At 37.4% G+C, this 144,179-nt stretch overlaps 2 protein-coding genes across 11 annotated transcripts; one reads left to right on the top strand and one right to left on the bottom strand.

Moving 5' to 3' along the window:
- The first annotated feature begins 37,797 nt into the window (after nucleotides 1-37,797).
- LOC108989696 (protein argonaute 4-like) lies at nucleotides 37,798-47,197 on the top strand. 10 transcript variants are annotated; one of them, XM_035685083.1, is made up of 25 exons: nucleotides 37,798-37,888; nucleotides 38,510-38,563; nucleotides 39,074-39,088; nucleotides 39,191-39,460; nucleotides 39,561-39,778; nucleotides 39,860-40,084; nucleotides 40,174-40,310; nucleotides 40,902-40,999; nucleotides 41,091-41,188; nucleotides 41,342-41,510; nucleotides 41,605-41,721; nucleotides 41,806-41,913; nucleotides 42,070-42,132; nucleotides 42,273-42,386; nucleotides 42,460-42,625; nucleotides 42,707-42,819; nucleotides 43,196-43,333; nucleotides 43,529-43,659; nucleotides 43,853-43,918; nucleotides 45,195-45,258; nucleotides 45,363-45,474; nucleotides 45,816-45,889; nucleotides 46,007-46,101; nucleotides 46,200-46,231; nucleotides 46,513-47,197. In XM_035685083.1, the coding sequence occupies exons 4-25, from the start codon at nucleotides 39,194-39,196 to the stop codon at nucleotides 46,686-46,688; spliced, it is 2,781 nt and encodes a 926-aa protein (XP_035540976.1). In that variant the 5' UTR covers nucleotides 37,798-37,888; nucleotides 38,510-38,563; nucleotides 39,074-39,088; nucleotides 39,191-39,193; the 3' UTR covers nucleotides 46,689-47,197. The 10 variants fall into 10 exon arrangements, with proteins under 10 accessions (XP_035540976.1, XP_018818948.1, XP_018818945.1 ...); XM_035685082.1 differs by having other exon boundaries at nucleotides 37,833-37,953; XM_018963403.2 differs by lacking the exon at nucleotides 39,074-39,088 and having other exon boundaries at nucleotides 39,561-39,766.
- Nucleotides 47,198-69,185: 21,988 nt separating this feature from the next.
- LOC118344569 lies at nucleotides 69,186-121,294 on the bottom strand (the record flags this gene model as incomplete). The annotated part of the gene is made up of 8 exons (XM_035685588.1): nucleotides 69,186-69,295; nucleotides 69,389-69,481; nucleotides 100,199-100,283; nucleotides 116,996-117,330; nucleotides 117,469-118,249; nucleotides 118,379-119,014; nucleotides 119,462-119,710; nucleotides 120,182-121,294. Coding segments are annotated over 8 exons (3,402 nt in total), but the record flags the coding sequence as incomplete, so codon positions are not given.
- Between the last annotated feature and the right edge of the window lie 22,885 nt (nucleotides 121,295-144,179).

The raw sequence follows: 144,179 nt of genomic DNA, 5'->3' as shown, positions 1-144,179 counted from the left end.
TGAAGGAATCAAGGTGTGAGATCATGCACCTAAGCAAACTTTGTTTCATCTGATCAACCAAATTGTGCCAGACCAAAGAGGTTTTCAATCCTAGTGAAACCCTAAAGGATGGGAATCCAATTGAAAGCCCAAAAACATTATTGAGATCGGAACCCTAAACGGTTTCCCCAAAACCCTAAAGTTGGCCTCTAAACATTTTCTAATCCGATTTCTAGTATTGTGTTTAATCACTTGATTAAATCACTTCCACATGCGATTAATCCTTCAAATTTGTGTTAGAACATCATTATCCAACCTTGTTAACCTTGAAAAATTGATTGGACCAAGTGATATTGGATTTGGGCTTGATAGCAACTCAAACCCTCTTTAAACCCCAAAATTTAGGTCCATTTGGTTTAGGCCCATTAAGGCCCACGAAATTGGGCACCATTAGCATTGCTTCATGGCTAAGTTTTGTACCCTCACTTGGCTGGCCAGATCTGTACAAGAAGGGCCTAGAAGGTTCTTGAAATACAAAGCTAAAGGGTCAGCTCACTCTTTCACTCTTACACTCCACCTTGAGAAAAGATCTTGGACTGATTTTTATGAGAAGAAAAGGCCAACACTCAACCTTTCCTTCAGTCCTATCACTTTCCATAACTTGTGTAAGAGGCTCTCCAGTCCACTTCCCACGAAAAGCAACTCTCCTTTACACGTTTCCTTCATAGAACACAAAAGACACTCTCGGATAGTTTTTTGTACCTCTTTTGAATGCCTGTTTCAATAATTTTGTAAGTGTTTTCTCGCAAAGTTTCCTTCATGAAAGTTGTTTCTTTTGGAGTCTAGTTTACGGGGATATCTTATTAGTTCCATTTGGAGATCATTTGATTGGTAAAACATTGTTTAGACCCCAAAAAGGTCATTCTAGGCGATAAACTGGAGAGTGTGTTATATTTTGGAGTTTTTGACCAAGTTAATAAATAGATCTTGATCCGAAATTTTTATGGAGTACTGTTAACATGTGTATATGATTATTTGTTGAGGATTGGTTGCATGATTAAAAGTTTTGGTGAAATATTTTCTTAGGTCTAGAAACTTAAAAACTGGAAGAGGAAAAACAGTTTCTGTTTTGAGAAAGTTTAAATCTTTTATGGTTTAATCTTATTCCAATGGCTTTGATATTTTTATTGGAAGATCCTAAACATCTTATATACATGTTAGAATGTTATTTTGAAGATATTTGATGTTAGTTTCGAAGATATGAAATTTTATGCATTGAGATATTTGGTTAGGCCAAAGTGATGATGTTCTTGGCTAAATTTCTGTTTTGGGTGATGTCTAACCAAGTGATCTTGAGTTTGATGCTTGGATCTGTTTTAGGACACCTTTCTAAACTATGTGATGTTTTGATTTGAAGATCACTTCTTTATAAGTCATGGATCAAGAGGTTGATCAAAACAAGTTAGAAACAAAATTCTGTTTTGAACTTAGAAGAAAAACTAAAAAGTTCAAGTATGGTTTTAGTGATTTTGATGACTTTTGATCATGATTCAAAACATTATTATTCTTAGGAATATGTTATGAGTATAGTAGAAGAAAAATTTTGGTTTAATCATGAGTTTTGAAATTTGAAAGAATTACAACAAAATCAAAGGAAATAGACTTGTAAGTTTCGGCCATATAGAGTTTTGATGGTTGTGTTTAGTTTTAAATTTTTCTGACTTGATATTTGAGCTTAGGACAAAATTTACATAAGGTATGTAAAGTTTGGTGATTTTTGGAGTTAGGATGCAAAATCCTTAAGTTAGGGGTAAAATGGTCATTTTCTCACATGTAGAGGGTAAAATGGTAATTTTACTCTAAGATGATATTTTTCCATATTCCTAATTGTTAGTGATTAAATTCTAATTTTTAGAAATCACTACTTTCAGTTTCTCATGATCGCACTTGAGTTTTGTCTCAATGTGTGAAGATCGAGGTAAGTTAGCTTTTAACTTACTATCAGTTTAATGTGTATGAGTGATCAGTAAGGGAACAAAATTGTATATATGCATGTTATCATATGTGCCATGCCAAGTCATTACATATTTATCTGTTACACATAAAGATATGAACCCGCGGGAAAGGAATCCCTTGAACCCACAATCAATTTGAAAACTCCCCAAGAAAGCCAAAATCAAGTCAATGGATGGAGAACCTAGACCCGATGAGAACTCGTTTCAAGAACCTAGATTATATTAAAATCTAGACCCGTTGAAGAACCCGTCTCAAGAACCCAGATTACAAAGGAGGAACGCCACAAAGGTTGTGATTTACCTTTGATAAGTTCAAAAGTTCAATTAAGAACAAGAGGAGTAAAACTCAACTCACAATGAATAAATTCATCAAATTTCATAAACTTCATAATCTGATTAGAATGAGGCTACATAGAATATTTAAAGGAAAACCTAATGAAACCCTAGCCAAAATAAACCCCCATCTTCCAAAAGTGCCCCTGGATGAACAGTGCCGCGGCTACAGTGCCGTGCTACAGTAACTCGGCTACAGTAACCCTAACCCTAGTTCAATAAAATAATAACTTTCCCAACATGCCCTTGCATAGGCCCCCTTAAGTGCTTCCCATAATAAACTCAATTATTCTAAACTAATAAAATAAGTTCTTTAAATGAATTAAATAAGTTGAAACCCTTCAAGAGCCCAAAGCCTTTAAGTCTTGTCGTTGCCTTCTTCCGTAGCTGATCAAATGAATTAAAACAGGATCCTCATCCTTCAAGCCCCATCTTGAATGTTGGCCTCTTGCTAAACTTATCTCAGGTGGATTGCATCAATCCTTACATTGTCTCTTTGATCTTCTTGGCCCATCTGGAAGTTGCAAATGATCTTTAAGACTAGGCTCATCTTGGTTCCCATCATTCCCCCTCTCCTCAAAAGGATTCGACCTCGAATCTCCACCTGGATCAAAGGGAAAGTGGTTAGTACCATTGAAAATAGTAGAAACATGATACTTACCTGGAAGATCCATTAGATATGCATTTTCATTAATTTGTTCAAAAATTTGGACTAGTCCATCCAAGCTACCCATATCATCAAAGAGTAAAGACTTTAAATCTGAAGGAGGAAATTGATTAAGTAAACAAACAATTTCAATTGGTGAAAATTTAGTAGTAGCATGAACACTCCAATTATATGTAAACTCAATGAATGGCAAACAATACTCCCACAAATGTTCATGAAGTACATCTAAAGTTTTCCTCGAACCAAAATGACCACTCCAATATGCATGCTCAATGAATGGCAAATGATACTCCCGCAAACATTCATGCAACAAGTCAAATGAATGGCAAATGATACTCCCGCAAACGTTCATGCAACAAGTCAATGAATGGCAAATGATACTCCCATAAACGTTTATGCAACATGTCTGAAATCTTATTTTCACGAGAATGACCACTCCAATTATATGCAAACTCAATGAAAAGCAAATGATACTCCCGCAAACGTTCATGCAACACGTCAATGTATGGCAAATGATACTCCCACAAATGTTCATGCAATACATCAATAAATGACAAATGATACTTCCACAAATGTTCGTGCAACAAGTCTTTGAATGGCAAATGGTATTCCCACAAACAGTCATGCAACACAACAAAAATTTTCCTTACACCATGGTTACCCAACAAACCAGCATGTCCATCACACACAAGCAACTTACGCATAAAACTAGTAGGCACACAAAATCTATTCATTCTAAACAAGTACCAATCTAGTTTATAGAACTTACCAAAAGATGCATTCTCACATGTTCCATACACACTAGCAAAGTCATCATTATTAGCATGCAATTCCTTATCATATTCAAATCTCAACAATTTCGCATCTAAAATGAAGACAAGGACATACCTTCTTGCTAAAGCATCAACCACAAAATTTTTCATACCTTGTGTGTATTTGAATACATGAGGAAAAGTCTCAATACAATCCTCCCGCTTAGTATGCATTCTAGTCAACAACTTACCTTGTCCCTTTAAGTGTGTCAATGACTCTTGTTTTTCCAAGAAAGGTCGATTAAGAATTGTCGCACCTGGCATAAAATCAATGTAGTGCTCTATCTCCCTAAAAGGTGGCAATCCACAAAAGACACCACTAGGAAACATGACCTCATATCCCTGCAACAAAGAGACAACAATACTAGGCAAACATACGTCAAGTCCGTTAGGATTAAGACTCGCCTTAGCACAAAAACTCACTTTTCTCTTTGTTTTTCTCTCACTTTCTTCACACTCTCTTTTCTTTCCACTCTTTTTTCTTTTTCACTCTCTTTTTCATAATTACTTTTCAACTCATTCTCTCTTTTGCTTAAGGTTTTAGTCTCACCCTCTTCTTTTTTCTCTCTCATTTTTCTGTCTTTCTCCATTTCGGTCTCACTGTTTCTTTTCTTCTCAATCTCACCTTCACTCTTTCTTTTCAGCACAATCTCACTTTCACTGTCACCTTCACTCTTACTATTAAGCTCATTCACACTTTTTCTTGAGGTTTCAGCCTCACCCAAATCTTTTCCCTTTGGTGGTTCGGTCTTCTCCTTTGCTACAACTTGATCATTTTTGTCCCACTTTGGTTTCCAAGAAGTACTAGAAACCGAAGTATACCTTGATGTACCCTTTCCTTTTAGCCGTCTCTCCACCTTCATAGCCATGTGCACTATGTCCTCTACCTCCTCATAATGTTGCAACTCAACTACATTGGCTATCTCCCTATTCAACCCCCTCAAAAATCTTTTCATTATGGCCTCCCGATCCTCCACTACATTAGCCCGAATCATAGCCACCTCCATCTCCTTATGGTAGTCCTCTACACTCCTAGACCCCTGTATAAGATTTTGTAATTTTTGGTAGAGGTCTCTATAGTAGTGGCTAGGTACAAATCTCCACCTCATGATAGCTTTCAACTCTCTCCATGTTTCTACAGGCCTCTCAAAATTCCTCCTCCTATTGGATACTAATTGATCCCACCAAATAATCGCATAATCAGTGAACTCAATTACAGCCAACTTCATCTTTTTCTGCTCAGAGTAATTATGACAATCAAACACCAACTCTATTCTTTTCTCCCACTCTAAATAAACTTCAGGGTCAGTTCTACCTTGGAATGATGGTATTTTCATTTTGATGCTTCCAAGGTTCTTATCTACTCTATCTCGACCCCCTGAGTTTGCCCTAAGGCCTCTTCCATGCCTAACTCTTCTATGTCTACCCAATCCAACTTCAGATGTTAGCACTTCCTCATCCTCACCATACTCTCCATTCTCATACCCATTCTTAATATTAGGCTCATGTCGCCTCCTATCTTTCTCTGCTTGCAGATTTCTAACCATTGCTTCTTGATTATCCATGCTATTCCTCACTTCACCTAACACCAAGTTCAACCGCTCAAACTCATGTTGCATGGCATGCAACACAAAGGATGAGTTATCTACTCGCCCCCTTGGTGATGAGCTACTCCGATGAGACATTACAAGGTGCTGCACAGAAGAATGTTAGTGGTAAAAAAGAAAACCTCACACACTCCCTTACGTGTTTCAACTCGAATAATGACACTCTACTCGTGTTTCACTCTTAATGGCTTTTTCCCGATAATAGTCTCACACTCTCTTGCCTTTTACCTCAATAGTTTTTCCACTCAAGTTCTTTCAGAACTAAATGAACTCAATCAAGACAAGGCAACCTTGTTTTATCCCAACTAGTAATTAGATTCAGGAAACAAGAACAAGAGAAACATGAAGGAATAAAAATGACACGAGAATCAATGAAGTTATACGAATGAAAGAGTAGCAATAAGACAAGATACCAACTTGAGTGATGTATGCAGCAGCCCCTTTGATGATAAGGTTCAATCAACAAATTTCTTTCTTTCTCATTGTTGTAACTATGTAGCAACTTTGAATATGCTACCTTCTCTTCTCTTCAACTTCTTCTTTTTTTTTTTTTTTGGAATTTTCTTTTCTTTTCTTTTCCTTTTTTCTTTTCTTTTCTTTTCTTTTCTTTTCCTTTCTTTTCTTTTCTCTAATTCATCCACAAACAGCAATATTCAATTGTGAAAACCAACCAATTGAATTCAAACACACAAGCATGGACAATGAAGTAGAAGAGAATCAATGGAACGACACTCCAAGCAATTGACAAACTTAGAGATGCAGGCTAGAATTTTGAAACCCTAGGTGATGCAAATTTCAGCCAAACCCAAAACCCTAAGAATTTCGGCAGCCTACTTTTTGTTTCTTTTTTTTTTTTTTGGCAACCCTAGAACAATGAAGCCCTAGAATTAAATTTAAGGATGCTAAAATTAAAAGATAGAATCAGACCTGATTGGAAACCTTGCTCTGATACCAAATGATATGAACCCGCGGGAAAGGAATCCCTTGAACCCACAATCAATTTGAAAACTCCCCAAGAAAGCCAAAATCAAGTCAATGGATGGAGAACCTAGACCCGATGAGAACTCGTTTCAAGAACCTAGATTATATTAAAATCTAGACCCGTTGAAGAACCCGTCTCAAGAACCCAGATTACAAAGGAGGAACGCCACAAAGGTTGTGATTTACCTTTGATAAGTTCAAAAGTTCAATTAAGAACAAGAGGAGTAAAACTCAACTCACAATGAATAAATTCATCAAATTTCATAAACTTCATAATCTGATTAGAATGAGGCTACATAGAATATTTAAAGGAAAACCTAATGAAACCCTAGCCAAAATAAACCCCCCATCTTCCAAAAGTGCCCCTGGATGAACAGTGCCGCGGCTACAGTGCCGTGCTACAGTACTCGGCTACAGTAACCCTAACCCTAGTTCAATAAAATAATAATTTTCCCAACATGCCCTTGCATAGGCCCCCTTAAGTGCTTCCCATAATAAACTCAATTATTCTAAACTAATAAAATAAGTTCTTTAAATGAATTAAATAAGTTGAAACCCTTCAAGAGCCCAAAGCCTTTAAGTCTTGTCGTTGCCTTCTTCCGTAGCTGATCAAATGAATTAAAACAGGATCCTCATCCTTCAAGCCCCATCTTGAATGTTGGCCTCTTGCTAAACTTATCTCAGGTGGATTGCATCAATCCTTACATTGTCTCTTTGATCTTCTTGGCCCATCTGGAAGTTGCAAATGATCTTTAAGACTAGGCTCATCTTGGTTCCCATCACATAATTTTATTCTATCATGAATTATTCATCTGTTACACAAGATATTCTGTCACGTATTGCTATACATTGCAAGTATGTCATGTTAAGTTAAGTATGCCATATATTACATGTATTTCATGTCACCTAATATTCACTGTCACATGTTACGCCATGTTAAGAAATGTTGTCTGTTATATGGTATGCCATGTTACGAAATATTGCATGTTACATGTATGCCATGTTATAAAATATTTTCTGTTACATTTATGTCTCGAAGTATGTCATGCCTGTCGTCTTAGTTCATGTCACGTTATGCTAGGTCAGGACTTCTGTCTTTTATGTCACGTTCATGTTACGTCACGTTACGAAATATCATGTATGCCAGTTAAGTTATTGATGTCAATCACGACCATAAGCGCTAGGATGGGGTAATATCCTAGTGGAACTCATTTGTTCACGTTGGAGTGTCTAAATAGATGTGAAATTCTCTAGTTTGATGACTACACTCAACAGGTTGCGAATGGGGCCTAATTAGCTGGTCACCGGAGCGCTCCAGGCACTAACGCTGATGGTACCACACATTATGTTACGTGTGTCCACAGCAAGTGTGGCACAAACAAATAAGTCATGGGGCCACAACAACTATGGAGCTTGAAATATGGGGTCACAACAACTGTGGAGTACGTATTAACGTACTCACAGCTGGTATAGAAACATGTGATGTGATACGGTAATCGGCAGGGACACACGGCTCAAGGGGACCTGTGTAGCACCCATATGGTTACTTTAATGATTAAGTCTATTAAATAAGATTCCAAGTTCATGCATTTCACATTTAAGTCATGTTTCACGTTATATTATGTTCAAGTTTACGTTCACGCAATCATAGTAATCCCATGAGACAAGAATATGTTTCAAGTTCATGTTATGTTATGTTCACGTTTACGATATGTTCCAATTTCACATTTATGTTATGTCATGCTAAGGTTCATGTTATGTTTCAAGTTCATGTTCAAATTATGCATGTTCACGTTCATGTTATGTTTCAAGTCCATGTTATGTTTCAAGTTCACGCTCGTGCTATGTTTCAAGTCCATGTTATGTTCCAAGTTCACGTTCATGATATGTTTCAAGTCCATGTTATGTTTCAAGTCACGTTCATGCTAAGCTTCAGTTTCAGTTTAAGTTATGCCAGTTATGTTATGTTGTATGTCAAGTTATGCTATGATTACTTATGATTTGATTATGCATTTATACTTTTAGTGCCATGCATGCATCATTAACCTGTGTGGAAGTTTCCTGTTAACTTGCTGAGATTTGTATCAAATCTAACTGTGGTAGTCCCAACTACCATTCCCCTCGAATGGTATATCTTGTTACAGGATCAGAAGAAGAACCGGGAGTTGACCAATTGGAAATGGTCGACTAAGCGACGATGCGACGTAGATGGTAGTACAGTAATTACCTCATTACTACTTGTATTTGTAGTGTTCAATCTCCAACACTCTTTTGATCACAACCATTTTGGACTAGTGTTGTGATCTCAGTTGTTTAGTACGTCATTATGTATGAAGTATGTTTTAAGTATTTGGGATATTTCGGTTTGGTGTATAGTATTGCTGAAGAAAAAAAATTATCCGCTGTGAATATTGCATAATGCTAGATGCATGTCATGAACGGGGACAGGTAACCTTGTGTTGTATGTCTCGACGCTTCAAATGTCTGTCTGATCCCAACCGGAATTTGGGGGCGTAACAAGGTGGTATCAGAGCAATATGTCTCTGGATTTAAATCCACATGTCCTTAGGAAATACACCAAATATTAAGCTTGAAATTTTAGTCTTCATTAGGCTTGAATTTCTTGAAGTATAAGAGATAGTATGTGGTTGTAACACGTGTACTCGTGTGATTTAGGAAGTGATATGACTCGAGGTAGGATACCTCAAAACCCTAAGGGAGTCACAAATTAGGATAATCAGAATCCCCCGATGGATGGAGGATTAGCTGAAGCTGTACATTTGCTAACTGACATGCTTAGACAACAGCAACATCAGCAAACACATGTACCCAGACCCGAAGTCAGGGAATTGTCTGTGTGAGAAGTTCTTGATCCATCGTTATCCAAACTTTTCTGGTAATGAAGAACCACTAAAAGCCAAGAAATGGATTATGGATCTCGAAAGGACATACGAGATCTATTGATGTACTGAGGACCAGAAGGTTCTATATGTTGTATACCTATTCTAAGGAGAAGCTGGAATATGGTGGGATACACAAAGGCAGCTTCTAGTTAGGGAACTAGGAAGTTTGGATGCATTGTCTTGGGAGAGATTTAAGGAAGAGTTGACAACGGATTCTTCCCAAATTCTATCAAACAACTAAAGGCACAGGAGTTCGTGACTTTAACTCAAGGCAGTTTGACAGTAGAGTAGTACACCGCTAAGTTTATGGTGTTAGGAAGGTTTGCACCACACTTGATTTCTACTTAAAGGATGCAGGCACGAAAGTTTTAAGCTAGAGTTCAGCCATGGATCCGTAGCCAAGTAGCTTGCCTAAGAATAAAGAATTACCAAGAGTTAGTAAACGTGGCCGCGATAGCAGAGGCTGAGCAGAGAGGTCTAGTGATCCAGATCAATACCGAATGAAAGAGAACTTCATTGTATGCTACTGAAGAAAATCTAGAAATGAAGAAGATGTCTACTGGATCAAATAAGAGAAAAGGCATCGAGACTAGAAGCTCAATACTGACCACGTACCCAATATGTGGGATGTCGGGAAAGAATCATGGAGGCAAGTGCAAACTTACCTTAGGACTCTGTTTCAGATGTGGCCAACCTGACCACTTGATCAGAAATTGTCCCAAAAGAGGCCGGAGAAATGGAACTGTTCCCATTGGAGATTCCAAACCAAATCCATGACCTCTAGTACTAGCTTAAGTGTATGCAGGTACTTCTAGAGACGCAGATGCTGACGCCCCAATAACTAAAGGAGTTGGCACCGTCACTGGTATTTTTCTAAGACCTCTGTATTGTTAAGCTTATTTAAGGTTGATTAGATTGCAATTGATGGTACTATTGCATTATTGATACTTTGGGTAAGTTAAATCATTAAGGTTTATAACCTGTACGCAGTTTGATTCAAGCGAGGCTCTATTTTTAGTGATTGTGGTATTGCACGAGAGTTCAGTTCATACTTTGAATTGTTACCAGGTGGTAAGAGTAACATTTATCATTAAGAGTATTTCAATTCATAGCAGTATAGATATGGAATACCTTTTGGTAGTACGAGGAACGATATTCAAAGTTGATGAATTAGTATCCCACGTATTTAGAGTTTGTTTTGATTGGAAGGTTACAATGAAATTTGTGTTCGGAAGAGTACAGTGTGTGGGAGAAGCTTTGGCTTTTAGTAGGATTCACTTATGATAATAGTTTTATCCAATCGCGAATAAATGGTTTCTGGCGAAGCACCGTGTTTGTGGAAACCTAGATTGCCCTTATATTGGAGACATTTATATGGGGAGTAAAATCTTGTCTTGAGGATTTACGTGAACAGTAGGAATAAATTCTTTGGATTAGAGTCAGAATAAGAGGCAGCTCATGATGGATAGAAAAGCTATGTCAATCATAAGAGAGAGTCTTGAGTTGAGGTTAATAGCTAATCGTTTATCGAGGTACCTCCTAGGAGAATGAACGATTCATGGTGATTATGAATGAGTAAGCTAGTCCTAGGCAGATATAATTCCTTGAGGAAAGAGAATGTGAATTTAGTTGTGTATGGATTAAATTCTTCCAAATTGAACTGCATGAATACTTGAAGTTTTATGAAGCCCTAATGGGGAACTCATGATTCGCAACATCATCAGCAGGAAACTCCCAACCATCCCCAAATACGAAGAAAAATTTTATTTGCCAATCCTTGGCATGGGAATATTTGCGCTCCAATTGGACCAGTTTGTTGTGAGCCCTAAAGCTACAAAGATTCTCTTCCAAGCGTCTGAAGCCATGCAGAGAAAGAAATTCACGAGCCATGAGGTTAGGCCAGTTATCACCAGTGGGCTCCAACACACGCCACCAGAGAACGCAGCAGGCCATCAGGATCCGCCAGGCATTGGGCACAAGTTGAGCCGGAGCAAGACCCAAGACGTCAACAAGTCATGAGGGGGTCGTACAAAGGGCAAACGAAGTCCCATCACGAACATAGCTAAGTACAAAGTAATAGAAACTGCCATACCTCTCACGTCGACGACTCCACGATGCTGGTCAGGCAAACTCATAACCACCGAGTCTGGCATGTTGAAGCTATCCCTCGCGGAGTCCAATCTGCGACAAGAGACGGTGGAGGACCATTGATGGCCCTCAAAAATCAAGCGAGGAGCAAACCCCCCCCCCCCCTAACAATAGGGTTAACAACTGCTTCTTCCAAGCGAGGAGGAGGGTCATGGGGTCGTGAAGATCTAGCTCCATGGGAAGAACACAAAGGGTTACCTTTAGAGGAAGTCATGGATTCACAAGGGAGATTGAAAGACAATGCAGGAAAGTAGAGTGCTCGAAAAAGGAGAGGGGAGTACCAAAGAGAAAAAGTGGGAAAAAAGGGATGCCTGAAAATTATAAATAACTGTGACAGTTAAGTGGGGTATGCAGAAAGGCATGAAGCCGAACCGACATCTTGATAGTGGGGCATGAAATGACGAGAAACCCAAACAACGAAGTAATGCCATGATTACAAGTCTCATCATGCTACGTGTGATAAGACTTCGCGAGGTAACTGGAAGGGGTTTAATCTTCTTCCATAGGCCTGCTTGGTCGTATCATGGACTTGGGCCATAGCACAGCCTGATAACCTAGAGTCCAGGGCCTAGTCCACTCCAAGAATGTGATATCCAGTAGTGAGAGAACTTATTACAAGTCTCATTATGCGCTTGATGAGACTTTGCAGGATAACTAGAAGGGGTCTAATCCTCTCCCAGGGGCCTACTGGATCATAACATGAGCTTGGGCTATAGCACAACCCGATAACCTAGTTAATCCAAGGCCTAGTTCAATCCAAGTATAGCTAGCACCGAAGGAACAACCGCCTGAGAACTTCAAGAGAAAGGTTATCAGCTCATTCAATATAAGCTAAGCCCCAATATCCCGAAGGCTTGAATTTCAAATAATGGGTGAAATAGTTATCGCGTAACAACAGGAAGTATCATAAGCTCTATTTATGTCATCTAGGTATGATTATGAGACCAATCTAAATGAATTGCTAGAGAGATCTTCATTATCTTCACTAACTTTGGCATCAAAGGCGTTCCCTCAACCCCCATGCCTCATTCCCCTTTGGTTGTGTGCGAAGCTGTGAGTCACGTCTAAAACAACATAAAAAACCTAGAAAACAACAAAAAAGTTTTTGATAAACAAACAAAATGAGCAATGCTACGCAACCACCCCAACCTCCACATACCACATTTATTTAAAATTTTGAACTTTTTTTTTTTTTTTGAGTTTGTTCTTTTTAAACTAATTCAATTATTCTATTCATTATTCATATATTAAATATTTGATAAAAGAAAAAAATAATAAAAATTAAAATAAATGTGGTGTGTTGAGGTTATGTGAATAGTAAGAGGTTGTGTAGATTTTTTCAAAAAGATAAAGAACCGTAATACAACAGATAAGAAATAAAATCAGAGAAATTTTTAAAAAATAACAAAATTGATAAATAAAGTATAAATCTTAAACACATATAAGAAATCTGAACCAGAACCAAGTTGTTTTTTTTTTCAATTTTCTAACAGTTCACTATTGACTTTTCGTTTTTTGATTAGAGCATTCACGTCTGATTCCCTAAATTTTTTCCTAAATTTTAGCTAAAAAGGACACTTCCTATAATTTTATCCTAAATTTTACTCATTTTTAAAAAACTTTCTGCATCTCATTCCCTATCCATTCTCAATTCTATTAAAATAATATTCTTCTATTATTTCTTTATTACTTTTTTCTCTCACGTCTATTTACAAACTTCACTACTTAATATTTTTTCTTATGTTTTGAACTATTACTATAGTGAATATTTTAAACAAAAATTTAAATTATTTTTTTACAGGTTTGATAATATTTTTAAAATTATTATTTTTATATTTTAGTAATTGTTTAAATTATTGTTTAATTTATTTTTAAAATTATTATTTAAAACTATAATAAATATGGGTATAAGAGAAAATGTAATTGATTAGAAGAAGAATGTATTTTATTTATTAGAATAAAATATTAATAAAATATGATTTAGGGGATGAATATTAGTTTCCTATATTTAGAGAACTACTGTTCATCCCCTAAATCAAAATCTTAAAATAGGAAATGGGATGAGAGGGGATTTTTGAGCTTTTTCCTAAATTATTTCCAATAATTTAAGGATAATAGTGATATTTTTTTTTTTTTAAAAGAGCAGGAAGTCACATGTCCAATAGTGACCCCTCCCAAATTTTATTAAAAAAAACCTCACTTATGGTGGAGGAATACCGTGGTTACAAGAAAGGACCATGGAAAACAGGCCCAAAATCAAGAACAAACTAGAACAAAAGTAAAAGACCACTATTAAAACAAAACCCACCACAACCCAAAAACCAAGGCTTACAAAATAACCCCAACTTTTACAAACTAACATCTCAAAGAAGGAAAACCCAAAGAATCCAAACGGATCAAGCCTCTAAGAACCCAAGGCAAATTATAACTACTCGAAAAATCCCACTCAGATCCTAAGGCCCCTGCCTTTGCTAACCAAGCTGCCACCCTATTACCTTCACGATAAACATGCTGAAACCGACAATGAACCGTGCAAGCTAACTCAACAATTTCCTCCCAAAAATCCTCAAGATACCAAACTTCACATCTCCCTTTACTCCACCAAGAAATAACTACCATAGAATCCATTTCAACTATCACATTTGAGATATTCAGCGTTTTGCATCTTCTCAACCCATAAAGGAGAGCCATAAGCTCTGCCTTATTATTAGAACCAAACCCAATATAAGAAGCATAAGCCTGAACCATTCCACCAGAAGCATCCCGAATAACCCCACCAATACCACAAGAGCCCGGATTACCCATACTACTACCATCCGTATTCAATTTAAACCACCCCAGCGGCGGTTTATCCCACCTCACCACTTTACAACTTGGAACTTTCGGAACCACCGGAACTATCCGCAAAGCATCCAGAATCATACCATCTCGACGAGACAGATTATTATTTTGCTTAGCTGCCTGTGAGATGGACCCTAACCACACACATATAGAATGAACAACAGAATTATGCGATTCCACAATACCTTCCATTCGAGCAAGACACCTTCTTCTCCATAGGCGCCAAGTAATAATAATGGGAATAATGCCAACAATAAAGCCCACCTGTGAGGAAGAGTTAGCCCTCCTAAACCAAATCTCAACATTCTGTTTCCAAGTTCTACCAAGAGGTATACCAATAAGATTTCCAAAAAAAGACCACACTCTGAATGGAAATTCTCCCTCAAAAAACACATGATTAATATCTTCAATATGACCATGATTATAGCAATTACATTTAGATACCAAAGGAATACCAATACGGCGTAATCTGTCATCCACACTCAAGGCCATAAACCATGTCCTCCAAAAATGGATAGACATTTTTAAAGGGAGATTCTTATGCCAAATCCATGCATGCCAAACCATAGAATTACCTCTAATACGAATACAGTTCCATGCAGATTTTGTAGAGAAAATACCTGTATCCGTAGGAGTCCAAACTAGAACATCCTTTCCATTCTTTAAACCAGCTAAATCCGTTATTATCTCCTCCACCTTATCATGCCCTACTAACTCCTCCAATAACTCCACATCCCAACTATCCGACAACCTACAATCTTTAACTTTCAAAAAAGGAGAACCCATAATATTCATATCATTAATCAATGGACCATTATCCCTCCATTTGTCATACCAGAAAAAAAGATCACCCTCTCTAATTTTCCATTTGGAATTATTTAACAACAACGGAATACAATTAGCAACCATTCTCCAAAATCGAGATCCTTTATTATTTTCTATAAGATACCATGGCCGGGTTCCAACATATTTGGTTTTGAAAAAATTTGCCCATAAAGAATTTCCTTGAAGGAGATTCCAAGCGAAGCGCATATGCAAGGCTTTCTGAACATCCTCAAGGCTTCGTAACCCAATTCCTCCTTCTTCCACCGGCTTACACATCTTATTCCAAGCCAACCATTTCTTTTTGTTCCGTCCATCAGCTTCTCCCCAAAAGAAAGAACTCATCAATCTATGGATCTTGGCAATAATAACTTGAGGTACCTGTAAAACAGCAAGTAGATGGATATTCATACTAGATAAGACATGCCTCAAAAGAACAAGTTTTCCTCCCAAAGAAAGAAGCCTCATCTTCCATCCACTAATCTTTTGCCTCACTTTATTCACCATTTCCTCTAAATGAGCGTGTTTCAAACGCCCTCGAATTATTGGCACACCTAGATATTTGAAAGGAAAGGTTCCTTCCATAAAGCCCGTCTGCCTTAAAATCCATTGCTTACGCCGGTTTGGAATTTTATTAGAACAATACAAAGCAGATTTCTGAACATTAATATTTTGTCCTGACCACCTCTCATATTGAATCAAAATTTTTTGAAGAACCTGCACCGATCTTTGACTACCATTAGAAAAAACCATAACATCATCAGCATACATCAAATGAGATATAATAGGAGTACCTCGGGCCTGAGAGAATAAACCAAACTGATTCTCTTGCACACTCCTATGAATCAAACGGGAAAGGACCTCTTGTTGGATGATAAACAAATAAGGAGATAGAGGATCACCTTGACGGAGCCCACGACCACCCGGGAAAAAACCCTTAACCGTTCCATTCATCATGACTGAATACCAAGGGCTAGAGATACATGAATAAATCAACTCACAAAATTGAGAAGAGAAACCAAACCTTTGCAAAACCATTATCAAGAATCCCCAATCCACCCGATCATAAGCTTTCGCCATATCAACTTTTAACAAGATATTCCCCCCATGAATTTTTTTATTTATAGACTGCACCAACTCCTGAGTGAGACTAATGTTCTCAAAAATACTCCTTCCAGGAATAAAGGCTCCTTGCTCCAAAGAAATCAAGCGAGGTAAAATACCAGATAGACGAGAAACAATAATCTTAGAGCAAATTTTATAAAAAACAGAACAAAGACTAATAGGACGAAACTTATCAAAACCTGTGGGTGACTCCATCTTTGGTATAAGGACCAAATATGAGGCCGTGAAGAATCTTGGAAGATCCTTGGTCATAAAGAATTCCACAACTGCCTTCCAAACATCAACCTTAACCACTTCCCAACAATTTTTATAAAAACCCGCTCCAAACCCATCAGGACCCGGAGTGCTTTGATTTGGGATGAATGATACTGCCTCAAACACTTCCTCTAAAGTAGGCGGCCTAATCAAAGAATCATTCTCCTCCTCTAGTATGACCGTCTCAATAAGGCCTTCCAGTCTAGCTTGCTCTATGGGCGGTTCTCCACGAAGTGCATCTTGAAAAAATTCCACCGCCCCTTGATGAATACTCTCTGGACTCTCATAAGTCATACCATTCGATCTCATCTCCAGCACTCTCTTCCTTTTTTTATTAATAAGACAAGCATGAAAAAATTTTGAATTGCTATCTCCCTCCAACTTCCATTTAAGCTTAGCCAATTGAGCTAATCTCATCTCTTCCCGATACCTCCATCTAGCAAGATTAGAGACTGCTTCATGTAGCTCTCTCTCCAAATTAACCTCCCAATTTGATTGAAGCTGAAACTCAATCTCCTCAATCTGTTTTTCAAGGGCATCAATACGCCCTATTGTGTGACCAAATACTCTTTTATTCCATTCCCGAAGCACCACCTTGGTATGTTTTAATTTCTTACTTAAACACAAGAGCGGGGAACATACCATCTGTAAATTCCAAGAATTTCTAACACAATCCAGAAAACCACGATGATCCACCCACATTTGTTGAAACCGAAATGGAGACGGCCCATAGGCGAAAGGATCTTTCTTGAACTCAATGAACATGGGAGCATGGTCTGAAGTAGATCTAGGCAAGTAAGAACAAATAATATTAGGGAACAAATTACTGAAAGAATTATCCATAAGAGCACGATCAAGTCAAGCCCACGAACGGGCCAATCCTGACTGCCCATTACACCATGAGAAACAACTCCCTTTCGAAGCCATTTCCATAAGACCCCTTTGATGAATCCAATCATTAAAATCATCCATAGCCACAATTGGCCGAGGTCTTCCTCTTCTCCTTTCCGAATCATTCCTAATAATATTAAAATCCCCCACAAAAAGACAAGGATCTACACCCACATGATTACTACTAAGCTCTTGCCATAGATAGCGCCTCTCCACCCAGGAACATTTAGCATAAATCACATGAATCAAAATTTTATCCGCACCATTCTCTACAACAACGGAAATAAATTGCATACCCAACTTATCAACTTGCACCTTATAAATACTATCACACAAAAGCCATATTTTCCCCCCTTCCACCTCATTAGAAATAACCATATCAAAATTTAGACTTCTAGCCAATTTACGAGCACCCTCTAAATTTTGAAACGGTTCTAAAAGTGCAACAATTTTCGGTTTATATCTTCCCACCAATGTCTTTAGTCTGGTTCTAGATGTTCCCACCCCTCTAATATTCCATACCAAAATGGAATCAATCATTAAGCAATGTTATTTCGGGCAAGAACCCGAGAAGAACTACGCATTTTAATAAACTTTTTTTTATTATACCTTTTTTTACCATCATTATAAAACAAGGATAATATAAAATCAGTCACATAAAATCAAACCACAAAAATTTACAACACACAAACAAGGTCGCTCCACATAAATAGTCACATAAAATCAACCAAAATTAGAACATGTAATTAACCAAAATCAACACCAAATCAACAAAGGGTTGAGTAGATACTTATTGTGGTGAGTGTGGTGAACCAAAATCTGGAAGAAGCAGTGAAGCACTATCAAAAGCCAATATCACAGAAGAGTGATTTTTTTTTTTTTTTAACTTATGCATTCTTTTGAATCTTTTTACTGATTTATTGGTTGTGATTCTATGAAACTAATCTATTATTTAAATTGTGTGAAAGTGATCTATTGGTTGTGATTCCAGTGAAACTGATCTATTGTTTTGGCTATATATTTATCTTCATTTATTCATGTTTGCAACCCCTACAAAGTATATGATTCATGACATTTATTGGTATGATTTAATTTCAATCTGACTTGTGAATCCTTGGTTGTGAATATGTTGCGTTGTGTTTATGTCATACTAAGTAAGTATGATCTAGAAAACTAATGGATTATCAGTGGGCACCCATTGCTAATCCATTATCAATGAGCACCTATTGTGTAATGCCCCAGTTCCGGAGGTCTACAGAGTTAGTTCTAATTACTTAATATCAACTCCATTATCAAAATTACTTACCTAAAATCATCTCCAATAACACAATTATATAAAATCCAGAAACTCCATAACACATTAATTCATTTGCTCAAACCAAATATCCACGTTCTTTCATAGGGACGCAAAGAAATTCTCAATAAAATAAATTAAAACTCCCCAAAGACTCGAAAATATCTTTAACTCAATATATCAAAATAACCAAAAATAATCAAATTCCTAACTATGACTCCTAAATAAATATTTGTACCCTCGGGCACCTATTCCTCTACAAACATCAAACATGTCTAACACTGCCTACTTTTGCTCTCTAGCAGAATCATCAAGATTATCTGAAAAATGTTTGGAGATAAGGAGTGAGTTGTCAGTAAGTAGAGAACATATACTAGTATGTAAACATGAGCATTTACAGAGTTCAGAATGCAGAACAAAACACTTTTTATTTTCAGAATGTAGAGTGTGAAGCTCCCAAATTCCGCTTGGGATCGGGCAAACATTTGAAGCATCGAGACATGCAACACAAGGTTACCTGCCCCCGTTCATGACATATAAGATGCAATATTCCTAACATGCATCTAGCATTATGCAATATTCGCAGCGGATAATTTTTTTCTTTAGCAATACTATGCACCAAATCAAAATATCTCAAATACTTAAAACATACTTCATACCTAATGACGTACTAAACAACTGAGATCACAACACTAGTTCAAAATGGTTGTGATCAAAAGAGTGTTGGAGATTGAACACCACAAATACAAGTAGTAATAAGATAACTACTGTACTACCATCTATGTCACACCATCGCTTAGTCGATCATTTCCAATTGGTCGATTCCCGATTCTCCTTCAGATCCTGTAATAAGATCTACCATTCAGGGGGAATGGTAATTGGGACTATCACAGTGAGATTTGATTACAAATCTCAGTAAGTTAACAAAAAATTTCCACACAAGTTAATGATACATGCATGGCAGTAAAAGCATGAATGCACAATCAAAGTCAATAGTAAGCATAATATATCCTGGCATAACATGGCATGAAATAATAAGCATAACATAACTTGACATAACATGGCATGAGATGACATAACTTGAACTGAAACTGAAACTTAGCTTGACCTGACATGACATGTACGTGAACTTAAAACATAACATAGACTTCAAACATAGCATGAGCGTGACCTTAAAACATAACATAGACTTGAAACATATTCTTGTCTCATGGGATTACCATGATTGCGTGAACGTAAACTTGAACATAACATAACGTGAAACATGACTTGAACGTGAAATGCATGAGCTTGGAATCTTATTCAATAGACTTAATCATTAAAGTGACCATATGAGTACTACACAGGGCCCCTTGAGCAGTGTGTCCCTACCGATTACCGCATCCCATCACAAGTTTCTATACCAGCTGTGAGTACATTAATACGTACTCCATAGTTGTTGTGGCCCCACGTATTCTACATGTCACAATTGTTGTGTCTCACGTAGTGTATACTCCACAGTTGTTGTGGCCCCATACTTCATGCTCCACAGTTGTTATGGCCCCATGACTTATTTGTTTATGCCACACTTGCTGGATACACGTAACATAAAGTGTGGCTCCATCTACGTTAGTGCCTGGCTCGCTCCGGTGACCAGCTAATTAGGCCTCATTCGTAACTTGTTGACTGTACTTCATCAACCTAAGGAATTTCACACATATTTAGACACTTCAGCATGAACAAAAGAGTTCCACTAGGATATTACCCCATCTTAGCGCTTAGGATCGTGATTGACATGAATAACTTAACTGGCAGACATGACATTTCGTAACGTGACATAACATGAACATGACATAAACGTGGCATAAAAGACAGAAATCTTGACGTAGCATAACGTGACATGAACATAAGAAGACAAACATGACATACTTTGAAACATAAATGTAACAGACAACATTTCATAACATAGTATACATGTAACAGACAACATTTCATAACATAGCATACCATGTAACAAACAACATTTCTTAACATGGCGTAACATGTGACAGTGAATATTACGTGACATGAAATACATGTAACAGATGACATACTTAACTTAACATGACATATTTGCAATGTATAGCAATACGTGATAGAATATCTTGTGTAACAGATGAATAATTCATGATAGAATAAATTTTGCGTAACAGATACATATGTAATGACTTGACATGGCACATATGATAACATGCATACATACACTTTAGTTCCCTTACTTATCACTCATACACATTAAACTAATAGTAAGTTAAAAGCTAACTTATCTCGATTTTCGCGCTTCGAGACAAAACTTAAGTGCGATCACAAGAAACTGAAAGTAGTGATTTCTAAAAATTAGAACTTAATCACTAACAATTAGGAATACGGAAAAAAATATATCAATTTAGAGTAAAATTAACATTTTACCCTCTACATGTAGGAAAATGACCGTTTTACCCCTAACTTAAGGATTTTGCATCCTAACTCTAAAAATCACCAAAATTTACATACCTTATGTAAATTTTGTCCTAAACTCAAATATCAATTCAGAAAAATTTAAAACTAAACACAACCATTAAAACTCTATAGGGCCAAAACTTACAAAAGCTATTTCCTTTGATTTTCGTTGTAATTCTTTCAAATTTCAAAACTCATGATTAAACCAAAATTTTTCTTCTACTATACTCATATCATATTCCTAAGAATAATCATGTTTTTAATCATTAACAAAAGTCATCAAAATCACTAAAACCATACTTGAACTTTTTGGTTTTTCTTCTAAGTTCAAAACAAAATTTTGTTTCTAACTTGTTTTGATCAACCTCTTGATCCAGGACTTATAAAGAAGTAATCTTCAAACCAAAACATCACATGGTTTAAAAAGGTGTCCTAAAACTGATCCAAGCATCAAACTCAAGATCACATATTTAAGTATCAACCAAAACATAAATTTAGCCAAGAACATCATCACTTTGGCCTAATCGAATATATCCTTGCATAAACTTTCATATCTTTGAAACTAACATCAAATATCTTCAAAATAACATTCTAACATATATATAAGAGGCTTTGTATCTTCCAATAAAAATATCAAAGCCATTGGAATAGGATTAAACCATAAAAGATTTAAACTTTCTCAAAACAGAAACTGTTTTTTCCTCTTCCGGTTTCGAAGTTTCTAGATCTAAGAAAATATTTCACCAAAACTTTTAATCATGCAACAAATCCTCAACCAATAATCATATACACATGTTAAAAGTACTCCATAAAAATTTCGGACCAAGATCTATTCATTAGCTTGGTCAAAACGCCAACATATAACACACTCTCTAGTTTATTGCCCCGAATGACCTTTCTGGGATCTAAACAACTTTATACCAATCAAATGATCTCCAAATGGAACAAATAATATATTCACATAAACTAGACTCCAAAAGAAACAACTGTTATGAAGGCAACTTGGCGAGAAAACACTTACAAAAGCTTCGAAATAGGCATTCAAAAGAGGTAAGAAAAACTGTCCGAGAGTGTCTTTTGTGTTCTATGAAGGAAAAGTGTAAAGAAGAGTTGCTTTTCCTGGGAAGTGGACTGGAGAGCCTCTTACACAAGTTATGAAAAGTGATAGGACTTAAAGAAAGCTTGAGTGTTGCCCTTTTCTTCTCATAAAAATCAGTTCAAGATCTTTTCTCAAGGTGGAGTGTAAGAGTGAAAGAGTGAGGTGGCCCTTTAACTTTGTACTTCAAGAACCTTCTAGGCCCTTCTTGTAAAGATTTGGCCAGCCAAGTGGGGGGTACAAAACTTAGCCATGAAGCAATGCTAATGGTGACCAATTAAGTGGGCCTTAATGGGCCTAAACCGAATGGACCTAAATTTTGGGGTTTAAAGAGAGTTTGGGTTGCTATCAAGCCTAAATCCAATATCACTTGGCTCAATCAATTTTTCAAGGTTAAGAAAGTTGGATAATGATGTTCTAACAAAAAATTGGAGGATTAGTAGCATGTGGAAGTGATTTAATCAAGTGATTAAACACAATGCTAGAAATCGGATTAGAAAGGGTTTGAAGACCAACTTTAGGGTTTGGGGAAACCGTTTAGGATTCTGATTTCAACCATGCTTTTGGGCTTTCAATTGGATTCCCACCATTTTGGGGGTTTCACTAGGATTGAAACCTTCTTTGGTCTGGCACAATTTGGTTGATCAGAAGAAATAAAGTTTTGCTTAAGTAGCATGATCTCACACCTTGATTTCTTCAAATCCAACAAACGTTCCTCATGGTGCCAAGTATCTAATATTATTCACTAAGTGTGGCTAAGATCTTGCCAAGTGTTCAAATAAAACTTTTCTAATCTAATTTGGACATTCCACATTATGATTTTGAAATACTGTAATTGGTACGCTTACCGAAATTACTATTCATTCCGAAAAAGTAAATCATAAACTTAGCACTAAAAATTACTAAATATTCATATTAACCTACTGTGAAAATCGTTTACCGAAATTCAACCTCGAAGTGCTCCTAAAAATAATTTCATAGTTTCAAACATATCTTTCGACCGAAAATATGAAAAATAAACTTATTGCACCATAAAATCCTAAATAATCAACTGAGTCTAATGGCGTAGACCATAATGCATTCTGACACTTCTAACTATCTCAAATAAATAAAAATCATATTTCTAGCACCATAGTGAGTGATAACACTGACTATGTTGGCAGACTAAAACTTATGCGATTTGTCGATTCATAAAAACTCATGGGGTTTTCACGAGATTCCTAAAGTCAATAGAAATTCCACTAATGAATTTCTAGCGAGCTGTTACATCCTCCCCTCCTAAAAAAAAGATTTCGTCCTCGAAATCGACGCAAGTACAAACATAAAATACGCTCAAAAGAATAAGTTGCTTACCAACCTACTGCCCATCTCTGGATGCTTCAACACGCCCAAGTGGCAGGTATCGTTCTTCCTGAGGTAACGCCTTCCTCTCATAGTCAACACTATTCTTATTTATAACTATCACATGGTTATACAAAAATAACTACCACTATAACATAAGGATAAAACACTCCTAAAGGTTACGGCCTAAACTTAATGACTTATAGGCTGACCTTCTAGGATACTGAATCTTTGCTTAAAAGAAATCACTATTCTCTTCATTATTCAAAAAATTATCCACAACGTGTATATATATCCACCATTCTTAATTCTCTTTCTCTCAAATTATATCAATTTGTACTGGAATCCTTCCACAAGGTAGGTCAAGTCATACCAGCATACTTTCTAAATCTAAAACTTCTAGTATTCACGCAGTTCAATTTGGAAGAATTTAATCCATACACAACTGAATTCACTTTCTCTATTTCCTCAAAGAATTATATCTGCCTAGGACTAGCTTACTCCTTCATAATCACCACGAATTGTTCCTCCTCCTAGGTGGTACCTCGATAAACGATCAGCTATTAACCTTAACTCAAGACTTTCTCTCTTATGATTGGCATAGCTCTTCTATCCATCATGAGCTACCTCTTATTCTGACTCTAATCCAAAGAATTTGTTCCTACTGTTCACGTAAATCCTCAAGACAAGATTTTACTCCCCATATAAATGTCTCCAATATAAGGGCAATCTAGGTTTTCACAAACATGGTGCTTTGCCAGAAACCATTTATTCGCGACATCGATAAAACTATTATCATAAGTGAATCTTACTAAGGACCACGCTTCTCCTACACACTTTACTCTTCTGAACACAAATTTCATTGTAATCTTAGAATCAAAACAAACTCCAAATACGTGGGATTTTAGTTCATCAACCTTGAATATCCTTCCTCGTACTACTAAAAGGTATTTCATATCTACATTGGTATGAATATAAATACTCTTAATGAGAAATGTTACTCTTACCACCTGGTAACAATTCAAAGTACGTACTAAACTCTCGTGCAATACCACAATTACTAAAAATATGGCCTAGTTTGAATCAAACTGTGTACAAGTTATAAACCTCAGCGATTTAACTTACCCAAAGTATCAATAATGCAATAGTACCATCAATTAAATAAGCTTAACAATACAGAGGTCTTAGAAAAAAAACCAGTGACGGCGCCAACTCCTTCAGTTCCTGGGGCGTCATCATTTGTGTCTCTAGAAGTGACTACATACACTTAAGCTAGTACCGGAGGTCGTGGCTTTGGTTTGGAATCTCCATTGGGAATAGTTCCATTTCTCCTGCCTCTTTTGAGACAATTTCTGATCAAGTGGTTAGGTTGGCCACATCTGAAGCAGAGTCCAAAGGTAAGTTTGCACTTGCCTCCATTGTTCTTTCCACACATCCACATATTGGGTATGTGGTTGGCATTGAGCTTCCAGTCTCGATATCTTTTCCCTTATCTGGTCCAGTAGACATCTTCTTCTTTTCTGGATTTTCTTCAGTAGCATACAATGAAATTCTCTTTCGTTCGATATTGATTTGGATGGCTAGACCTCTCTGCTCAACCTCTACTATCGCGGTCACATTTACCAACTCTTGGTAATTCTCTATTCGTAGGCAAGCTACTTGGCTACGGATCCTTGGCTAAAGTCCAGCTTGAAACTTTCGTGCCTGCATCCTTTGAGTAGAAATCAAGTGTGGTGCAAACCTTCCTAACGCCATAAACTTAGCGGCATACTGCTCTATGGTCAAACTGCCTTGAGTTAAAGTCAGAACATGTTATCAAAAATATCAGAGCGAAAGTTCAAAAATATTCATAATCAAAATCCATTTAATATGGCATAAATTGAAACATCACATCTTATCTTATTATATCAGAATAAAGACAATGTTTAGCCACTATTTTGCCATACCGGCCACCAGGCTGGTACAAATACCATATACGTTTCGTACCGGCCCAAATACCGGCCGATATTTCGGCCTTCAAACTTTTTTTTTACATTTTTTCAAACTACAAGCTTATTTTTTGACCCTCAATTCAGACTAGACTATTTATAATTTATATATATGTATTTATATAAAATTTATTCATATATAGACTATTATTTTGGAATATAATTTATATATATATAATTTATTCATATATCGACTATCCCGAAATAGTATACAAAACGGTACTGGTACCGAAATATTTCGTTCCAGTGCCTTGACCGGTATGGCTTCCGGTACGGTATTCAAAACATTGTGTTTAACCCCCGTGGTAGGGTTGTGCAAACCCCAGCGACCAACTGAGGAGAAATAGAATGTGAATCTTTCCCTTATTATTCTTGGAGCTTCGAGTGTGCACACAAGAAAGATCACGTAGAAAACCATTTTGCTTTCAAAGTGGATGCACCTAAAACATAAAAGTTGGTACCAACCCGAACAGAGGCCACATTTTTACACTCGTGATAAGGTTAGAACGAAACTGAAACAAAATGTCATGCCAGAAGTTTTTAGAAATCACAACATATCATATCAGAGGACAGAACATCTTTAGAACAGAACAGAATCAGATCACAAAAATATAATTTTATGCACAAAATTTCATACTCGTTCTCTTTTGCATAGTTCAAAAATAAAATGAGAAAATAGTTCATGTTTGCACCAGTCATGCCAGGAAATATTTTATTCTTATACAACATTTCATGAGTAATGCAAAATAAATAACTGAGGTTATTTCAAATTTCTTTTCATAACAAAGCATACATGTTTTTCATAAAATCAACCCCAGATCATTTTATTTTATGCAAAGTCTAGCATAAGAACCCCGCTTACCTAAACTTTTTAACTTATCAGAATTTCTCCACAGCAGTAATGAACGAAAATCAATCGTCACCTATAAAATTGTCATGTAACTCCCATAAATTTCAATTTGATTCTTAAACCTGAAATACTAAAATAACATGTTTTTCCTAAATGTCTAAAATTCTCTTAATCCTAAAAATACCATCACTTCTCAATTTCATCAATAATCACTTAATTTCTCCGACCACGACAATAAATACTGAATTATTTACTACTGAAATCTAACTATAAAACATTTAATATCAACTAACATAATTTAAAACCTTAAATATTTTCTATAGGAAAAATAAAGTTTCTGTAATAAATTATAACCTGGTCAGTCTCATTTAAAACACAAATCCAAGGTAGAATATAAAAAGAAGAATCCCATAGTAAAATAATCCAACCGAATTATGAGTTCAAAACACCTTATAATTTGTATTGCGACTTAGAGGGTAAAATAGTAATATCATAAAACAAATATTCACCTAGGTAAAATGTAAAAACCACTTTAGTTTGTAAAAGATCACTAGCGAGAGGGAGACCCAAGTGCAACGGAGACTCATCGAGAGGAATTGCAGCGAAGCTGGGCGATTGCGGGATGAGCGGCTAACCACTGATGAGAGAGAGAGAGAGAGGGGAGATGAGAAAGAGTGAAGATAGTGAGAGAAAGGGACAGAAAAGTAGTGGAAACATTCGGCGATGGCTCACAATGAGTGACAAGGCAGAACTAAGGAGGCTTGAGGCTGAAAGGAAGATTATGACTGGCGGATTATGTGGCTAGCCCGATAATTTTTCCGTTGTACAATGGTGATCAACCAAGTTTGTGGTGTTGTTCTGTTTTTAGGAGGAGAAACAGAGGCTCTCTTTTTTGGTGATGGCCAGCAATAGCTCCACGTGAGTTCATGGTTGGGGATATGGCGGTGAGGTTTAGGCAGTTGGTTACGTGCGGTGGACAAACACAGGTTGCGTCTGTGATGGCGAGGTCGCATGAGAGTTGGTTTCTAAGGTAGCAACGCGCGGAACAACCACAAGATGCATCTCGGGCTGGGCTCAACTGCGGTGCCCAGTGGCTGGGGACTGTTTCTTGGAGGAGCTTGGGTGGTTTTCGGCACGTTTGGCTCTAGGTTGTGGTGGTGGTCGTGGTTCACATTGTAGGGTGGATGCTATGAGGAGTTTGGATGGCTAAGGTCATGAATAGAGGGCAGCAGTAGCTTGGGGTTTCTTCATGCATGAGGGATGATTGTGACGCGCATATATATAAGGGATTGAATATAAAAATCCTAGAGAGGGAAAGAAGGAAAGACGTGCATCGACAAGCTGTGGAACACGTACGTGATTGAAGTGTGCATGTAGTGGGAACGGAAGTGAAACCGTGCATGTCGTGGAGTCTGGAATTGTTTTCACGGGCTAGGGCTCTTTAACCTGAAAATATTTTGCCCACTTCTTGGATCTTGCATGGGATTAATACATGGGATTTTTCCCTAAGTTTTGGGCCTTGACTCAACCTAAAAAAAATCCACTTGGTCCATTAAAAGATTTTAAACCTAATTATCAAACCTATTGAAAAATCATATTCCGTCAAAAAAATCTTAGGCTCGTACTCTCTTCCAAGAATTTTACTCACAATCCCAAATGGGCTTTTCATATCTATAAACCAAAAAATTTTGTAAAGCGGACTTGGTTGGGCCCTGGTGTTACACATTGTTTTGGGGCTATTTTGCGGGGCTGTTTTGAATGCTAAACCTAAACACATGGAGTTAACGTCAAAGCTAGTCTAGGAGTTAGTGAGAAATAGGGGCCCAATCTACTTGTGGAGGAAGTGGTTATGGCAAAATGAAGTTCCAAAAAAAATGTCTTTTATAATGTGGGCGAGCTCAGCTTCATGCATTATCAGTAGATGAACAAATTAGACAGCTGGGTATTCCAATAGTATCGAAGTGTAATTGTTGTGAGGCTGCCCAAATAGAAATATTGAATCATGTGTTGTGTGATGGGGAAGGAGCTAGGTGAGTTTGGGATTTTTTTTCCTAGGGTGTTTGGGATTAGGATGCCACAGGTGAGAAGGTGGCAAGGAGTTGTGAGTGTTTTGTGGTTACGGGCTTCCACTTGCTCTCAAGTGGGATGGCTTTGTGGGGCTGCGCCGATAATTATTAGGTGGGCTATTTGGAGGGCGAGATGTAAAGCATGTATGGAGGGGGAGATTTTTTATTGGAGACAAATTGTGCGTTGTGTTAAAGGTTATTTTGTGAAAGTTTCAACTTGTTTAAGGAAACAAAAAAAAAAAAAACTTAATGGTAGGGATGCTTTGATTTTGCAGGATCTAAATTGCCTAGTGGTGTCGATAACTAAAAAGGAGGTGAAGAAGGTTATTCTTTGGCACCTGAGTTGTATCTTTTTATTTGTTAGTATTGGTGTCCTTCGATTAATTGTATTCGGTATTTCTCCGCCATAAGTGAGGGCTTCTACTAAAATTGGGGAATGCGTCATTCCTGGACATGTGACCTTCGACTATTTTGAAAAAAAAAAAAAAAAAACCTAAACACGTGGGGATGTTTTACAATATGTGGGTATGTGTTTGGCCTGTTTTGCCAATGGAAAAGTACTTGAATGTATTCTGTTTATAATGGTTTTTGTTCTCAAATGTTATTTGAAAGTACTCTCAGTTGTAAACAATCCTTTTAACTTATAATCATGTCTCTCTTGCAATCTTCTTGGGTGCAAATAATTTCTATTGGCCACCAGACTAGGAGAATTTCTCCTTAAATTACCTGGGATGCATTTGCAGGAAACTCCTTGCCGAGGAGCACCTCTGGATTAGTCTAGACTTTCTTCTTGGACATGCGGTGCCAATAAAAGAAATTATGATTCTAATTGTTTTTTCAGTTGCAAAGAATTTACTTTTCAGAAATAATAGTAAAAATCTGGAAAATGTTAAGTGAATAATGAACTAAAGCTTGTTAAATTGGTTAATCTTTTAAATTCATAGCCTTGACTCCGATTACTTTTTGTTCTACCCCTCACCCTCCACCAGGTAGTAGAAATCCCAAGAATAGATCTGAGGTGTGGGATCACTTCAAAAGAGTCATTGATTGTGATCCCGTTGAACCTACAACCACTTGTAACCATTGTGGGAGGTTGTGGAAATGTCATCCCAAGAGGCACTTTAGCCTTGAAAGCACAAATCTCCATTTGCCCTAAAAATTGTAAGAATAGATTGGACAAGGGTCAACAATTCTTAATCCCAGAGGCAAGAGTTGAAGGAGGGGAAAGGGAAAAGACACTAGGGATGACCAAGTATAACGAGAAAAAAATTAGGGCTGCCCTTGCTAGGATGGTGATAGTTGATGAGTCACCTTTTTTAATTATTGAGTGCCAAGGGTTCAGGACTACACTAAATCCCTTGATCCTAGGTTTCATATTCCTTCTCGTTTTATATTAATTAGGGATTGTATGAGGCTATTCTTGAGAGAGAATGATAGTTTGAAAAAAATATTTTTGACTACTAAGCAAATTATGTTCTTGACCACCGACACTTGGACGTTCATTCAAAACATCAATTACATGTGTTTCGTGACTCATTTTATTGATAGTAGTTGGAAGTTACATAAGCGGATAATTTCATTTAGTCTTATTAGAAATCACAAAGGGGCAACGATTAAGATGGAGTTCAACGAGTGTATGCTTGATGGGGGATTGACAAAATTTTTACAATAACGGCAGACAACGCTACCTCTAATGACTCCACTATTGATTGGTTGAGAACAACTGAAGTTGTAGAAGCGAATTGTGTTGCGAATCACGACTTTATTCACATGAGGTGTATTGCGCATATTTTAAACCTTATTGTCCAAGAAGGTTTAAAAGAAGTTGATGATTCAATCAAAAAGATCCGCAATTTGATTAGGTATGTGGAGTCTTCTTCCTAAAGACTTGCCACTTTCAAGTCTTATGTTAAGAGGTCAAAAGTTCCATGTAATAGGTTTTTATGTCTTGACGTACCTACTAGATGGAACTTGACTTTTCTTATGTTGGATGTGGCCGAGAAGTACAAAAAAGCTTTACAACTTTTGTGTGATGAGGATCCTTACTCACTGGTTTATTTGTCTGAAGATGGACATGGGAGAAGAGGATTAGGAGCTCTCTGGCCTGATGATTTGAAGGCTATAAAAAACTTTTCAAGGTTTCGGAGATTATTTTATAATGTCACATTGCGTATTTCTGGTACCTTATATGTCACTGCGAATCTGTATTTTCAAGAGCTCATTATTATTCATGCCAACTTGAACAGTTTTTGTGATAGTAATAATTGACGCTTGAGTGCAATGACCTTTAGAATGAGAACAAAATATGATAAATATTGGAGGGGATCTTGGAAAGATAAACAAGTTGTTGCTTGTTGCTGTCATTCTTGATCCACGGTATAAGTTGGTTACTTAAGCATTTTGGTTCAATCAAACATTGGGCAATGAGAAGGGTGAGCAGTTTGTTCAAATCCTCAAGAGGGATATGAAACTTTTGTATGAAGAGTATGTTATGTTTGGTGGTGGGTACATTGGGGGGTCTAAGTCAAGTATTTTAAACACTCGTAATGAGAGTAGTATCTCAATGGGGAGTAGCTCTTCAACTGATCCCTTGGCTTTTTTAAGAAATTTTCATAAAGAATAGTAATCAACAAGTTTGATGGACTGTGAGTCGGAGTTAGAACGGTATTTCTTGGAAGATGTTGAGATCGCTACATAGAGTTTTGATATTTTAATTTGGTGGAGGGTCAACTTCACTAAATATCCAGTTCTTGTTATAATAGTGAGAGATATCTTGGTCATTCTGATCACCATTGTAGCATCTAAGTTAGCATTTAGAATATGAGGCCGTGTCCTAGATTTGTTTCCGAGTTCTTTGACTCTTAGAACTATGGAGGCTCTTGTGTGTACGCAAAACTGGTTGAAGTCTACTCCCATATTGACGCTAGACAAAATAGTAATTATTCTGTAGGCTAATTTCAACAGATGATCAACACAGAGAAGACAAGAGATTTGTCCAAAATACAAACAAAACTCTGAATAATATTGATTAATAATAAAATTCAAAATTATTTTATAAAGCCCACAAGCCGGACTTAAATAGCTGCAAAATTTGAAATTATTAAGAATTTTCTAAAAATGAAAATTTTAAATTATTGTATGAGAAATTAATATATAAATAAACAAGTGTCCTACAAAAAATTTGGTCAAAATCAAAATCAGAATCATTTCCAACTTGAAACTAAATATTTACTAACAAAGCAAGAATGATCATAAATATATGACTTGAAGGAAAATAACTAATATTGCCCTTAGTCCAATGAAGATGTTAAGCTTTTCCTTCTATTTTTGTACAGATTTATTTTCTTAAGGTAGTACTTCAATGCAATCAACATAGAATCTGGATCTAGATACCCAATATCAATTTGGATTTACATAATTCTCACCAGGTTGAAGAGAATTGGTCATCGAATTCTAAATTTTCTTGCCTCGATCTTTTGTATGTCCAATTAGTCCAATATTTTTCTCCCTTTGTTGTATCGTCCCAATGATCATGAAAAAATTAAAATTGATTTGATTAGCTCGAAATAAAATAATATTGAGCATCTTATACTCCAAAATTAAGTTTCTTTCCAACATCTCAAATCCAAAAAAAAAATATATATTTTACATTGGAGAATTTGAAAAAAATCCTCAACTCCAAGAAAATCAACAAAGTTAATTGTCTCATAGGTTCTTTCATGATCTTCAAATTTAAAAACTTCACCACCATTTTCTTTTTCTAAATTTTCTATGTTTTCAATAAAAATAGCTATCTCATCCATTAGGTTATCTTCATCAAAATAGGTATTCTAGATTGGTATAGAGTTCCACCCTATGGAAGAATGTTCATCCTCAAACTCTTCTTCCTTAGAGTAGTAAATACACTCAACCTCTTGTAATAAATCAACGAAACCTTCAGTTTGAAGAGTAATAGAAAATTCTGATAAATCAATTCTGAAATCGAGGTCCCCATGATGCTCCTCCCTACCACCATACTTCCAAAATAGAGCATGTTTGTGATACGAACTAGAATCAGAATTGTGATCTTCCATCTTACAATCGCTGATATCCTGATTCGTTAGATGTCGGGTTAACTCTGCAACCTGTCTCTACAAATTCTCAATCATTACATCCTGAACGCTACGATCATGATGCGAGACTTTCTCATTCAGAACCTACCCACGACGACCACGACCACCAGCCATGGAAACTGATGAGATATAACTCCAGGAAAGATGCTTAAACTCTGATGCCAACTAATGCCGGACAAAATAGTGATTATTCTGAAGACTAGTTTCAACAGATGATCAACACAAAGAAGACAAAAGATTTGCCCAAACACAGAGAAAACTCTGAATAATATTGATTAATAGTAAAATTTTAAATTATTTTATGAAGGCCACAAACTGGACTTAAATAGGTACAAAATTCAAAATTTGAAGATTTTCTAAAATAAAAAAATCTAAATTATTGTATGAGAAATTAATACATAAATAAATAAGAGTACTACCAAAAATTTGATCAAAACTAAAATCAGAAGCATTTCCAAACTTGAAACCAAATATTTACTAACAAAGCAAGAGTGAGCATAAATATATAATTTGGATGAAAATAACTAATATTGCCCTTAGTCCAAGGAAGATATTAAGTTTTTTATTTCATATTTGTATAGATTCATCTTCTTAAGGTGGTACCTCAATGCAATCAACGTAAAATCTGGACCTAGATACCCCATATCAATTTGAGTTTGCATCATTATACCAACTAACAATGGACATAATAGTGATTATTCTGCAGGCTAGTATCAACAGATGATTAATACAGAGAAGACAAGAGATTTTCCCAAAACACAGAAAAACTCTATATAATATTGATTAACAGTAAAATTCAAAATTATTTTATGAAACACACAAGTTGGACGTAAATAACTGCAAAATTCAAAATTATGAAGATTTTTCTAAAAATGAAAAATCTAAATTATTGTATAAGAAATTAATACATAAATAAACAAGAGTGCTGCAAAAAATTTGGTCAAAATCAAAATTAGAATCATTTCCAAACTTGAAACCAAATATTTACTAACAAAGAAAGAGTGAGCATAAATATATGATTTGAAGGAAAATAACCAATATTGCCCTTAGTCCAAGGAAGATATTAAACTTTTCCTTCCATATTTGTACAGATTCATCTTCTTAAGTGATATGAACCCGCGGGAAAGAAATCCCTTGAACCCACAGTCAATTTGAAAACTTCCCAAGAAAGTCAAAATCAAGTCTATAGATGGAGAACCTAGACCCGATGAGAACTCATTTCAAGAACCTAGATTATATTAAAATCTAGACCCGTTGAAGAACCCGTCTCAAGAACCCAGATTACAAAGGAAGAACGCCACAAAGGTTGTGATTTACCTTTGATAAGTTGAAAAGTTCAATTAAGAACAAGAGGAGTAAAACTCAACTCACAATGAATAAATTCATCAAATTTCATAAACTTCATAAACTTATGAAAATGAGGCTACAAAGAGTATTTAAACCAAAACCTAATTAAAACCCTAGATAAAATAAAACCCCATCTTCCAAAAATACCCCTGAGTGAACAGTGCCGCGGTCACAGTATGACGCTACAGTAACTCGGCTACAGTAACCCTAACCCTAGTTCAATAAAATAATAACTTTCCAAACATGCCCTTACATAGACATAAACCCAATTATTCTAAGCAAATAAAATAGGTCCTTGAAATTAATTAAATAAGTTGAAAGCCTTCAAGTGTCCAAAGCCTATAAGTCATGTTGTTGCCCTTTCCATAACTTTTGAAATGAATCAAAACATAATCTTCATCGTTTAAGCCCTTGAACTTGTATTCGGCTCATCTGGAACTTGCAACATATCTTTAAGACTAGACCCACCTTGATTCACATCATTAAGGTAGTACTTCAATGCAATCAACGTAGAATCTGGACCTAGATACCCTCATATCAATTAGGGTTTGCATCATTCTCACAGGGTTGAAGAGAATTCATAATTGAATTCTAAACTTTCTTGTCTCGTTCTTTTGGATGTCCAATTAGACCAATATTTCTCTCCCTTTGTTGTATCATCCCAATGATCACGAAAAAATTAAAATTGATTTGATCGGTTCGAAATAAAATAATATTAAGCATCTTATACTCCAAAATTAAGTTTATTTCTCACATCTCAAATCCAAAAAACATATTTTGAATAGGAGAATTTGAAAAAAAAATACTCAACTCCAAGAAAACCAACAAAGTTAATTGTCACATAAGTTGTTTCATGTTCTTCAAATTTCAAAACTTTGCCACTATTTTCTTTTTCAAAATTTTCCATGTTTTCAATAAAAATAGTGATCTCATCAGGTTATCTTCATCAGAATAGGTATCGTAGATTGGTATAGAGTTCCACCCTATGGAAGAATGTTCATTCTCAAACTCTTCTTCCTCAGAGTAGTAAATCCACTCAACCTCTTACAATAAATCAACAAAACCTTTGGCTTGAAGAGTACCAAGAAATTCTGGTAAATCAACTTTGAAACCGAGGTCCCCATGATGCCCCTTCCTTCCACCGTACTTTCAAAATAGAGCACACTTGTGATAAGAGTTCTCAAAACTAGAATCGAAATCGTGATCTTTCATCTCACGATTACCGATATCCTGTGTCGTTACACGCCAGGTTAACTCTGCAACCTACCCATCTTTGCAAAACCTCAATCATCACATCCTGAACTCTACGATCACGGTGTGGTACTTCCTTGTTCGGAACCTGCCCACAATGACCACGACCACCAACCATGGAAACTGATGAGATATAACCCCAAGAAAGATGCTTAAGATTTGATGCCAACTGATGCGGACATAATAGTGATTAATTTTGATGACAAGTTTCAACAGATGATCAACATAGAGAAGACAAGAGATTTACCCAAAACATAGAGAAAACTCTGAATAATATTGATTAATAGTAAAATTTGAAATTATTTTATGAAATCTACAAGTTAGACATAAATAGTTGCAAAATTCGAAATTATGAAGATTTTTCTAAAAATGAAAAAATCTAAATTATTGTATGAGAAAGTAATACATAAATAAACAAGAGTCCTACAAAAAATTTGGTCAAAATTAAAATCAAAATCATTTCCAAACTTGAAACCAAATATTTACTAACAAAGCAAGAGTGAGCATAAATATATGATTTGAAGGAAAATAACTAATATTGCCCTTAGTCCAAGGAAGATATTAAGTTTTTCCTTCCATATTTGTACAGATTCATTTTCTTAAGATGGTACTTCAATGCAATCAATGTAGAACCTGGACCTAGATACGGAGAGCTATAAGTTAGACTTAGGTAATATATTTCAAATTTAATTAGTTTTATTATATCTTGATTTGTCATTTTTATACTAATTTTTTATATTTTAACATCTTAATGTAGAATTGACTACCTGTATGGCGAGTTTACTACATGAAGATGATTGAAATTTGAGATGCAATTGTGAAATTGTGTATTTTGTTGTTTGTTCAATTTTGTTTTCTTAATTTTTATAAATTTATGTGGACTCTTATTTCCTCACTAATTTTGTTCTTTTTTCTCCAGGCCTAACTTGGAATGACACTCACTTTATTAGTTCTTTTGTTAGAATGGGAACAACTTTTTTTGTTGTTGTTGGAATGAGAATTTCTTGTTGATGGGATGATGGGTTGGTTAGATAATTTGGGAGGATAGCTGATGGATAATGGATGTGTTGAATGGATGGTATATGATTGATATTGTTGGCTTTGTTTGGTTTTGTTTGTTGTAGGAATGAGACAATAACATGGAATTTAAATTGTGTTGTTGGTTGTAGTTGGGAACAATTAACAATATTTGATGGCTTGTAAGGTTTTAGTTTTGGCTTGTAAGTTTGTAACTTCTTGTTGTGTAGTAAATTAGTACTGATTAGTTCTAAATTTGATTATATTTTTAACTTGTAATGATTCTAGTGAATGATTTAGATTTATAATTTTGGTTATGTTTGTTTAACTTGTAGTGATTTTAGTGAATGATTTAGCTTTGTAATTATGGTTATGTATTTGTAATTTGTATAAATGATTTATTTTTGCAATTTTAGTTATGTATTTTTAATTTGTATGAATGATTTATTTTTACAATTTTTGTTGTGTTTTAATAAAATTGAAATTTGAAAAATGCTTTTTTAAAGAACTGAAATATGGAAGCCCAAATCCAATTAGTGAGAGCCCAAAATTCCTAAATTGAAATTTTAAATTGGCTAAGAAAAAAGCTTAAACCGACTCAATTCCGACAAGTCGAAGTCGTAGTTGGATCGGAAGTTAGAAGAATCGGAGTCGGAGGTAGGGCAGTCCAAATTCAGAACTGTCAGTACTCAACCCTACTTGGATTGTGCCATAATATTTTTTTCTTGTTTCCTTAATAAGAAGTTGACTAGATATTTGCTCTATATGGTAATCATCCTGATTCTCAACTTCTCTCAAGGGATTTTTCGTGAATTCAACATCTTCTTCGGTAGTTATTGATTTGTTTACGAACTGGTGCACCTCCCCTGCCACGTCATCATCTTCTTCCTGTTGTACGGTAGGGTCTAATCTCGTCTACACACTTCTTCCATTTTCATAGTTGTGATGTCTAAGATTAAAAAAAAAATTCCATAAACCCACCATATGGAATTTCTAACATTAAAAACATTTATATAACGAACCCAATGGGCAGAGTTTTTCAGTATAAAGATTTTCTTAATGGGAGCACTAAACTGTTTAAGTAAACCATGCTTAAAAATTGCAAAAATTGTAGGTAATTAATTTTAGAAAGAATCTCTTAAAATTGCTTCTTTACAAATTTGAAAGACAATATAGCTTCTCCAAATACTTTTTATTCTAAAATAATTTTGTCATGAATTTAAGTATTTAAATCATATAAAAGTAATCGGATATAAGGGTATTTGACAAATTTTAAATATTCCGATTCTCTAAATTTGGATGAGGAAGCATGAATTTTGAAATTGGAGCTCAACTACATGGTCCCACAAGGACACGACCGTCATTTAGATATTACAACAGACCCAATGGGGTTCAATATTTTGAGAAAGAAACAAGAAATGGGGTTGTGGAAGACACGCGTCGTCACAGGACTGACATTACCCATTGGGGGAGGGCGTGCGCTTTGGAGATCGAGTCACCGAGTCATTTAAAAAAACAACAGAGAAGAGTACGGAGTGACTGACCGATCATCCACTGTCGATGCCGAACCCTAAAGGATCTGAGCCGTTGGTTTTCCATGACATCCGCATATATAATCCCCCAAAACAAGGAATTCCAGTCATTCGGAGTGGGGAGGGGACAAATTACAAAAGGGTTCAGCGTTGACACAGTGAGTGAATTTGAACTCTCTTTTCTCTCTTGGCCCTCTCTTTCGCTGTTTTCTTCAACTCTCAGGTTCTCTCTCCCTTTGATTTTGGGGTTCTCTCTCCACTGCTCCACTTGTTCAATTTTGCTCCATTTCATCTTGTGTTTTTGAAACTGTTTTCTGTTGTTTCCCAAGAAACGTTTTTTTTATGGTTTTTCCAGTCATGTTCGATATCTGTAATGCTGCTTCTAATTAAGCTATGTTTGGGTATTGCATGTGGGTGAGCTCGATCTGTGACTGTTTTCTCTGTTTCTGCTTTTGGTATCTCCTTTGGTTTGAAGTAAACTATTTTTTTTTTCGTATTATTAAATGTTTGAGGCATTGTGAAGGCGTTTCGGTTACTATTTTTGTCGTTAATCACCTGGCTTTCGTCACTACTGAGCGTTTCACGCCTTTTAATTTTTCGCTTTCGAAATTTTTTCTTTAAAAGTAATTTTTGTGTTTTTTATTTCTCTAGTTATTTTTGTGATTTTTTGAACTTGGTTCCGACTGTGTTTTTGTGCTTTGTTTTCTTCAGGACAGTTTATTTGGGTATTTAACGTCCTAAAGCTCGATCTGCCCTTATTTTCGCTCTTTTGCTTGCAGCGTTACCGGAATCTCTAAGACTTGCTCTTTCAGCAGCGGTTCGTTGATTTTTAGGTATTATGCTCTGTGAATTTATCTGGTTCTTGCTTGCATGCTTGGTTTATGTTAATGTGTTTTTAGGAACTTCTTCTTGAAGGTGTTTTTCTTTTAGAAGAGAATCTAAGCGTGTTGCTCTCCTTGGGAACATCTATATAGCACTGAGTAGTTTTGCTTTCTGGTTTATGTGTTTTATTCTGGGTTCGCTTAGTTTGGCATGCCATTTCTTTTTCATATACCACTATTAACATCCGGCCATTTGGGCATCTTTAAGTTTCCTTGCTTTTTGATGTTTTTTTCTTTAAAATTTTTCCATTTGGTCTTCTACACTTAGGTTCTGTGTAATAGATCATTTTTGCTCCGGTGTTTTTGACTTTCAAGAGAGCTCTAGGTTGTTGCATGAGTTTTCACATTGTCGCTTCTGTCAAAAATTTTAGGCATGTTGGTATGTTAGAGATTTAGCTAGCTTCCATTTCTTAGTACCTGCTTTTTCTGCGGTTGAGTCTTCTGTTGCTTGTTACTCTGCAGGAGATTGTTACCCTGGTAAATTTTCCTTCAATAAATGAAGTATCTTTTGTATACTTCATGTGTACTCGTTGCACTTATTAGTGAATAATTATTACTTAATGGGAAAAATTGGCTTAGGTTATGGATTCATTTGAGCCAGACGATAATGGGGCAACAAATGGAAACGGAGCACAGGAAGCACTGCCACCTCCTCCTCCTGTTATCCCACCAGATGTTGTTCCAGTGTGTGCTGGACCTGAACAGCGTCCTGAACCTGTTAAGAAAAAGGTTGTGCGAGTTCCTATAGCTAGGCGTGGTCTTGGAAGCAAAGGGCAAAAGATTACTCTGCTTACTAATCACTTCAAAGTTATGGTTACTAATGTTGAGGGCCATTTCTTCCACTATAGTGTATGTTTCCATAATCATAAAACACTCATTTTGGGTTGTTAGAAGGAGTTTGAGTTTTTCAATGTGGTCATATACGTTTGAACCGCTGTCTTACATACAGGTTTCTTTGAGTTATGAAGATGGACGTCCTGTAGATGGTAAAGGTATTGGAAGAAGGGTGATTGATAGGGTGCAGGAGACTTATGACACTGAGTTAGCGGGAAAGGACTTTGCTTATGATGGGGAGAAGAGTTTGTTCACTGTTGGTCCACTGCCCCGCAACAAACTTGAGTTTACTGTTGTACTTGAGGATATTCAGTCAAGCAGGTGTACATACAGGTTTTGTGATTGTTTTATTCTTAGAGATGCTTATTGTTGTTAGTTTGTAGCTAATTTGTAGAAACCTTCCATTCTGTTTAGAAATAACGGAAACCGTAGCCCTGATGGCCAAGGAAGTCCAAATGAGAGTGACAGAAAAAGAATGCGACGTCCATATCAGTCAAAGACATTCAAAGTAGAGATTAGCTTTGCTGCCAAGATTCCCATGCAGGCCATTGCAAATGCATTACGTGGTCAAGAGTCTGAGAACTCTCAAGAAGCCCTCAGAGTGCTGGATATTATATTGAGACAGCATGCTGCTAAACAGTGAGTGAATTAATTTTCCCAGCTTTCTTTTGGTATCTCCTATGTATGATTTTAACTTCTGTATTATATCAATTTTGTGACTATTGTAGGGGCTGCCTCCTTGTTCGCCAATCGTTCTTTCACAACGATCCAAGAAATTTTGCAGATGTAGGAGGTGGTGTTCTTGGCTGTAGAGGATTTCATTCTAGTTTTAGGACCACTCAGGGTGGCTTATCCTTGAATATTGGTAAGATCATCATTTTTTTTATTAGTAAATAAGAACATTATTAGTAAGAAAGGTTCAAATCTCCTTGGGTGCAAACAATTTCTAGGGGCTACACCCTCTGGTGAAAAGCCAGCGATTTAACCAATTCCATGTAGAGAAACTTCCGAGAGTGCGGTGCACTGGACGAGGTTTACTCTGCAGGGGTGGGTCCAAAGGTCCTTGCCTTGGAGAGCTTTCCCGACATAAAAAAAAAAAAAAAAAAAGGAAAAAAAGAAAGGTAGGCATAGCCCAAGTACACAGGACATACAAGGGCAACACCTATGCATGATTGTCTACATATATAAGGAAATCATGAATGTTCATGCCAATGAATCTTCTTCCATTGGTCTATTAGAATCGACCAATGGAAGAAGATATTAATAAAAAGTTCTAAGCTCGTCCATTGTCCGATCATGATCCTCAAAACTCCTTCCATTCCTCTCCATCCATATGCACGACCATAAATAGGTCGAAACCATGCTCCACATAGCTACTAGGAATAATACTGTTCTATTGTTATCCATTCTTGAAACCCATTCTTTTTGCCAATTGTTCTGTTGCCTTTCTTTCCAGATGTATCGACTACCATGATTATACAGCCCGGGCCGGTGGTAGATTTTTTAATTGCCAACCAGAACGTGAGGGATCCATTTTCACTTGATTGGTCGAAGGTAATTAAATTAACATATCTACATCTTTATGCTATTTTGCTGCTTGTTTCTTTTACCCATTTGTAGCTATGTTGGTTGTTTCTATTGACAGGCGAAACGAATGCTCAAGAATCTTAGGATTAAAACAAGTCCTGCCAATACAGAGTACAAGATAACCGGTTTGAGCGAGAAACCATGCAAAGAGCAAACGTATACATCTTGTCATATGATCAGTTTTACTTTTCCTTTGGTTATGTTGAGACTGATCATATTAATTTTGTGCTTGTATTACACAGTATTATAACATAACTTCTTGATTTGAATACCAGTCTGTTGAATAATTTTTATGCTTTCTTGCCATAGATTTACACTGAAGCAGAGAAATGGCAAGGATGTAGATGGTGACAATACTATAGAAGTGACTGTTTATGATTATTTTGTTAACCATCGTGGTATAGAATTGCGTTATTCTGCAGACCTACCATGTATCAATGTTGGGAAGCCAAAACGTCCAACTTATTTCCCTCTTGAGGTGAATTTATGGGTTATAGTTGTGTAAATAAATACTATAAATATGATGAATGGGTCTTATTGAAGGTGGTGTATATTTCATTTTCTTTTTTTAGCTTTGTTCGTTGGTGTCCTTGCAACGATACACAAAAGCTCTATCCACCCTTCAAAGATCTTCACTAGTGGAAAAATCGAGACAAAAGCCGAATGAGAGGATGAAGGTTTTGTCTGATGTAGGTGTCTTTTGCTGAATGCTGGAATGATGATATTCTTGTTAAGTTTTTTGTTTTCAAGTTTTTAGCTGTGTTCCACTGCAGGCTTTGAAAAGCAACAATTATGATTCTGAACCTATGCTGCGTTCATGTGGCATTTCAATTAGTACCAGCTTTTCTCAAGTGGAAGGTCGTGTTCTGCCAGCACCAAGGGTATCTGTTTGTTTTCATAATGAAGTTGGCTTTTTTTCTTCTCTCGTGTAACCATAACCTTGTAATGATGATTTTCATTTTTTTGAAGAGCTTTGGAATGATTTCGATCATTATTGTTACCATGTAATATCAAATTTGCTCTCCTTTTCTCAACAGTTGAAAGTGGGGAATGGAGAGGATTTCTTTCCTAGGAATGGACGATGGAACTTCAACAATAAGGTATTTGGTGTTTTCTATATGTTATGTTTTCTCTCTACAAGGATTCTCAGTATTTTCATTCAACAATAAGGTATTCAGTTTTATACATATTATGATTTTTTTTCATCTTGGGATTCTCACTATTTCATCTGCTTCTGTAGAAATTAGCACAGCCAACAAAGATACAAAGGTGGGCTGTTGTGAACTTCTCAGCGCGTTGTGATACACAGGGTCTTGTACGAGATCTGATTAAATGTGGAGAATTGAAAGGAATTGTAAGTTTGGTCCTGTGGCGAATACTATAATTTCTCATCTAATGATTGACTTTTTTTTCCTGTGTTTTTTTAGCTTATAGATCCTCCGTTCGATGTCTTTCAAGAGAATCCTCAAAATAGACGGGCTCCCCCGGTGGTTAGAGTTGAGAAGATGTTTGAGGATATACAGTCAAAACTTCCTGGTGCTCCACAGTTTCTTCTTTGCTTGCTTCCTGAGAGGAAAAACTCAGATTTATATGGTAGTGTTTTAATCCATTCTTCGATTGACAATTTTAATTGCTCAAAAATGTTTCTATTAAATGAAAGTTATTGTCTCCAAGGTCCGTGGAAACGGAAAAATCTTGCTGAGCTTGGAGTAGTCACCCAGTGCATGGCTCCTACAAGGGTTAACGACCAATATCTTACCAATGTTCTTTTGAAGATCAACGCAAAGGTGAGCTGCTGTGTGTTAAACCCCTAGGGTTTGGCTCAAGTCTAAGAGCCTTGATCTTGGTTGTATACTCCCTCCAAGTCTTAGGTTCGAGTCCTAGGTTGCAAACAATTTCGTAGGGCTATTGGACTGGGGGAATTTTCCCTTGGTGCACTTTCAAGAAACTCCTTGCCGAGGGCATGTGCACCTCCGAGATTAGTTGTGACTTTGTTCCAGACAATTGGTGCCAATTTAAAAAAAAATAAAAGCAATTTAACTTCTCTCTCACCCCCTCCCTCCCTCTACCCCCTTCTGCTTCTAGATCCAAATTAATTGTTGGTTGACATAATTTAGGTGCTACTTTATTGTAACTGATTATTTTTTAAAATCTTAATTGCAGTTGGGTGGTTTAAATTCGTTACTAGCTGTTGAACATTCTCCTTCTATCCCTGTGGTTTCCAAGGCTCCCACTATCATACTTGGAATGGATGTGTCACATGGCTCTCCTGGGCAATCTGACATGCCATCAATTGCTGCGGTAACATGCTGTCTTTGATTATTTATTGGCTTAATCTGTTTTTGTAGTTCTTATTTTACAATTTTGTTGTTGGTTTGGATAAAAAAATATTATTAAATGGCTGACTGTATACTCTTTATGAAGTTACATTTTCATAAAAACAAAGATTCTAATGTACTAGAAATTTTGTTGGGGTTCTTTGACGGAAACATGCAGGTCGTCAGCTCAAGGCAGTGGCCATTAATTTCTAAATATAGGGCTTCTGTTCGCACACAGTCCCCAAAGGTTGAAATGATAGATTCTTTGTTCAAGCAGGTGTCGGAAACTGAAGATGATGGCATAGTGAGGTGGGTTTCGACCTTTAGGATATTGGCTAAAAGAGGCAAACCGAATTAATCAGTGAAAACAATTCAATAATTAAAAAGATAGAACAATTAAATCAATGTGAGGGAAAGTTCCTGCTGACTCCTCTTTTAAAAGGTTAAATGGCTAACTTATTTCTTTCACGTGGTTCGTCTTGTATGATTATAACCATTTCAGGGAGCTTCTGCTAGACTTCTATACGAGTTCAGGGAAAAGGAAACCTGATCAAATCATAATATTCAGGTATGTGTTTGGTCTGTTTTGCCAATGGAAAAGTACTTGAATGTATTATAATGGTTTCTGTCCTCAAATGTTATTTGAAAGTACTCAGTTGTAAACAATCCTCTTAACTTATACTCATGTCTTTCTAGCAATCCTCTTGGGTGCAAACAATTCCTATGGGCTACCAAACTGGGAGGATTTCTCCATGAATTATGTGGGATGCACTTGTAGGAAACTCCTTGCTGAGGGATTTTGCACCCTCGGGATTAGTCTGGACTTTCTTCTTGGACATGCAGTGCCAATAAAAGAAATTATGATTCTAATTATTTTTTCAGTTGCAAAGAATTTACTTTACAGAAATAATAGTAAAAATGTGGAAAATGTTAAGTGAATAATGAACTGAAGCTTGTTAAATTGGCTGATCTTTTAAATTCATAGCCTTGACTCCAGCTTTCATCTGGGTGAAATTTTTGTTTATTTGCTAGTTTAAGCACAATAGTCTCGGAATTACAAGGAATTCCCAATTGAAGCAAACAAGTTCTGAAAAGAATACGGATACAAATGCAAGATTGGTGCAAAAATTTTTGGTGCTGTGGTGAATAAATCCTTTGCAAGATTTTGTGTTCCCAGGTGAACTAGTCACCAAATTTTTGATTTTCAACCTACCAAAACGGGCTCCAAAGGTCTGAGCATTTAAGGGTCAATTTTTGTGAAAAAACACGTTACAAGACTTGATCAAATAAATCTTCTTACTTTACATTTATTATATGAATCCTTTTTATGTTTAAGGTGCCATTTGTATGCATTATCTGACAAAAATATATGATGGTGTTTTTATTGCATTTTCTTAATTGTCAATATAAAAATTTATCCACATGTTCTTACACTTCTCCTTATAAGAATTGTCATTTGTGTTTAGAACTCTCTTTTTCAATACGGTGTTCCTTTTGTGCAATAGCTATAGACTTCAATGGGATCAATCTCCATGATTTCCTTGTATCTATTTCATGATGTTAACTAGGTGCTTCCTCGTGTACATCTTGTGTATTTGGGCTTTGCCTATTCCTTTGTTTGCATTAATAAAATTACTGTCCTATGAAAAAATAAAAAAGGAATTGTATTTATTTTGCCCTTTCTTTGCTCAGGTCATAAAATTGAAATAAAACTAACTTATGTTGAAAGATCATAATATTTATTACATGGAGTATTTTTATGATCTATTGAAGATGAGTATGTCGGTGTTGGTTATTTGAAGTTGGCTGTTCGTACTTTAATCAGTTAATTTTATTGCATTTAGGGATGGAGTCAGTGAGTCGCAATTCAACCAAGTCTTGAACATTGAACTGGACCAAATAATCGAGGTTCTTTAGTCCCCTCCAACACTCTTCAATTATATGCCTAAAGGACATGATCCCTTTGTTTAATTTGGAAATGATGTAAGCTTTGTGTTTGTTTTTATTTCTAGGCCTGCAAATTTCTTGATGAGAAGTGGTGCCCCAAGTTTGTAGTAATTGTTGCACAGAAAAACCACCATACAAAATTCTTTCAGCAGGGGTCTCCTGATAATGTTCCACCTGGTAAGCCAAACAGATGAATTTTGCAGATTACACAATTATGGCATTGGATGAGTTTTTTTTTTTTTTTTATGACACGTGGTGCGGGAGACTACAAACACAACGTTTCTTTTACCCGGTTAAACTCCAGACCTCTGTACTGTGTTCCCATGAGACGGATGAGGTAAATCATTGGCTATCCACTTATGGGACTTGGCCCTAGAAATTGTTTATACCCAAGGATTCAAACCTAGATATGGAAGGAGCATACCATCAAGGTCAAGGCCCTTACCTAGGGCCCTAGGGGTTTGGACAAGCTTTTTATGTTTCTCATTTTCCTTTCTTTCCTTTTTTTCTTTTGGCAGGGACAATTATTGATAACAAAATTTGCCATCCAAGAAACAATGATTTCTATCTATGTGCACATGCTGGAATGATTGTGAGTATTTTGTTATTGACGATTTGTTAGCTATTTTCTGATGTTTTTGGCCAATATTTTATTTTGAAAAATTAATGTAGTGATTTTCAGTACCTGTTTTGATATTATGCTGCACAGGGGACCACTAGGCCTACACATTACCATGTTCTATTAGATGAGGTTGGCTTTTCGTCAGATGATCTACAGGAACTTGTGCATTCCCTATCATATGTGTAAGTAAATATTTGATGTCAAATATGGTTTGAATAACTAGTATCAAGTTAAGATTAGCTACTAAAATAATATTCAATTGAATTTGTGATTAATGCAGGTATCAAAGAAGCACTACTGCAATATCTGTAGGTAATTTCAGAGTTAAATATGATGTTGCAACTTATGGTTGGTTGGCTTGCTTTTTGAAGAATCACTGTACATTTCTGATGCAATCCTTTAAAATCATTTCATACTCGGCCTGGAAGCCTCTATTTTTTATTTTAATTTTTTAATTTTTTGTATATTGAGCCTATCAATCTTATGCATCACAGTATTACTTGGTTGCTTAAAACTGCCCCAGGTCCTTTTAATATCCTCAAATATTGATTCTTGGAGCTCTTTTTTGGTCATGTAAATTTCTCCCCCTGCAGTTGCTCCGATATGCTATGCGCACTTGGCTGCCACCCAAATTGGACAGTTCGTGAAATTTGAAGACATGTCTGAGACGTCATCAAGCCATGGTGGGTTGACATCTGTTGGAGCTGTCCCTGTGCCACAGCTGCCCAGATTACAGGAGAATGTCTGCAACTCCATGTTCTTTTGTTGAGGCTGTGTCCTCTGAATATTGAAAATCACTGTATTTTGGACACCTGGTCTGTATATAGCCAAGTACTTGGTGTGGCCTCTTAAGGAAGTTGCTGGACCAGGCAGTAACGTGGAACCTTTTTGGTACTTCTGATGTCTAGGCCTTTCATGGCTACCTGTTGCTTCAAGTCATTTTAGGCTGCCTGTGTCGTGGCTGGCTTTTTTAAAATGTGATGTCTTCTAACCATTCTGATGTCTAGTTACTGATTATTCTGCTGCGGTCATGGATCTGCTTATGAAAGGATTTTAGTGCGGAACTATTACGTAATTAACCATCTTAAAATGTTGCTGGATTTATTACATGCTGATGGGAAGATGCAGGAGGTGACGTTAATGTTCCAAACCATCGAGTAGGTACATAATGTTCGAGTTAGAGGCGTGTAGCTCATAACCCTACTCTTACAAAATGTTTAGCTGTATTTGTTGTCAGCCTGGGAGGCAGTGGCAATAATGATTTTGGAACTTGGCTTACTCAACGGTATTACTTTTATATTTTCTACAAGAATATTTTAACAGGGATCAACTTGATAATTTCATAATGGAAGCAATTCTGACAATTGACAATATATGTGCTTTGTAATTGTTACTAATCAAAAGAAAAAAAATATTATGGTAATTGCAGTGTTACAAGACTTGCTGCTATTCATAAATAGTTTATTATAAATTATCTATTATTTTTATTATTTATTATTGTTTTACTACTATTTACAGACTATATATGATATTATTTCGGCATCTAAACCTGTAACTTTTTTATGCAAGCGATTGAATCTGATTATGGACTAGGAGGCTCTAGTTCAAATATACCTCCCTCAGTGAACTGGCTATAGTTTACCAGAGAAGTCATTTGCAGCTAGGGTCATTCATTTACTTTCAGCAAATATTAACAAAGAAAAAAGAAGCTTTTTTTTTTTTTTCATCAAGAAAAAAGAAGCTTTGAATGCAAAAGAACTTCATATTTTCCATAGAGCCTATATGGCGAATGATAAGCTAATAACTTTTAGAATGGCATGATTTGTTTGGATTTCCAATAGGCTCATGTCTGCGATAAGCATAAATATACTCCCCCTCCCCCTCTTTCACTCTAGTTTAGATAGAAGAATAAAACGGAAAAATAGAATAAAGAAGGGAGCCACGTTGGATGCAACCAAAGTCCATTTTAGTTGTGCACTTAAAAGAGTAGATACAAAAAAGTAATATCTATCATTAAAAAATTAATTTTTTTAAATAGATATAATATATACTTATTTTTTTTAAAAGAAGTATACGATATCTATATACTCTGACCGCAAATATAATTTCTTATCTTTTTGTTTTAAGTGTTGTGCCAATGCTGGCCTTGCTTTGTTATAATTGGCCTTCCATGTAATGCCCCATTATGGAGGTTCAGGGAGTTAGTTTCTATTACTTAAATAATATTCTATTACTTAAATCATCTTCCAACAATATAATATATATAAAAAAAATTTTGTTACTCATCATTCTCATACACTATATTACACTTAATTTTTATTTATTTATTTAATTTTTTATCTTTTATTTAATTTTTTTTAATCTTATTTTTTTCTAAATTAATTGAGTTCTTCTACTTATCATTTATGCACAACACATTTTATAAGAGAAAAACGTGTGATTTTGTTGACTTAGTTCAGGATGTGTATTTTGTACATCCAAATAGAGATATAATCTTTAGATTTCGATATCTAAAACAACATTACATCTAAACAGAGTCAACATAAACTTCCAATTTTGATACCTTTGACCCGATACTTGCATCTAAAATATAAATACATCACTTAATAACAGAAATGCTTTCAAAGGACTCTGGAAACAGGGAGAAAGCGAATTTCATACTCATGTACACGAGAATAAAGGAAATTACAAAATGTAATTTCTGTAAAAAATTTCTCTCGCCTTTGAGAACCAAATTGTTTAGAGCTATCTCGATTGGATGAAAAATAGGTTTTAGTAGCCATAGCAAGAGTGTAATACCCAGCTCCTTCTTCTTACGTATGCTTCTCTCCTTCTGACGTATGTTTCGTCTTGATGAAGTAAGCAAATCCTGAAGGCAGAGATTATGTGATCATTTGCCTTTCTCACTAGCGACTGCGAGCCGCGTCATGCGTGACAAACCTTGATGGCGTGTCTCGAAAGATATCGTGTGACTTCTAGGGCACGCCTAGTGTTTTAAATATGCTGGAAATATTTATAAGGAGTATTTCCATTATTATTGAATTAAGATTTGATCTTAAATACGTCAATCATAATATTATTGAAGAGCTCCAAAAATATTATAATTGTCGGAAATCATTTTAATATTATTATTAAAATGATTTCAATTATTTAAGATATTATGAGATTTAAATTATGTTGAGAACTTTTATTAATTAAATGGTTTAACCCTTTTAAATATGTTAAGTGAGACTCCATCATTCTATTAATGATGAAGAATATTATTTTATAAACTAAAGTTAATTTAAAATAATATTTACCTTAATTCCTCTAAGTGCTTTTAATTAAGTTAATGTTTTACGCATCTTCAAATCAGTGTTTTAATTCTTCGTCGTTAGATCGTTGTGTAGATCCCCAGACGAAAGGACTGGGTTAAATACCCAGACCCCCTCTCTTTTCCCTATCATTTCCCCGTAACCCTCTCTCTCCTCCCTCTCTCCTTCGGCGTACGCTGTACGTAGACCCACCCCACGCCGAACGGCTTAAGGCCTCAGCCCGGCGCCGCCGTGCGTCGCCCTTCCTCACCGCTGGCACCAATGGCTTGCTCTCCCTCCGGCGAGTCCATCCATGCTGACCTCTCCCCCTCACGCTCTCCCTTTCTCCATTTCGGGACTGCACAGCCCGTATGGGCTTAGTGCGCGTAGCGTCGCCCTCCAACGCCACCACTCCCTCGGCAGCTTCCTCTACCACCGGCCACCACTCCCCAGTGAGCTTGGCCTCTATTATGCAGCCACCTCCCCTTCGTCGCACACACGCACGCACAAGGAGAACCACGCACGGCTTCACCGTGCGCGACCCCTAGCGCCGTCGTGCGCAGCACCCACGGCCGCCTAGCAACACCATGGCCCCTCCCCGAGCTCCTCCATGTGACCCATGGCCAGAAAACCCCCTCCTCCTCTACCTCACGGCTTCTCCCCCTCTCACGCACGGGTTGCACGCCGTGCACCACCATGCACCGCCACCCATGGCTGATGACCGCCATGTCCAGCCTCCTTAGGCCGCCACCAAGCCAACCCGACCTCCATTGGCCCCGATCTGCCACCCACGAGAGCACACTCTCTCTCACTCTCCCACGGCTTCTCCTCCACGGTATGGCCAGATCTGCCACCGTGGCGCCACCTCGACGCCACCACGAGATTCACCGCATCTCCCTTAGCTAAGCCCTAGGCCCAAACCATCACTTTATGTGGTGGGTAACCACTGCAAGTGATGGACAGTCACTGCATGTGATTGGCCGCCACTATACATGGCTAGATTCGCCATGTTATGCCCCTTGCTGTCATCACAAGGCCATCATGAGCCCTTCCAAGACCACACCTAGCTATCCAAACACCTAAACAGTCATCGTACGTGAGTTAGCTGCCACGTACGACTCTTCCGACATCATCGGCTATGACGATCAACAAGCAACGCACGGGTTATCCCGTCGATGGTATAACCCTCTATCCCTCGTAATTATGTTAGATATTGATTAGTTGACTAGGTTGTGGACTGTGATGTTAGTATTTGTGGAGTTGTGGCATTGTGATGAAGTGTTGGGCATTCTGTGTAGTGAAGTGTTGGGCTTATCTGTGTTGTATGGAGGTGCATTGTGCCGTGTAGTGTACTGTGATGTGTTGGGTGTAGACGGGAAGTATTGTGGATTGGGGAATATGTGCGGTAATGGTGGCATAGTGTATGTGAAATGAATACAGTGCACACTGAGTGTACTCTGTGTGCATGTGGAGTGTTGTATATGTAGGGAGTACAAACAGAATGTACTCCATGTGAGGGTGAGATGCACTATATGGCGGGTACGCCATAATGGTGACATGCCGTGATGTGTATGAAGGGAGTACACGATGGGTGTACTCTGTGTGTGGTATAGTATATGTGAGGAGTATACGTGGAGTGTACTCTATGTGGTGGAGTAATGCACCATGTGGCGGATATGCCATAATGGTGATGTGGCATGTGGAATGAGAATAGTACACGCTGTGTGTACTTTATGTGTGGCATAATGTGAGACAAGGAGAATATATGTAAAATATACCCTCCTGGCGTATTGTGGAACGTGATGAGTACAAGTGGAGTGTACTCAGTGGCGTAGTGGGTGTCAGAGGAGTATATGTGGAATATACTCAATGTGGTGGACGATGCACCATATGGCGTGTATGCCATAATGGTGATGTGGCATGTTGTATATGTGGGGAGTACATGTGGAATGTACTCCATGAGATGGTGAGATACACCATATGGCGTGTATGCCATAATGGTGATGTGTCGTAGTGTGTATGAAGGGAGTATACGAGGAGTGTACTCCATATGAGATAGTGATGTACCATATGGCGTGTATGTCATAGTGGTGATAGAACGTATGTAAAGGGAGTACGAGTGGAACGTACCCCATGTGATGGAGTGATGTACCATATGGCAGGTATGCCATAGTGGTGATGTGGTATGTATGAAGGGAGTATACGTGGAGTGTACTCCACGTAGCAGCGACACTCTGTGTGGCGTGTCGAAGAGATAAGGATGGTTATGTGATTGTTGGGCGTGGAACGTGATGGATAGTGTTGGGAACTGTGGTACAGTGTCCCGAAATAGTTATGGCGTAGCCTGTAGTCTGAGGTGACAAGTGTCACTGCGATGGACTTATGGCTAAAAGTATGCATGAAGTATCAGAGCAAGTATAAGAGTGCACAGCAGAAGCATGACTGAGGAATGTCACGAAGTGACATTGACTACTGACAGTCGTGCTTGTGATGTGTGAAGTAGTGGAATAAGTGTAAGAGTACGCAGCGGAAGCATGACTGGGCAACGTCACGAAGTGACGTGGTTATTGGAAGTCATGCTTATGATGGGTGAAGTGTTAAAGTGTAGAAATGGTGTAACGGGAACGTGACGAGACGTCACGATGTGATGGGAGTACGTGATGAGTCAGGAGTGACGTAGTAGAATACTAGGTAACACGACAAGGTCACAGTGTAGCACTGGAGCAATCTCGGGCTATATAACGTGACATGAAACGTAGTTATGAATGGAGTCTTGTCGTGTTAAGTGTTGGGATGAACTGTCAAAAGGGACGGGTAGCGTGAAGAGTCATGCTAGCCGGGTTAAGAGAAGATTGGTATCAGAGTATGGCTCTTGTCCTTACGAGCAGGTGATCAACGTATATAAAAAGGGGTAAGGTACCTGTGTAACATGGTGAGAGACACGTGCCGGACGGATTCACCATATGTAATGGGTAATCTGTCATGAGCATAGTTGACGGTGCTTAAGCTTCAGAGTTGGCTTAGAGCCATGTATCTTGTATGGATGGGATTGAGGATTTAGTGTGGGCCAAGATGCATGAAGGTGGTGACGGGTGCATCGTTAGGATTGAGATGTGTGATTCCATCGGTTGGAATCATGCGTCGAATGTGGTTGTAAGAAGAGTAAGACGAATGTCCTGGTGTCTTAATCCTAAGGTGAATAAGGGGTTCACTTTAGTGGATGAGCACTCGAGACAAGACTTTGAGTTGAAAGTTGTGGTGATCGTAAGTGGTCCTTGAAGGGTTTAACATAGTGAAGGGCACGTAAGTGCACGGGATAGAAGGAGAGTGTTCTAAGTATAGCGTAGTTCTATTTATAGTTTAAGTTACTTATGCATTAGATAGAGAATGATGCTAAGGTTATGTGTATGCATGTAGGTTGCCATCTGACAAGCACGTGAATGGACTGAATGACATGCAAGTAGCATGGAGTCCAGGTAAGTGTTACGTTCATACTCTTCTAAGAGTTATCAAAGATACAAGAAACGCTTTTCCTTTAAAATGCTCACGAAAAGACTAAAGACGTTTTAAGAAAGAAATGTTAAATGTTCAAAAGTATAAGTATGTACAGCCCCTCCTTGGCAGCCCCTTTTTACGCACCCAAAGTATTAATTGTACGCATGTGAATGGATGACTATACGCTATATCTATTGTATGTATTTTTTAAGAAAAATCCATAAACTGATGAAGATGCATGAAAGGCATAAGAGCGGATGCTTTTGTGAATCCTACGAACCGACGCTCTCATGTGCGCCACGAGGTGACGCTCGTGGATGCCATGATTGACGACGTTCAAGGTGACGCTTATAGGATGCCACGGAAGCTGACACTTAAGCCCATGTATGTTCTTAAACGAAGTCTTCCATGAACGAACTGTTAAAGAGATGATAGAGCTGAAATGAAATTGAAAAACGAAAAGACCATTTTCAGGCTTACGCCCCAAACGATATTTTCTCACGAAAAGAAATGTTTTCTCATAAAAAGAAAGGACTGTTAAATGAAAGAACAAACTGAATGAAAGCTTCAGCTCCTTCGAGCTGACATGAACGAATGAATGAAAAGTAAGAAAGAAAGAAATGAAAGCATGAATGTATGAAGACACGTAACGGCCTTATGACATGAATAAAAAGGGTACCGATGAATGGGTAGATTGCAATGCCAGGTAAGTAGTGCTGGAAGTGCACCCAGTGCTGCCCCCTATGAAAAGGGGTTCCCAACTCGTGGCCACGGGTGGAATCCGGGTCTAAAGGAAGACCGCTAACCCCAAATACACGGGGCGTAATTGTGTGTACTGGCCTATGAAAGCGATAAGAAAGAATGGATGTACGCACGCTTGCACGCATGAACGCATGAATGCACATGTATGCACAGGAGCACAAGAGCACGGACTCTTTAAGAAATGAAGACACTGACGGGGGAAACGTTTTACGACGAGAAAGTCCTTTTTAAAGTAAAACCCCGTACAGCGGCTCTTGAAGAAATGAAGGCACTGACAGGGGACATGTTTTAAATAAAGAAAAGCCTTTCGAAAGAAAAGCCCCGTCCAGTGACGTTTTCAAACGAACACACACAAGACACGTAGGCACGCACGTAATAGTATGTACGAATGATGAATGCATGAATGAAAATCTATGTTGTTATATTTTAACCGTATGAAGTAATGCTTACGAGTCTTTGACTCATTTTAGTTTTTATGCATGTCCCTCCCCCCACAGGAACTGCACGATCAGGACGGACACGGCCCATGGGAAAGAGCACGGAAGTCTAGGCACGAGTTTTAAACGTACGAGAGGACTTTTTATTATAAGATTTATGTTTTCCGCTGTAACCCTCTTTTATTATTAAGGCACATTTTATTTATAAACGTGGAGTCTCGCACCCTGGAGATGCAAGTGAAAAGTTTTAAACAGGACGGTAATTCCCGTCGTTCTTTTTATAAAAATATTTTTGAAAAAATCCCATCACAAGGACGGGTGTTACAAAGAGTGTCATGAAGACTAGGGGAAGTTGTTGAAATCTGTTTACACTTCTCTTCTTGCTGAACAAGGGCATAAACCTCACTCAAGGTAGGGGTGGATTTAAGAAGAATTATTTGAGCTGTGATATTGGTGAAAGAATCATTAAGTCCCCATGAGGAACTTCATCATCCAGTCACGTTGTTGGTTTGCAATGACAAGTTGCATAGCACCACATGCACAAGATGGAAAGATTTCAAAATTAAGAAGTTCATCAAATAAACTTTTTAATTTTGAGAAATAGAGGCTAACAGAGTCATCCCCTTGAGTAAGAGAATGGATGGATTGTTTCAATTCATAAATCCGTGGGCCATTGTTTTGTGCAAAACGTTGTTCTAACTCAAGCCATAGGGCATGAGCAGTGTCAACATACACAACACTATTTTTGAGTTCAAAGGACAATGCATTTTGAATCCAAGTTACAACCATGTTATTACATTCAAGCCATTGTTCTAACAGAGGAGAGTTTGGGGTAGTAGGTTCATGAATCGTACCATCAATGAAGCTCAGTTTCTTCTTGATTCGAAGAGATCTTCGGATGGTAGGAGCCCAAGAATGGCAGTTGTCTGTTGTGAAGAGATGAGTGGTAAGTAAGGTTCCTGGGCCATCGTTTGGATTAAGGAAGTTGGGGCTGAAAGGGTCTTTAGGGTTGATATTGGTATTGATAGGAGGGGGATCAGTTTTCTCGGAGGCCATGGATGGCTCTCTGATACCATAACAGCTATGCTATGGTAGAATCAAAATGTAGTAAGGCAAGCAATGCAGAGAGTTGGGACAGAATTCTGTATATTCATCATGCGTATTGCAGTGTACATAGCCTTCTATTTATAATAACTACTAAAGAATCTTTTCTAACTAATTTGTACAGACAATCCGTAACAGAATTACAATTCTTTTATTCTAGAATCTTCTTTGTTCTGCTGGCTGTGCAATGTTGAGTAGTGATCTGAGCTGACTTGAGGAAAATACTGTGGTGACTGTCGGGCGGTCTCTAACATACAGAAACAAGAACATTTACAAAAATTCTTTGCATGTTAAGAACGTTATACCTAGATTTTAAGAAAGAACAAAAAAAAAAAAAAAAAGACCCTTCGACCTGAGGAGAAAGATTTATGAGATCTCGGAATTTCTGCAAAAATACTAAAACAACATATGCATATACACGAAAGGTAAGCAAATACAAAAATATTTTCTAAAACATGTACCGTGTTTTGCAAAAACAAAACAGAGAGGTCGTAGATCTGAACAATAAACTAAAATTTCTCAGATTTCAGGTAAACCGTGAGCCACAATCGTGTTCTTCACGACTAAATTCGAAAATTTTTCCTCCAAAATGAAATCTTGGTTTGCAAAAACATAGGTTAAAACGTAGGAGTCAACAAACATAGAGGGCATATTTGAAATTGTTTAGAACTAGGGGGAAAAAAAACCATCGGTCTGAGGACTTTAGAGACAGAGAGGGTAGATCTGAAATCACACACATATACATTAAATTTAAGCAAACTGAAAAATAGAAAACCTAGGTCAGGAACAGAATGGACGAGGTGGACTGGGGAAGAGATGGGGAAAACTCAGATTTGAAGAAGAAAATAAAAAAATTTCCACCTTTCCCATGAGGAACAGCCGTCTCAGACCGAACCATCTCAAGACGATCTATGGACTAAGTTGGAACAACCTCTAATGCCCGACCACGAATGGCGGCTGGAACTTGAAGACCGACTATCTTCTCAATTCATTTTTCAAAGTTAGGATTCCCATTTCGACTTTAAAAATCAAAGAAGCACATGGCCATAGAGAAAAAGATTGAAAACGCTCTACGTCAAGTTGGGTATGTCCCAGAAAACATTTTTTTCCAATAGAAACAAAATACGAGGCTTGCTTTTTTTATCTACGAGGACAGCCTCTTCGGGAACCTTTAGAGAGTGAGGGAAGGAGTTTCTAAGAGATTGAGATCAAGAGAGAGAGATTCAGAAGAGGGGGAAGAGGGTTCGGGACGGGGCGGGAAGGGAAGATTCTCGAAGATGGGTGTTAAGAGAGAAAAATGGGAGTGTCAGCGCCGAGTGGAAACGAAATAGAGGAGAAAAAAAGACGCTAGGGTTTTTTACTTATTTAAACAGCGTTGTATGGGGGGTTGAGGTGGAAACGGCTGAGCTTTAGACGTGAGAAATAGATACGGTTAAAAATAAATTTGGACCTAACTATTATCTTATAGCCTGATATTCTAATTTTTAAATTAATATTCCAATTGCCCATAAAATTGTATTAAGAAAATATATTTTCAAAATATAAATTTTTATTTCTTTTCAGCATTTTTCTCTTTTATTTTGTACTTTAATAACTAATCCAAAAATAATAACAATATTTGAGGAGTTTTAAAATTTGTAATGTATTAAAATTTTTTTAAATTGTATTTTGTTGTTGTAAATGGTTAAAGTTTATATTATAAATATATGAATAAGTTATTTAACACTTAGTAATGTACTTTCTAGGTTTAAAATTAACACATTTTATATTTATTTTGGAAGTAATAAATATACGAGATATGCATTCGACTATATTTATTAAAATTAACAATAATAGTTTTATTAATACATTTATAAATCTTCATAAAGTAAGAAAATATATTTTATTATTAATTTAAATAAATCTGCATATTCATTAAATCACTTAATGTCTTTAATATACTGTTACTTAATATAATTTATTAATATTTAGGTTTGAAATTTTCAAAAAATTTAATATTAATTGTTGAATATTATATTTTATATTTTTAATAGATCTCATATTGATAACACTATTAATAGGAAATTTCATTTCCTGTAGTATTTTATTCTGTTTATTTTCCTATTTTGTAAATATTGATTTTATTTATTACATCTATTATTATTCTTAATATGTTAGTATAGTCTTATTTAACAAATATAAATATACATTCTTAATTTGGTACTATAATTCTTAATTGTATATATGGTTTGGATTGAAAAAGTCAGAGTATTAGATCCAGTTGATGGATGCTCGAAGCTTTACTTGCCTTTTTATCCATGCCCTAATCTCATTTTAATTACGTGTTTTAGGCAGAATTTTCATATTCTTGTCATATTGTCATTTGATCTTTTTCTTTAAGCTTGCATCTTGTAGTGTTTCTTCTGACTCTCTGTGGATCAACACCCTGAACTATATTATACCACCATGTAATAGTTTGGATGTAATCAGTACTCAATCCACTATCCTCAGCTAACCCTACCCATGCTTCCTATTCTTGAGTCTCAGTTGAACCGTCAAAATCATCTGAAAATATTGAAGGTGATTATGTGAGTTATCAATAACTCAGTAAGTAGTGAACATATATTAGTATATAAATATAAGCAGTACATGATGCAAAACAAAATAGAGTATCAAATTTTCAAAGTGAACTTCAAAAAACATTTATTTACAACAATAAGACATATAAAATCCTTTTGCATAAACATAACTGAACAACATCATAATAGAACTAATTTCGTGTTTAACCCTCGTGGTAGGGTTGTGTAAATCCCGACGGCCAACTAAGCAGAAACAGAATATAAAATCTTCCCCTTATTATTCTCAGAGTCTCGGATGTGCACACAGGACATACCACTCAGAAAACCACTTTATTATCAAATTGGGTGCACTAGAAACATATTGGTACCAACATTGTAACAGAGGCCATAGTCTTACATCCGTAGTAAGGTTGGGATGGAAGCAGAAACAAAAACCATGCTAGAGGTTTTTAGATTCAACATCATAACAGAGTACTGAATAGAAAAGAAAAAGATAATCTTCATATAATCAATCATGTATAAAATTTCAGATTCTTATTCACTCTTTTTGCACAGTTGACAATAGAATACTAAAAAAATTTACTCATGTCTACACTAATCATGACAAATATATCTCTCTTCTTATTCAGATACAATTAGTAATGTGGAACAAAATGACCAATGCTGTTTCCAATGTTCCATAACAAAAATATGCACATTTTTTATAAAATCAACCTCAACCAATTAATTTTAAGCAGAGTCTAGCATAGGGGTACCGCTTATCCGACTCTACAACTTTTTTGAAAAATTCTCACAATAGTGTTAAACAAAATTGATCGTTACCTAGATATAATTAAACATACTATAAATTAATACAATTAAACTGGCACATCTAAAATAAACGACACATCTAAAATAAACGACATATCTAAACTCCACGACAATAAATGCTATGGTTCCAATTCTTCTAACTCGGTTACTAATCACTCAACTCCAACCCACAAAAAAACTTCCAGAACCTCACCAATAAGAGGCATTCGTACTTATTCCATCAACAATCTCCAATCACAACACAAGCTACAAATTTTATCCCAACACTTCACACTGCACATCATCCACATCACAATTTGTAACATACTAAACTTATATTTGGGGTTTATAAATAAATCATTTAGTTATTATTTTTATTATTATTATGATTATTATTTTTATTAATATTAAGGTTTCATTTATTGATTATTATTATTATTATTATTTTTTAAATCCAAACTCTGTATTATGTTTTATCGGATGTAAACACCAGACTGAATCTCTAGTGATTTACCATATTTTCCTAGTCAGTTTTATCTACACCGAAACCCATTTCAATTAACCTCTCTACACTTCACGTCACTTGTGACGCTCCCAAATTTCGCTTGGGATTGGACGGACATTTGAAGTATCGAGACATGCAACACAAGGTTAGCTGCCCCCCCCGTTCATGACATATAAGATGCAATATTCCTAACATGCATCTAGCATTATGCAATATTCACAGCGGATAATTTTTTTCTTTAGCAATACTATGCACCAAACCGAAATATCCCAAATACTTAAAACATAATTCATACATAATGGCGTACTAAACAACTGAGATCACAATAATAGTCAATATGGTTGTGATCAAAAGAGTGCTGGAGATTAAACTCTACAAATACAAGTAGTAATGAGGTAACTACGGTACTACTACCATCTACGTCGCACCGTCGCTTAGTCGACCGTTTCTAGTTGGTCGATACCTAGTTCTCCTTCAGATGCTATAACAAAATCTACTATTCAAGGGGAATGGTAGTTGGGACTACCACAGTGAGATTTGATTACAAATCTAAGCAAGTTAACGGAAAACTTCCACACAGGTTAATGATGCATGCATGGCAGTAAAAGCATGAATGCATAATCAAATCATAAGTAATCATAGCATAACTTGAAATACAACATAACATAACAGGCAAAACTTAAACTAAAACTGAAGCTTAGCATGAACGTGACTTGAAACATAACATGGACTTGAAACATAGCATGAACGTGACTTACATAATTTGAACATGAACTTGAAACATAACATGAACCTGAGTATGACATAACATAAATGTGTACTTGGAATATAACGTAAACGTGAACATAACATAACATGAACTTGTAACATATTCTTGTCTCATGGCATTACCATGATTGCATGAACGTAAACTTGAACATAACATAACGTGAAACATGACTTGAACGTGAAATGCATGAACTTGGAATCTTATTCAATAGACTTTATCATTAAAGTGACCATATGGGTGCTACACAGGTCCCCTTAAGCCGTGTGTCCCTGCCGATTACCGCATCACATCACATGTTTCTATACCAGCTGTGAGTGCGTTAATACGTACTTCACAGTTGTTGTGGCCCCATACTTCATGCTCCACAGTTGTTGTGGCCCCATGACTTATTTGTTTGTGCCATACCTGCTGTGGATACACGTAACATAATGTGTGGCACCATCGACGTTAGTGTCTGGCGCGCTCCGGTGACTAGCTAATTAGGCCCCATTCACAACCTGTTGACTGTACTTCGTCAACCCAGGAAATTTCACACCTATTTAGACACTCCAGCGTGAACAAAGGAGTTCCACTAGGATATTACCTCATCCTAGCGCTTAGGGTCGTGATTGACATGAATAACTTAACTGACATACATGACATTTCGTAACGTGACGTAACATTAACGTGATATAAACGTGACATAAAAGACGGAAATCCTGACGTAGCGTAACGTGACATGAACGTAAGACGACAGACATGACATACTTTGAAACATAAATGTAACATACAACATTTCATAACATGTCATACATTTAACAGGCAACATTTCGTAACATAGCATACCAAGTAACAGACAACATTTCTTAACATGGCGTAACATGTGACAGTGAATATTATGTGACATGAAATACATGTAACAGATGACATACTTAACTTAACATGACATGCTTGCAATGTATAGCAATACGTGAATATCTTGTGTAATAGATGAATAATTCATGACAGAATAAATTCTATGTAACAGATAAATATGTAATGACTTGACATGACATATATGATAACATGCATATATACACTTTAGTTCCCTTACTAATCACTCATCCACATTAAACTGATAGTAAGTTAAAAGTTAACTTACCTCGGTCTTCGCGCTTCTAAACAAAACTCAAGTGCGATCACGAGAAGCTGAAAGTAGTGATTTCTAAAAATTAAAATTTAATCACTAACAATAAGGAATATGGAGAAATATCAACTTAGAGTGAAATTATCATTTTACCCGTGGGAAAATGACCATTTTACCCCTAACTTAAAGATTTTGCATCCTAATTCAAAAAATTACCAAAATTTACATACCTTATGTAAATTTTGTCCTAAACTCAAATATCAATTCAGAAAAATTTAAAACTAAACACAACCATTAAAACTCTATAGGACTGAAACTTACAAAGGCTATTTCCTTTGATTTTTGTTGTAGTTTTTTCAAATCTCAAAACTCATGATTAAACCAAAATTTTTCTTCTACTATACTCATAACATATTTCTAAGGATAATCATGTTTTGAATCATGAACAAAAGTCATCAAAATCACTAAAACCATACTTGAACTTTTTGGTTTTTCTTCTAAGTTCAAAACAGAATTTTGTTTCTAACTTGTTTTGATTAACCTCTTGATCCATGACTTATAAAGAAGTGATCTTCAAACCAAAACATCACATGGTTTAAAAAGGTGTCCTAAAATAGATCCAAGCTTCAAACTCAAGATCACATGGTTAAACATCACCCAAAACATAAATTTAGCCAAGAACATCATCACTTTGGCCTAACCAAATATCTCAATGCATAAAATTTCATTTCTTCGAAACTAACATCAAATATCTTCAAAATAGCATTCTAACATGTATATAAGAGGTTTAAGATCTTCCAATAAAAATATCAAAACCATTGGAATAAGATTAAACCATAAAAGATTTAAACTTTCTCAAAACAGAAACGGTTTTTCCTCTTCCAGTTTCTAAGTTTCTAGACCTAAGAAAATATTTCATCAAAACTTTTAATCACGCAACAAATCCTCAACCAATAATCATATACATATGTTAACACTACTCCATAAAAATTTCCGACCAAGATCTATTCATTAGCTTGGTCAAAAACTCCAAACTATAACACACTCTCCAGTTTATTGCCTAGAATGACCTTTCTAGGGTATAAACAACTTTTGACCAATCAAATGATCTCCAAATGGAACGAATAAGATATCCACGTAAACGAGACTCCAAAAGAAACAACTTTCATGAAGAAAAATGTGTGAGAAAACGCTTAAAAAGTTTCGAAACAGGCGTTCAAAAGAGGTACGAAAAACTGTCCGAGAGTGGCTTTTGTTTCTATGAGGGAAAAGTGTAAATGAGAGTTGCTTTTCGTGGTAAGTGGATTGGAGAGCTTCTTACACAAGTTATGAAAAGTGATAGGAATTAAGGAAAGGTTGAGTGTTGGCCTTTTCTTCTCATAAAAATCAATCCAAGATCTTTTCTCAAGATGGAGTGTGAGAGTGAGAGTGAGGTAGCCCTTTAGTTTTGTATTTCAAGAACCTTCTAGGCCCTTCTTGTAAAGATCTGGCTAGCCAAGTGGGGGTACAAAACTTAGCCATAAAGCAATCCTATGGTGACCAAATTCGTGGGCCTTAATGGGCCTAAACCTAATGGGCCTAAATTTTGGAGTTTAAAGAGGGTTTGGGTTGCTATCAAGCCCAAATCCAATATCACTTGGTCCAATTAATTTTTCCAGGTTAACAAGGTTGGATAACGATGTTTTAACACAAATTTTAAGGATTAATAGCATGTGAAAGTGATTTTATCAAGTGATTAAACACAATGCTAGAAATTGGATTAAAAAATATTTAGAGGCCAACTTTAGGGTTTTGGGGAAATCGTTTAGGGTTCTGATTTCAACAATGTTTTTGGGCTTTCAATTGGATTCCCACCATTTAGGGTTTCACTAGGATTGAAAACCTCTTTGGTCTGGCACAATTTGGTTGATCAGATGAAACAAAGCTTGTTAGGTGGCATGATCTAACACCTTGATTCCTTCAAATCTAACAAACGTTCCTCATGGTGCTAAGTGTCTAATATTATTCACTAAGTGTGGCTAAGATATTGCCAAGTGTCCAAATAAAACTTCTCTAAATTAATTTGGACATTCCACACTATGATTTTGAAACACTGCAATTGGTGCGCTTACCGAGGTTACTATTCACTCCAAAAAAGTGAATCATAAACTTAACACTAAAAATTCCTAAATATTCATATTAACCTACAGTGAAAATATTTTACTGAAATTCAACCTCGAAGTGCCCCTAAAAATAATTTTACAATTTCCAACAGAAGTTTCGTCCGGAATTATGAAAATAGGCTATTTCGCCATAAAATCCTAAATAATCCATTGAGTCTAATAGCGTAGACCATAATGTATTCTGACACTTCTAACCATCTCATAAAACTCATATTTCTAGCATCATAGTGAGTGATAACACTGACTATGTTGACAGACTAAAACTTATGCGATTGGTCGATTCATAAAAAGTTATGGAGTTTATACGAGATTGCTAAAGTCAATAGAAATTCCACCAATGGATTTCTAGCGGGTTGTTACATCACCCCTTCATTATCCCTCTATTTTCAGTGATCAGACCGAGTCTTCCTCTAGCAAACTTCCTAAAGCACTTTGATGGGTTACGTTCAAGACGATTTCTCTATTTATTCCTTCCCCATCTGTATTTTTCAATCATAGAAAAGCATTAAGTACCACACAACTACTCACGCAAGTCTGATTTGTGCTCCATCTTACTCAAAACCGACATTTATCATTTTTACCTTCAAAGACATTTTGAGAGGCCTCCCTCAGTGCTCCACCAGCTGCGTCTCTTCCTCCCCGTAAGTTCTCTGTTTCAAAACACCATCCCTTTGCTCCTTGTTTCATGTTTGATAGCTTCCAATGGTTTCTCCCTCTCTCTCTCAGTGCTCTTCATCCGCGCCACCCACGGTCGATACTCAGCTTCATTGCACCGTGCCTTCGTTCAGACGGTGCCTCTTCTGCTCGGTAAGCATTGCCGCACTGGTTCTAGAATGCTTAAAGTTGCTTTATTTATCTTCAGTTTTTAGAAAAGTAAGTTGCTATAATTACAAATGCTTTTAGGTATTTAGAAAAGTACAAACCTATTTCCTATAATTACAAGATTACCATTTAAAGCTTCTTTTTCTCTCATTATGAATTGTTACTCAGCAACCTTAGTGTTACATAAGGGTAATCTTTGATTTTAATTACCTGCATGTCCTTTAACACATGGCAGCCAACGTTGGGCTTAAAACTTATCCCCCGCCATAGTATCTTGGACTTGCTTTTTTACAAAGTGTTGGTCTTTCTACTTCAGAGATATTTTTTAAGTTAGGTTGAGTTGATATTTTTTATTAGACTTGGCTAATATTTAAGTGGGCTGGTGTTATTTGAATAATTATGTTAATCCAAAAAATCCTATGATTTACATAAAATCATCTATGTTTTTAATTATTAAATTTTATAGTGAAAGTTCATTAAATTTTATAATAAAGAGTTTAAATTTATTTTGAATGCTTTAAATGGAGTTAATATATTTAAATGCAATACGATTTCCTACTAAATTAAAATATGTTATTAGTATTTAAATAATTTAAGATATAAACATTCATTGATTTTATATTAAACATAATATTTATTCATTATATTCAACAGTATGAATTTAAATTAAGTGGGATATTCGGACATGTTTTCCTGGACAGATTTAGTGACGTTTAATACTTCACATAGGTGACGGGCTACAGAGTAAGATTCAAGAAATAGCACTGCGAAGTAAGAATTTGATTACAAATTAGGATCATCACATGTTAGCTTAGATTATTATTAAAGCCGATTCTTGATAGCCAATATTTATGTATCAGGCATGTCATGATTATGCAAACATGTCATCTAGCATAGTACACGATCATGTATTCTGCATCATGTTCAGATTCAGAAATTATAATATTATATGTATTATGTCATGCATCTCATGTGCATAAGACACGTAAGCTATCTTAAATCTAAGTATAAGAGAAGATCAGATCAGTTAATCAGATGATCATTCAGATGCATGGTACCAATGTAGTTTCAGGGTGGATGTCCAAGCCATGGACTCAAGCGTGGTCCACCATAGTATGCCAGAATACTATTAGCAGCTCCCCTCGCGACCGCAGGACATGGGGCAATTGCACAACCTCGCACATTGGGTTAAGTGTGTTGGCAAGTCAGATCAGTCAGTTAAGTTAGATCAATTAGTTAATTCAAATAAATCATTCATGCATAGCACAAACATTAGTATGAACAATCATGAATTTTAAGCTCTCAGTATGAAAACTTTTATGAAAATTTTATGTTTATTTTGTTTACGTTGTGATGGATTTCTTGCTGAGTCTTCGACACATTTTAATTTATTTTATGTCTTTTAACCACCCAGGTGAGGATGATGAACACAAGCAGGCAGGCTAGGATTAGAAGGAGTAGTTGATTTAGTTTCAGACTTTCTAGAATAAAATTGTTTTTATGACATAAATTTATTCAGTTTATTCAATTAAGTTTTTGGAAGACATTTATTAGACAATTCTTTTTATGAAATAAATGCTAATTTCATGTTATTAAATATGATATCTCTTGCTGGGTTTATTTTTATGAAAAACACTTGACACTCCTAGCATACGAGAAGGGGGTGTTACAATTTGGTATCAGAGCCGGTCGAGAGATTCTGTAGACTTTTTTTTTTTTAAAAAAATTATAATTTTTTTTTTAAAAGTTAAGTTATCTAGGAGGCTCCTAGCCTGCTCGTGAGCAAATAAGGTTTCTTTTAGAGTTGAATACTTTATAGCTTTTACTAGTTAGAACCATCATTGTAGTTGTTTTTATTGTCATTATTATACTTTATTATCAAATATTAGTTAATTGCTTCTATGATGATATCTTGATGTAGATCATGGCCCCTGGCACTAGAAATCACCCAAATCGAGAGGGATCTTCTGGATCTTGCCAGAATGATAACCCGGACCCTCTTGTTGCAACTGCTTCCCAATTCTTCCAATCAATGGCTAGTGGCCAATTTATGGCGTCTGGAGCTCCACCGACTGGTTGTACCTTGGAACAATTTTCCCGCTAGCACCCCCTACTTTCAATGGCAGATTGAATTCCTTGGATGCTGAAAGCTGGATTGAACGTATAAAGCATATTTTCGAAGCGCTCTGCTGCACGGATGATCAGAAGGTGAAATATGCCACTTACCATTTGACCGACATGGCAAACCAGTGGTGGAAGTCGACATGGACATTGGTTCAGTTGGAGTTAGGGGAAGAAGTCCCCATTTCTTGGGAACTTTTCAAGAGAACCTTTCTAGATCACTTTTTCCAACAGACCCTTCGGGAATCGAGAGCTCGCCAATTTATGGACCTCACTCAAGGAACAATGACGGTACCACAGTATGCAACAAGATTCATGGAGCTGTCCCATTTCGCCAGTTACTTAATTCCAGATGAGGAAAAGAAAGTTGAGAAGTTTGAGCGCGGATTGGATCGTAGGATTCAAGAACGTGTACGTACTCTCAGGATTCAGAGTTTCATAGAGCTAGTCACCCGAGCTACCATTGCTGAAGAAGACCTCCAAGAAAGCATGGAGTACAACAACCAAAGGAAGCGCCAGCAACAGCAGCAGCAACTCCAATCAGTGTCGCTTAAGGACAAGAGGCCTCACATTGGGAAAGTGTATGTATGGCCAGAATGTGTGTTTCAAGTGCGGGAAGTTGAACCATCTAGCTCGGGACTGCCCAATAAAGAGACCCGGGGAACCAAGAAGGAGAGGAGGACATAAGATGACAACAACGGCAAGAGTATTTTCCCTCACCCCTGTTGATGCTGAAGCATCAAACGATGTAGTCATAGGTACCTTTCCTTATCCTAAATTTAGATATGTGTATAGTATGATGAATAAATCATATGATCCTTATAGTTCTAAGTTGTTATGACATTTATATAGGTACATTATCGTTATTTTCACGTCATGCCTCCATTTTATTCGATTCTGGTGCCACTCATTCTTTCATTTCAAATCACTATGCACCTTTGACTGAGAAGGTACCTGAGCCACTAGAACCTAGTATGTCTGTTGCTATGCCCTTGGGAGAACATATCATTTGTGATTCTATTTTAATTGGATATTCGATAGAGATTCAAGGGAGAATTCTACCTGAGGACTTAATTGTATTTAATATGTCCGAATTTGACGTAATTGTAGGAATGGACTGGTTGTCCCAGAATCATGCCTGTGTAGATTTTTTTAATAAGAGAGTAGTCTTTAAATCCACAGATGGAGTGGAATTTTGTTTTCAGTCAGTACAAGAAAGTTCCCATCCTCGTGTAATCTCAGCTATATAGGCCACCCGACTTTTGAGACAAGGGTGCACCAGTAGATGGACTCAAGATTGAGGACATAAAAGTAGTTAGAGAATTTAGAGACTTGTTTCCAGAAGATCTTCCAGGGTTACCACAGGATAGAGAAGTGGAGTTCGCGATTCATCTCACTCCAAGAACAAAGCCTATATCTAAAGCGCCCTACCGCATGGCTCCAATTGAGTTAAGGGAACTCAAGGATCAATTACAAGAGTTACTAGAGAAAGGTTTCATACGCCCCAGTGTCTCCCCGTGGGGTGCTCTAGTACTTTTCATGAAGAAGGAGGATGGGTCTATGTGTTTATGTATTGACTATAGGGAGTTAATAAGGTAACTATAAAGAACAAATACCCTCTACTACGGATAGACGACTTATTTGATCAATTTTAGAGAGCACAAGTCTTTTCTAAGATAGATTTGCGATTTGGATACCATCAGTTTAAGGTTAAGGAGATAGATGTGCAGAAAATGACTTTCAGGACACGGTATGGACATCATGAATTCCTTGTTATGCCATTTGGTTTAACTAATGCCCCCGCAACTTTCATGGATCTTATGAATAGGGTATTTAAGGATTATTTGGACCACTTTGTGATAGTCTTTATCGACGATATTCTCATTTATTCTCGAAGTAGCAGAGAGCATGAGGAGCATTTGAGGATTGCCCTTCAAACATTAAGAGAAAAGAAGTTGTATGCAAAATTTAAGAAATGAGAGTTTTGGTTACAAGAGATTTCATTTTTGGGACACGTGGTGTCAGCAAAAGGAGTTTCGGTGGACCCAGTGAAGGTTGAAGTTTCTTAGCAATGTTAATGAAGTATGAAGTTTCTTAGGTCTCGCTGGTTACTACAGAAGATATGTAGAAGGATTTTCAAGTATTGCAACTCTGGTGACAAAGTTGACAAGAAAGGATGAGAAGTTCTTATGGACAGATGAGTGTGAGGATAACTTCCAAGAATTGCAGAATAGACTAGTGACGACATCAGCTCTTATAGTTTTCTCGGGAGGTGGAGGATTTGTTATATACAACGATGCTTCACTAAAGGGTTTAGTTGTGTTTTAATGCAGAATGAGAAAGTTATTGCATATGCTTCCCGACAATTAAAAAATTATGAGTAGAATTACCTGACTCATAATCTAGAACTTGTAGTAGTGGTTTTTGTCTTGAAAATTTGGAGACATTATCTTTATGGTGAACGGTGTGAGATTTATACCGACCATAAGAGCTTGAAATACTTCTTCACACAGAAAAAGTTGAATATGAGACAACGTAGGTGGTTGGAACTCCTAAAGGGCTATCATTGTAGTATTAACTACCATCTTGGCAAAGAAAACGTCGTAGCAAATGCACTTAGTCGGAAGTCATCCTTTGGCACCCTGGCTACGATGTATACTCCCCATAAGCATATACTACTAGACATGGAGTGAGCAGGCATTGAAGTAATCCAGGACACTCAATCTAAGATAAATAGTTTGACCCTCGGTTCAACATTGATAGATCATATTAAAGTCGCCCAAGCTAGTGATATGAAATTGATGAGGATTAAAGGAGAAATATTAGAAGGGAAGAGACCTGATTATCTAGTATCAGATGATGGCACCCTGAGATTTAGGGGAAGATTATGTGTACCCGATGATAGAGTAATCAAAGATTTGATTTTGAGAGAAGCCCATCGTTCACTGTACACAATTCATCCGAGGAGCACCAAGATGTATCGGGATTTAAAACAACACTTTTGGTGGAGTGGGATGAAGCAAGAGATAGTGACATATGTCGCACAGTGTCTGACATGTCAACAAGTCAAAGCAGAGCATCAGAGACCATCAGGTACACTTCAACCACTCCCTATACCCGTGTGGACTTGGGATGAGATTGGGATGGACTTGTTTCAGGGTTTCTGAAGGTGCTAGGAGGTCAGGATGCAGCATGGGTGATTGCTGATCAACTCTCAAAATCAGCCCATTTTATTCCTATTCAGATGACGTACTCCGTGGATAGACTGGTAGAGTTGTACGTTAGAGAGATTGTCAGATTATATGGGATACCATCTAAGATCATCTTTGACAGAGATACCCAATTCACTTCAATCTTTTGGAGAAAGGTACAGAAGGAGTTGGGAACTCAACTGACTTGTAGCACGACATTTCATCCTCAGACAGATGGTCAATCAGATAAGACAATTCAGATCCTAGAAGATATGCTTAGAGCGTGCATGATGGAATTTAAAGGTAGTTGAATTAAGTATCTACCCCTTATCAAGTTTGCATATAATAACAGTTACCAGGAAAGTATTCAGGCAACGCCGTATGAAGTTCTCTATGGACGTAAATGTAGGTCGCCCCTCTATTGGGATGAAGTAGGAGAGCGGAGGATACTGGGACAAGAAATTATACAACATGAGTGAGAAAATATCAATTATTAGAAAGAAGCTTGCAATAGCACAAGAGTGACATAAGAAATATGCAAACCAATGGCGACGAGAATTAGAATTTGAGGTAGAAGACAAAGTACTTTTGAAAGTTGCACCGATGAAAGGGATAATGCGATTTGGTAAAAAGGGAAAGTTAGGCCCGAGGTACATAGGTCCTTTCGAGATCTTAGAAAGAGTAGGTGCTGCAGCTTACAGACTAGCACTTCCACGTCACTTGTCAGCAGTGCACAACTTGTTTCATGTCTCTATGTTACAAAAGTATGCCTCGGATCCCACACGTGCATTGGAGTAAGAGCCACTTTAAATTCGAGACGACCTCATCTACGAAGAAGTTCCAGTGAGAATATTAGCGCATAATGCCCAAGTGATACGAAATAGAAATATTCAAATGGTCAAGGTACTTTGGAGTCACCACAGCGAGAGAGAAGCCACTTGGGAACACAAGGAAGACATGAGAGAGAAATACGCCTATTTATTTTATTTGAGGTACGTTCCATCTCGAGGACGACATTTTCTTTCAGAGGGGGAGATTTTGTAACATGATAAACTTATATTTGGGGTTTATAAATAAATCATTTAGTTATTATTTTTATTATTATTATGATTATTATTTTTATTAATATTAAGGTTTTATTTATTGATTATTATTATTATTTTTTAAATCCAAAACTCTGTATTAAGTTTTATCGGATGTAAACACTAGACTGGACCTCTAGTGATTTACGAGATTTTCCTAGGTGGGGCCGGTGCACAACCTCGCACATAGGGTTAAGTGTGTTGGCCAGTCAGATCAGTCAATTAAGTCAGACCAGTCAGTGAATTCAGATAAATCATTCATGCATAGCATAAACATCAGTATGAACAGTTATGAATTTTAAGCTCTCAACATGAAAACTTTTATGAAAACCTTATATTTTTTATGTTTACGTTGTGATGGATTTCTTACTAAGTCTTCGACTCATTTTAATTTATTTCATGTCTTTTAACCACTTAGGTGAGGATGATGAACACGAGCAGACAGACCGAGATTAGATGGAGCAGTTGATTCGATTTCAGACTTTCTAGAATAAAATTGCTTTTATGACATAAATTTATTTAGTTTATCAGTTAAGTTTTTGGAAGACATTTTATTAGACAAATCTCTTATGAAATAAATGTTAATTTCATGTTATTAAATATGATATCTTTTGCCGGGTTTAGTTTTATGAAAAACATGTGACACTCATTGCCTATAGGAAGGGGGTGTTACACAATTACCTATTTTATCCCAACATTTCACAGGGCAGGGCACAACAACCGCATCACATGTTTAAAACAACAAACTTTCTATTGACGCATCAAACCAATAAACAGCCTCATTTATCCCAACATATCAAATCGACTTGCCCAACAACCAACAACCATTCTTAAGTTTTCTATGCCCCCCAACACTACTACAATAACCCAAACAGCCGCCCATCAATCCCAAATAGCCACACATCAATTATCTGTTCATTAATGTAAACAGTGGCTGCACAATATTCCAATAGACACGAATATAAGAATTACCAACTTAGGTCACATTTGGATTGAGAAACACTCTCAACCCATCTCATCTCATCTCATCATTACAACTTTCACAAATTCTCACATAAAATATAATAAACAATTCAACTTTTTCAAATCCCAAAATAATAATAATATTAAAAAATAATATTCTAACAATATTTTATTCAACTTTTAACTTTCATATTAACTCATCTCATCGCAACTCACTATCCAAACCTAACCTTAAATGATGGTTACGAAGAATTATCTAACGTTAGTAGGTACCTTTCCCAATATTAGAGTGGTGGTCAGTTAGATCTCACGCTGCTAGTAACGAAATCATTGCCCTTGGCAGTAGCCTTTTTCCCTTGCGACCTAAAATTTAGGTCCCGTTTGGAATTTGGACTGAATTGTAATCAACTCAGTTTAATTTAATTTTAAACTGAGTCTAACATCCAAACACCTAACTCTCAAATCACTAAACTCATCTCAACTCAAAACCTCCTTACATGTGAGACTCACAACCTTTCTCAACTCAATACTTCTTTACACGCGGGACCCACAACCTTTTTCAACCTCCCATAAATACATCTTAACTCATCTTAATATCCAAACACATCTTTTACTCATTTTATTTGGGTCCCACAAAACTCACTTCACCATCTCAATTCAGTATTATTCATAAAGAACTCAACTCATCACAACTCTGCTGAACATCCAAACAGGGCCTGTGACGCCCTCAATCTCCTCTTGGGATGGAACATAGGCTTAGAGTTTCAGGACATGCAACACAAGGTTACATACTCCCGTACATGATAGTTACTATGCAATGTATCGTAGTATGCAACTAGCAGTATGCAATAATCACAACGGAAATAAAGGTGAAAGTATAACTTATGCCAGAATAACTAAAAACATTCCAATTTCATTAGTAATCATTAAGTTCAAAATACCAATGTAGCATACTCTAAAGTCAAATCATCTGCTTCGTGCGTTCTAAAGCATGAAGGACTTGGCTTATAACATTAGGATTAAATCCAATCTCCTCTCAAGGTCTGGCTCCCTCCTCAGTTAGTCGGTTCCAGCACTCCATCTAGCTTGTCCTCCTTGAGTCCTGACATAACTTCTACCATTCCGAGTGGAATGATAGTGTCCCATAAAAGGGTGAAATTCACTCGAAATCTCAATAAGTTAAACAATCAACTTGCACAAAGATTAAACATGAAGCATGATAAATATGCAATGCATGAGATGCAGAAAAATCAGTATGTATGTCTCTCATCTAGATTCCTTAACATTTTAGAAAAATGGAGACACAAAGGTTTTCCATTCAGTAAACATTTTTGCCATCATTTTTGAAAACATAACTTCATCATAAACTTTCATCATTATCTTAGAGCACTAGTATTGGTTTCTCTATATGCATCTTCAAAATCACATCTTTTAAAGATTGATTTTGCATATCAAGAAAAACCTCACATTGGATTATGAATATTTGAACCAAATAATAAAAAAATATTATTATTTTTAATTTTTTTTTTCTTAAAATTATTATTATTTATATATTTTAAAATTAGCACCATGTGCAAAAAAATACAAATTCCATATATCTAAATATTACCAATTTCATATATCAAAATGACTAATTTTATCAAATATTAATATGTACTAATAAACACTTTGTATCAAATTTCATATATCAAAATCATCTTAATACAAATTCTACAAAGTTTATTTTAATGGGTAGGAGAGAGAAAAAACATTAAAAAAAATGTTTGGAGAGTGAATAGTGCTTCTTCAAATTTGAAGAAGCACTATTCATAGCTTTGTAAAAATTTAGAGATGCATAAACCAATGTAGATGAATTTATAGACATTATGCAAATATGAAGATGAAGATAAAGATGAATAAGCCATTGCTAGTGCTTACCAATTCATAATTAATATCATAATATGTGGTAACGTCACAGTTCCTCATATGCACTGTGAGTACCTGCTAGTGATCGTAGTACAACTCACTTTGAAACTATGTTGTTTATAGACTCCTTCCCAATGCATTGGTAATATAAGAGCATCCACATTGGTTTCTCCAAATAACATTTCATCTCTAAATTTAACTAATTTTATCAATAGTTGGCCCACATTGAATTAGCCAAACACTTTTCATTTTAAATATTATTTACAGTAATTTCATCATTTTCTTCAAAGATGAAAAGAACTGTTTTACCTCCAAATACATTGTTTATTAATTTCGGCATTCTCTCTCCCGGGATTTCTTTCTCTTTCTTCTTCCCTCTTTCTCTCTCGCGTCTCTTCCTCTATTTTTTTTTTCTTTTATTTCTATTCTTCCCTCTTCCGCATCTCTTCCTTCTTTCTCTTCTTTCGCAACCATTCTCTCCCACGACAGCACTCTCCAGCATGGCACCGCGATAGCTTCTCTCCAGTACGACAAGCCCACGGTACGGTTCGAAACCCTAGCCTTGATTTTACTCTTGATTTTTATTGTTTGGGTTTGATTTTGTTGATGTTGTTTGGGTTTGATTCGAAACCCTAGCCTTGATTCTACTATTGATTTTATTGTTTGGGTTTGTTTTTGTTGATGTTGTTTGGGTTTGATTCGAAACCCTAGCCTTGATTCGAACCAATGAGATTGAGGTGGGGATAAATAAAGATGGAAAGTGCTGTAATGTTTCTCTAGAAATCCCAAAATCTAGTTTAAGGTACTGAGTTTGTTTGAGTTCCCCAAATTGTCGATCGAATTATTTGGAGCGCGTACAGAGTTCTTTGAGTTCCCCTGAAGTTGCATTAGGTCTCGGGTAGTTTGAAACATGTTTGTAAGTTTGCATTATGGTCTTGGGTAGTTTCTTTGGTCTCGCTTGTCTTCATGTTTGTAAGTTTGAAACATTTATGGTAACTCAAAATCGTAATCCAATCAAGTCAAAAGTGTTTCTAGGCCTTCTTCTATCCAGATTCTTTCCTCATGTACAAGTAAAGAAACTTTTGCTAGAAAGTGAGCTACACAATTGCATTCCCTATATGTATGTATGACTGTCCAGTTATATCTATTCTTCAAAACCCCTTTAATGTCTTCAACCAGTTGACCATGCCATTCCCAGCTAGCTTTAGAAACTGTTTCCTTCTGCATTTTATAAACTGGGCAGTAGCCCACATTGATATGTAACGTTCATGTTAAAAACAAACATATCAATATATAAATTAACTTCGAACGTATTTCATACAACCTAATAATAATAAAAAAAAAAATAACACATTGGTCAGCTCATTCGAACGTATTTCTTGTTTATAAATATTAGCCCTGCTTGTAATGTTTAATATACCTGCTTTTCTGAAAGGAAGTATTGTCTTTAAAAAATGCAATATTAGACCTACTTGCATGAGATTATGTGTGAATACTTGAGATTATGGCTGCTGTTCAGTAGCAGTGTTTATGAGTCTAGTCCTGATTTTTTACAATTATACTTGAATCAATGATGAACACCACATTTGATGAAGATCCATTTTTTACCACTCTATTGCAAAGTGGTGAACAAGGGAAATCCACAGCCGTAATGACTAGTAGCCATGATAATGTTGGACTCCAAGCAATACTATTGGAAGGTGAAAAAAGGCCACCTAGTAAGAAAACACAACGAGGTGTGTCTTTCACCGCAGAGGAGGACAATCGCCTCGTGTCGGCTTGGCTCAATATTAGCATGAATGCTATACGAGGGACATATAAAAAATATTTCAAATGTGGGAGAGAATTAGCAATTATTACAATGAGCATAAAAATACTAGCATGGCAAATCGTTCTGGGGGGTCATTGACCAATCGATGGTCGGTGATCCAAAAATACACAAATAAATTTTGTGTTGCTATGGCTTAAGTAGAATCTTTGCATTCAAGTGGTGCAACAGAGCAGGACAAGGTATGAGTTTCTAACTAAATTTCATTCCAAATCTTCTAGCTGAAATTCTATTCTCACATTCTTGTTATATTCGCATATTTAGATTGAAAGAGCTAAAATCATGTATAGAGAGACTGAGAAGGCCACATACAACATGGAACATTGTTAAATGGCAACAACACGTGTCCATGTTGTCTACAAGAAGGAAAGCACACGGGAAACGCCCTGCTATGGCGGAGTCGACTCCACTAGGAGACGACGCGACAGATGACAACGTAGAGGTCTTTTTTGAGAGACCTCCAGGCAAGAAGGCTGAGAAAGAAAGGGAGAGAAAAAGGAAGGCCGATTGATATGAACCCGCGGGAAAGGAATCCCTTGAACCCACAATCAATTTGAAAACACCCCAAAAAAGCCAAAATCAAGTCAATGGATGGAGAACCTAGACCCGATGAGAACTCGTTTCAAGAACCTAGATTATATTAAAAACTAGACCCGTTGAAGAACCCGTCTCAAGAACCCGGATTACAAAGGAGGAACGCCACAAAGGTTGTGATTTACCTTTGATAAGTTCAAAAGTTCAATTAAGAACAAGAGGAGTAAAACTCAACTCACAATGAATAAATTCATCTAATTTCATAAACTTCATAATCTGATTAGAATGAGGCTACATAAAGTATATTTAAAGCAAAACCTAATGAAACCCTAGCCAAAATAAAAGCCCCATCTTCCAAAAGTACCCCCTGATGAACAGTGCCGCGGCTACAGTGCCGTGCTACAGTAACTCGGCTACAGTAACCCTAACCCTAGTTCAATAAAATAATAATTTTTCCAATATGCCCTTGCATAGACCCCCTTAAGTGCTTCCTATAGTAAACTCAATTATTCTAAACTAATAAAATAAGTTCTTTAAACGAATTAAATAAGTTAAAACCCTTCAAGAGCCCAAAGCTTTTAAGTCTTGTCGTTGCCCTCTTCCGTAGCTGATCAAATGAATTAAAACTGGATTTTCATCCTTCAAGCCCCATCTTGAATGTTGGGCTCTTGCTAAACTTGTCCCAAGTGGATTGCATCAATCCTTGCATTGTCTCCTTGATCTTCTTGGCCCATCTGAAAGTTACAAATGATCTTTAAAACTAGGCCCATCTTGGTTTCCATCATTCCCCCTCTCCTCAAAAGGATTCGATCTCGAATCTCCACCTGGATTAAACGGAAAATGGTCAGTAACATTGAAAATAGTAGAAACATGAAACTTACCTGGTAGATCCATTAGATATGTATTTTCATTAATTTGTTCAAGAATTTGGAATAGTCCATCCAAACTACTCCTATCATCAACTGGTAAAGACTTTAAATCTGAAGGAGGAAATGGATTAAGTATACAAACAATTTCAATTGGTGAAAATTTAGTAGTAGCATGAACACTCCAATTATATGCAAACTCAATGAATGGCAAGTAATACTTCCACAAATATTCATGCAACATGTTAATGAATGACAAATGATGCTTCCACAAACGTTCAAGTAATACGTCAATGAAATGCAAATGGTACTCCCACAAACGTTCATGCAGCAAATCAATGAATGAAAAATGATACTTCTACAAACGTCCATGCAACACGTCATTGAATGGCAAATGATAGTCCCAAAAATGTTCATACAATACAATAAAAGTCTTCCTTACACCAAGGTTACCCAACAAACCACTATGTCCATCACACACAAGCAACTTATGCATAAAACTAGTAGGGACACAAAATCTATTCTTTCTAAACAAGTACCAATCTAGTTTATAGAACTTACCAAACGATGCTTTCTCACATGTTCCATACACACTAGCAAAGTCATCATCATTAGCATGCAATTCTTTATCATATTCAAGTTTCAACAATTTTGCATCTAAAATGAAGATAAGGACATACCTTCTTGCTAAAGCATCAACCACAAAAATTTCCATACCTTGTGTGTACTTGAATACATGAGGAAAAGTCTCAATGCAATTCTCTCGCTTAGCACGCATTCTAGTCAACAATCAAGATGGGCTAGTCTTAAAGATCATTTGCAACTTTCAGATGGGCCAAGAAGATCAAGGAGACAATGCAAGGATTGATGCAATCCACTTGGGACAAGTTTAGCAAGAGCCCAACATTCAAGATGGGGCTTGAAGGATGAAAATCCAGTTTTAATTCATTTGATCAGCTACGGAAGAGGGCAACGACAAGACTTAAAGGCTTTGGGCTCTTGAAGGGTTTTAACTTATTTAATTCGTTTAAAGAACTTATTTTATTAGTTTAGAATAATTGAGTTTACTATGGGAAGCACTTAAGGGGGCCTATGCAATGGCATATTGGAAAAATTATTATTTTATTGAACTAGGGTTAGGGTTACTGTAGCCGAGTTACTGTAGCACTGCACTGTAGCCGCTGCACTGTTCATCAGGGGGTACTTTTGGAAGATGGGGGTTTTATTTTGGCTAGGGTTTCATTAGGTTTTGCTTTAAATATACTCTATGTAGCCTCATTCTAATCAGATTATGAAGTTTATGAAATTAGATGAATTTATTCATTGTGAGTTGAGTTTTACTCCTCTTGTTCTTAATTGAACTTTTGAACTTATCAAAGGTAAATCACAACCTTTGTGGCGTTCCTCCTTGTAATCGGGGTTCTTGAGACGGGTTCTTCAACGGGTCTTGATTTTAATATAATCTAGGTTCTTGAAACGAGTTCTCATCGGGTCTAGGTTCTCCATCCATTGACTTGATTTTGGCTTTCTTGGGGTGTTTTCAAATTGATTGTGGGTTCAAGGGATTCCTTTCCCCGGGTTCATATCATTTGGTATTCAGAGCAAGGTTTCCAATAAGGTCTGATTCTATCTTTTAATTCTAGTATCCATACATTTAATTCTAGAGCTTCATTGTTCTAGGGTTACCAAAAAAAAAAAAAAAAGAAACAAAAAGTAGGCTGCCGAAATTCTTAGGGTTTTGGGTTTGGCTGAAATTTGCATCACCTAGGGTTTCAAAATTCTAGGGTTTCCTACATCTCTAAGTTTGTCAATTGCTTAGACTGTCGTTCCATTGATTCTCTTCTATTTCATTGTCCATGCTTGTGTGCTTGAATTCAATTGCTTGGCTTTCACAATTGAATATTGCTGTTTGTGGTTGAATTAGAGAAAATAAAAGAAAGGAAAAGAAAAGAAAAGAAAAGAAAAGAAAAGAAAGGAAAAGAAAAAAAAAATTTGAACAAAAAAAAAGGAAAAAAAAACAGAAAGAAGAAGAAGAAGAAAAGAGAAGGTAGCATATTCAAAGTTGCTACATAGTTACAATAAAGATAAAGAAAGAAATTTGTTGATTGAACCTTATCATCAAAGGGGCTGCTGCATACGTCACTAAAGTTGGTATCCTGTCTTATTGTTACTCTTTCATCCGTATAACTTCCTTGATTCTCGTGTCATTTTTATTCCTTCCATGTTTCTCTTGTTCTTGTTTCCTGGATCTAATTACTAGTTGGGATAAAACAATGTTGCTTTCTATTGATTGTGTTCAATTAGTTCTTAAAGAACTTGAGTGCGAAAGCTCTTGAGGTAAAAGGTAAGAGTGTGTGAGACTATTATCAGAAAAAAGCTACTAAGAGTGAAACACGAGTAGAGTGCCATTATTCAAGTGTAAACACGTAAGGTGTGTGAGGTTTTCCACTAACATTCTTTTTGTGCAGCATATTATGATGTCTCATAGAAGTGACTCATCACCAAAAGGTGTTGCAGATAACTCATCATTTGTGTTGCAAGCCATGCAATAACGGTTTGAGCGGTTGAACTTGGTGTTGGGTGAAGTAAGAGATAGTATGGATAATCAAGAAACAATTATTAGAAATCTGCAAGGTGAGAGAGATAGGAGGCGACGTGAGCCTAGAATTAAGAATGGGTATAAGAATGGAGAGTTTGGTGAGGATGAGGAAGGCTTAACATTTGAAGTTGGATTGGGTGGACATAGAGGAGTTAGCCATGGAAGAGGGTTTAGGGCAAACTCAGGGGGTCGAGATAGAGTAGATAAGAATCTTGGAAGCATCAAAATGAAAATACCATCATTCCAAGGTAGAACTGACCCTGAAGTTTATTTAGAGTGGGAGAAAAGAATAGAGTTGGTGTTTGATTGTCATAATTACTCTGAGGAGAAGAAGGTGAAGTTGGTTGTAATTGAATTCACTGATTATGCGATTGTTTGGTGGGATCAATTAGTGACCAATAGGAGGAGGAATCTTGAGAGACCTGTAGAAACATAGAGAGAGTTGAAAGCTATCATAAGGCGGAGATTTGTACCTAGCCACTACTATAGAGACCTCTACAAAAAATTACAAAATCGTATACAGGGGTCTAAGAGTGTACAGGACTACCATAAGGAGATGAAGGTGGCTATGATTTGGGCTAATGTAGTGGAGGATCGGGAGGCCACGATGACAAGATTTTTGAGGGGGTTGAATAGGGAGATAGCCAATGTAGTTGAGTTGCAACATTATGAGGAGATAGAGGACATGGTGCACATGGCTATGAAGGTGGAGAGACGGCTAAAAGGAAAAGGTACATCAAGGTATACTTCGGTTTCTAGTACTCCTTGGAAATCAAAGTGAGACAAAAATGATCAAGTTGTAGCAAAGGGGAAGACCGAACCACCAAAGGGAAAAGATTTGGGTGAGGCTGAAACCTCAAGAAAAAGAGAGAATGAATTGAAAAACAATTGTGAGGCCGAGAGTTCAAAAAAAGAGGAGACTGAAAGAAAAACAGAGAGTGAAAAGAACAAAGAGAGTGAGAGGAAAAAAGAGAATGAGGCCAAAACATCAAAAGAAAGAGAGAGAGAAAAAGAAAATAGAGAGGTGTTTGAGAGTCAAGAAAAAAGTGTTGAGCCACAAGAGGAAAAAGAAAGAGAGATTGTAGAGAGAAATAAAAAGACAAAAGTGAGTTTTTATGTTAAGGCAAGCTTTTGCTAATGAATTTAACGACTCTTTGCCTAGTGTTGTTGTTTCTTTCTTGCAGGGATATGAGGTCGTGATTCCTAGCGGTGTATTTAGTGGATTGTCACCTATTAGGGAGATAGAGCACTACATTGATTTTGTGTCAGGTGCGACAATCCCTACCCTACCTGATGGGAACCAAGGTGGGCCTAGTTTTAAAGATATGTTGCACGTTCTAGATTGGCCAAATACAAATTCAAGAGCTTAAATGATGAAGATTCAGTTTTGATTCATTTGATGAACTATGGAAAGGGCAACAACAAGACTTAAACGCTTTGGGCACTTGAAAGCTTTCAACTTATTTAATTCATTTAAAACACTTATTTTATTAGTTTCGAATAATTGGGTTTATTATGGGAAACACTTAGGGGGGCCTATGCAAGGGCATGTTGGGAAAGTTATTATTTTATTGAACTAGGGTTAGGGTTACTGTAGCCGAGTTACTGTAGCGCGGCACTGTTCATCCAGGGGCACTTTTGGAAGATGGGGGTTTATTTTGGCTAGGGTTTCATTAGGTTTTCCTTTAAATACTCTATGTAGCCTCATTCTAATCAGATTATGAAGTTTATGAAATTTGATGAATTTATTCATTGTGAGTTGAGTTTTACTCCTCTTGTTCTTAATTGAACTTTTGAACTTATCAAAGGTAAATCACAACCTTTGTGGCGTTCCTCCTTTGTAATCTGGGTTCTTGAGACGGGTTCTTCAACGGGTCTAGATTTTAATATAATCTAGGTTCTTGAAACGAGTTCTCATCGGGTCTAGATTCTCCATCCTTGACTTGATTTTGGCTTTCTTGGGAAGTTTTCAAATTGATTGTGGGTTCAAGGGAATTCATTCCCACGGGTTCATATCATTTGGTATTCAGAGCAAGGTTTCCAATCAGGTCTGATTCTATCTTTTAATTTTAGCATCCTTAAATTTAATTCTAGGGCTTCATTGTTCTAGGGTTGCCAAAAAAAAAAAAAAAAAATTGAAACAAAAAGTAGGCTGCCAAAATTCTTAGGGTTTTGGGTTTGGCTGAAATTTGCATCACCTAGGGTTTCAAAATTCTAGAGTTTCCTGCATCTCTAAGTTTGTCAATTGCTTGGAGTGTCGTTCCATTGATTCTCTTCTATTTCATTGTCCATGTTTGTGTGTTTGAATTCAATTGGTTGGTTTTCACAATTGAATATTGTTGTTTGTGGATGAATTAGAGAAAAGAAAAGAAAGGAAAAGAAAAGAAAAGAAAAGAAAGGAAAAGAAAGGAAAGGAAAAGAAAAGAAAGGAAAAGAAAAGAAAAGAAAAGAAAGGAAAGGAAAAGAAAAGAAAAGAAAATTCCAAAAAAAAAAAAAAAAAGAAGAAGATGAAGAAAATAGAAGGTAGCATATTCAAAGTTGCTACATAGTTACAACAAAGAGAAAGAAAGAAATTTGTTGATTTAAACCTTATGATCAAAGGGGCTGCTGCATACATCACTCAAGTTGGTATCTTGTCTTATTCTTACTCTTTCATTCGTATAACTTCATTGATTCTCGTGTCATTTTTATTCCTTCATGTTTCTCTTGTTCTTGTTTCCTGGATCTAATTACTAGTTGGGATAAAACAAGGTTGCCTTTGTCTTGATTGAGTTCATTTAGTTCTGAAAGAACTTGAGTGGGAAAGCTCTTGAGGTAAAAGGCAAGAGAGTATGAGACTATTATTGGGAAAATGCCAATTAAGAGTGAAACACGAGTGGAGTGCCAGTATTCGAGTGCAAACACGTAAAGGAGTGTGTGAGGTTTTCCACTAACTTTCTTTTTGTGCAGCACATTATAATGTCTCATCGGAGTAGCTCATCACTAAGGGGGAGAGAATATAACTCTTCCATTGTGTTGCAAGCCATGCAACAACAGTTTGAGCAGTTGAACTTGGTGTTGGGTGAAGTGAGGGATAGTATGGATAATCAAGAAGCAGTGATTAGAAATTTGCAAGGTGAGAGAGATAGGAGGCGACGTGAGCCTAGAATTGAGAATGGGTATAAGAATGGAGAGTTTGGTGAGGATGAAGAAGGCTTAACATCTGAAGTTAGATTGGGTGGACATAGAGGAGTTAGGCATGGAAGAGGCCTTAAGGCAAACTCTGGGGGTCGAGATGGAGTAGATAAGAACCTTGAGAGCATCAAAATGAAAATACCATCATTTCAAGGTAGAACTGACCCTGAATTTTATTTAGAGTGGGAGAAAAGAATAGAGTTGGTGTTTGATTGTCATAATTACTTTGAGGAAAAGAAGGTGAAGTTGGCTGTAATTGAGTTCACTGATTATGCGATTATTTGGTGGGATCAATTAGTATCCAATAGGAGGAGAAATCTTGAAAGGCCTGTAGAAACATGGAGAGAGTTGAAAGCTATCATGAGGCGGAGATTTGTACCTAGCCATTACTATAGAGACCTCAACCAAAAACTACAAAATCTTTCACAGGGGTCTAGGAGTATAGAGGATTACCATAAGGAGATGGAGTTGCTTATGATTCGGGCTAATGTAGTGGAGGATCGGGAGGCCACAATTAAAAGATTTTTGAGTGGGTTAAATAGGGAGATAGCCAATGGAGTTAAGTTGCAACATTATGTGGAGGTAGAGGATATAGTGCATATGGCTATGAAGGTGGAGAGGCGGCTAAAAGGAAAGGGTACATCAAGGTATACTTCGGTTTCTAGTACTCATTGGAAACCAAAGTGGGACAAAAATGATCAAGTTGTTACAATGGGAAAGACCGAACCACCTAAGAGAAAAGATTTGGGTGAGGCTGAAACCTCAAGAAAAAAAGAGAATGAGTTGAAAAACAATTGTGAGGCCGAGAGTTCAAAACAAGAGAAGAGTGAAAGAAAAAGAGAGAGTGAAAAAAACAAAGAGAATGAGGCCAAAACATCAAAAGAAAGAGAGAGTGAAAAAGAAAATAGAGAGGTGGTTGAGAGTCAAGAAAAAAGAGATGAGCCACAAGAGGAAAAAGAAAGAAAGATTGCAGAGAGAAATAGAAAGACAAAAGTGAGTTTTTATGCTAAGGCAAACTTTTATAAAAACGAATTTAACGACTCTTTGCCTAGTGTTGTTGTTTCTTTCTTGCAGGGATATGAGGTCGTGATTACTAGTGGTGTGTTTAGTGGATTGCCACCTATTACGGAGATAGAGCACTACATTGATTTTGTGCCAAGTGCGACAATTCCTAACCAACCTTTCTTGGAAGAACATTAGTTCTTGACACACTTAAAGGGACAAGGTAAGTTGTCGACTAAAATGCGTGCTAAGCGGGAAGATTGTATTGAAACTTTTCCTCATGTATTCAAATACATACAAGGTATGGAAAATTTTGTGGTTGATGCTTTTGCAAGCAGGTATGTTATTGTCTTCTTTTTAGATGCAAAATTGTTGAGACTTGAATATGATAAGGAATTACATGCTTATGATGATGACTTTGCTAGTGTGTATGGAACATGTGAGAAAGCATCATTTGGTAAGTTCTATAAACTAGATTGGTACTTGTTTAGAAAGAATAGATTTTGTGTGCCTACTAGTTTTATGCCTAAGTTGCTTGTGTGTGATGGACATGGTGGTTTGTTGGGTAACCTTGGAGTAAGGAAGACTTTTGTTGTGTTGTATGAACGTTTTTGGGAATATCAATTGCCATTCAATGACGTGTTGCATGGACGTTTGTGGAAGTATCATTTTTCATTCATTGATGTGTTGCGTGAACATTTGTGGGAGTATTGCTTGCCATTCATTGAGTCTTCATATAATTGGAGTAGTCATTTTGGTGTAAATAAGATTTTAAATGTGTTGCATGAACGTTTGTGGGAGTATCATTTGCCATTCATTGACTTGTTGCATAAACGTTTACGTGAGCATCATTTGTCTTTCATTGAGTTTGCATATAATTTGAGTAGTCATTTTGGGGTGAGGGAGACTTTAGATGTGTTTCATGAACATTTGTTGGAGTATTGTTTGTCATTCATTGAGTTTACATATAATTGGAGTGTTCATGCTACTACTAAATTTTCACCAATTGAAATTGTTTATAGACTTAATCCATTTCCTATTTTAGATTTAAAGTCTTCACCAGTTGATGATAGGAGTAGCTTGGATGGACTATTTCAAATTCTTGAACAAATTAATGATAATACTTATGAAATTAATGATAATGTTACTAACATTTTTCTTTTTGATCCAGGTGGAGATTCGAGGTCGAATCCTTTTGAGGAGAGGGGGAATGATGGGAACCAAGGTGGGCCTAGTTTTAAAGATATGTTGCACGTTCTAGATTGGCCAAATACAAATTCAAGAGCTTAAATGATGAAGATTCAGTTTTGATTCATTTGATGAACTATGGAAAGGGCAACAACAAGACTTAAACGCTTTGGGCACTTGAAAGCTTTCAACTTATTTAATTCATTTAAAACACTTATTTTATTAGTTTCGAATAATTGGGTTTATTATGGGAAACACTTAGGGGGGCCTATGCAAGGGCATGTTGGGAAAGTTATTATTTTATTGAACTAGGGTTAGGGTTACTGTAGCCGAGTTACTGTAGCGCGGCACTGTTCATCCAGGGGCACTTTTGGAAGATGGGGGTTTATTTTGGCTAGGGTTTCATTAGGTTTTCCTTTAAATACTCTATGTAACCTCATTCAAATCAGATAATGAAGTTTATGAAATTTGATGAATTTATTTATTGTGAGTTGAGTTTTACTCCTCTTGTTCTTAATTGAACTTTTGAACTTATCAAAGGTAAATCACAACCTTTGTGGCGTTCCTCCTTTGTAATCTGGGTTCTTGAGACGGGTTCTTCAACGGGTCTAGATTTTAATATAATCTAGGTTCTTGAAACGAGTTCTCATCGGGTCTAGGTTCTCCATCCATTGACTTGATTTTGGCTTTCTTGGGGAGTTTTCAAATTGATTGTGAGTTTAAGGGAATTCATTCCCACGGGTTCATATCACTACCTTTCTTTGAAGAACATGAGTCCTTGACACATTTAAAGGGACAAGGTAAGTTGTTGACTAGAATACGTGCTAAGCGAGAGAATTGAATTGAGACTTTTCCTCATGTATTCAAGTACACACAAGGTATGAAAATTTTTGTGGTTGATGCTTTAGCAAGAAGGTATGTCCTTATCTTCATTTTAGATGCAAAATTGTTGAAACTTGAATATGATAAAGAATTGCATGCTAATGATGATGACTTTGCTAGTATGTATAGAACATGTGAGAAAGCATCGTTTGGTAAGTTCTATAAACTAGATTGGTACTTGTTTAGAAAGAATAGATTTTGTGTCCCTACTAGTTTTATGCATAAGTTGCTTGTGTAAGAAAGACTTTTGTTGTGTTGCATGACTGTTTGTGGGGACATCATTTGCCATTCAAAGAAGTGTTGCACGAACATTTGTGGAAGTATCATTTGGCATTCATTGATGTATTGCATGAACATTTGTGGGAGTATCATTTGCCATTCATTGAGTTTGCATATTGAAGTGGTCATTTTGGTTCGAGGAAGACTTTAGATGTACTTCATGAACACTTTTGGGACTATCATTTGCCATTAATTGAGTTTTCATATTGGAGTGGTCATTTTGGTTCGAGGAAGACTTTAGACGTGCTTTATGAACATTTGTGGGAGTATTGTTTACCATTTATTGAGTTTACATATTATTGGAGTGTTCATGCTACTACTAAATTTTCACCATTTGAAATTGTTTATGGACTTAATCCATTCACTCCTTTAGATTTAACATCTTTACCTGTTGATGACAGGAGTAGCTTGGATGGTCTTTTCCAAATTCTTGAACAAATTAATGAAAATGCATATCTAATGGATCTTCCAGGTAACTATCTTGTTTATACTATTTTCAATGTTACTAACAATTTTCCCTTTGATCCAGGTGGAGATTCGAGGTTAAATCCTTTTGAGTAGAGGGGGAATGATGGGATCCAAGATGGGCCTAGTCTTAAAGATCATTTGCAACTTCCAGATGGGTCAAGAAGATCAAGGAGACAATGCAAGGATTCATGCAATCCACTTGGGACAAGTTTAGAATAATTGAGTTTATTATGAGAAGCACTTAAGGGGGCCTATGCAAGGGCATGTTGGGAAAATTATTATTTTATTGAACTAGGGTTGGGTTACTGTAGCCGAGTTACTGTAGCGCGGCACTGTAGTGATATGAACCCGCGGGAAAGGAATCCCTTGAACCCACAGTCAATTTGAAAATACCCCAAGAAAGCCAAAATCAAGTCAATGGATGGAGAACCTAGACCCGATGAGAACTCGTTTCAAGAACCTAGATTATATTAAAATCTAGACCCGTTGAAGAACCCGTCTCAAGAACCCAGATTATAAAGGAGGAACGCCACAAAGGTTGTGATTTACCTTTGATAAGTTCAAAAGTTCAATTAAGAACAAGAGGAGTAAAACTCAACTCACAATGAATAAATTCATCAAATTTCATAAACTTCATAATCTGATTAAAATGAGGCTACATAGAGTATTTAAAGGAAAACCTAATGAAACCCTAGCCAAAATAAACCCCCCATCTTCCAAAAGTACCCCTGGATGAACAGTGCCGCGGCTACAGTGCCGAGCTACAGTAACTCGGCTACAGTAACCCTAACCCTAGTTCAATAAAATAATAACTTTCCCAACATGCCCTTGCATAAGCCTCCTTAAGTGCTTCCCATAATAAACTCAATTATTCTAAACAAATAAAATAAGTTCTTTAAATGAATTAAATAAGTTGAAACCCTTCAAGAGCCCAAGCCTTTAAGTCTTGTCGTTGCCATCTTCCATAGTTGATCAAATGAATTAAAACTGGATCTTCATCCTTCAAGCCCCATCTTGAATGTTGGGCTCTTGCTAAACTTGTCCCAAGTGGATTGCATCAATCATTGCATTGTCTCCTTGATCTTCTTGACCCATCTGGAAGTTGCAAATGATCTTTAAGACTAGGCTCATCTTGGATCCCATCATTCCCCCTCTCCTCAAAAGAATTCGACCTCGAATCTCCACCTGGATCAAAGGGAAAATGGTTAGTAACATTGAAAATAGTAGAAACAAGATAATTACCTGGAAGATCCATTAGATATGCATTTTCATTAATTTGTTCAAGAATTTGGAAAAGACCATCCAAGCTACTCCTGCCATCAACAGGTAAAGATGTTAAATCTAAAGGAGTGAATGGATTAAGTCCGTAAACAATTTCAAATGGTGAAAATTTAGTAGTAGCATGAACACTCCAATAATATGTAAACTCAATGAATGGTAAACAGTACTCCCACAAATATTCATGAAGCACATCTAAAGTCTTCCTTGAACCAAAATGACCACTCCAATATGAAAACTCAATTAATGGCAAATGATAGTCCCAAAAATGTTCATGAAGCACATCTAAAGTCTTCCTCGAACCAAAATGACCACTCCAATATGCAAACTCAATGAATGGCAAATGATACTCCCACAAATGTTTATGCAATACATCAATGAATGCCAAATGATACTTCCACAAACGTTCATGCAACACGTCATTGAAAGGCAAATGATATTCCCACAAACGTTCATGCAACACAACAAAAGTCTTCCTTACACCATGGTTACCCAACAAACCACCATGTCCATCGCACACAAGCAACTTACATATAAAACTAGTAGGTACATAAAATCTATTCTTTATAAACAAGTACCAATCTAGTTTATAGAACTTACCAAACGATGCTTTCTCACATGTTCCATATACAATAGCAAAGTCATCATCATTAGCATGCAATGCCTTATCATATTCAAGTTTTAACAATTTTGCATCTAAAATGAAGATAAGTACATACCTTTTTGCTAAAGCATCAACCACAAAAGTTTCCATACCTTGTGTGTATTTGAATACATGAGCAAAAGTCTCAATAGAATCCTCCCGCTTAGCACGCATTATGGTCAACAAGTTACCTTCTCCCTTTAAGTGTGTCAATGACTCATGTTCTTCCAAGAAAGGTCGGTTATGAATTGTTGCACCTGGCACAAAATCAATGTAGTGCTCTATCTCCCTAATGGGTGATAATCCACTAAACACACCGCTAGGAATCACGACCTCGTATCCCTGCAAGAAAGAAACAACAACACTAGGCAAAGAGTCGTTAAATTCGTTAGCATAAAAGCTTGCCTTAGCATAAAAACTCACTTTTGTCTTTTTATTTCTCTTCACAATCTCTCTTTCTTTTTCCTCTTGTGGCTCCACTCTTTTTTCTTGACTGTCAACCACCTCTCTATTTTCTTTTTCTCTCACTCTTTCTTTTGATGTTTCGGCCTCATTCTCTTTTTTCCTCTCACTCTCTGTTTTTCTTTCAGTCTCCTCTTTTTTTGAACTCTCGGCCTCACAATTGTTTTTCAACTCATTCTCTCTTTTTCTTGAGATTTCAGCCTCACCCAAATCTTTTCCCTTTGGTGGTTCGGTCTTCCCCTTTGCTACAACTTTATCATTTTTGTCCCACTTAGATTTCCAAGGAGTACTAGAAACCGAAGTATACCTTGATGTACCATTTCCTTTTAGCCGTCTCTCCACCTTCATAGCCATGTGCACTATGTCCTCTACCTCCTCATAATGTTGCAACTCAACTACATTGGCTATCTCCCTATTCAACCCCCTCAAAAATCTTTTCATTATGGCCTCCCGATCCTCCACTACATTAGCCCGAATCATAGCCACCTCCATCTCCTTATGGTAGTCCTCTACACTCCTAGACCCCTGTATAAGATTTTGTAATTTTTTGTAGAGGTCTCTATAGTAGTGGCTAGGTACAAATCTCCGCCTCATGATAGCTTTCAACTCTCTCCATGTTTCTACAGGCCTCTCAAAATTCCTCCTCCTATTGGATACTAATTGATCCCACCAAATAATCGCATAATCAGTGAACTCAATTACAACCAACTTCATCTTTTTCTGCTCAGAGTAATTATGACAATCAAACACCAACTCTATTCTTTTCTCCCACTCTAAATAAACTTCAGGGTCAGTTCTACCTTGGAATGATGGTATTTTCATTTTGATGCTTCCAAGGTTCTTATCTACTCTATCTCGACCCCCTGAGTTTGCCCTAAGGCCTCTTCCATGCCTAACTCTTCTATGTCTACCCAATCCAACTTCAGATGTTAGCACTTCCTCATCCTCACCATACTCTCCATTCTCATACCCATTCTTAATATTAGGCTCATGTCGCCTCCTATCTTTCTCTGCTTGCAGATTTCTAACCATTGCTTCTTGATTATCCATGCTATTCCTCACCTCACCTAACACCAAGTTCAACCGCTCAAACTCATGTTGCATGGCATGCAAAACAAAGGATGAGTTATCTACTCGCCCCCTTGGTGATGAGCTACTCCGATGAGACATTACAAGGTGCTGCACAGAAGAATGTTAGTGGTAAAAAAGAAAACCTCACACACTCCCTTACGTGTTTCAACTCGAATAATGACACTCTACTCGTGTTTCACTCTTAATGGCTTTTTCCCGATAATAGTCTCATACTCTCTTGCCTTTTACCTCAATAGTTTTTCCACTCAAGTTCTTTCAGAACTAAATGAACTCAATCAAGACAAGGCAACCTTGTTTTATCCCAACTAGTAATTAGATTCAGGAAACAAGAACAAGAGAAACATGAAGGAATAAAAATGACACGAGAATCAATGAAGTTATACGAATGAAAGAGTAGCAATAAGACAAGATACCAACTTGAGTGATGTATGCAGCAGCCCCTTTGATGATAAGGTTCAATCAACAAATTTCTTTCTTTCTCATTGTTGTAACTATGTAGCAACTTTGAATATGCTACCTTCTCTTCTCTTCAACTTCTTCTTTTTTTTTTTTTGGAATTTTCTTTTCTTTTCTTTTCTTTTCTTTTCCTTTCTTTTCTTTTCTTTTCTTTTCCTTTCCTTTCTTTTCTTTTCTTTTCTTTTCTTTTCTTTTCTTTTCTCTAATTCATCCACAAACAGCAATATTCAATTGTGAAAACTAACCAATTGAATTCAAACACACAAACATGGACAATGAAATAGAAAAGAATCAATGGAACGACACTCCAAGCAATTGACAAACTTAGAGATGCAGGAAACTCTAGAATTTTGAAACTCTAGGTGATGCAAATTTCAGCCAAACTCAAAACCTTAAGAATTTCGGCAGCCTACTTGTTATTTCAATTTTTTTTTTTTTTGGCAACCCTAGAACAATGAAGCCCTAGAATTAAATTTAAGGATACTAAAATTAAAAGATAGAATCAGACCTGATTGGAAACCTTGCTCTGAATACCAAATGATATGAACCCGCGGGAAAGGAATCCCTTGAACCCACAGTCAATTTGAAAACACCCCAAGAAAGCCAAAATCAAGTCAATGGATGGAGAACCTAGACCCGATGAGAACTCGTTTCAAGAACCTAGATTATATTAAAATCTAGACCCGTTGAAGAACCCGTCTCAAGAACCCAGATTACAAAGGAGGAACGCCACAAAGGTTGTGATTTACCTTTGATAAGTTCAAAAGTTCAATTAAGAACAAGAGGAGTAAAACTCAACTCACAATGAATAAATTCATCAAATTTCATAAACTTCATAATCTGATTAAAATGAGGCTACATAGAGTATTTAAAGGAAAACCTAATGAAACCCTAGCCAAAATAAACCCCCCATCTTCCAAAAGTACCCTGGATGAACAGTGCCGCGGCTACAGTGCCGAGCTACAGTAACTCGGCTACAGTAACCCTAACCCTAGTTCAATAAAATAATAACTTTCCCAACATGCCCTTGCATAAGCCTCCTTAAGTGCTTCCCATAATAAACTCAATTATTCTAAACAAATAAAATAAGTTCTTTAAATGAATTAAATAAGTTGAAACCCTTCAAGAGCCCAAGCCTTTAAGTCTTGTCGTTGCCATCTTCCATAGCTGATCAAATGAATTAAAACTGGATCTTCATCCTTCAAGCCCCATCTTGAATGTTGGGCTCTTGCTAAACTTGTCCCAAGTGGATTGCATCAATCATTGCATTGTCTCCTTGATCTTCTTGACCCATCTGGAAGTTGCAAATGATCTTTAAGACTAGGCTCATCTTGGATCCCATCATGTAGCCTAGGAACTGTTCATCCAGGGGCACTTTTGGAAGATGGGGGTTTATTTTGGCTAGGGTTTCATTAGGTTTTGCTTTAAATACTCTATGTAGCCTCATTCTAATCAGATTATGAAGTTTATGAAATTTGATGAATTTATTCATTGTGAGTTTTACTCCTCTTGTTCTTAATTGAACTTTTGAACTTATCAAAGGTAAATCACAATCTTTGTGGCGTTCCTCCTTTGTAATCTGGGTTCTTGAGATGGGTTCTTCAACGGGTCTAGATTTTAATATAATCTAGGTTCTTGAAACGAGTTCTCATTTGGTCTAGGTTCTCCATTCATTGACTTGATTTTGGCTTTCTTGGGGTATTTTCAAATTGACTATGGGTTCAAGGGATTCCTTTCCCGCGGGTTCATATCACCGATGAAGATAGAGCGACCAGTAAATTGGATGCTGATAGGGCTCAATTACTAGAGGGGAAATGATACAGAGAATAGGAAGATCGATATAGAGATAATGAAGATGGATCTTACTGGCTTGAATGGAATGCAACGAGAGTATTTCTTGAATCTTCAAATAGAGGTTTTTGAGAATTCCTGGAAGCGATTTTCATCTCCAGCTCTATCTTCATCTTTTGAAGATGTGTAGCCTTTTGTTGGTGTAATGTTTTGGGGTTGTTTTGTATATTATGGTTGTATTTGTTTTGGGGTTGTAGCCCATGATTAATTTGTGGCTTTTTGTTATTTTGGATCACAAATATGGGTGTTTGAGAATGTGGGCAGCAACTAGGATGGCAGCCTCTGAGATGTTTATAGTTTTATAGGTTGGTTACCACACTATTCATTACTTTCATTTTGCATTAGATGTTATCAAAGCCTTGTATAGCCTTCAAATGATGGCAACCAAGCATACTAGCAAAAACAAAATTTGTGAGAATCCTGTTTGTGAGATTTGCTTGCAACTGGCAATGGGATTTGCTTGCAACCTGTTTGTGAGAATTGGCTTGGTTGCATTGAAGATGGATGGAATTGTTTTGATAATATTGATAATATTGATATCATGTAATGGGAACCAAGATGAGCCTAGTCTTAAAGATCATTTGCAACTTCTAGATGGGCCAAGAAGATCAAAGAGACAATGTAAGGATTGATGCAATCCACCTAGGATAAGTTTAGCAAGAGGCCAACATTCAAGATGGGGCTTGAAGGATGAGGATCCTGTTTTAATTCATTTGATCAGCTACGGAAGAAGGCAACGACAAGACTTAAAGGCTTTGGGTTCTTGAAGGGTTTCAACTTATTTAATTCATTTAAAGAACTTATTTTATTAGTTTAGAATAATTGAGTTTATTATGGGAAGCACTTAAGGGGGCCTATGCAAGGGCATGTTGGGAAAGTTATTATTTTATTAAACTAGGGTTAGGGTTACTGTACCATAGTTACTGTAGCCGTGACACTGTTCATCCAGGGGCACTTTTGGAAGATGGGGGTTTATTTTGGCTAGGGTTTCATTAGATTTTCCTTTAAATACTCTATGTAGCCTCATTCTAATCAGTTTATGAAGTTTATGAAATTTGATGATTTATTCATTATGAGTTGAGTTTTACTCCTCTTGTTCTTAATTGAACTTTTGAACTTATCAAAGGTAAATCACAACCTTTGTGGCGTTCCTTCTTTGTAATCTGGATTCTTGAGACTGGTTCTTCAACGGGTCTGGATTTTAATATAATCTAGGTTCTTGAAACGAGTTCTCATCGGGTCTAGATTCTCCATCCATGACTTGATTTTGGCTTTCTTGGGGAGTTTTCAATTTGATTGTGGGTTCAAGGGATTCTTTTCCTGCGGGTTCATATCATTTGGTATTCAGAGTAAGGTTTCCAATCAGGTCTGATTCTATCTTTTAATTTTAGCATCCTTAAATTTAATTCTAGAGCTTCATTGTTCTAGGGTTTTCAAAAAAAAAAAAAAAATAGAAACATAAAGTTGGCTACCGAAATTCTTAGGGTCTCGGGTTTGGCTGAAATGTGCATCACCTAGGGTTTCAAAATTCTAGGGTTTCCTGCATCTCTAAGTTTGTCAATTGCTTGGAGTGTCGTTCCATTGATTCTCTTCTACTTCATTGTCCATGCTTGTGTGTTTGAATTCAATTGATTGGTTTTCACAATTGAATATTGCAGTTTGTGGATGAATTAGAGAAAAGAAAAGAAAAGAAAAGAAAAGAAAGGAAAGGAAAAGAAGAGAAAAGAAAATTCGAAAAAAAAAAGAGAAAGAAAAAGAAAAAGCAGAAGATGAAGAAAAGAGAAGGTAGCATATTCAAAGTTTATTAAACCTTATGATCAAAGGAGCTGCTGCATACATCACTCAAGTTGGTATCTTGTCTTATTGTTATTCTTTGATTCGTATAACTTCATTGATTCTCGTGTCATTTTTATTTGATATGAACCCGCGGGAATGAATCCCTTGAACCCACAGTCAATTTGAAAAACTCTCCAAGAAAGCCAAAATCAAGTTAATGGATGGAAAACCTAGACCCGATGAGAACTCGTTTCAAGAACTAGATTATATTAAAATCTAGACCCGTTGAAGAACCCGTCTCAAGAACCCAGATTACAAAGGAGGAACGCCACAAAGGTTGTGATTTACCTTTGATAAGTTCAAAAGTTCAATTAAGAACAAGAGGAGTAAAACTCAACTCACAATGAATAAATTCATCAAATTTCATAAACTTCATAATCTAATTAGAATGAGGCTACATAGAGTATTTAAAGCAAAACCTATTGAAACCCTAGCCAAAATAAACCCCCATCTTCCAAAAGTGCCCCTGGATGAATAGTCCCGCGGCTACAGTGCCGCGCTACAGTGACTTGGCTACAGTAACACTAACCCTAGTTCAATAAAATAATAACTTTCCCAACATGCCCTTAGATAAGTATAAACCCAATTATTCTAAGCAAATAAAATAGGTCCTTGAAATTAATTAAATAAGTTGAAAGCCTTCAAGTGTCCAAAGCCAATAAGTCATGTTGTTGCCCTTTCCATAGCGTATGAAATGAATCAAAGCATAATCTTCATCGTTTAAGCCTTGAACTTGTATTTGGCCCATCTGGAACTTGCAACATATCTTTAAGACTAGGCCCACCTTGGTTCCCATCATTATGCCTTGTCTTGATTGAGTTCATTTAGTTCTGAAAGAACTTGAGTGGAAAAACTATTGAGGTAAAAGGCAAGAGAGTGTGAGACTATTATCGGGAAAAAACCATTAAGAGTGAAACACGAGTAGAGTGTCATTATTCGAGTTGAAACACGTAAAGGAGTGTGTGAGGTTTTCTTTTTTACCGCTAACATTCTTCTGTGCAGCACCTTGTAATGTCTCATCGGAGTAGCTCATCACCAAGGGGGCGAGCAGATAACTCATCCTTTGTGTTGCATGCCATGCAACAAGAGTTTGAGTGGTTGAACTTCGTGTTAGGTGAAGTGAGGAATAGTATGGATAATCAAGAAGTAATGGTTAGAAATCTGCAATGAGAGAAAGATAGGAGGCGACGTGAGCCTAATATTAAGAATGGGTATGAGAGTGGAGAGTATGGTGAGGATGAGGAAGTGCTAACATCTGAAGTTGGATTGGGTAGACATAGAAGAGTTAGGCATTGAAGAGGCCTTAGGGCAAACTCAGGGGGTCGAGATAGAGTAGATAAGAACCTTGGAAGCATCAAAATGAAAATACTATCATTCTAAGGTAGAACTGACCCTGAAGTTTTTTTAGAGTGGGAGAAAAGAATAGAGTTGGTGTTTGATTGTCATAATTACTCTGAGGAGAAAAAGATGAAGTTGGCTGTAATTGAGTTCACTGATTACACGATTATTTGGTGGGATCAATTACTATCTAACAGGAAGAGGAATTTTTAGAGGCCTGTAGAAATATGGATAGACTTGAAAGCTATCATGATGGGAACCAAGATGAGCCTAGTCTTAAAGATCATTTGCAACTTCCAGATGGACCAAGAAGATCAAAGAGACAATACAAGGATTGATGCAATCCACCTGGGATAAGTTTAGCAAGAGGCCAACATTCAAGATGGGGTTTGAAGGATGAGGATCCTGTTTTAATTCATTTGATCAGATACGGAAGAAGGCAACGACATGACTTAAAGGCTTTGGGCTCTTGAAGGGTTTCAACTTATTTAATTAATTTCAAGGACCTATTTTATTTGCTTAGAATAATTGGGTTTATGTCTATGTAAGGGCATGTTGGGAAAGTTATTATTTTATTGAACTAGGGTTAGGGTTACTGTAGCCGAGTTACTGTAGCACCATACTGTAGCCGCGGCACTGTTCACTCAGGGGTATTTTTGGAAGATGGGGTTTTATTTTATCTAGGTTTTTAATTAGGTTTTGCTTTAAATACTCTATGTACCCTCATTCTAATCAGATTATGAAGTTTATGAAATTTGATGAATTTATTCATTGTGAGTTGAGTTTTACTCCTCTTGTTCTTAATTGAACTTTTGAACTTATCAAAGGTAAATCACAACCTTTGTGGCGTTCCTCCTTTGTAATCTGGGTTCTTGAGATGGGTTTTTCAACGGGTCTAGATTTTAATATAATCTAGGTTCTTGAAACAAGTTCTCATCGGGTCTAGATTCTCCATCCATAGACTTGATTTTGGCTTTCTTGGGGAGTTTTCAAATTGACTATGGGTTCAAGGGATTTCATTCCCGCGGGTTCATATCATATCATTAGGCGGAGATTTGTACGTAGCCACTACTATAGAGACCTCTACCAAAAACTACAAAATCTTATACAGGGTTCTAGGAGTGTAGAGGACTACCATAAGGAGATGGAGGTGGCTATGATTCGGGCTAATATAGTGGAGGATCGGGAGGCCATAATGAAAAGATTTTTGAGGGGGTTGAATAGGGAGATAGCCAATGTAGTTGAGTTGAAACATTATGAGGAGGTAGAGGACATGGTGCACATGGCTATGAAGGTGGAGAGACGGCTAAAAGGAAAGGGTACATCAAGGTATACTTCGGTTTATAGTACTTCTTGGAAACCAAAGATGGACAAAAATGATCAAGTTGTAGCAAAGGAGATGACCGAACTACCAAAGGGAAAAGATTTGGGTGAGGCTGAAACCTCAAGAAAAAGTGAGAATGAGCTTAATAGTAAGAGTGAAGGTGACAGTGAAAGTGAGATTGTGTTGAAAAGAAAGAGTGAATGTGAGATTGAGAAGAAAAGAAACAGTGAGACCGAAATGGAGAAAGACAGAAAAATGAGAGAGAAAAAAGAAGAGGGTGAGACTAAGACCTTGAGCAAAAGAGATAATGAGTTGAAAAGTAATTGTGAAAAAGAGAAAGAGAGTGGAAAGAAAAGAGAGTGTGAAGAAAGTGAGAGAAAAACAAAGAGAAAAGTGAGTTTTTGTGCTAAGGCGAGTCTTAATCCTAACGGACTTGACGTATGTTTGCCTAGTATTGTTGTTTCTTTGTTGCAGGGATATGAGGTCATGATATGAACCCGCGGGAATGAAATCCCTTGAACCCACAGTCAATTTGAAAACTCCCCAAGAAAGCCAAAATCAAGTCAATGGATGGAGAACCTAGACCCGATGAGAACTCGTTTCAAGAACCTAGACTATATTAAAATCTAGACCTGTTGAAGAACCCGTCTCAAGAACCCAGATTACAAAGGAGGAACGCCACAAAGGTTGTGATTTACCTTTGATAAGTTCAAAAGTTCAATTAAGAACAAGTGGAGTAAAACTCAACTCACAATGAATAAATTCATAAACTTCATTATCTGATTAGAATGAGGCTACATAGAGTATTTAAAGGAAAACCTAATGAAACCCTAGCCAAAATAAACCCCCATCTTCCAAAAGTGCCCCTGGATGAACAGTGCCGCGCTACAGTAACTCGGCTACAGTAACCCTAACTCTAGTTCAATAAAATAATAACTTTCCCAACATGCCCTTGCATAGGCCCCCTTAAGTGTTTCCCATAATAAACCGAATTATTCGAAACTAATAAAATAAGTGCTTTAAATGAATTAAACAAGTTGAAAGCCTTCAAGTGCCCAAAGCCTTTAAGTCTTGTTGTTGCCCTTTCCATAGTTCATCAAATGAATCAAAGCTGAATCTTCATCATTTAAGCTCTTGAACTTGTATTTGGCCAATCTGGAACATACAACATATCTTTAAAACTCAGCCCACCTTGGTTCCCATCATTCCCCCTCTCCTCAAAAGGATTCGACCTCGAATCTCCACCTGGATCAAATGGAAAAATGTTAGTAACATTATCATTAATTTCATAAGCATTATCATTAATTTGTTCAAGAATTTGGAATAGTCCATCCAAGCTACTCCTATCATCAACTGGTGAAGACTTTAAATCTAAAATAGGAAATGGATTAAGTTTATAAACAATTTCAATTGGTGAAAATTTAGTAGTAGCATGAACACTCCAATTATATGTAAACTCAATGAATGACAAACAATACTCCAACAAATTTTCATGAAACACATCTAAAATCCCCCTCACCCCAAAATGACCACTCAAATTATATGCAAACTCAATGAAAGACAAATGATGCTCACGTAAACGTTTATGCAACAAGTCAATGAATGGCAAATGATACTTCCACAAACGTTCATGCAACACATTTAAAATCTTTTTTACACCAAAATGAGTACTCCAATTATATGAGAACTCAATGAATGGCAAATGGTACTCCCACAAATGTTCACGCAACACATCAATGAATGAAAAATGATACTTCCACAAACGTCCATGCAACACGTCATGGAATGGCAATTGATATTCCCAAAAACGTTCATGCAACACAACAAAAGTCTTCCTTACTCCAAGGTTACCCAACAAACCACCATGTCCATCACACACAAGCAACTTAGGCATAAAACTAGTAGGCACACAAAATCTATTCTTTCTAAACAAGTACCAATCTAGTTTATAGAACTTACCAAATGATGCTTTCTCACATGTTCCATACACACTAGCAAAGTCATCATCATAAGCATGTAATTTCTTATCATATTCAAGTCTCAACAATTTTGCATCTAAAAAGAAGACAATGACATACCTGCTTGCAAAAGCATCAACCACAAAATTTTCCATACCTTGTGTGTATTTGAATACATGAGGAAAAGTGATATGAACCCACGGGAATGAAATCCCTTGAACCCACAATCAATTTGAAAACTCCCCAAGAAAGCCAAAATCAAGTCAATGGATGGAGAACCTAGACCCGATGAGAACTCGTTTCAAGAACCTAGATTATATTAAAATCTAGACCCGTTGAAGAACCCGTCTCAAGAACCCAGATTACAAGGAGGAACGCCACAAAGGTTGTAATCTACCTTTGATAAGTTCAAAAGTTCAATTAAGAACAAAATGAGTAAAACTCAACTCACAATGAATAAATTCATCAAATTTCATAAACTTCATAATCTGATTAGAATGAGGCTACATAGAGTATTTAAAGCAAAACCTAATGAAACCCTAGCCAAAATAAACCCCCATCTTCCAAAAGTGCCCCTGGATGAACAGTGCCTCGGCTACAGTGCCGCGCTACAGTAACTCGGCTACAGTAACTCGGCTACAGTAACCCTAACCCTAGTTCAATAAAATAATAACTTTCCCAACATGCCCTTGCATAGGCCCCCTTAAGTTCTTCCCATAATAAACTCAATTATTCTAACTAATAAAATAAGTTCTTTAAATGAATTAAATAAGTTGTAACCCTTCAAGAGCCCAAAGCCTTTAAGTCTTGTTGTTGCCATCTTCCATAGCTGATCAAATGAATCAAAATTGGATCTTAATCCTTCAAGCCCCATCTTGAATGTTGGGCTCTTGCTAAACTCATCCCATGTGGATTGCATCAATTATTGCATTGTCTCCGTGATCTTTAAGACTAGGCTCATCATGGTTCACATTATTCCCCCTCTCCTCAAAAGGATTCAACCTTGAATCTCCACCTGGATTAAAGGGAAAAAAGTTAGCAACATTATCATTAATTTCATATGCAATATCATTAATTTGTTCAAGAATTTGAAAAAATCCATCCAGGCTACTCCTGTCGTCAACAGGTAAAGGCATTAAATCAAAATGAGTAAATGGATTAGGGCTATAAACAATTGCGAAAGGAGAATATAAAGTGGTAGTATGCATGGTCCTATTATATGCAAACTCTATAAATCTATCCACAACCATAAAAATAGAATCTCTACTTCTTTCTTTCCTAGGAAGCCCCAAAACAGAGTCCATATATGCAAACTCAATGAAACGCAAATGATACTCCTGTAAACGTTCATGCAACAAGTCAATATATGGCAAATGATACTCCCACAAACATTCTTGAAACACACCTAAAGCTTTTCTTACACCGAAATGACCATTCCAATTATATGAAAACTCAATGAATGGCAAACAATACTCCAACAAACGTTCATGCAACATGTTAATGAATAACAAATGATACTTCCACAAACGTTCATGTAACACATCAATGAAAGGCAAATGATACTCCCACAAACATTCATGTAACACATCGATGAATGGCAATTGATACTTCCACAAACGTTCATGCAACACGTCATTGAAAGGCAAATGATATTCCCACAAATGTTCATGCAACACGTCATTAAAATGCAAATGATATTCCCACAAATGTTCATGCAACACAACAAAAGTCTTCCTTACACCAAGGTTACCCAACAAACCAGCATGTCTATCACACACAAGCAACTTATGCATAAAACTAGTAGGCACACAAAATCTATTCTTTCTAAACAAGTACCAATCTAGTTTATAGAACTTACCAAAAAATGCTTTCTCACATGTTCCATACACACAAGCAAATTCATCATCATTAGCATGCAATTCCTTATCATATTCAAGTCTCAACAATTTTGCATCTAAAATGAAGACAAGGACATACCTTCTTGCTAAAGCATCAACCACAAAATTTTTCATACCTTGTGTGTATTTGAATACATGAGGAAAAGTGTCAATACAATCCTCCCGCTTAGCATGCATTCTAGTCAACAACTTACCTTGTCCCTTTAAGTGTGTCAAGGACTCATGTTCTGCAAATAAAGGTCGGTTTGGAATTGTCACACCTGTCACAAGATCAACGTAGTGCTCTATCTCCCTAATAGGTGACAATCCCCTAAACACACATCTAGGAATCACGACCTCATATCCCTGCAACAAAGAAACAACAACACTAGGCAAAGAGTCGTTAAATTCGTTAGCATAAAAACTGGCCTTAGCATAAAAACTCACTTTTGTCTTTTTATTTCTCTCTACAATCTCTCTTTGTTTTTCCTCTTGTGGCTCCACTATTTTTTCTTGACTCTCAACCACCTCTCTATTTTCTTTTTCTCTCTCTCTTTCTTTTGATGTTTCGGCTTCATTCTCTGTTTTCCACTCACTCTCTTTGTTCTTTTCACTCTCTGTTTTTCTTTCAGTCTCCTCTTTTTTTGAACTCTTGGCCTCACAATTGTTTCTCAACTCCTTCTGATATGAACCCGCGGGAATGAAATCCCTTGAACCCACAATCAATTTGAAAAGTCCCCAAGAAAGCCAAAATCAAGTCAATGGATGGAGAACCTAGACTCGATGAGAACTCGTTCCAAGAACCTAGATTATATTAAAATCTAGACCCGTTGAAGAACCCGTCTCAAGAACCCAGATTACAAAGGAGGAACGCCACAAAGGTTGTGATTTACCTTTGATAAGTTCAAAAGTTCAATTAAGAACAAGAGGAGTAAAACTCAACTCACAATGAATAAATTCATCAAATTTCATAAATTTCATAATCTGATTAGAATGAGGCTACATAGAGTATTTAAAGCAAAACCTAATGAAACCCTAGCCAAAATAAACCCCCATCTTCCAAAAGTACCCCTGGATGAACAGTGCCGCGGCTACAGTGCCGAGCTACAGTAACTCGGCTACAGTAACCCTAACCCTAGTTCAATAAAATAATAACTTTCCCAACATGCCCTTGCATAAGCCCCCTTAAGTGCTTCCCATAATAAACTCAATTATTCTAAACAAATAAAATAAGTTCTTTAAATGAATTAAATAAGTTGAAACCCTTCAAGAGCCCAAGCCTTTAAGTCTTGTCGTTGCCATCTTCCATAGCTGATCAAATGAATTAAAACTGGATCTTCATCCTTCAAGCCCCATCTTGAATGTTGGGCTCTTGCTAAACTTGTCCCAAGTGGATTGCATCAATCATTGCATTGTCTCCTTGATCTTCTTGGCCCATCTGGAAGTTGTAAATGATCTTTAAGATTAGGCTCATCTTGGTTCCCATCATTCCCCCTCTCCTCAAGAGGATTTGACCTCGAATCTCCACCTGGATCAAAGGGAAAATGGTTAGTAACATTGAAAATAGTAGAAACATGATACTTACCTGGAAGATCCATTAGACATGCATTTTCAATAATTTGTTCAAGAATTTGGAATAGTCCATCCAAGCTACTCCTATCATCAATTGGTAAAGACTTTAAATCTGAAGGAGGAAATGGATTAAGTATACAAACAATTTCAATTGGTGAAAAATTAGTAGTAGCATGAACACTCCAATTATATGTAAACTCAATGATTGGCAAACAATACTCCCACAAATGTTCATGAAGCACATCTAAAGTCTTCCCCGAACCAAAATGACCACTCCAATATGCACACTCAATGAATGGCAAATGATACTCCCGCAAACGTTCATGCAACAAGTCTGAAATCTTATATTCACCAGAATGACCACTACAATTATATGCAAACTCAATGAAACACAAATGATACTCCCTCAAACGTTCATGCAACACGTCAATGTATGACAAATGATACTCCCACAAATGTTCATGCAATACATTAATGAATGACAAATGATACTTCCACAAACGTTCGTGCAACACGTCTTTGAATGGCAAATGATATTCCCACAAATATTTATACAACACAACAAACGTTTTCCTTACACCAAGGTTACCCAACAAACCAGCATGTCCATCACAGACAAGCAACATACGCATAAAACTAGTAGGCACACAAAATTTATTCATTCTAAACAAGTACCAATCTAGTTTATAGAACTTACCAAATGATGATTTCTCACATGTTCCATACACACTAGCAAAGTCATCATCATTAGCATGCAATTCCTTCTCATATTCAAGTCTCAACAATTTTGTCTAAAATGAAGATAAGGACATACCTTCTTGCTAAAGCCTCAACCACAAAATTTTCCATACCTTGTGTGTATTTGAATACATGAGGAAAAGTCTCAATACAATCATCCCACTTAGCATGCATTCTAGTCAACAACTTACCTTGTCCCTTTAAATGTGTCAAGGACTCATGTTCTTCCAAGAAAGGTTGGGTAGGGATAGTCGCACCTGACACAAAATAAATGTAGTGCTCTATCTCCCTAATAGGTGGCAATCCACTAAACACGCTGCTAGAAATCACGACCTTATATCCCTGCAACAAAGAAACAACAACACTAGGCAAAGAGTCGTTAAATTCATTAGTATAAAAGCTTGCCTTAGCATAAAAACTCACTTTTGCCTTTTTGTTTCTCTCTGCAATCTCTTTTTCTTTTTCCTCTTGTGCAACTCTTTTTTCTTGACTCTCAGCCACCTCTCTATTTTCTTTTTCACTCTTTCTTTCTTTTGATGTTTCGGCCTCATTCTTTTTTTTCCTCTCACTCTCTTTTTCTATTTCACGCTCTCTTTTTCTTCCACTCTCCTCTTTTTTTGAGCTCTCGGCCTCACAATATTTTTGCAACTCATTCTCTTTTTTTCTTGAGGTTTCAGTCTCACCCAAATCATTTCCCTTAGGTGGTTCGTCGGCCTTCCCCCTTATTACAACTTGATCATTTTTGTCCAACTTTGGTTTCCAAGGAGTATTAGAAACTGAAGTATACCTTGATGTACCCTTTCCTTTTAGCCGCCTCTCCACCTTCATAGCCATGTGCACCATATCCTCTACCTCCACATAATGTTGCAACTCAACTACATTGGCTATCTCCGTATTCAACCCACTCAAAAATCTTGTCATCGTGGCCTCCTGATCCTCCACTACATTAGCCCGAATCATAGCCACCTCCATCTCCTTATGGTAATCCTCTACACTCCTAGACCCTTGTGTAAGATTTTGTAATTTTTGGTAGAGGTCTCTATAGTAGTGGCTAGGTACAAATCTCTGCCTCATGATAGCTTTTAACTCTCTCCATGTTTTTACAGGCCTCTCAAGATTATTTCTCCTATTGGTCACTAATTGATCCCACCAAATAGCCGCATAATCAGTGAACTCAATTACAGCCAACTTCACCTTCTTCTCCTCAGAGTAATTATGACAATCAAACACCAACTCTATTCTTTTCTCCCACTCTAAATAAACTTCAGGGTCGGTTCTACCTTGGAATGATGGTATTTTCATTTTGATGCTCCAAAGGTTCTTATCTACTCTATCTCGACCCCCTGAGTTTGCCCTAAGGCCTCTTCCATGCCTAACTCCTCTATGTCCACCCAATCCAACTTCAAACGTTAAGCCTTCATCATCCTCACCAAACTCTCCATTCTTATACCCATTCTCAATTCTAGGCTCACGTCGCCTCCTATCTCTCTCACATTGCAGATTTCTAATCACTGCTTCTTGATTATCCATACTATCCCTCACTTCACCCAACACCAAGTTCAACTGCTCAAACTGTTGTTGCATGGCTTGCAACACAATGGATGAGTTATATTCTCTCCCCCTTAGTGATGAGCTACTCCGATGAGACATTATAATGTGCTGCACAAAAAGAAAGTTAGTGGAAAACCTCACACACTCCCTTACGTGTTTGCACTCAAATAATGGCACTCAACTCGTGTTTCACTCTTAGTTGGCTTTTTTCCAATAATAGTCTCACACTCTCTTGCCTTTTACCTCGAGAGCTTTCCCACTCAAGTTCTTTCAGAACTAAATGAACTCAATCAAGACAAGGCAACCTTGTTTTATCCCAACTAGAAATTAGATCCAGGAAACAAGAACAAGAGAAACATGAAGGAATAAAAATGACACGAAAATCAATGAAGTTATACGAATGAAAGAGTAACAATAAGACAAGATACCAACTTGAGAGATGTATGCAGCAGCCCCTTTGATCATAAGGTTTAATCAACAAATTTCTTTCTTTCTCTTTGTTGTAACTATGTAGCAACTTTGAATACGCTACCTTCTCTTTTCTTCATCTTCTTCTTTTCATTTTTTTTTTTTTCGAATTTTCTTTTCTTTTCTTTTCCTTTCCTTTTTTTCTTTTCTTTTCTTTTCTTTTCCTTTCTTTTCTTCTCTCTAATTCATCCACAAACAGCAATATTCAATTGTGAAAACCAACCAATTGAATTCAAAACACACAAGCATGGACAATGAAGTAGAAGAGAATCAATAGAACGACACTCCAAGTAACTGACAAACTTAGAGATGCAGGAAACCCTAAGTGATGCAAATTTCAGCCAAACACAAAACCCTAAGAATTTCGGCAGCCTACTTTTTGTTTCTTTTTTTGGCAACCCTAGAACAATGAAGCCCTAGAATTAAATTTAAGGATGCTAAAATTAAAAGATAGAATCAGACCTGATTGGAAACCTTGCTCTAGATACCAAATGATATGAACCCGCGGGAATGAAATCCCTTGAACCCACAATCAATTTGAAAAGTTCCCAAGAAAGCCAAAATCAAGTCAATGGATGGAGAACCTAGACTCGATGAGAACTCGTTTCAAGAACCTAGATTATATTAAAATCTAGACCCGTTGAAGAACCCGTCTCAAGAACCCAGATTACAAAGGAGGAACGCCACAAAGGTTATGATTTACCTTTGATAAGTTCAAAAGTTCAATTAAGAACAAGAGGAGTAAAACTCAACTCACAATGAATAAATTCATCAAATTTCATAAATTTCATAATCTGATTAGAATGAGGCTACATAGAGTATTTAAAGGAAAACCTAATGAAACCCTAGCCAAAATAAACCCCCATCTTCCAAAAGTACCCCTGGATGAACAGTGCCGCGGCTACAGTGCCGAGCTACAGTAACTCGGCTACAGTAACCCTAACCCTAGTTCAATAAAATAATAACTTTCCCAACATGCCCTTGCATAAGCCCCCTTAAGTGCTTCCCATAATAAACTCAATTATTCTAAACAAATAAAATAAGTTCTTTAAATGAATTAAATAAGTTGAAACCCTTCAAGAGCCCAAGCCTTTAAGTCTTGTCGTTGCCATCTTCCATAGCTGATCAAATGAATTAAAACTGGATCTTCATCCTTCAAGCCCCATCTTGAATGTTGGGCTCTTGCTAAACTTGTCCCAAGTGGATTGCATCAATCATTGCATTGTCTCCTTGATCTTCTTGGCCCATCTGGAAGTTGTAAATGATCTTTAAGATTAGGCTCATCTTGGTTCCCATCACCTTCTCTCTTTTTTTTGAGCTTTCAGCCTCACCCAAATCTTTTCCCTTTGATGTTTCGGTCTTCCCCATTGCTACAACTTGATCATTTTTGTCCCACTTTATTTTCCAAGGACTACTAGAAACCGAAGTATACCTTGATGTACCCTTTCCTTTTAGCCTACTCTCCACCTTCATTGCCATGTGCACCATGTCCTCTACCTCCTCATAATGTTGCAACTCAACTACATTGGCTATCTCCCTATTCAACCCCCTCAAAAATCTTGTCATCGTGGCCTCCCGATCCTCCACTACATTAGCCCGAATCATAGCCACCTCCATCTCCTTATGGTACTCCTTAACACTCCTCTCACCTTGCAGATTTCTAATCATTGCTTATTGATTATCCATAATATCACTCACTTCACCCAATACCAAGTTCAACCGCTCAAACTGTTGTTGCATGGCTTGCAACACAAATGATGAGTTATTTGCCACATTTTTTGGATATGAGTCACTTCTATGAGACATCATAATATGCTGCACAAAAAGAATGTTAGTGGAAAACCTCACGCACTCCCTTACGTGTTTACACTCGAATAATGACACTCTACTCGTGTTTCACTGTTAGTGGCTTTTTTCCGATAATAGTCTCACACTCTCTTGCCTTTTACCTTAAGGGTTTTTCTACTCAAGTTCTTTAAAAACTAATTGAACACAATCAATAGAAAGCAACCTTGTTGTATCCCAACTAGTAATTAGATCCAGGAAACAAGAACAAGAGAAACATGAAAGGAATAAAAATGACACGAGAATCAATGAAGTTATACGGATGAAAGAGTAACAATAAGACAAGATACCAACTTTAGTGATGTATGCAGCAGCCCCTTTGATGATAAAGTTCAATCAACGAATTTATTTCTTTCTCATTTTTGTAACTATGGAGCAACCATTGAATATGCTACATTTTCTTTTCTTCTTCTTCTTCTCTCTTCTTTTTGTTTTTTCGAATTTTCTTTTCTTTTCTTTTCTTTTCTTTTCTTTTCCTTTCTTTTCTTTTCTTTAACTAAATCACAAACAGCAATACTCAATTGTGAAAATCAAGCAATTGAATTCAAGTATAGAAGAATTGACAATGAAATAGAAGATAATCAATGAAACGACACTCCAAGAAGTGGAAAAACTTAGAGATTTAGAAATCCAAGAATTTTGAAACCCTAGGAGATGCAAATTTCAGCCAAACCCAAAACCCTAAGAATTTCGGCAGCCTACTTTTTGTTTCTATTTTTTTTTTCTTTTTGGCAACCCTAGAACAATGAAGCCCTAGAATTAAATGATATGAACCCGCGGGAATGAAATCCCTTGAACCCACAGTCAATTTGAAAACTCCCCAAGAAAGCCAAAATCAAGTCTATGGATGGAGAACCTAGATTATATTAAAATCTAGACCCGTTGAACAACCCGTCTCAAGAACCCAGATTACAAAGGAGGAACGCCACAAAGGTTGTGATTTACCTTTGATAAGTTCAAAAGTTCAATTTAGAACAAGAGAAGTAAAACTCAACTCACAACGAATAAATTCATCAAATTTCATAAACTTCATAATCTGATTAGAATGAGACTACATAGAGTATTTAAAGCAAAACCTAATTAAAACCCAAGATAAAATAAAACCCCATCTTCCAAAGATACCCCTGAGTGAACAGTGCCGCGGCTACAGTACGGTGCTACAGTAACTTGGCTACAGTAACCCTAACCCTAGTTCAATAAAATAATAACTTTCCCAACATACCCTTGCATAGGCCCCCTTAAGTGCTTCCCATAATAAACTCATTTATTCTAAACTAATAAAATAATTTTTTTAAATGAATTAAATAAGTTATAACCCTGCAAGAGCCCAAAGCCTTTAAGTCTTGTTGTTGCCATCTTCCATAGCTGATCAAATGAATCAAAATTGGATCTTCATCCTTCAAGCCTCATCTTGAATGTTGGGCTCTTGCTAAACTCAAAAGGATCAATCCTTGCATTGTCTCCGTGATCTTTAAGACTAGGCCCATCATGGTTCCCATCATTCCCTCTCTCCTCAAAAGGATTCGACTTCAAATCTCCACCTTGGTTCCCATCAATCCCCCTCTCCTAAAAAAGATTCAACCTTGAATCTCCACCTGGATCAAAAGGAAAAACGTTAGTAATATTATCATTAATTTCATATGCAATATCATTAATTTGTTCAAGAATTTGAAAAGATCCATCCAAGCTACTCATGTCGTCAACAGGTAAAGGCATTAAATCAAAAGGAGTAAATGGATTAGGGCTATAAACAATTGCGAAAGGAAAATATAAAGTGGTAGTATGCATGGTCCTATTATATGCAAACTCTATAAATCTATCCACAACCATATAAATAGAATCTCTACTTCTTTCTTTCCTAGGCAGCCCCAAAACAGAGTCCATATATGCAAACTCATTGAAACGCAAATGATACTCCTGTAAACGTTCATGCAACAAGTCAATGTATGGCAAATGATACTCCCACAAACGTTCATGCAACATGTTAATGAATGACAAATGATACTTCCACAAACGTTCATGTAACACGTCAATGAAAGGCAAATGATACTCCCACAAACATTCATGTAACACATCGATGAATGACAATTGATACTTCCACAAACGTTCATGCAACACGCCATTGAAAGGCAAATGATATTCCCACAAATGTTCATGCAACACGTCATTGAAAGGCAAATGATATTCCCACAAATGTTCATGCAACACAACAAAAGTCTTCCTTACACCAAGGTTACCCAACAGACCAGCATGTCTATCACACACAAACAACTTATGCATAAAACTAGTAGGTACACAAAATCTAATATTTCTAAACAAGTACCAATCTAGTTTATAGAACTTTCCAAAAGATGCTTTCTCACATGTCCCATACACACTAGCGAAGTCATCATCATTAGCATGCAATCCCTTATCATATTCAAATCTCAACAATTTTGCATCTAAAATGAAGACAAGGACATACCTTCTTGCTAAAGTATCAACCACAAAATTTTTCATACCTTGTGTGTATTTGAATACATGAGGAAAAGTCTGAACACAATCCTCCCGCTTAGCATGCATTCTAGTCAACAACTTACCTTGTCCCTTTAAAATGTGTCAATGACTCATGTTTTTCCAAGAAAGGTCGGTTAGGAATTGTAGCACTTGGCACAAAATCAATGTAGTGCTCTATCTCCCTATTAGGTGGCAATCCACTAAATACACCACTTGGAAACACGACCTCATATCCCTACAACAAAGAGACAACAATACTAGACAAACATACGTCAAGTACGTTAGGATTAAGACTCGCCTTAGCATAAAAACTCGCTTTTCTCTTTGTTTTTCTCTCACTTTCTTCACACTCTCTTTTCTTTCCACTCTCTTTTTCTTTTTCACTCTCTTTTTCCCTTTCACACTCTTTTTTCTTTTCACTCTCTTTTTTTCTGTCACTCTCTTTTTCTTCATCTTTTTTTGTACTCTCGACCTCATAATTATTTTTCAACTCATTCTCTCTTTTGCTTGAGGTCTTAGTCTCACCCTCTTCTTTTTTCTCTCTCATTTTTCTCTCTTTCTCCATTTCGGTCTCACTATTTCTTTTCTTCTCAATCTCACATTCACTCTTGCTTTTCAGCTCAATCTCACTTTCACTTTCACTCTCACCTTCACTCTTGCTTTTCAGCTCATTCTCACTTTCACTCTTCCTTGTTTGCTCAATCTCCTTTTCACTTTTTCTTTTTTGATCACTCTCACTTTTACTCTTTCTTTTTTTATCACTCTCATTTTCACTCTTTCTGTTTTGAGCAACCTCACATTTCAGCTTCAATTGATCCCCATGGACCTGTGTTGGAGTTAAAGGAGCAAGTTTGATTGTTTTTCCATCTTTTTCAAAACTGTACATGTTCCTTAACCCATCATGGATCACCTTCCTATCATACTGCCATGGCTTCCCCAACAAAATATGACTAGCATGCATAGGCACTACATCACAAAGCACCATATCCTGGTATTTCCCAATTGAAAAAGAAACTAGCACTTGCTTATTTACCCTAACCTCCCCACAATCACTCAACCAGTGCAACATGTATGGTCTAGGGTGTTTCAAGGTACGTAAATTCAATTTCTCAACTAAAGTAGTGCTAGCCAAATTAATACAACTCCTCAAATCAATGATCATACTACATACCTTGTTGTTGATGTGGCATCTAGTATGAAAAATATTCTCACTCTTCTGCTCTATATCATCCATCTTAATTTTTGTATTGAGTGCATGCCTGGTAACAAGAGAATCACCATACTCTTCATTCTCATACCCATTTTCAACACTAAACTCGGGACGCCTCCTATCTCTCCTGCCATGAAGATTTCTAATTACCACATCTTGATGATCCATCCTATCCCTCACTTCACCCAACACTAAGTTCAACTTCTCAAACTGTTGTTGCATGACTTGCAACACAAAGGATGTGTTATCTACCATCTCCTTTGGTGATGAGTCACTCCTATGAGACATCATAATGTGCTGCACAAAAAGAATGTTAGTGAAAAACCTCACACACTCCCTTACGTGTTTACACTCAAATAATGACACTCCACTCGTGTGTAACTCTGAATTGGCTTTTTACTCGATAATAATCTCACACTCTCTTGCCTTTTACCTCAAGAGTTTTCCCACTCAAGTTCTTTAAGAACTAGTTGAACTAAATCAAGACAATACAACCTTGTATTATCCCAACTAGTAATTAGATCCAGGAAACAAGAACAAGAGAAACATGAAGGAATAAAAATGACACGAGAATCAATGAAGTTATACGAATGAAAGAGTAACAATAAGACAAGATACCAACTTGAGTGATGTATGCAGCAGCCCCTTTGATCATAAGGTTTAATCAACAAATTTCTTTCTTTCTCTTTGTTGTAACTATGTAGCAACTTTGAATATGCTACCTTCTCTTTTCTTCATCCTCTTCTTTTTTTTTTCTTTTTTTTTTTCGAATTTTCTTTTCTTTTCTTTTCCTTTCCTTTCTTTTCTATTCTTTTCTTTTCTTTTCCTTTCCTTTCTTTTCTTTTCCTTTCTTTTCTTTTCTCTAATTCATCCACAAACAGCAATACTTTTCTTTTTTTTTCTTTTCTCTAATTCATCCACAAACAGCAATAGTCAGTTGTGAAAACCAACCAATTGAATTCAAACACACAAGCATGGACAATGAAGTAGAAGAGAATCAATGGAACGACACTCCAAGCAATTGACAAACTTAGGGATGCAGAAAATCCTAGAATTTTGAAACCCTAGTTGATGCAAATTTCAGCCAAACCCAAAACCCTAACAATTTCGGCAGCCTACATTTTGTTTCTATTTTTTTTTTTTTTTTGGCAACCCTAGAACAATGAAGCCCTAGAATTAAATTTAAGAATGCTAAAATTAAAAGATAGAATCAGACCTGATTGGAAACCTTGCTCTGATACCAAATGATATGAATCCGCGGGAATGAAATCCCTTGAACCCACAGTCAATTTGAAAACTCCGCAAGAAAGCCAAAAATCAAGTCAACGGATGGAGAACCTAGACCCGATGAGAACTCGTTTCAAGAACCTAGATTATATTAAAATCTAGACCCATTGAAAAACCCGTCTCAAGAACCCAGATTACAATGGAGGAACGCCACAAAGGTTGTGATTTACCTTTAATAAGTTCAAAAGTTCAATTAAGAACAAGAGGAGTAAAACTCAACTCACAATGAATAAATTCATCAAATTTCATAAACTTCATTATCTGATTAAAATGTGGCCACATAGAGTATTTAAAGCAAAACATAATGAAACCCTAGTCAAAATAAACCTCCCATCTTCCAAAAGTGCCCCTGGATGAACAGTGTCGCGGCTACAGTATGGAGCTACAGTAACCCTAACCCTAGTTCAATAAAATAATAACTTTCCCAATATGCCCTTGCATAAGCATATAAACCCAATTATTCTAAGCAAATAAAATAGGTCCTTGAAATTAATTAAATAAGTTGAAAGTCTTCAAGTGTCTAAAGCCTACAAGTCATGTTGTTGCCCTTTCCATAGCTTATCAAATGAATCAAAGCATAATCTTCATCGTTTAAGCCCTTGAACTTGTATTTGACCCATCTGGTACTTGCAACATATCTTTAAGACTAGGCACACCTTGGTTCCCATTAGTAACCGTAACCTTAGTTCAATAAAATAATAACTTTCCCAACATACCCTTGCATAGGCCCCCTTAAGTGCTTCCCATAATAAACTCATTTATTCTAAACTAATAAAATAAGTTTTTTAAATGAATTAAATAAGTTGTAACCCTTCAAGAGCCCAAAGCCTTTAAGTCTTGTTGTTGCCATCTTCCATAGCTGATCAAATGAATCAAAATTGGATCTCCATCCTTCAAGCCTCATCTTGAATGTTGGGCTCTTGCTAAACTCGTCCCAAGTGGATTGCATCAATCCTTGCATTGTCTCCGTGATCTTTAAGACTAGGCCCATCACGGTTCCCATCATTAAATATGCAAGAAATAAAAGATAGAATCAGACCTGATTGAAAACCTGGCTCTGATACCAAATGATATGAACCCGCGGGAATGAAATCCCTTGAACCCACAATCAATTTGAAAACTCCCCAAGAAAGCCAAAATCAAGTCAATGGATGGAGAACCTAGACCCGATGAAAACTCGTTTCAAGAACCTAGATTATATTAAAATCTAGACCCCTTGAAGAACCCGTCTGAAGAACCCAGATTACAAGGAGGAACGCCACAAAGGTTGTGATCTACCTTTGATAAGTTCAAAAGTTTAATTAAGAACAAGAGGAGTAAAACTCAACTCACAATGAATAAATTCATCAAATTTCATAAACTTCATAATCTGATTAGAATGAGGCTACATAGAGTATTTAAAGCAAAACCTAATGAAACCCTAGCTAAAATAAACCCCCATCTTCCAAAAGTGCCCCTAGATGAACAGTGCCTCGGCTACAGTGCCGCGCTACAGTAACTCGGCTACAGTAACCCTAACCCTAGTTCAATAAAATAATAACTTTCCCAACATGCCCTTGCATAGGCCCCCTTAAGTGCTTCCCATAATAAAACCGTTCAAGAGCCCAAAGCCTTTAAGTCTTGTTGTTGCCATCTTCCATAGCTGATCAAATGAATCAAAATTGGATCTTCATCCTTCAAGCCCCATCTTGAATGTTGGGCTCTTGCTAAACTCATCCCAAGTGGATTGCATCAATCCTTGCATTGTCTCCGTGATCTTTAAGACTAGGCCCATCATGGTTCCCATAAAAAAGTTTCAATACTATCTTCCCGCTTAGCACGCATTCTAGTCGACAACTTACCTTGTCCCTTTAAGTGTGTCAAGAACTCATGTTCTTCCAAGAAAGGTTGGTTAGGAATTGTCGCACTTGGCACAAAATCAATGTAGTGCTCTATCTCCCTAATAAGTGGCAATCCACTAAACACACCGCTAGTAATCACGACCTCATATCCCTGCAGGAAAGAAACAACAACACTAGGCAAAGAGTCGTTAAATTCGTTATTATAAAAGTTTGCCTTAGCATAAAAACTCACTTTTGTCTTTCTATTTCTCTCTGCAATCTTTCTTTCTTTTTCCTCTTATGGCTCATCTCTTTTTTCTTGACTCTCAACCAGCTCTCTATTTTCTTTTTCACTCACTCTTTCTTTTGATGTTTTGGCCTCATTCTCTTTGTTTTTTTCACTCTCTCTTTTTCTTTCACTCTTCTCTTGTTTTGCACTCTCGGGCTCAAAATTGTTTTTCAACTCATTCTCTTTTTTTTCTTGAGGTTTCAGCCTCACCCAAATCTTTTCTCTTAGGTGGTTCGGTCTTTCCCATTGTAACAACTTGATCATTTTTGTCCCACTTTGGTTTCCAATGAGTACTAGAAACCGAAGTATACCTTGATGTACCCTTTCCTTTTAGCCGCCTCTCCACCTTCAAAGCCATGTGCACCATATCCTCTACCTCCACATAATGTTGTAACTTAACTACATTGGCTATCTCCCTATTCAACCCACTCAAAAATCTTTTAATTGTGGCCTCCCGATCCTCCACTACATTAGCCCGAATCATAACCAACTCCATCTCCTTATGGTAATCCTCTACACTCCTAGACCCCTGTGAAAGATTTTGTAGTTTTTGGTAGAGGTCACTATAGTTGTGGCTAGGTACAAATCTCCGCCTCATGATAGCTTTCAACTCTCTCCATGTTTCTACAGGCCTTTCAAGATTCCTCCTCCTATTGGATACTAATTGATCCCACCAAATAATCGCATAATCAGTGAACTCAATTACAGCCAACTTCACCTTCTTTTCCGTAGAGTAATTATGACAATCAAACACCAACTCTATTCTTTTCTCCCACTCTAAATAAACTTCAGGGGTCAGTTCTATAGTGGAATGATGGTATTTTCATTTTGATCCCCCCAAGGTTCTTATCTACTCCATCTCGACCCCCAGAGTTTGCCTTAAGGCTTCTTCCATGCCTAACTCCTCTATGTTCACCCAATCTAACTTCAGATGTTAAACCTTCTTCATCCTCACCAAACTCTCCATTCTTATACCCATTCTCAATTCTAGGCTCACGTCGCCTCCTATCTCTCTCACCTTGCAAATTTCTAATCATTGCTTCTTGATTATCCATGCTATCCCTCACTTCACTCAACACCAAGTTCAACTGCTCAAACTGTTGTTGCATGGCTTGCAACACAATGGATGAGTTATATTCTCTCCCTCTTAGTGATGAGCTACTCTGATGAGACATTATAATGTGCTGCACAAAAAGAAAGTTAGTGGAAAACCTCACACACTCCCTTACGTGTTTGCACTCAAATAATGGCACTCCACTCGTGTTTCACTCTTAATTGGCATTTTCCCAATAATAGTCTCACACTCTCTTGCCTTTTACCTCAAGAGCTTTCCCACTCAAGTTCTTTCAGAACTAAATGAACTCAATCAAGACAAGGCAACCTTGTTTTATCCCAACTTCTAATTAGATCTAGGAAACAAGAACAAGAGAAACATGAAGGAATAAAAATGACACAAGAATCAATCAAGTTATACGAATGAAAGAGTAAGAATAAGACAAGATACCAACTTCAGTGATGTATGCAGCAGCCCCTTTGATCATAAGGTTTAAATCAACAACTTTCTTTCTTTCTCTTTGTTGTAACTATGTAGCAACTTTGAATATGCTACCTTCTCTTTTCTTCATCTTCTTCTTCTTCTTTTTTTTTTTTGGAATTTTTTTTTTCTTTTCTTTTCTTTTCCTTTCCTTTCTTTTCTTTTCTTTTCTTTTCCTTTCTTTTCTTTTCTCTAATTCATCCACAAACAGCAATATTCAATAGTGAAAACCAACCAATTGAATTCAAACACACAAACATGGACAATGAAATAGAAGAGAATCAATGGAACGACACTCCAAGCAATTGAAAAACTTAGAGATGCAGGAAACCCTAGAATTTTGAAACCCTAAGTGATGCAAATTTCAGCCAAACCCAAAACTCTAAGAATTTCGGCAGCCTACTTTTTGTTTTAAATTTTTTTTTTTTTTTGGCAACCCTAGAACAATGAAGCCCTAGAATTAAATTTAAGGATGCTAAAATTAAAAGATAGAATCGGACCTGATTGGAAACCTGGCTCTGATACCAAATGATATGAACCTGAAATCCCTTGAACCCACAGTCAATTTGAAAACTCCCCAAGAAAGCCTAAATCAAGTCAATGGATGGAGAACCTAGACCCGATGAGAACTCGTTTCAAGAACCTAGATTATATTAAAATCTAGACCCGTTGAAGAACCCGTCTCAAGAACCCAGATTACAAAGGAGGAACGCCACAAAGGTTGTGATTTACCTTTGATAAGTTCAAAAGTTCAATTAAGAACAAGAGGAGTAAAACTCAACTCACAATGAATAAATTCATAAATTTCATTATCTGATTAGAATGAGGCTACATAGAGTATTTAAAGGAAAACCTAATGAAACCCTAGCCAAAATAAACCCCCATCTTCCAAAAGTGCCCCTGGATGAATAGTGCCTCGCTACAGTAACTCGGCTACAGTAACCCTAACCCTAGTTCAATAAAATAATAACTTTCCCAACATACCCTTGCATAGGCCCCCTTAAGTGTTTCCCATAATAAACCCAATTATTTGAAACTAATAAAATAAGTGCTTTAAATGAATTAAATAAGTTGAAAGCCTTCAAGTGCCCAAAGCCTTTAAGTCTTGTTGTTGCCCTTCCCATAGTTCATCAAATGAATCAAAGCTGAATCTTCATCATTTAAGCTCTTGGACTTGTATTTGGCCAATCTGGAACATGCAACATATCTTTAAAACTAGGCCCACCTTGGTTCCCATCAGGTCATGTTTCCTAGTGGTGTTTTTTGTGGATTGCCACCTATTAGAGAGATAGAGTACTACATTGATTTTGTGCCAGGTGAGACAATTCTTAATCGACCTTCTTGAAAAAACAAGAGTCATTGACACACTTAAAGGGACAAGGTAAGTTGTTGACTAGAATGCATACTAAGCGGGAGGATTGTATTGAGATTTTTCCTCGTGTATTCAAATACACACAAGGTTTGAAAAATTTTGTGGTTGATGCTTTAGCAAGAAGGTATGTCCTTGTCTTCATTTTAGATGCGAAATTGTTGAGATTTGAATATGAACCCGTGGGAATGAATTCCCTTGAACCCACAATCAATTTGAAAACTCCCCAAGAAAGCCAAAATCAAGTCAAGGATGGAGAATCTAGACCCGATGAGAACTCGTTTCAAGAACCTAGATTATATTAAAATCTAGACCCGTTGAAGAACCCGTCTCAAGAACCCAGATTACAAAGGAGGAACGCCACAAAGGTTGTGATTTACCTTTGATAAGTTCAAGAGTTCAATCAAGAACAAGAGGAGAAAACTCAACTCACAAATAAAATTCAATATTGTCTAACTCTCAAATGAGGCTACAAAGAGTTTTTAAAGCCAAACCTAATCAAAACCCTAGCCAAAATAATGCCCCTTTTACCCAAAATTACCCTTGATGAACAGTACCGGCTACAGTACGCGCGGCTACAGTAACCCCAACAGTAAATTGATGAAACCCTAGTTCCTAAAATGTAATTTTCCAAATAAGCCCTTGGCCAAAATACAAGGCCTTCCCAAAAACATAGTTCAAAAGAAATAAGACATGTGAGCCAAGCATCTTCAAGCCCACTTATTCTAAACTAATAAAATAAATCATTTAACCAAATTGGAAGCCTCCAATAACGATAGGCCGTATGTTTAAGTCATGTCTTCCACAGCTTGAATAAAGTGGATCAAAACTGGTTCTTCTTCTTTCAGACCCATCTTCAGTGTTGGGCTCTTGCTGGCTTCATCCCAGGTGGATTGCACCAATCCTTGCATTGCTTCCTTGATCTTCTTGGCCCTTGATCTTGTAATTGGCCCATCTGGAACTTGCAAAGGATCTTTAAGAGTAGGCCCACCTTGGTTCCTATCATTCCCCCTCTCCTCAAAAGGATTCGACCTCGAATCTTCACCTACATCAAAAGGAGAAAGATCAGAAACATTGAAAGTTGCAGAAACTTTATACTCACCTGGAAGATCGACTTTATATGCATTGTCATTAATTTTCTCAAGAATTTGAAAAGGTCCATCTCCTCGAGGATGCAACTTTGTCCTTCTATGGGCTGGGAATCTTTCTTTGCGCATGTGAACCCAAACCCAATCTCCTGGTTCAAAGATGACACGCCTTCGTCCTTTATTGGCTTGGGAAGCAACCCTTTCATTCTTTTGGGCAATTTGAAGCCGTACCCTCTCATGAAGTGACTTCACCAACTCCGCCTTCTTTTGTCCATCCAAACTACTCCTGTCATCAACAGGTAAAGGCATCAAATCCAAAGGAGTAAGTGGATTAAATCCATAAACAATTTCAAAAGGAGAGTATGAAGTAGTAGTATGCATCGTCCTATTATATGCAAACTCTATAAATGGCAAACAATCCTCCCAAGTTTTTAAATTCTTATGAACAACAGTGCGTAAAAGCTGAGTTAAAGTCCTATTAACTACTTCAGTCTGACCATCAGTCTGTGGATGACAAGTAGTGGAAAATAAGAGCTTAGTACCCAATTTCCCCCACAACACCTTCCAAAAGTAGCTAAGGAATTTAACATCCCTATCAGAAACAATACTCCTAGGTACACCATGGAGTCGCACTATCTCCCTGAAAAACAAGTCAGCTATATTTGTTGCATCATCTGTTTTATGGCATGGAATGAAATGTGCCATCTTACTGAATCTATCAACAACAACAAAAATAGAATCTCTACCCCTTTTGGTCCTAGGCAGCCCCAAAACAAAGTCCATAGATATGTCGACCCATGGCTCACTAGGAACGGGTAAGGGTGTATACAACCCATGTGGCAAAACCTTAGATTTGGCCTTTCTACATGTAATGCACCTTCCACAAATACGGTTAACATCTCTCTTCATCTTAGGCCAAAAGAAATGTTCATGCAAAATGTCTAAAGTTTTCTTGACACCAAAGTGTCCCATTAACCCCCCACCATGTGCCTCACGCACCAATAACTCACGCATAGAACAATTTGGCAGACAAAGTTTGCTTTCTTTAAACAAATAACCATCATGCTTGTAAAACTTACCAAATGCCGCCTTATCACATGCCACATACACATTTGAAAAATCAGCATCATCGGCATACATGTCTTTCACGTATTCAAACCCAAGCATTTTGGCACTCATAGAAGTAAGAAGTACATACCTCCGGGATAGAGCATCAGCAACAATGTTCTCCTTACCTTGCTTGTAACGGATGACATAGGGAAAGGTCTCAATGTATTCCATCCATCTAGCATGCCTTTTATTCAACTTACCTTGACCCTTGAGATGCTTCAATGATTCATGATCGGTGTGGATCACAAATTCCCTTGGCCATAGGTAGTGCTGCCAAGTCTCTAATGCACGAACAAGAGCATAAAGCTCTTTGTCATAAGTAGGGTACTTCAGGGATGCCCCACTTAACTTTTCACTGAAGAAGGCTATGGGCCGCCTATCCTGCATCAAAACGGCTCCAATCCCTATTCCTGAGGCATCACATTCAATCTCAAAAGCTTTGTTAAAATCAGGTAATGCTAACACAGGTGCAGAGCACAACCTTTCTTTAATAGTGGCAAAAGCATTCTCTTGATTAGCCCCCCAATGAAACCCAACATTCTTTTTAATTACCTCAGTGAGTGGTGCAGCAATGGTGCTGAAGTCTTTAACAAAACGCCGATAAAAGCTAGCTAGCCCATGAAAGCTTCTTACCTCAGTGATGCTTTTTGGCGTTGGCCACTCCTTGATGGCCTTGACTTTCTCTTCATCCACCTCAATACCCTTTGTACTAACAACGTAACCAAGAAAAACAACTTTTTCCATGCAAAAGGCACATTTCTTGAAATTAGCATACAACTTTTCACATCTCAACACATCAAACACATATCTCAAATGCTCAATATGTTCATTTAAGTTCTTGCTGTACACTAAGATATCATCAAAGTACACAACCACAAACTTGCCTATGAATGCACGTAGGACATGGTTCATTAATCTCATGAAAGTACTGGGCGCATTTGTAAGTCCAAATGGCATAACCAACCATTCATAAAGCCCATACTTAGTCTTAAAAGCAGTTTTCCATTCATCACCCTCTTTCATTCTAATTTGATGGTACCCACTTTTAAGATCAATTTTACTGAAAATACATGAACCATGCAATTCATCAAGCATATCATCCAATCTAGGAATGGGATGGCGATACTTTACCGTGATATTGTTGACCGCCCTGCAATCAATGCACATCCTCCACGTCCCATCCTTCTTTGGCACTAGTAGCACTGGTACTGCACAAGGGCTCATGCTTTCCCTCACGTACCCCTTGCTCATCAAATCCTCAACTTGCCTCTGAAGCTCCTTTGTCTCCTCTGGATTACTCCTATAGGCTGGTCGGTTTGGAATAGCAGCCCCGGGCACAAAATCAATCTGGTGCTCAATGCCTCTAATGGGTGGCAACTCATTTGGCATCTCCTCCGGGAATACATCCTCAAACTCCTGCAACAAAGAAACAGCCAAACTAGGAAGAGACTGGTTAGTTTCATCAAGAGTAAGATAAGACTCTTTATAGACAAGAAAAATCATAGGGCGATCTGCGAAGAAAGCCCTCTTAACCTCACTCTCTCTTGCATAGAAACTCACTTTTGCCTTTCCTTTTCTCTCAGAAGACTCTCTTTCTTTTTTCTCTCGTGGCTCCACTATTTTTTCTTTACTCTCAGCCACCTCTCTACTTTCTTTCTCACTCTTTCTTTTATGCTCATATTCACTCTCACTCTTTCTTTTTTGCTCAATCTCTTTTTCACTCTTCCTTTTTTGATCACTCTCATTTTCACTCTTTTTTTTTTGAGCAACCTCACTTTTCAATTTCAATTAGTCCTCATAGACCTGGCTTGGAGTTAAAGGAGCAAGTTTAATTGTTTTGCCCTCCTTTTCAAAGCTGTACATGTTCTTGAACCCATCATGTGTCACTCTCCTATCATACTGCCACGGCCTCCCCAACAAAATATGGCCCGCATGCATAGGCACAACATCACAAAGCACCTCATCTTGATACTTCCCAATAGAAAAAGTAACTAACACTTGTTTATCCACCCTAACCTCTCCACAATCATTCAACCACTGCAATTTGTATGGTCTAGAGTGTTTTAAGGTTGGTAAATTCAATTTCTCAACCAAAGTAGTGCTAGCCACATTAGTACAACTCCCTCCATCAATGATCATACTACATACCTTATTGTTGACATGGCATCTAGTATGGAAAATGTTCTCTCTCTGTTGCTCTGCATCATCCACCTTAATGTGTGCATTAAGAGCACGCCTGGCAACAAGAGACTCACCTGTCACAGGGTATACCACTCCATCATCATCACTAGCATCATCCAACTCGGGCACCTCATCACTATCATCTTCACTCTCAGTCATCACCTCCCCATTGTCACGCATAATCATCACCCTCCTATTTGGACATTGAGAAGCAATGTGCCCTGAACCCAAACACTTAAAACATTTGATATCTCTATTCCGTGAAGGTTGGGATTCTACCTTGGGTTTGTTGCTAGTTCCCTCATCTTTTCCCTTAGGTGGTTCGGTCTTTCTCTTTGCTTCAGCTGGATCATTCCTATCCCATTTTGATTTCCAAGTAGTGCTAGAAATCGAAGTGTACCTTGCTGTCCCTTTTCTCTTTAATTGCCTCTCCACCTTCATAGCCATGTGCACCATGTCCTCTATCTCCACATAATGCTGCAATTCAATTACATTGGCTATGTCCCTATTCAACCCACTCAAAAATCTAGCCATGGTGGCCTCTCGGTCCTCCTCTACATTAGCCCGAATCATCGCCACCTCCATCTCCTTATGGTAATCCTCCACACTCCTAGACCCCTGTGTAAGATTTTGTAATTTCTGAAAAAGGTCTCTATAGTAATGGCTAGGAACAAATCTCCGCCTCATGAGAGCTTTCAACTCTCCCCATGTCTCTATAGGCCTCTCATAATTCCTTCTCCTATTGGTCACTAATTGATCCCACCAAATAATAGCATAATCAGTGAACTCAATTACCGCCAACTTCACTTTCTTCTCCTCAGAGTAATTATGACAATCAAACACCAACTCTATTTTTTTCTCCCACTCTAGATAAACCTCAGGGTCAGTTCTACCTTGGAAAGATGGTATTTTCATTTTGATGCTACCAAGGTCTCTATCTACACCATCCCGACCCCTTAGATTCCCCTCAAGTCCTCTTTCATGCCTAACTCCTCTATTTCTACCCGACCCAACGTCAGATGCTAAATCTTCCTCTTCCCCACCATCTCCTTCATTCTCATACTGATTTTCGACTCTATGCTCACATCGCCTCCTATCCCTCCTACCTTGTAGATTTCTAATCGCTGCTTCTTGATGATCCATCCTATCCCTCACTTCACCCAACACCAAGTTTAACCGCTCAAACTGTTGTTGCATGGCTTGCAACACAAAGGATGAGTTATCTGCTCTCCCCCTTGGTGATGCGCTACTCCGATGAGACATTATTAGGCGCTACACAAGAGAAAGTTAGTGGCAAAAAAAAAAAAAGTAAACCTCACACACTCCCTCACGTGTTTACACTCGAATAATGACACTCCACTCGTGTTTCACTCTTAATTGACTTTTTTCGATAATAGTCTCACACTCTCTTTGCCTTTTACCTCAAGAGTTTTCCCACTCAAGTTCTTTAAGAACTAATTGACTCAATCAAGACAAAGCAACCTTGTTTTATCCCAACTAGTAATTAAGTCCAAGAAACAAGAACAAGAGAAACACGGAAGGAATGAAAAAAAAATGGCACGTGAATCAAGAAAATTATACGAATGAAACAGTAGCAATAAGACAAGATATCAACTAGAATCACCCCCTTTGATGATAAGGATCAAGGAAAAAAAAAATCTCGAATTTTTTTTTTTTTTTTCACGATTTTTTTTTTTCTTTTCCTTTCTTTTCTTTTCTTTTCTTTTCTTTTCTTTTCCTTTCACCAACTGATTTGATCACAATCAAGAATAAGCAGTTGAGAAAAACCCTAACAATAACTCAAAAACCCTTGGGCAAATGATATACGGCAGCCCCTAGAACAAGAGATTTCAGCCAACACAAACCCTAGAACAATGAATTTCAGCAACCCTACTAACCACCACTATTTTTTTTTTTGTAATCAATCCTAGAACAATGACACCCTAGAATTAAATATGCAAGAAATAAAAGATAGAATAAGACCTGATTGGAAACCTTGCTCTGAATACCAAATGATATGAACCCGTGGGAATGAATTCCCTTGAACCCACAATCAATTTGAAAACTCCCCAAGAAAGCCAAAATCAAGTCAAGGATGGAGAATCTAGACCCGATGAGAACTCGTTTCAAGAACCTAGATTATATTAAAATCTAGACCCGTTGAAGAACCCGTCTCAAGAACCCAGATTACAAAGGAGGAACGCCACAAAGGTTGTGATTTACCTTTGATAAGTTCAAGAGTTCAATCAAGAACAAGAGGAGAAAACTCAACTCACAAATAAAATTCAATATTGTCTAACTCTCAAATGAGGCTACAAAGAGTTTTTAAAGCCAAACCTAATCAAAACCCTAGCCAAAATAATGCCCCTTTTACCCAAAATTACCCTTGATGAACAGTACCGGCTACAGTACGCGCGGCTACAGTAACCCCAACAGTAAATTGATGAAACCCTAGTTCCTAAAATGTAATTTTCCAAATAAGCCCTTGGCCAAAATACAAGGCCTTCCCAAAAACATAGTTCAAAAGAAATAAGACATGTGAGCCAAGCATCTTCAAGCCCACTTATTCTAAACTAATAAAATAAATCATTTAACCAAATTGGAAGCCTCCAATAACGATAGGCCGTATGTTTAAGTCATGTCTTCCACAGCTTGAATAAAGTGGATCAAAACTGGTTCTTCTTCTTTCAGACCCATCTTCAGTGTTGGGCTCTTGCTGGCTTCATCCCAGGTGGATTGCACCAATCCTTGCATTGCTTCCTTGATCTTCTTGGCCCTTGATCTTGTAATTGGCCCATCTGGAACTTGCAAATGATCTTTAAGAGTAGGCCCACCTTGGTTCCTATCAATTGGAGTAGTCATTATGGTGTCAAGAAAACTTTAGACATTTTGCCTGAACATTTATGTTGGTCTAAGATGATGAGCGATGTCAATCGTATTTGTGGCAGGTGCATTATATGTAGAAACGCCAAATTTAAGCTTTTGCCACATGGGTTGTATACACCCTTACCTAATCCTAGTGAATCATGTGTAGACTTTGTTTTGGGGCTGCCTAGGAAAGAAATGAGTAGAGATTCTATTTTTGTGCTTATGGATGGATTTATAGAGTTTGCATATAAAACGATCATGCATACTACTACTTTATATTCTCATTTTGAAATTGTTTATAGTTTTAATCCATTTACTCATTTAGATTTAATGCCTTTATCTGTTGACAACAGGAGTAGCTTGGATGGATTTTTTCAAATTCTTGATCAAATTAATGATAATGCATATGAAATTAATGATAATGTTACTAACATTTTTCCCATTGATCCAGGTGGAGATTCGAGGTCGAATCTTTTTAAAGAGAGGGGGAATGATGGGAACCAATGTGAGCCTAGTCTTAAAGATATGTTGCAAGTTCCAGATGGGCCAAATACAAGTTTAAGGGTTTAAATGATGAAGATTCATTTTTGATTCATTTGATAGGCTATGGAAAGGGCAACAACATGACTTAAAGGCTTTGGGCACTTGAAGGCTTTCAACTTATTTAATTTACTTAAAGAACTTATTTTATTAGCTTAGAATAATTGAGTTTATTATGGGAAGCACTTAAGGGGGCCTATGCAAGGGCATGTTGGGACAGTTATTGTTTTATTGAACTAGGGTTAGGGTTACCGTAGATAAGTTACTGTAGCACCATACAGTAGCCGCGACATTGTTCACTCAGGGGTATTTTTGGAAGATGGGGGCATTATTTTGACTAGGGTTTTAATTAGGTTTTAGTTTAAATACACTTTGTTGCCTCAAGTTAAGAAGTTTATGAAATTTGATGAATTTATTCATTGTAAGTTGACTTTTACTCATCTTGTTCTTAATTGAACTTTTGAACTTATCAAAGGTAAATCACAACCTTTGTAGCGTTCATCCTTTGTAATCTGGGTTCTTGAGATGAGTTAATCAACGGGTCTAGATTTAATTATAATCTAGGCTCTTGAAACGAGTTCTTATCAGGTCAAAATTTTCCATCCATTGACTTGATTTTGATTTTTTTGAGGAGTTTTCAAATTGATTGTGGGTTCAAGAGATTCCATTCCTATGGGTTCATATCAGACGAAGTGTTACATGGCCTAATCAGAGGACTGTGTGAGGGAGAACCTGAGGGTCTTGCTATGACGCAACCAAAGGGTATTAAGAAAAACCCACTGTATTTTTTTATTTTGTGTATTTTTAAATATTTTTAAACCACTTTAAACATTTTAAAAAAATTGACAAACACTTTTAAATATACTTTTAAATAAAAAAAAAATCAGTAGCTTTTCTCGCATCATTTCCCCTGAATTAAATAGAGAAACAAGGTAGAAAAAGTGAGAACCTGTGGGTTGAGTGAGGCATGCAGAGACGGAGAGATGGGGAAAATAATTTAGAGAGAGAGCGAAGTGTTGGAAGAAATAGACACAGAGGAACAGACGAGGTACTCATTGATGTCAGTGGTGCGGTACATGGATGGAGGTGTCGACAACAAAACCGTCAATCAGCAGCCTCGATGTGTGGTGTACAGTGGAAAAATAAATTTGAAGGTAAAGGAACAAAACTATGAGGGAGCTGGAGAAATAAATCGGAAAGGAAACAAAGCGTGGGAGAAACAAACACAGAGGAAAACCAACAAGAACGTACCTATGTTGCAGTGTTAGTGGCGCAAATCTTGGACAATGATGGCGACGGTTGGCTACAGTGAAGGACAACTCTAAGTGTGGACAGAGAAAATAACGTTGAGAGAGAAAAAATTGTGAATCAGAAATCAGAGTGGGTGTAAGAGTGGTGAACGAAGAGGGTGAGAGAAAGAAAAAATTACCATCGTTCAATGAGTTCTGGTGAGGGAATTTCGATCTAAAATAGAGGACAAAGAGAGCAAAAGTGGAGAGTGAGAATTCGAGTGAAGTGGCGTGAATGGGAAGGATGGGAAGAGGGAAAATAGGGAGAAGGAAAACTGAAGGTGTAACGCCCGTCCTTCTGGTGGGACTTTTTCCAAAATATTTTTATAAAGGATGACGGGAATTACCGTCCTATTTAAAACTTTTCACTTGCACTCCCAGGGTGCAAGACTCCACGTTTATAAATTAAAATGTGCAGTCACTGTGGGCCGTGTCCGTCCTGATCATGCAGTTACTGTGGGGGGAGGGACATGCATAAAAACTAAAATGAGTCGAAGACTCGTAAGCATTACTTCATACAGTTAAAATATAGCAATATAGGTTTTCATTCATGCATTCATCACTCGTACATACTATTATGTGCATGCATACGTGGTTACGTGCGTTCGTTTGAAAACTTCATTGGACGGGATTTTTCCCTTTTAAACATGGGCATCCTTTTCATAAAACGTTTCTCCCATTAGTGCCTTTATTTCTTCAAGAGTTCGTGCATTCGTGCGTTCATACATACATGCATTACATGCATACATCCATTCATTCTTATCACTTTCATAGGTACACACTGTTACGCCCCGTGTGTTTGGGGTTAGTGGTCTTTCTTTGGACCCGGATTCCGCCCGTGGCCACGGGTTGGGAATCCCTTTCATAGGGTGCAGCACTGGGTGCACTTTCAGTACTACTTACCCAGCATTGCAATCTGCCCATTCATTGGTACCATTTTCATTCATTCATGTGGCCGTTACATATCTTCAAACATTCATGCTTTCATTTCTTTCTTTCTTGCTTTTCATTCATTCATTGATGTCAGCTCGAAAGAGTTGGAGCTTTCATTCAGTTCATTCTTTCATTTAACAATCATTTCTTTTGATGAGAAAACATTTCTTTTCATGAGAAAATATCGTTTGGGGCGTAAGCTTGAAAATCGTCTTTTCATTTTTTAGTTCATTTCAATCCTATCCTTTCTTTAACAGTTCGTTCGTGAAAAACTTCATTTAAGGACATACATGGGCTTAAACGTCAGCTTTCATGGCATTCATAAGCATCACCTTGAACGTCGTCAATCATGGCATCCACGAGTATCACCCCGTGGCGCACATGAGAGAGTCGGTTCGTAGGATCCATAAAAGCATCCGCTTTCATGCATTTTCATCAGTTGGTGCATTTTCTTAGAAAATACATACAATAGATACAGCGTATAGTCATCCATTCGCATACGTATAATTAATACTTTGGGTGCGTAAACAGGGGGCTGCCAAGGAGGGGCCGTACATACTTATACATTTGAACAATTAGCATTTTCTTTTTTAAAGCGTCTTTCGTTTCTTTTCGTGAGCATCTTAAAGGAAAAGCGTTTCTTGTATCTTGGAAAACTCTAGAAGAGTATGAACGTAAACACTTACCTGGACTCCATGCTATTTGCATGTCATGCAGTCCATGCATGTGCTTGCCAGATGGCAACCTACATGCATACACATACCTTAGCGTCATTCTCTATCTAATGCATAAGCAACTTGAACCCATGCACTTACGTGCCCTTTACTATGTTAAACCCTTCGGGGACTACTGACGGTCACCACATCTTCCAACTCAAAGTCTTGTCTCGCGTGCTCATCCACTAAAGTGAACCCATGTTTCACCTTAGGATTAAAGCACTAAGAAATTTGTCTTACTCTTGTTACAACCACATTCCGACGCATGATTCTGTCTGATGGAATCAAGCATCTCAATCCAAGATAATACGCCCGTCACTACTTTCATGCATCTTAGCCCATACTAAATCCTCATTCCCATCCATACAAGCCACACGGCTCTAAGCCAAACTCTGAGGCTTAAGCACCGTGCAACAATGCTCATGACAGATTACCCATTATATATGGTGAATCCGTCCAACACACGTGTCTCACCAGATTACACATGTACCTTACCCCTTTATCACCTAAGATCAACATATAACATGTTGATCACCTGCTCGTATGGACAAGAGCCATTCTCTGATACCAATCTTCTCTTAACCTGGCTAGCATGACTTTTCATGCCACCCGTCCCTTTTGACAGTTTATCCCAACACTTAACACGACAAGACTCCATTCACAACTACGCCTTATGTCACGTCACATAGCCCGAGATTGCTTCAAAGCTACACTGTGACCTTGTCGCGTTACCCAACATTCTGCTACGTCAATTCCTGACTCATCACGAGTACGGTTTCTCACGTATTCCCGTCACATCGTGACATCTCGTGACGTTCCCTTTATGCCATTCCTACACTCTAACACTTCACCCATCATAAGCATGACTGCCAATAACCACGTCACTTCGTGACGTTGCCCAGTCATGCTTCCACTGCATACTCCTACACCTGTTCCGTTACTTCACCTGTCACAAGCATGACTGTCAGTAGTCATGTCATTTCATGACATTCCTCAGTCATGCTTCCGCTGCGCACTCTTATACTTGTTCTGTTACTTCACTCCTATTCTTAGCCATAAGTCCATCACGGTGACACTTGCCACCTCAGACTACAGGCTACGTCATAACTACTTCAGGACACTGTTCTACAGTTCCTGACACTATCCATCACGTTCCACACCCATCAATCACATAACCATCCTTATCTCTACGACACGCCACACGGAGTGTCGCTGCCACGTGGAGTACACTCCACATATACTCCCTTCACATACGTCACATCACCACTATGGCATACCTGTCATATGGTACATCACTCCATCACATGGAGTACACTCCACGTGTACTCCCTTCACACTCATCACATCACACAGAGTACCCTCAGCGTGCACTCTTCCTATTCCACATACACCACGCCACATCTGATGGGAACCAATGTGGGACTAGTCTTAAAGATATGTTGCAAGTTCCAGATGGGCCAAATACAAGTTCAAGAGCTTAAACAATGAAAATTATGCTTTGATTCATTGCATAAGCTATGGAAAGGGCAACAACATGACTTATAGGCAGGCTTTGGACACTTGAAGGCTTTCAACTTATTTAATTAATTTCAAGGACCTATTTTATTTGTTTAGAATAATTGGGTTTATGCCTATGCAAGGGCATGTTGGGAAAGTTATTATTTTATTGAACTAGGGTTAGGGTTACTGTAGCCGAGTACTGTAGCCGCGGCACTGTTCACTCAGGGGTATTTTTGGAAGATGGGATTTTATTTTATCTAGGGTTTTAATTAGGTTTTGGTTTAAATACTCTTTGTAGCCTCATTTTCAGAAGTTTATGAAGTTTTATGAAATTTGATGAAATTATTAATTGTGAGTTGAGTTTTACTCCTCTTGTTCTTAATTGAACTTTTGAACTTATCAAAGGTAAATCACAACCTTTGTGGCGTTCCTCCTTTGTAATCTGGGTTCTTGAGACGGGTTTTTCAACGGGTCTAGATTTTAATATAATCTAGATTCTTGAAACGAGTTCTCATTGGGTCTAGGTTCTCCATCCATTGACTTGATTTTGGCTTTCTTGGGGTGTTTTCAAATTGACTGTGGGTTGAAGGGATTCATTTCCCGCGGGTTCATATCAACATCACTATTATGGCATACACACCATATGGTGCATCACACCATCACATGGAGTACATTCCACTTGTACTCCCTTTACATACGCTTCATCACCACTATGGCATACCCGCCATATGGTTCATCACAATACCACAAGGAGTACACTCCATGTGTACTCCACTCCATTCACCTGCATTACGCCACATCACCATTATGGCATACCCGCCATATGGTGCATCGTCCACCACATAGAGTACATTCCACATGTACTCCCCACACATACAACACGCCACATCACCATTATGGCTTACTTGCCATATGGTGCATCGTCCACCATATAGAGTACATTCCACATATACTCCCCACACATACCACACGCCACATCACCATTATGGCTTACTTGCCGTATGGTGCATCACTCCGTCATATGGAGTACATTCCACATGTACTCCCTTCATACACAACACGCCACATCACCATTATGGCGTATCCGCCATATGGTGCATCATTCCACCACATGGAGTACACTCTATATGTACTCCATTCACATGCACTACGCCACAAAGTACACTCCACTTGTATTTATCTCGTTCCACACTATGTCAGGAGGGTATATTTTACATATACTCTCCTTATCTCACACTACGCCACACACACAGAGTACACTCAGCGTGTACTGTTCCTATTCCATACATATACCATGCCACCATTACAACACAGTCCACAACACTACACAGTGCACTTCCTAATTACACCCAACACTCCACAGCACACTACACGGCACAATACCTCTCCATCCAATACATATATGCCCAATACTTCACTACACAGAATGCCCAACACTTCATCACACAGCACCACATCACAATACCACAACTCCATTAATACTAACAGTACAGTCCACAACCTAGAAAACTAATCAATATCCAACATAATTAACGAGGGATAGAGGGTTATACCATTGACAGGATAACCCGTGCGTTGATCGTCACAGCCGATGATGTCGGAAGAGTCGTACGTGGCGGCTAACCCACGTATGTTAACTGTTTAGGCATTTAGATAGCTAGGTGTGGTCTTGGAATGGCTCGTGATAGCCTTGTGATGATGGCAAGGAGCATAACACGACGGATCTAGCCGTGTGCAGTGGCGATCAATCACACGCAGTGACTACCCACCACCCAAAGTGGTGGTTTGGACCTAAGGTTGGGCTGAGGGGTTGCTGGTGGAGCTCGTGGTGGCACTGGGGTGTTGCCACGACGGCTCTTGGAGGAGGACGGAGGAGTGGCCGTGTAAGGGGGAGGGAAACCCGTGAGAGACTGAGGGAGAGTGTGCGTGCATGGGTGGTAGATCGAAGCTAAGGGCAGTTGGGATAGCTCGGTGGTGGCCTAAGGAGGCTGGACTTGGTGGTCACTTGTCGTGGGTGGCGGTGCACGGTGTGCAACCCGTGCGTGTGAAGAGAGGGAGAAGCCGTGAGGTGGCGGGAGGGCTTCTGGCCTCGGGTCACGTGGAGGAGGAAGGGGAAGGGGAGAGGAGGTCCATGGCTTGGTGGTCGTGGGTGCCGCGTACGGCGGCGCTAGAGACCGGGCATGGTGAAGCTGTGCGTGGGTCTCCTTGTGCGTGCGTGTGTGTGACGGAGAGGGAAGGTGACTGAATGGGAGGTGTTGAGTTCGCTATGTGGCGCCCCCGACCCCCATGTAGAGAAAACACGGGAATCGAGACGCCGAGATGATGACAACACGGTCACACATTCCAAAATAGTGCCAGTGTGTGTACATGCAACAGTGTACAAATAAAAAAACGCAGCGGTTAATCAAGTCTACTAAGTACCAGAATTTAAATACAAATTAAACATCAGTAAATTTTTAAAAGCAGTTATACAGTCATCCAAATTAAAGTTAACACATGTCCCGAAATACAAAAGGGTAAAATAAATAACAAGCTAGTGATCCCAGATCACTCCTCGGGCAGAGCCATCTCCTCAGGCTCACCCTCCTCCTCCTCATCTGCAACAAACTCTGCGTTACCACAGAATGGTACCGCAGGTAAGTATAACCCAAAAATAATCTCAGGAATAAAGTGCATTTAATGCTACCAACATGCATGCATATGATGAAATATGCATTTTTCCTCAAAACATCATTTTTCCCGAAAATGATTAATTTTCCAACACACGCCAAAATCTCATTTGGCCTAAAAATAATCTGTAAAACATTTTTCCAGAAAATGAATTACACAAAATCCAACACACGCTATTTTCCCAGAAAATAGTCCAATTTTAATGTATGCACCATGATCTCCCCTATGGGTCATCCGCACACCCTGGCTTCGTAGAGATGCCCACTTTCGCGCCCAACACGTTAGTGGGAAACATCCACTACACAACGAGCGATGCCCAGTTCCGCGCCCAGCGCGTACGTAGACAAGCATCCTCTAGTCCCCGCCAGCAGAAGGACCACGGAGTCGGCACGAATCTCTCGTCCGATCCCATTGTCGCCCAGCGACAATCCAGGGGACGTTACTCAGTTTATTCCGCTCTCGAGTAACCAGAGGAGCTCCACCGAGATAATGCCCCATCTCGGCTTGGGGTTCGTGATACACACGCACCCAACAAATCATTGACATGAAAATCCAGTTTTCATAAACACATGAACATGAATGCAATACACGAAAACCCAGTTTTCCTTTACAAACATGATCATGCATGAAATAATGATATGCACATGTACCAACACAAATCCACATTCCTCAATAACCAATAACCAATAACCAATCCAATCAAACCAACAACTCCAATCACAAATCCATCCGACCCCCGAACTCCTTGAACTCAGTTCCAGCATGTCAAACAAATACAGTGAAATGCGTTAGTGCACAAATACATTAAATTCACAAGAATTCTTTGGAGAAATACTTACAGCGCTATATGATAATTTTCGGAGGATCACGAATCTGAAAAAATGCGACGTCTGAGCAACACCACAGTGTAAAATACACTGTGGCCGTGGGTCACAAATACCCACTTTTCAAAGGAGACAAACGAAGACCCCAAAATGATAGGGTAGGGCCTAGAGAGGTCAGTGAAGCCAAAGGAGGTGGTGGTTTGTCGTGGATGACGGCGCAAATGGTGGTTTAAGGCCAAAAATGTACAAATCGGAAATGGACTTGGTGGGGCTTCACCGGTGACGGATCGGAGCTGGGGTTGGGTCCAAAGGGTTGCCAAGAGGTCGGGGATGAAATGGTAGGAAGATGGTGGCCAATGGTGGCGCGACGGCGGCGCCCGAAGGAGGTGAAGGCCGCGGCTTCAAGCCGTGCATGGAGGCTAACGACGGCGAGTTAGGGGCTGAGGTTGGTGGGGGTTGATGACCGTCGGGAGGGGAAGCTACTGGGCTGGGCAGTGTAGGTCACGGCGGCGCGGCGGCAGTGGGCTGGGGGTGGACGACGGAACGCACGGAAGAGAGAGAGGGTCGGGCTCGCGCGGGAGAGAAAGAAACCGAAGGAAATAAGGAGAAAAGAAAAAAGAAGGAAAAGAAAAGGAGAGGAAAGAAAAAGAGGGGAAAAGAAATGAGGTCCAATCCTCATAACTTGGGTAACAAAAATGATCCAACGGAAACGACTTTAAAACCATAAGTTAAATAAAATAATTTAAACGTAATGGTAAAGTCAAATTGAAATAATTAAATCTCACAATAATTAATTAAATATGAAAAGCAGTTTAAATGCACAACAACAAATAAATATTAAGAAAGCACATAAAATATTAATTTTCCCCAATTAAAAATCCTAAAAATAATCCAATTAAAATCCAATAATTTTAAAATAAGAGAATAAATTTTTGAATAGATAAAAATAATCCCTCAATAAAAATACACTAAAATACGGGATGTTACATTCTCCCCCCCTTAAATAAAATTTCGTCCTCGAAATTGGCAAGGTCAACATTAAGACTAAGACAGGAATAAGATTTAACTAAGAGCAGACTAAGAACATACCACCACAATAGTCCGGCAAGGCCACTCTATAAGCAACAAACCCAACCTTCTCTACGATTCGAAAATGGCCAACATCAATCAACACCTATGCTACAACTTCTAAACCTCCATTGAATTATACTTTTGGTAACCTAATAGCCACTTCCAAAGTTAACCATTAATAACAAATTGCACAATCAAATGATTAATCTCCAATTACAAGTATTTTCTCAAAATTCGAGTCACTACTAATTCCTCAAATCAGCACAATCTGAACTCCTGACTACAACAAAAATACCACGCTTCTGCTGCGCACTCTGATATTCGCCACATGCATAAAACTTATGTTCTCATGAAACTAACACCATCGAGTACAAGGTGGCTCCATTCCTATTGACCAAAAACTCTTATCACATCTTGGTAGAAAAATACTCCCTTTCCAAAACCACGAATTATAACTCAAATTCCTCAATTAACTCTCGCAGCCTTAATCAAAATCAATACCATAAAATACATCCATGATCATTGACAGAAACCCAAACTCAAACAACCTCAGCTTCCCAAATTGAAAATAAGCAATCTCAACCCAAAATACATCCACCTCATCTACGATAAGGAACATACCTTAAAAGGCTCGATTTCCAACCCAACCAACCAATAAGAGCGCCTATAAACTTCTACCTGACAATCTAAACCCAAAAGCTCATCACTTACATTCTGAACAACATCTAATCTAGCGGTGACTAAACTCACTACGAACCACCATAGACTACACCAAAACATTATCAAAACCTTCTTGGTAACTCACCCACTTATCTCTACTCCTACAAGCTAGCATTAACACAACTAGTTCCTTCAATAGTACATCACTATTAAACCTCAAGGCAAACCATACTGCTCAAATCTTCAATCCACCAAAAGTCATTGCAAAGCACCCAAGGATCCTAACGCTTTATTAACCGCATACTTGATCATCTTATCCACTGTTGATACCTAAGGTTCAACTTCGAAGATCTTATCATACACCATACATGATATCCCAACAATCTCTCTTCCAGTTAAATAACAATGTCCTTAATTCAACCAACTGGATGCTCAATTTCCAAAAGAAAGTATAACCTCAAAAATTTAAATTCCTAGGTGACCTCAAGTCACAATTAATTCCTAAAGCTAATCACAATAACTATTCAGAACCATGATTTCATCGAGTAACCCACTCGACTACACACTTCGATCAACTCACCAAAACTCCAAGCCAAGGTCTCTTGAATTACTACTATTGTGTCGACTCCTCTTCAACACCTACCAAAGTCACTTCCTCCAAACCAAAATGAGACTAGGACTTATACTCTCCGAAATCCATAACCACTCACCACTACTATACATCAATGTCACGCACCCTTAGCCAAAACCAATAATCCTCCAAACGTGCAGATGATCATCATTACCATTTCCATCACTAGACCTATATCCTCGAAATCAACAAGAATCATTTCCTAAATCTGCACCATCTATTATCCTTAAAATTGATACAGATTAAATCCTCAACCTATCACTGAAACATCGAGCTAAAAGCAATAATCTTTCGAATTAGATCAACATCTTCAATCCTCAAAAAATACACGAACTAGATAATTCCCTTCAGTCTCCAAAGAAATTATCCTAAAAAAAAATTCTCATATCAGTAACTCAACTCTCATCAATCCTATTTTAATCCAGTCCTTCAACTTTGTAATTCTAAAACCTTAAACAAAATAAAAATCATTTTCTGAAATCCTTAAAATCGATGACCTCAAATCTAAAACATTCACCCTATAAAACTTGGAAATTCTAAAACCCCAAATGTTATCAAATTGCTTATCAAGGTCGGCAAGATCGAAAACTTCTAATCTAAGTAATCCTTTAATTGCTTGTTGAACTTACCACCTTAAATCTCATAACTTATTTCCTAAAAACTATGAAGCCTCCAACCTCAGATGAACTTATCATAAATCTAACCTTGAAATTTGAACTTACAACCTCCTACCCCAAAAACTCATTACATAAATTTTACGGAACCTAAGACCTTAATTATCCTAAGCAATTTAAAATTATTCCCCTCCTTAGCAGCAATTCGAATTCCAACTCCAAAAAGTTCACTCTGACCATGATGTTCGAACCTCGATATTAAAACAAACCAATCACCAAGAGTTCAAACCTATTACACCAAATGTTCAAGCCTAACAATGGCCTTCTCAATCGTACCATCTCCTGTCATAGCATAATCCTTAACCCGCCTTTCAATTCCGAACAAAACAAAACAAAACAAAATCAAATCATATCAAATAAAATTTCATACATAAAATAGCATACGACAAAATGCATAAAATCAATGAAGTAGCTCACAATAAAATGATTAAAACAATAAAATAACATACCATAAAATAAATCAATAAAATAAATAAACAAACAAGTAATATACAATAACTAAATAAAACCAATAAAACCACAAACTTTAAATTAAATAATTTTCAAATCACAACTTTTAAAACTTTCTGGTACTGCACCTATGGGACATGTGGTTTTACCCAGAGCCGAACTGCTCTGATACCACCTGTGGCGCCCCCGACCCCCATGTAGAGAAAACAAGGGAATCGAGACGCCGGGATGATGACAACACGGTCACACATCCCAAAATAGTGCCAGTGTGTGTACATGCAAGGGTGTACAAATAAAAAAACGCAGCGGTTAATCAAGTCTACTAAGTACCAGAATTTAAATACAAACTAAACATCAGTAAAGTTTTAAAAGCAGTTATACAGTCATCCAAAATAAAGCTAACACATGTCCCGAAATACAAAAGGGTAAAATAAATAACAAGCTAGTGATCCCAGATCACTCCTCGGGCGGAGCCATCTCCTCAGGCTCACCCTCCTCCTCCTCATCTGCAACAAACTCTGCGTTACCACAGAATGGTACCGCAGGTAAGTATAACCCAAAAATAATCTCAGGAATAAAGTGCATTTAATGCTACCAACATGCATGCATATGATGAAATATGCATTTTTCCTCAAAACATCATTTTTCCCGAAAATGATTAATTTTCCAACACACGCCAAAATCTCATTTGGCCCAAAAATAATCTGTAAAACATTTTTCCAGAAAATGAATTACACAAAATCCAACACACGCTATTTTCCCAGAAAATAGTCCAATTTTAATGTATGCACCATGATCTCCCCTATGGGTCATCCGCACACCCTGGCTTCGTAGAGATGCCCACTTTCGCGCCCAACACGTTAGTGGGAAGCATCCACTACACAACGAGCGATGCCCAGTTCCGCGCCCAGCGCGTACGTAGCCAAGCATCCTCTAGTCCCCGCCAGTAGAAGGACCCCGGAGTTGGCACGAATCTCTCGTCCGATCCCATTGTCGCCCAGCGACAATCCAGGGGACGTTACTCAGTTTATTCCGCTCCCGAGTAACCAGAGGAGCTCCACCGAGATAATGCCCCATCTCGGCTTGGGGTTCGTGATACACACGCACCCAACAAATCATTCACATGAAAATCCAGTTTTCATAAACACATGAACATGAATGCAATACACGAAAACCCAGTTTTCCTTTACAAACATGATCATGCATGAAATAATGATATGCACATGTACCAACACAAATCCACATTCCTCAATAACCAATAACCAATAACCAATCCAATCCAATCAAACCAACAACTCCAATCACAAATCCATCCGACCCCCGAACTCCTTGAACTCAGTTCCAGCATGTCAAACAAATACAGTGAAATGCGTTAGTGCACAAATACATTAAATTCACAAGAATTCTTTGGAGAAATACTTACAGCGCTATATGATAATTTCCGGAGGATCACGAAGCTGAAAAAGGCGACGTCTGAGCAACACCACAGTGTAAAATACACTGTGGCCGTGGGTCACAAATACCCACTTTTCAACGGAGACAAACGAAGACCCCAAAATGATAGGGTAGGGCCTAGAGAGGTCGGTGAAGCCAAAGGTGGTGGTGGTTTGCCGTGGATGACGGCGCAAATGGTGGTTTAAGGCCAAAAATGTACAAATCGGAAATGGACTTGGTGGGGCTTCACCGGTGACGGATCGGAGCTGGGGTTGGGTCCAAAGGGTTGCCAAGAGGTCGGGGATGAAGTGGTAGGAAGATGGTGGCCAATGGTGGCGCGACGGCGGCGCCCGAAGGAGGTGAAGGCCGCGGCTTCAAGTAGTGCGTGGAGGCTAACGACGGCGAGTTAGGGGCTGAGGTTGGTGGGGGTTGGGGGTTGATGACCGGCGGGAGGGGAAGCTACTGGGCTGGGCCGTGTAGGTCACGGCGGCGCGGCGGCAGTGGGCTGGTGGTGGACGACGGCGAGTTAGGGGCTGAGAGAGGGTCGGGCTCGCGCGGGAGAGAAAGAAACCGAAGGAAATAAGGAGAAAAGAAAAAAGAAGGAAAAGAAAAGGAGAGGAAAGAAAAAGAGGGGAAAAAAAATGAGGTCCAATCCTCATAACTTGGGTAACAAAAATGATCCAACGGAAACGACTTTAAAACCATAAGTTAAATAAAATAATTTAAATGTAATGGTCAAGTCAAATTGAAATAATTAAATCTCACAATAATTAATTAAATATGAAAAGCAGTTTAAATGCAAAACAATAAATAAATATTAAGAAAGCACATAAAATATTAATTTTCCCCAATTAAAAATCCTAAAAATAATCCAATTAAAATCCAATAATTTTAAAATAAGAGAATAAATTTTTGAATAAATAAAAATAATCCCTCAATAAAAATACACTAAAATACGGGATGTTACACGCTAGGGAGTTGATATGAACCCGCGGGAAAGGAATTCCCTTGAACCCACAATCAATTTGAAAACTCCCCAAGAAAGCCAAAATCAAGTCAATGATAGAGAGAATCTAGACCCGATGAGAACTCGTTTCAAGAACCTAGATTATATTAAAATCTAAACCCGTTGAAGAACCCGTCTCAAGAACCCAGATTACAAAGGAGGAACGCTACAAAGGTTGTGATTTACTTTTGATAAGTTCAAAAGTTCAATTAAGAACAAGAAGAGTAAAACTCAACTCACAATGAATAAATTCATCAAATTTCATAAACTTCATAAACTGATTAAAATGAGGCTTCATAGAGTATTTAAAGCAAAAGCTAATGAAACCCTAGCCAAAATAAACCCTCATCTTCCAAAAGTGCCCCTGGATGAACAGTGCCGCGGCTACAGTAACCCTAACCCTAGTTCAATAAAATAATAACTTTCCGAACATGCCCTTGCATAGGCCCCCTTAAGTGCTTCTCATAATAAACTCAATTATTCTAAACTAATAAAATAAGTTCTTTAAATGAATTAAATAAGTTGAAACCCTTCAAGAGCCCAAAAGCCTTTAAGTCTTGTCGTTGCCCTCTTCCGTAGCTCATCAAATGATTTAAAACTGGATCTTCATCCTTCAAGCCCCCATCTTGAATGTTGGGCAATTGCTAAACTAGTCTCAACTGGATTGCATCAATCTTTGCATTGTCTCATTGATCTTCTTGGTCCATCTGGAAGTTGCAAATGATCTTTAAAACTAGGCCCATCTTAGTTCCCATCATTTCCCCTCTCCTCAAAAGGATTCGACCTCGAATCTCCACCTGGATCAAAGGGAAAATGGTTAGTAACATTGAAAATAGTAGAAACATGATACTTACCTGGAAGATCCATTACATGTGCATTTTCATTAATTTGTTCAAGAATTTGGAATAGTCCATCCATGCTACTCCTATCATCAACTGGTAAAGACTTTAAATCTGAAGGAGGAAATAGATTAAGTCTATAAACAATTTCAAAATGAGAATATAAAGTGGTAGTATGCATGGTCCTGTTATATGCACACTCTATAACTCCATCCATAACCACAAAAATAGAATTTCTATTCCTTTCTTTCCTAGGCAGCCCCAAATCAAAATCCATAGATATATCTACACATGACTCACTAGGAATAGGTAAGGGCGTTTGCAACCCATGTGGCAAAAGTATAAATTTGGCCTTTCTACATGTAATGCACCTATCACAAATACAATTGACATCTCTCTTCATCTTAGACCAACATAAACATTCATGCAAAATGTCTAATATTTTCTTGACACCAGAATGACTACTCCAAATATATGCAAACTCAATGAAGGGCAAATGATAGTCCCACAAACGTTCATGCAACAAATTAATATATGGCAAATGATACTCCCACAAACGTTCCTGAAAACACCTAAAGCTTTTTTTACAACACAATGACCACTCCAATTATATGAAAACTCGATGAATAGCAAGCAATACTCCCACAAACGTTCATGCAACATGTTAATGAATAACAAATGATACTTCTACAAACGTTCATGCAACACATCAATGAATGAAAAATGATACTTCCACAAACGTCCATGGAACACGTCATTGAATGGCAAATGATAGTCCCAAAAATGTTCATGCAACACAACAAAAGTCTTCCTTACACCAAGGTTACCCAACAAACCATCATGTCTATCACACACAAGCAAGTTACGCATAAAACTAGTAGGCACACAAAATCTATTCTTTCTAAACAAGTACCAATCTAGTTTATTGAACTTACCAAATGATCCTTTCTCACATGTTCCATTCACACTAGCAAAGCCATCATCATTAGCATGCAATTCCTCATCATATTCAAGTCTCAACAATTTTACATCTAAAATGAAGACAAGGACATACCTTCTTGCTAAAGTATCAACGACGAAAATTTTCATACCTTGTGTGTATTTGAATACACAAGGAAAAGTCTCAATACAATCCTCCCGCTTAGCACACATTCTAGTCAACAACTTACCTTGTCCCTTTAAGTATGTCAAGGACTCATGTTCTTCCAAGAAAGGTCGGTTAAGAATTGTTGCACTTGACACAAAATCAATGTAGTGCTTTATCTCCCTAATAGGTGGCAATCCGCTAAACACTCCGCTAGAAATCATGACCTTATATCCCTGCAACAAAGAGACAACAATACTAGGCAAACATACGTCAAGTTCGTTAGTATTAAGACTCGCCTTAGCATAAAAACTCACTTTTCTCTTTGTTTTTCTCTCACTTTCTTCACTCTCTCTTTTCTTTCCACTCTCTTTTTCTTTTTCACTCTCTTTTTCCCTATCACACTCTTTATCCTTTTGACTCTCTTTTTTTCTTCATCTTTTTTTGTACTATTGACCACATAATTATTTTTCAACTCATTATCTCTTTTTCTTGAGGTCTTAGTCTCACCCTCTTCTTTTTTCCCTCTTTCTCCATTTCGGACTCACTATTTCTTTTTTTCTCAATCTCACATTCACTCTTGTTTTTCAGCTCAATCTCACTTTCACTCTCACCTTCACTCTTGCTTTTCAGCTCAATCTCACTTTCACTCTTGTTTATTTTGAGCAATCTCACTTTTCAGCTTCAATTGGTCCCCATGGACCTGTGTTGGAGTTAAAGGAGCAAGTTTGATTGTTTTTCCATCCTTTTCAAAACAGTACATGTTCCTTAACCCATCATGAATCACATTCCTATCATACTGCCATGGCTTCCCCAACAGAATATGACCAGCATGCATAGGCACTACATCACAAAGGACCATATCCTGGTATTTCCCAATTGAAAAAGAAATTAGCACTTGCTTTTTTACCCTAACCTCTCCACAATCACTCAACCATTGCAACATGTATGGTCTAGGGTGTTTTAAGGTACGTAAATTCAATTTCTCAACTAAAGTAGTGCTAGCCAAATTGATACAACTCCTCAAATTAATGATCATATTACATACCATGTTGTTGATGTGGCATCTAGTATGAAAAACGTTCTCACTCTGCTGCTCTATATCATTTATCTTAATTTGTGTATTGAGTACACGCCTAGTAACAAGAGAATCACCATAGTCTTCATTCTCATACTCATTTTCAATACTAAACTCAGGATGCCTCCTATCTCTCATGCCATGAAGATTTCTAATTACCGTCCGTATCTTGATGATCCATCCTATCCCTCACTTCACCCAACACCAAGTTCAACTTCTCAAACTGTTGTTGCATGGCTTGCAACAGAAGGGATGAGTTATGTATCCCCTTTGGTGATGAGTCACTCCTATGAGACATCATAATGTGCTGCACAAAAAGAATGTTAGTGGGAAAACGTCACACACTCCCTTACGTGTTTATACTCGAATAATGGCACTCCACTCGTGTTTCACTCGTAATTGGCTTTTTCCAGATAATAGTCTCACACTCTCTTGCCTTTTACCTCAATAGTTTTATCGCTCAAGTTTTTTAAGAACTAGTTGAATTAAATCAAGACAATACAATCTTGTATTATTCCAACCAGTAAGATAGATCCAAGAAACAATGAAGGAATAAAATGACATGAGACTCAAGGAATTTATACGAGGGAAAGAGTAATTATAAAACAAGATACCAACTAGAAAGATGCATTCAGCTCTTATGATGATAAAAGCTCAATCAACAAACACTTTCTTTTTCTTTGTTGTAACTATGTAACAACTTTGAATACACCACCTTCTCTTTTCTTCTTCTTCTTCTTTCTGTTTTTTTTTTTTTCGAATTTTCTTTTCTTTTCCTTTCCTTTCTTTCCTTTGCTTTTCTTTTCCTTTCTTTTCTTTTCTCTAATTCAACCACAAACAACAATATTCAATTGTGAAAACCAAACAATTGAATTCAAACACAAAAGCATGGACAATGAAGTAGAAGAGAATCAATAGAAGGACACTCCAAGCAATTGACAAACTTAGAGATGCAGGAAACTCTAGAATTTTGAAACCCTAGGTAATGCAAATTTCAGCCAAACCCAAAACCCTAAGAATTTCGGCAGCCTATTTTTTGTTTCTATTCTTTTTTTTTTTGGCAACCCTGGAACAATGAAGCCCTAGAATTAATTTAAAGGATGCTAAAATTAAAAGATAGAATCAGACCTAATTGGAAACCTTGCTCTGAATACCAAATGATATGAACCTGCGGGAAAGAAATTCCCTTGAACCCACAATCAACTTGAAAACTCCCCAAGAAAGCCAAAATCAAGTCAAGGATGGAGAATCTAGACCCGATGAGAACTCGTTTCAAGAACCTAGATTATATTAAAATGTAGACCCGTTGAAGAACCCGTCTCAAGAACCTAGATTACAAAGGTGGAATGCCACAAAGGTTGTGATTTACCTTTGATAAGTTCAAAAGTTTAATTAAGAACAAGAGGAGTAAAATTCAACTCACAATAAATAAATTCATCAAATTTCATAAACTTCATAAACTGATTAAAATGAGGCTTCATAGAGTATTTAAAGCAAAACATAAAGAAACCCTAGCCAAAATAAACCATCATCTTCCAAAAGTGCCCCTGGATGAACAGTGTCGCGGCTACAGTAACTAGGCTACAGTAACCCTAACCCTAACCCTAACCCTAGCCAAAATAATAACTTTCCCAACATACCCTTGCATAGGCCCCCTTAAGTGCTTCTTATAATAAACTCAATTATTCTAAACTAATAAAATAAGTTCTTTAAATGAATTAAATAAGTTGAAACCCTTCAAGAGCCCAAAGCCTTTAAATCTTGTCGTTGCCCTCTTCCGTAGCTCATCAAATGATTTAAAATTGGATATTCATCCTTCAAGCCCCATCTTGAACGTTGGGCTCTTGCTAAACTAGTCTCAACTGGATTGCATCAATCTTTGCATTGTCTCCTTGATTTTCTTGGCCCATCTGGAAGTTGTAAATGATCTTTAAAACTAGGCCCATCTTGGTTCCCATCAGGAGTGGTGGCCGGTGGCAGAGGGAGCTGCCGAGGGAGTGGTGGCACCGGAGGACGGCGCAAGGCGATGCTACGCGCACCAAGCCCATTTAGGCTGTGCAGTTCCGAAATGGAGAAAGGGAGAGTGTGAGAGATAGGGGCTAGGCTAGGGAGGCTCGCCGGCGTGAGGTGGAGCTGGTGGTGCCGGTAGTGAGGGCTGGCAACGCACAGCGGCGCCTGGTTATGCAGTGGAGGCTTCAACGTGGAGGGGGGGAATCCGCGTACAGCGTGCGCTTGGGAGAGGGAGGAGAGAGAGGGAGCTGAGGGAAAAGTGAGGGGGGGTCTGGGTATTTAACCTAGTCCCTTCGTCTGGGGATCTACAAAACGATCTAACAGTGAATCTCAAACACTGGTTTAAAATGTATTAACTATTAACTTAATTAAAAGCGCTTAGAGGAATTAAGGTAGAATATTATTTTAAACTAATTTTAGTTTATAAAATAATATTCTTCATCATTAATAAAATGATGAAGTCTCACTTAACATATTAAAGAGAATAAAACCATTTAATTAATAAAAGCTTTCAACATAATTTAAATCTCAAAATATCTTAAATAATTGAAATCATTTTAATAATAATATTAAAATGATTTCAGACTATTATAATATTTTTGGAGCTCTTCAAGAATATTATGATTGTCGTATTTAAAATCAATCTTAATTCAACAATACCGGAAATGCTCCTTATAAATATTTCCAGCATATTTAAAACACTGGGCGTGCCCTAGAAGTCACACGATATCTTTCGAGACACGCCATCATGGTTCGACACGCATAACGTGGCTCGCAGTCGCTAGTGAGAAGGGCAGATGATCACATAATCTCTGCCTTCCGGATTTGCTTACGTCATCAAGACGAAACATACGTCAGAAAGAAGAAGCGTACGTAAGAAGGAAGGAGCAGGGTATTACAGAAGGGAAAAGAAAAAAAATTGTTGGGAGAAGGAAAAAAACGTGTGGAAGAAAAGGGGAGAAAAGTAGGGGTGTATAGGAACCAATCAAATAGGTTGTCACCGACGGGAATCGGCTTCTGGAGTCAGGAATTGGCCGGTGGAGAACTAGTCTGCCAACAGTAGGAATTTGGTAAAATCGACGTCGGCCGATTTGATTCCCGATTTGAACTAATTTCAAACCGCCGAACCGGCTGATAGAAAATATATATTTTTTATATATATCTTGCTTAAAATGACGTCATTTAACTTAATTGAGTTAAATAACGGCGTTTTACACCTGAGGTTTAGATAAAAATAATACGAAAGGCACCGTTTGGTTTAATACACCAAACGACGTCGTTTGGATTTAAGGTTTATTACCCCTTCTCCTCCTCATCCCTCTCCCGATTCTGTCTTTCTTAGTTTCTCTTTTAGACTCTCTCTCCTCTCTCACAAGCCGGCAGCTGCACATCATCTCTCCTCTTTCATGTTGCCGGTGAGATCCACC

Source organism: Juglans regia, chromosome 14, assembly GCF_001411555.2.
Source record: "Juglans regia cultivar Chandler chromosome 14, Walnut 2.0, whole genome shotgun sequence".
NCBI classification, from domain to species: Eukaryota; Viridiplantae; Streptophyta; class Magnoliopsida; order Fagales; family Juglandaceae; genus Juglans; species Juglans regia.
This window is presented reverse-complemented; position numbering and strand designations above follow the sequence as displayed.

Bases quoted from the DNA above. Each gene is read 5' to 3' on its own strand.
- LOC108989696 (XM_018963400.2), top strand. From the start codon at position 39,194: ATGGATTCATTTGAGCCAGACGATAATGGGGCAACAAATGGAAACGGA. The intron at 41,914-42,069 runs GTATCTGTTTGT...TTTTCTCAACAG, and splicing joins GTGTTCTGCCAGCACCAAGG to TTGAAAGTGGGGAATGGAGA. The intron at 42,626-42,706 runs GTAGTGTTTTAA...ATTGTCTCCAAG, and splicing joins GAAAAACTCAGATTTATATG to GTCCGTGGAAACGGAAAAAT.